The sequence below is a fragment of the Phyllopteryx taeniolatus genome, chromosome 13 (assembly GCF_024500385.1).
Source record: "Phyllopteryx taeniolatus isolate TA_2022b chromosome 13, UOR_Ptae_1.2, whole genome shotgun sequence".
In the NCBI taxonomy this organism is placed as follows: Eukaryota; Metazoa; Chordata; class Actinopteri; order Syngnathiformes; family Syngnathidae; genus Phyllopteryx; species Phyllopteryx taeniolatus.
Window position 1 is genome coordinate 17,073,016 of NC_084514.1, and position 121,896 is coordinate 17,194,911.

Here is a 121,896-nt window from a genome sequence, read left to right on the forward strand (position 1 = left end):
TTTCAGCCCCAAACTGCCAAGCAGTGGAAATCTCCTCTTTCCCTGCAGCGCTAATACAGTGGCGCCTTCAAAGTTGGACACAATATTTTCCCCATAGGAAATCATTTAAAGTGCGTTTCTTCCAGACTCAGAATGTCACCATCATCAAACCTTTATCTCTACTTGCACTATTTGACTAACTGTCATACAAGTGTAAAGGAACTTAACCAATATATGAATCTGCCGTAACGTTGATACGCGTGGAAAAAGAATCAACGCAAAATCCCACGATATAGCAAAAAATGCGCAATTGAAAATTAGATATGTACACTTCAAAAATAGGCGAGATGTACAGTGAACCGCGATATGGCGAGGCACGACTGTATAAGAGAGCGCCGCTGTACGTTAGTGTTTGGCATCGTTTGAATTTGAGTGATTCCGATTCTCTATTCCGATTCTTTTAGGGGGCTGGGTCAAAAACGTTTGCGTGGTTTAAATAAAGGGTGTCCAAATTATGAACATCCATTTTCTTTTCAGCCCACAGCATAGACTAAAATGAACATTTGACTCGGGGTTCTTTATAACCAGTATCAATTTCAAACCTATGAACTAAAAGGCAATGTGTGTGAAACTAACCCAATTGACTTAATATTCATTCATTAATGTTTCAGCTAAAAGTTTAATATAGCATTGTTATTTGGGACTGTTTTATCACGTCAAATGGTTTAGATGTGCAAATTTGAACTTGACCTCCTGTTTTAAGCTTGTAGCCTTTTATTTTGAAGGACCACACCGGAGGTACGTAAGCATTTTGGCACGAAAAGTAACTTAACACGACACCGGTCAATTTTTAATTTTTTTTAATGAATGGAACCAAATGCTCTGAAACGTTAATTCCTCTCTCTACCCACAAGAAGAGCGAAATAGGAAATGCAGCAAGTGTACAATCTTTACGCATGTTCAAACAGGTTCCTCTGCTGGTCGCTTTTAAGATTACAATTGATTCACTATATATTACAGCACACCAACATCGCACCAGACCCTGCGATGTGACTATTGCGCACAGGTACATCGCGATGACGATGCTCAAAGAAAATATCGTGCAGCCCTACGTCAAGGTACCACTGTATATGCCGTGACTGCTAGAAAACAGACGGTGGGCCACAAATGACCCGTGGGCCAGATTTTGGAACCCTTTCTTGTAGATACTTGCTAAGTTGATACTTACTGAAGTCTCGCGGGATGTCGCAAAAGATGATAATATGAACACCAAGTTTCCATATTTTCTCAGCATACGAGGTGTGTTAGAAAATCTCTAGGACTGGTGCCACAAATCCTGGAAGAACCCTTCCAGGAGTGCTTGAAGGCTGGGAAAGTGTGCCAGAGTCCAGGGGGGGATTACTTTGATGGGGAAAACCTGTAGTTTGTAATTTGAATTTGAAAAAGCTCTTTTGTGACACCAGTCCTTGAACGTTTCTGACACACATTTTGATTAATGACCTGCAGTTGACTTTATAGGTTCCATTGGGTTTGTCATATGTCATCTCTTGTCAGGGATAACAGACTCCCTCTTCTTTCCCTGTTTATGCAGGTATCAAATTCCTCTGACTCGGAATGCACGCCCAAACTTTTCGTCGTCTCCAGTAAGGTACGTCGGAGTCAGTCCTCCCGGCTACACATGCGCACGCACGCACGCACACACTCACGCTAAAAACAACAAGAAGTGGCTGTGAGAAGTCGTTAAAAGTGTCTGCTGCTGTTTGTATGCTCTGATGACATGTCACACTTTCACCATTGAAGGGTGGCCTATGTGTGACTGCAGCTGACACTCACATGTGCAAGCAGAGGGCTAATAAAGTGCATGCTTTCAGCTGTAACGATAATAACATTCGAGAAAATACAGCCACGATAATTCACGTGTTGTGTTTATTTACATCAAGTGCTGTTCCACTTTGTTTTATTTTTGCGGTTACACTTGACCCAGACTTCTGTATCAACATAAAGCATACCTCTACCCACTGGCCCCTCACACCTGTGTAAAGGTATGAGCTGATAATTTGCTAAAAGTCACATCGATGTGTGTTTCAGAGTGCCTATGCCATCCCCACCATGGCCTTCTCCTTCCTATGCCACACAGCCATCCTGCCAATCTACTGTGAACTGGATCGGTCAGCTATTCAGCTCTATGTCATGTCCATAAAAATACAGTACAAGAAATGTTTTTTTTTTTTTTTGCATCTATATTTTATGCTCTGCCTTTGGTCTAAACATGTTTTTTAGTTAAGTAATTAACAAGTATTGTATACATCTTTTCTCATGCAGCATGAAAAGAAGGCAAACTTCTGAGTCACCTTTCTGTCATATTTGTTATTTTGCTTTTTTCCTGGTAATACTTGAAATTATCCTGGTTGTCTAAAGCAGACCTGAGGAAAGTATGCCGTTGGGCCACATCTGGCCCGTATACAGGGCCGTGAAAAAAGTATTGCCCCCCCCCTTCTCAAATACTTATATTTCTGCGTAGTTTCCCAACCTTAATGTGTAAGATCATCAAACAAATGTAAATATCAGACAAATCTAACTAAGTGAATTTAGAATTCAGTTTTTAAATGGTCGTATCATTTATCAAGGGGAAAAAAAAAAAAACTACTCAAAGTTTCCTGGCCCAGTGTGAAAAAGTAATGACGCCCTAAACCTAATAACTGGCTGGGCAGCAACTGAACAGTGTTGCCACAGTTACCTTGAAAAAGTAACTTAGTTACTTTACTGATTACTTGAGCTTAAAAGTAACTTAGTTACTTCACTCATTACTTGATTTCAAAAGTAACTGAGTTTGAAAAAAGTAACTTTTTTTTGCCAAGTGGCAAGGAATATCACTCATACACAGTACAAAAAACGCATTAATTTAACCGTACCAATTACTTGGTAATGTACGCCATACAAGTTACAGAATGATGTCATCAACATGAACTAATAACTTAAATATTAGTGTAGTTGAGGCCACATTAAAGGAGCAACTTAGTGCAGACTTGACATGCCAACACAGGATAGTAAGTACCTAAACGTAAACAGGCACACCATTCACCATCACTGCAACTGAATTGATTTTAGTTTCAGCATTTTCGATATCTGCCAATGAGTCTTTAACATCTCTGTGGAGATATTTTGGTTCATTCTTCCTTGGAGAATAGTTTGAATTCAGCAAAAAATTGAGGGTTTTCAAGCATGCACGGCCTCTTTAGGGTCATTTGATTGGATTCAAGTCCGGACTGTCTAGGTGACTCCAAAACGTTCATTTTTGGTTTTTTAAGGCATTCAGAAGTTGACTTGCTGGTGTGTTCAAGATTTTCTGTTAAAGAGCTGAATTCATGGTTCCATCAATCACAGCAAGTTGTCCAGGTCCTGAAGGAGCCGCTTCTCCTCACGCGGGTCGCGGGCGTGCTGGAGCCCATCCCAGCTATCATCGAGCAGGAGGCGGGGTACACCCTGAACTGGTTGCCAGCCAATCACAGGGCACATACAAACAAACAAACAACCATTCGCACAACAATTAGTCACTTTGGCAGGGGGGACAATATTATAATGTGTAATTTTTTTTTTATTATTGTTGGATCCTGACATCGGTTCAACAGTTCAGAGATTTGAGGTTCCAATCTCGGCTCCAACCTTCCTGTTCGGAGTTAGCATGTTGTCTCTGTGCTTGTGTTGATTTTCTCTGGGTACTCCCAAAAGTCTCCTACATTCCGAAAACATGCATGTTAGGTTCATTGAAGAATTAAAATTGTCCGTAGGTGTGAATGTAAATACATGTTTGACTGTATGTGCCCTGCGATTGGCTGGAAACTAGTCAAGGTTGTCCACAAAGACAATACAGAAGCGGTGTAGGAAATTGACGAATGGATCCTCAAATTGAGTTTTTAACGATAACCTTTGTAGATGTGGACTCAGTCTCTCTTCCTGAACGCTTCATTGTTCTTCATTGCGCGCCATTTTGTTCCTTCACTTCTTCTTCAGGCCTACCAAAGCGAGGATGCAGAATGTTACCAATGTCAGCGTCAGCCTCAGCTTCCTGCTTTACTTGGTTTCTGCCCTCTTTGGCTATCTCACCTTCTACGGTAGGCCACGGCACTGAGTCCACATTAAAGCACTCCACCAAAGTGGCGTGCTTGGTAGTCTGTTTTTGTCTTCCTTCAGCTCGCGTGGACTCGGAGCTTCTGCTGGGCTACGATGCGTACATGCCGCGTGACATCATGGTAATGATGGTTCGGGTCGCCATCATCATCTCTGTGCTGTTGACCGTACCGCTCATCCACTTCCCTGTGAGTACCCACCACTAAAAAAATGACATCTGCATTGACTGTAAAACAGAGTATATAGGGATTCATTGTGTGAGTGCTGAATAGCTCTCACTTTTTACTCTATATTATTTTCCGCTCCCAAAATTATTAATTATCCACATTACTAAAATTCCTACTTTTCCCACGGTTCTACACTTTCCATGAAAATATTTCCCAGTGAAATGAAAGGAGACATTTTCCAAATTCAACTCATCCTTCCATATTCAACCATTTCAAACCATTCCAACTTGAAAATGTTCTACTCATTTGGGACATCTTGAGAATTCTTTTTCCCAAATTCCCCAAATTCCCATATTTTTCATTAGTCCACATTTTCTGTGACAACATTCCTAAATGAATGCAGACCTTTACCATATTGACCTCCTCCTTCCACATTTCAAGACCGGTTCAACCCATGTCAACTTTAAAATGTTCAGCATTTACTGAACTATTGATCACATTCCCAAAATTCCCACATTTTTACAATGACCTTCCCAAATGAAGAGATATTCTACATACTCCTTCATTTGTTGACCAAACCATTCCAACTTAGTCTCACGTTCTACATTTCCACAATTGATCTGATTCCGCAGCACTTCAGCTTCACATGCAATATCTACAAAAATTGGATTCTCTTTGTTAATATACAGTTGTACAATGCACAATATGCTATACCACTGCAAACTACAACCACAATATTCATATTTTCAGATTAATATTGCTTTCAAACCTAAGCTTTTTTTTATTTTCTCTTATTACAAATCTTTATCTGTGTTGGATCTCTTTGGATTAGAAACCAGGTGGGATACACTGGACATCAATAACCATGCATTGCTATGACAATGATGGTAAAGAAGTTTTTCAACTTTTGTTGCAGCATTTGCCATTGTGTTAATTATTTTAGATATTTTTTTCTGATGTTGTTGCTCCTTAGTGTAATTTGTTGTGCCTCACTTTGGTGTGTGTGTGCGTGTGTGTGTCTGTGTGTTTTCAAGGCTCGTAAGGCCGTGATCTTACTGTTGTGTGGAAATCGTCCCTTTTCCTGGATGATTCACATTACGACAACTCTGGTCATCCTTGGAGTGGTGCATTTGCTGGCCATCTTTGTGCCAGATATACGAAATGTGTTTGGAGTAGTGGGTAGGTGATGTTTTTCATGGTGTCACTATTCAATCATTTAGATTCATCATACGTGATGTTGCTCTCATTTATACAGTGAAACTTCAATGTTGAATGCCCTAAAAGTCGAACAATTTGGAGTCCAAGACATCAGCCCAGTGAGCAAGATGAACACCGAGTTTTTTTTGTTTTGTTATACCACACAGAAGGGTACCAGTGATGAGGACCATAGAACTTGAAATGGAACTTGCTGTCAGATAAGAAAGGGTCAAGGTGCTCAGTACAATAGGAGCAGTGCAATAAAAATGTCACAAGGTTTACCCAATTCCAAAGGTACCTGTAAAACACCACTAGGTGATATTGTTCCTTCTCCATTACAGTTCTGCCAAGTAGTAGTTTTACTTCATTTGAGTTATTATACGGTGAGCAACATTGCTGTACAGTTCTTAAATATTTTTGGGTGACACTTTGAGCCTGGAACAAATTACAATAAGCCCTCGCATATTTTCGGTGTGGCATTTGTGAATTCTCCTATTAACTGATTTATACATTTCTCTATCCTCCATTATTGGCCGAAAAACTCGCCTATTCTTCTCCTTGTTTCATTCATTTTTGAGGGACGTCCAGTTCTTGGTAAATTGTTGTAAATTGTAAAACGTTGTGCAATATTTTCTCCACTTGATGATTACTGCCTTCACTGTGTTCCTTAGTATATTTAAGGCCTTCAAAGTTATTTGGTACCCATATGTTGGAGCAATGAGAGCCTGCGGCCCATGGCTTGTGCACGAAAGATGCCACTACAAAAATGTCAGGAAAAGAATATAAAAAGCAATAAAAACTTTATTTGGAGTTCATTTGGAGGCATTATTTCCTATGGGAAGAAATGTTTTAAAATCAGAACAACCGGCATCACAGAACATGTTTGCATCCATAGACAGACGAGATGTCACGAGTATGATTTGGAACAGTGAAGGTTATATTGTGGTTGCAGTGTCTGCTCATACATATTTAATGATGCAGTCAGCCATGATTACCACACAAGTTGTCTTTGTTTGCCAGGATCGACGACATCCAGCTGCCTTTTGTTTGTCTTCCCCGGCCTCTTCTACTTCAAGATTAGCCACCAGCCTCGCCGATCTTTTGACTCCATCGGGGTAAGTAAATGCTCTCTTCAAACAGATGTTGAAACCATTTTAAAGCACTTCTATAAGTGCAATAACAAAAACAAACAAACAAAACATTCAGACAATTCCTTGAATGCAAACTTTGTGTTTGTAGGCGGTGTGTCTGGTGGTCTTTGGTTTAATGGTGGGCGTCGTCAGCTTTTCGATCATCATCTTCACATGGATACATGGAAGTTCTTAGCCCGCGTCCCTCTTTTCCCTTTCTCAAAGCACAAGGGCAAAAAGGGAGAATGATACCAAAGAACCCATTGGATGGACTAAAGGAATAGACATGTTATTCTGTGTGCCCTCGGCCTGTGTATTTTTATGTTAAGTTGTGGTCATCATGCAGTTGTCCTGCATAAACACGCTCACAACAACATTAAGAATTCATCACAAATTCAGGGTGGTTGTTTGTTTTAGTTTTCTGTTAACCTCACAATTATTTTATGCTGCAATTTTGTTTACATTCTAACTTTCCATCATTGAAACTCTTGCACTTTTTCAAATCAAGTGTTTTTCCCCATAAGATTTTCCTTTGCCGGAATTTATAACTTGATTTACTTATTTATCAAATGTTGTTACTGTGCATATTATTTGTCTAACACAATGGCTGGATTTGATTTCACAAATTTAACAACTAATTTATAAGCTTTTCATGTTTATCATTTACATTTGCCTCTTCCATTCTAAACTGTGTTTAAAAGACATTTGCTGCTACTTGGGGCTCTATCCTTTTCAATCCTGTAACTCGATTGTACTGTTAAGTGGTTGTTATGTAACCTATAATCAAATGTACCTCCAAATGAAATACACTCAATAAAAGGGAAATAGTATGTGTGGCAGTATGTCACTTTGTTACATAACGCTTTATCAGAATTGTGCAACTCCTCAGTCAAGCACGTTTGATTGGCGGGTGCAGTTTGGATTCCAAGACCCGCCTTGCAGCGCTATATTGTCGCGTTAATGAAAGCCACGTGCTCGGCACTATCTAATCATAATGTTGTTTGGATTTGAGCTGCCTCCTCTGATTTTGATGGAGGGAATTAGGGCAGAGAGCGGCGGCGGCGGGGGCCGCCCGCTCTTCATGCCACCCTCGAGGAGGTTCCCCAGAGTAGGAAATATCCCCTTCCTCGCAGGGACACACCTATGGCGGTAGTCCTTGTGATTTTGTTGGCAGAAATGGAAGAAATATGTTTGTATTTGTTTTGTTTTTTTTGCCGGGGGGGGGGGGGGGGGGGGTGCTAATTCAGGATTAGAACAGTCTGAAAATATTAAACTCTCACCAAATTATTTGCAGTTGTCAGCAAAGTCGTGATGTTAAAAACAAAAATCCATCCAGAGTATTTCAAGAAATTGAAACCCCTAGAATGTAGTGTTTACTTGTGTTGCAGTTTATACCTTGGTCGCGTTATACCTTGGTTGTTACCTTTGGACTAAAAACACTTAACATTAAAACGCTGTTAGACTACTGTGCCACGCCTCTAATGCTGCTGTGCACTTGTAACTGCTATGCTACTATATAATAAGGATGAATGGCATTATATCTAATTTGTAAAGACGGTAGTATAGTGGTTCCGGGCACTCCACGTTACAAAAAGATCCGCCAGGTTTATTGAAAGCTCTCAATTGTCTTTCCGTAGCATCTTGAATGCAGCACAACATTGCCACCAAGTGTCTGACCTCAATCTCCTTCGGCAAACATGCCTTGCCATGATCATTAACCCGGAAGAGGAAAGACATAAGCAATTTTCTCCATGCATTTTTATCACCTGAGATGATGTTTTAATGGTGGTGTTATCACATAAAACGCATGGAGGACTGTTTTTGTTTAGTTAAACTCACTCCAGTGTCCAGTGAAACGACAACACCATCTCCGGGGGTTGAAGGGATGGAATGAGATGCAGGGATGGCGGTGGGGGCCCAGATCCACCCCCCTGTGGACAGCCTCCGCTCTCATATTGTTCTAAGAGGTGTTGGCTGTGTTTTTTTAAATAATCATCCATGTTATTAAAAAGCAGGAATTTCACGTTAGCTGCTGTTTGTGGTCCCGATGTCCTGGCTTTGACCTTGGACTGGAACAGACTGGAAGGATACGTGCAAGCCTTTATATTTCTGTTTCAGTAACGTCGGATCAACAGAAGGTGAGCGTCAAATGTTGCGCGTGAAGAACGGCTTTTCTGTGTCGATGTATCTCCAGAAGAGCATAGCACTTACAAAAGCACCCAATCACATTGTCTCATTTCCCGTTCACATCCGTTAGAGTGCTTGCATGATATCTGAGGATTATTAGGATTTGTTCTGACGATTAACAGCGTTCTAGTCCTGAGTTTGTTTGGAATTTTGTCTCTGTAATAGCAGCTTATTTAAGGTGAAAGGAGGTTTTTACCCCAGAATGTAGTCCGTTCGTCCCAAGGTAATTGTGAATGAAGCATCGTTTGGGAATCGATGCTGAATTAGAGACTTTTGAAACGAAGGACTTTTGAGAATGTAAATGTGGGCCAGAATAAAGAACAGAGCGGACCCGTGGGTCGTACTTTTCCCACCCCTGTTCTAGAGGTTTTGTTCGAAAGCTCTCAAATTTGAACCACGTATACAAGACAGATGGATAACACTAAAGTGTATCATTCGGGTTTACATTTGGGTGAGTGTGTGCATGGCAATTTGAATCTGGCAAAGATCTTGAGACTCAATGTATCTAAAAAGCTGGGCAAAATTAGTAGTACAATAAGCAGAGTCAATTTATCCAGCGTACTTAACAAGTAGTTAAATGAAAAGTAGAATACGTACAGTCTCCTTATCTAGATTTACAGCGTTCTTATCAAGGTAAGGTAAATCAGCGGGTGGTCAGTGATTGTCATTACTTGGAAATTCTAAGGCAACAAGTTACCCTCCCTTTAATGAAGTAGTAAACTCTACTCATCTGGCTTTACGGTGTACTGTATATGCTCCTGATGCTGGGATTGCCCTGCAGTTTTTCTCTTGCTGTTTTTCCACTTTTCACAAATACTTCATGGGGAGTTTTGTTGCATCTGCTATGGAGTGAAAAGGAAGCAGACTCCAAGAACAACGACAGGAAAGATGGAATTTTTACAGCGCCAAGATGGAGATCAAGGTCAAAGGTGAAAAGGTGAGATAAGGCTTAAGTAAATAAACAACCTTGCAAGGTTCAGGAAGCATAGTTTTTGGGGTTGTTTTGGCAGGTTGAGGGGTGGTGGGCTCACTGGTCAACAGCCCAGCGTGGGGTTCGGTCTGGGGTGGTGAGCGGCGGGCCGGCTCGCCTCTCCACGATCCCATCGGTCGTGGGCTGAGCTCTTAATGCGGTCCTGACGCCTCCCTGGCGCTGCATGGGGCCACGCTGCCTCCCCCACATCTGGAGCCAATTACCCAGAAGGGGCTGTGACACAGACCCCAACACCACCTCCCCCACCCTCTGTATGCTGCATTGTCCACACCGCTCCTCCACCGCCTCTCGATTTGGTTTTTTTTTTGAACTCATCCAATAAAGTTCATCCTGCCTGTGCATTGATCTAAAGGGCCCATTTTTAGTCCTGTTCACTGTTCTCGGTTTGAGTTCCTTCTCTTGTTCCTAATACACGACTACAGGCCAGTTGCGGTGGCCTCTGCTCATTTCAGTGGTTTTGAGTTCACGTTTCCATCTACAGTCAGGGGTGAGCAAAGTATGGCTTGTTTCAATCATGACCCACCGAGCATTAAGAGTTCTTGTCTCATTATAGTCCCTCATGCACGCCGCAAATGGAAGATCACACACACGCGCGGGCATGCAAGGAGATATTCGGCATGGAAGAGGTGCGAAAAGAGAGCTGCAGCACCACTTGAGCTGAGGTGCTGGGCACGATGCCTTGCTCGAGGGCACCTTGACAGGAGCAAGCAAAGCAGACACCTCGCCAACAACTTAGTTGGCGTTCTTCATTTATTTGTATTATATTCTTTGACATTTTTTTGGTCAGCTGTGGGACTCAAACCCATGTCCTTGAATTCCAAAACACAAGTGCTTACTTACTTTGAGCCGGATTTGTTGCATTAATTTAGCTGTTGTTTTTGTTTTCAATTGGTTCATTAATATACAATGTATTTATTTGTTTATATATATTCTTTGCTCATGTATCTAATGAATTACTTAATGTCTTGTAAGTAATGAAAAAAAGATCAGTAAAATACATTTTCTACACACATTTAACCAATTTACAACAATTTTATTCAATAATTGGTGAATGAATTATAATTCCCTTCATTATAAATAACGTAAAAATGACAATAATTAGTTCATTATTCAAATAAACTATGTTACATATTTTACATACACATCAGAATCCTGTATCCTGTATGTGGCAGCAATCGAGCAAAACCTCTAGTTCAAGGATGGGCAAACGATGGCGCACGACCCGTTCCATTCTTTAATCGGTTACATGATCAGGAGCCCAGTGATATTTGTTGCATTCATTTAGCCATTTTTCACCCTAAAATTGGTAGAATAAAATGTATTAGTTTTTTTTTTTTTTAATCAAGTATCTCATTGAATAATATAATAAGAGATACATACTAATAACATAGAAATTAGTAAAACAAACAACCTTATATATACTGTACATGTAACAATTATTTTATGAAATAATATAATTGTTATCAAATGAATTATAAATAATATAATTCAAATTGAGAGTGTAATATTTTAATATTAAACTAAACAATTGTACATATAAATGTAACTTTTTTTTTTTTTTTTACATCATCTGGCCCAACTGTTCATTTTCAAAATAAAATATGACCCTCAGGAACAAATGTTTGCCCACCCCTCATCTAACCTGAAAACGACCAGGTTTGCCTTTCTGCTGGCACCCAGGCCCAGTGACTGTTCATTTGTGATGAGTGTGTATATGTATATGTATGCGTGTATATATATATATATATATATATAAAAGATTTCCCTCGGTGGTCTTAAAAGAGGTGGAAATGATCTTGTCTGCATGCAGTCCCATAATCCTGTTTGGTGCTGATTATCTGCAGCAGGTACAGGATGTGCTTGGCCTTTTAGAGAGAAGATTGAGCCGTCCTAGATTACAAAAACATGAAGTGATGCTTCAGCTCAAATGAAGTCATAAACTGCAAGTTTCTGGCTTCTACGTGACTGTTTTGCATGTCTGCGCCTTCTGAAACTACACCAGGAAGGAAAACTGTGTGCTCATAAAAGCCATGAGTCTCTGTGTGCCCAGTCGGATACATGCCTGGAGTCAAATGGAGCTCTCCCTTGGGTGCATAATTCAACATTTGACATGGTCGTACGGAGAGCGAAAGCGAGGCTGCAGAGAGGAGAGTGTGACGCGAGGCAAAAGGGGAATTTGACAGACATAAGGGAGGAAAAAGCGGAATGTCTGCACAACAAAGACACAAAACAAATCATGGTGGACTGTAAAACTGTCAGCTGTGGCTCCGAGAGAAAATGAGAGCGAGAGGGAGTGAGAAAGTCAAATACACAAAGTTACTCCATCATCCAACCAGACTGAGGCAGGCCCAGAGGAAAAGCAGGGACAAGAGATTCCATGGGCGTATTCTGCCCCCTGCGGGACACTTTTGGAAGTCCACTCAGTCGGCAACAGCAAAGCAGTGGCGGTCCTATCTTAAATGGCACCCGGTGCAAACACGCTTTAGGCGTGCCCATTTCATCTAACATTTCCCCCCAGTAATGGTGTGGTTTACAATTACATACATTTTGCAATGAAATGACACCATTTCGTTACATGTAATCAGTTACTCCCCAACACTGCTTGTACGCTGTGTGTATTTTATAGCAGGAGACATTTTGAACGCCGTTAAATGGTGGTTTTTAGACACGCGTTCGCTACAAGAGCCGACAAGAATACAATTCAACAACTCTTAAATAGCAACAACAACAATTCTCTGAACCAATGCCATGGATGGGGAATATCTTGCTTCTCCGACTGTTGCCGCCGTCGCTTAATGCTCCCTGGTTCACGTTCCTCCATATTGCTGCAGTCCATTTTTTTTTTTTTTTTCTGCCTTATGCGTCCCCAAGATATCCATCAATCAAGATCTCAGCTGCGGTTGACTGCACATCTCTCTAGTTATGTCTTTTTAAATAGTGCCACGACGTGGTAGTGGTGGTAAGAAGAGGTGGATTAAAATCGGGTAAATCCCCACCTGCCTGGGCCACTGGAAGTCCGGAGTCCAGGTACCAAATGCACATCCCGCCACTGTGACAGGTTAAGGAAACACGCACACAGCGCACACACACCAAAAATACAAAACGGATGACTCGAATACAGGGTTTAAAAAGAGTGGTGTAATGTAATTAAGAACAGATTGGTAAATGAGAAGTTTCCTCTTTCAACTTTTGCTCGTCATGTTCCTAACTAGAGTAGCCGCTAGATGGCGGTGTAGATCAAACCGCTCAAGCCATAAGGATGAACACGGGAATTGTAGTTCTTTAAGCCATCGAGCCAGGTGACTACAATGGCATACAGTAAACCAACACAAGCTTGGCAGGTGTTCTTGTTTTTTTGGCAAAGTTATGCGGAACTTGTAAGTCTCGGTCGGCGCGTGCGTTTCTGGTGGCTTCCTTTGTGTTGAAGAGTCAGCCCACTCGGGGCTCGAAGGAGAGGAAGGCGGATGTCAAGTGTTCAAACAAGCCAACGTACAACAAGTGCACTCACTCAGCATGAACACGGCGGCGGCAGCGTCCTTTTGTTCGTCTCTAGCCCTCCTTGAATACCTTCTGTGACTAAGTGTTTTCTTTTAGACTCGCTCTGGTGTCAGACATGAAGTTTTACGGCCACATTCAGCTCCGAATCGGGGAGGCTGTGGACTTGAAGCCGACCACTTTCTCCCGGCGCCACTCCAGGATGTTCTTGAAGACCGCCCCGACGACCATGGACCCCTACATTGTCCTCAAGGTGGACGACGTCAAAGTGGGACAAACTCACACCAAACAGAAAACCAACTCGCCGACTTACAACGAGGACTTCTCGTTCTCCGTGCGAGACGGACAACACGTCGAGCTGGCCGTCTTCAACGACACCCCCATCGGATACGACGACTTTGTGGCCAACTGCACCGTCCACTTTGTGGACCTCATGAAGACGGCCAACACGGGCGAGTTCTTCGAGGGATGGGTGAGTCCAAGTGCGGGGGAGTCCAAGTGGGGCAAACCAGAAAACCCGAGCCTCATGTGCAGCAGCGCCCAATTCACCTGCTGCATATTTACTTTCACATTCATGCAGATTTTAGAGACAAAATGAAGGCGAGATGTAGCTCTAATGGTTTTTCTTTGGGCCGTGCATGTTTTAACCCTGGCCACCCCCTACCATTTATTATACTGGAAGGTGAAGTCCAGCGTATTCCTTTCAGTTATATTGACATTTTGGAAAAAGGGAGCTATTTATTTATTCAATTTTCTTTTAACTTTATTTGAAGACATTCCACTGAGCCTGGGAGCTCCCTGCACTTTTTGTTGTCATAAAAAAAAAAAGGAAAAGTCTCGTGTCGAAGATTAAAAAAAAAAAAAAAAAAAAACTAATTTAACATGTTGCAAATGTGAAAATCTGTTTTATAAACTTATACTTAAAGGTATTTAAACGAAGTTAAGTGTTGGAGTTTGAATTGTTCAATATTTTGACGCCAATATTTTCCCTTTTACAGCAAATGAGCATCGGCTTCAAATATCAAATTCACTGGATTGCCAATGTTGAAAAAGGCTTGTGCTCTCGTATGAAGTGGCATCATTTAGTCACATTTTATATATTTGTCGCTGTCTGGTGGAATCCAACCACCTCCAAAATGACAACTTTTTAGGAAAAAAAACAACAACAACACCTGCAGACACTGCATAGACAAAGGAATGTACCATACTATAAAGTGTCAGCATTAACTCATATTTTGTATATCGTAGCTGTCAGGTGGAATCCCCTCACCTCCACAATGGCAACTTTTCAGGGGGAAAAAAAAACACAAGTTTGGTTGAGTTTCTAAACATTGCTCTGTTCAAGTTGGTGTTATACCTTATGTTGCTGTCATATGTCACTGTCCTCTCAACAACAGCTAGTACCCCAAAATGATGTTCAATCGCTAATTTATGACGGTGTCATCGATTCAAATGATACAAACATGGCGGGCAAGTGCCACATCCTTGCAAGCCTCATGAACCCAAGCAATTATATATGTGGTTTAATGCCGTCCAGCATGTTTCAATATCAATATTTTCACTCGTTATTGTAAAAAAAAAAAAATAATCAAATAAAAAATAAAAAAACATCTAGACTTTCAATCTGGGCTAAAATTACACTGCAGAATAAGTTCAATGAGGAAATGTCATTGGCTCCTGCTCATTACGTGTCAAGCTGTGAGAGGCTGACCTGTCCAAAATGTGGGCGGGCCAAAATATGGCAGAAAATGAAATATTTCATCAGAAAATGAGCCTAAAATTACTGCTGAGTCTATTTGGGGGGGACATTTTTTTCTGCAGTCATCCTTTGTAAGTGCAAAACTATGGAATAAGTGCCAATATTCACAAGATTAGATAAATAAGCAAAACAAGCAAATATTCAATCATTTTCAGGATTTTAACCCTTTAAATGCCAGGTTCATTATTTGAATCATTTAATTTATTACAAGAAAACCCATGAAAAAAGTAATTATTTTCCATATCATAAGTTGCAGGCGGATGGTGCTTTGGTTGTGATTAGAATTGTGTATATGTGAAAGATCAACAAAATTGATTAAGTGATTAAACAGAATAAAAACGTGGATTTAGGATGATTTAACAACTGTGTTTTGATCCCACCCTTCATCATCGTCAACTCAGAAGCCATAGATACATCTGTGAATGTCACTTTCGCACCCAACTCTCTTGTGGGGGAAAGTTGTTAGTTCTCTCTTTGAGCAGTTAACACATTTTAGCACAATTCGAGATGCATACTCTAAGTCTCGGTCCAGGGTTGCAAAGTCTTTACTGCATCTCAACACATGCATATGGTAAGAGACATTAAAGACCCACCAAAGAGGCCCAAAAAGTCTTGTAAATTTGACAAACCACAGAGAAGAGTGTTTTGAAAAAGCCTTCAAAAGTTGAATGAATTAAAAATATATATTTTTTTTAAAATCACCATTTATGTAAAATTAGGCTCTGAAATCATGAAAAATAATGGCCGGCCTCGAACTGCAAGATTGTGTGGGCGTGTCCGCTCAAGGCGCAACTATATACACACACAATATACGTTATATATTTATTTCAAGAATATGTGTATACTGTATATATGCCTACATCAGCAAATTCTGGGTAAATTGGTTGTCACCTTGTCTGGAGATATCTCCCAGACGCTGTCCTGGTGAGGACACAAACAATATTTTGGTCACCACCACCGATCTCAGCCTGGGCAGTTTCAGCAACGTCTCCGCTGATGGGATTGGCCCTTAAACCACTGCAGGCGCTGTTTGATAGCCCATCCGAATCTGCAACGGGCTCTTAATGAACTGTTTGTTGGGCATTTGACTCAATTTTCTCGATCGACCATTGCGAAAGTTAGCAGTAATTTAAATGTTTTTATTTATTGTGTCTCTCTCTGAACTCTTTTTCCAACAGTGTTCTGCCAATGCCTAGATGTATTTCAACTTTCCATAGCTGATGTCATGGCCTTCTTCAGACATCAAACTAGTTAAGATCAAATCAACAGCACCTCTGCCGTTTGCAGCCAAGTAGTGCCCTCCATTTTGCTGCAGCTGCTACAAGATGTAATTAATCAACACAATTCGTAACGATCAATTATTATACCCATCTTGAAACATTTCAGTATTATATTTCATATTTTTTGTTTTATGTAGTTCTACTGTCTCATAAATTAATCTTATTTTTAACACCCTCTGGAAGTTAACCATTGGGGGTTTTTTTTTTCCCCCCCCAATAACTGGTTAAAGCACTGAATGTACATGCAGAAATAACAACAATAATTAAAAAAAGTTAGTTAGGTCTTGATCTTTGCACTTAGTTCTTAAGCTTGGAATTTGTAGAATTAAAGTTATGCCATTGGATTATTGGAAAAAAAATAATTGAAATCATAATTTAAGAAGAAAATGTCATCTAACAATGACAGAGGAATATTATTGCAATGGTCTAGCTGTAATCTCCTGCCATCTTTGCTGCTCTCTTAATTGTCATTTATGTGTTAGCCCTTCAGGATGTGTCATTGATGTGCTCACGTTGCACACAAAACGCCATGTGCTTCTATCTAGAATATGTGCTCACATTCAAGTTGTTATCACCATGACATTTAGACTTGACTTTTTCCTTTGCCGCCCACTTAATGCTACATGGCACCTCATTGTGGTGGATGCTGCTTGCTCAACTGAAACGGCCCCCTTCTTAAACTCAGAGGCCCAAACTTCTTCCTCTGTGATACTGTATTAGATCTTACGCTTTTAGACGCCACCACCCCAATATCCACCTTCTATAACCTTAGCTAACATAAAAACGTCTCGAATAGTGATAGACAGATGGCGCGAGTCAACCTGCATGTTGGTCTCCATTTTAGTTGTTGTAGATTTTTAAGATGAAGTGAAAAGAAAGTTCAGCTGTAAACAAATGTGTCATTATTCTCCAGGGAGCGGGTCTATCTGTTCTTTATTGGAGCAAACACTGACACCACATTAGGCCCAGCCAGACGCCACAGACCATCACGTCAACTGTTATGTCTAGAAGTATAGGACCGACTTTGTTGCCAATGCCACAATGGGATTGAATTAAAAATGTGATTGAAGTGTAGTTATTACAATTTAAGAGATACATATAGAAAAAAATCCATTTTTCTTTGTACAAATAGATGAGTCTCTGAAGTGCCAACCCATCAACTGTGAAATTACACAACTGAATAACAATTAAGTCTTTTGTAAGGCGCCTACTTCTGAAAATTTCTCAATAAACATGCCCTTTTGAATTTGAGTAATTTACATAATACTGATGGGTAAAGAGCCACCATTTTCAAGCCACTGCCAGAGTCTGGCTGCCAGACTACGCGGAGAAATTATTGTGTCAAAGAAGAGCTGCAGTGTTATCAGAGATTAGCATTCACCCACAGCGTCATCAGCGCTAGCGTCTGACAACCAGCACATACTCAATACTCAATATAGGGGTTGGCAGTAGCAGTGTTTTTAAAGTGAAAAGAGTGCTGCTTGCTTTGCTGAAACTCCCAGTTGGGTGATTTCAGTGTGTACCAGACAGGGAGTCAATTGACTGCATATCATTTTCATAGAAGTATTAAAATGCATAATTGTATTTACAATGGTGTCACTTTCTCAAAATACTTTTCAGACCCTGAAAATGCATACAGCGGTTTTAATTTCTAAACGGCACATGGCTTATTTTTTCGGTCAAAAGCCTAGACTTCAATCATATTTTCATTGTTTTCTTTCAACTTGATTGTTATTTTTTATTTTTGATATTTTTGTGAAGGCAAAGTCATACAAACCTCTGCCCTAATAGTTTTGGTTCTAAGTGTATATTCCTTGCGATATACTGTACACGATAGTGAGACATCCCTCACAGCTGAGCAGCAGAACAACCTCCACACCCAGAACAACTTGCCTGACCTGCTTTGCTTTTTCGGTCAAGTTTAAATTCCGATCACATTATCTACTTACAGGAACTAGTATGCATTTCAACGCAGTTACAGTGAATCGACTCTGTGCATTTATCACACTCATCTTGAACTCAGTTTTTATAATTAGTTTTTATCCATCCATCCATCCATCCATCCATTTTTCTGAGCCGCTTCTCCTCACCAGGGTCGCGGGCGTGCTGGAGCCGATCCCAGCTATCATCGGGCAGGAGGCGGGGTACACCCTGAACTGGTTGCCAGCCAATCGCAGGGCACATACAAACAAACAATCATTCGCACTCACTTTCACACCTACGGGCAATTTAGAGTTGCCAATTAACCTACCATGCATGTTTTTGGGATGTGGGAGGAAACCGGAGTGCCCGGAGAAAACCCACGCTGGCACGGGGGAGAACATGCAAACTCCACACGGGCGGGGACGGGGTATTGAACCCCGGTCCTCAGAACTGTGAGGCAGACGCTCTAACCAGTCGCTCACCGTCCCGCCAATTAGTTTTTAATGTCCTCAAGAAAAAAAAAGAAAAAAAAGCATACCTTATACATCACACAAATTTCATTTATCTTGCATTTAATACTTGTTATACTATACATAAATGCAAAGATAAAGTGTTGTGATTCAATTCTAAACTGCTATTCCCATACAAATTGTGTGTTTTTATGTGTGTTTGCAGATGGACTTGGAACCTGAAGGCAGCATTTACATCCTTATTAAGCTTAATGGATCCTTCATTGATGGTGAGGTCACTCAATTGCATTCTGTTTTTATCTCCACCAAGAAAGTTATGCTTTGACAGGCTCCTTTGACTTTGTCTAATTGCCTCTTTGATATCAATCTGGATTTTTTTTTTAAATAATAGGTAGGTAGTCGCTAAGTATTGATTAGAACTCACACATTGACACAACTTCCTATCTGTATGCAGGTATAATTGTTTTTATGTCAAACCAAATCTAATCCAGATTCCGCATTTGGAAGCAATTTAAATTCAGGAGCTACTCTGCATTTCTTGGACAGTGTTTATAACCTTTATTGAGCCAAGGCACATACAGTATATTACATTAGAAATGTCTCATAGCACACCACCAAACAAAAATGCCAATAATAATGATCTCCTCTTAACTTTCCCATTGACATATTCAGTGTGACATCTGGGTCTGTTTGATTGAGCCCAAAGTTATTCTGCTGTACGAATGGACACGGATGGATACACAGGTTAATTGTTTCGGTACCTTCTCCCATCTAGTGGAAAGTATGTCACTATGTGTTGCTAGAATTTGTACATGAACAAAGATACATTAGTTAAATAAATGACAATTTGGGGACCAATTGAGTGAAATTGAATAATTTACTGATAATATCTCACAGCACAGAGGTTAGTAATCGCTGCCTTAGAATGCGCCTGTGTCATAATAGACAGTCAGACACGTATGAAGATTTGACAAAGGATGTTTTAGTGTGACGTGACTAGTTTGGTAAGTTTTTTTTTTTTTTTTTTTTTTTCCATGAGTAAATGGCATCATTTGCAACTGAGATGCACATGAAATTTTAGCTCATGTGGTGATGTGACCTATTTTCCGGGTTTGTCAATTGATTATGTGCTCGTCTTGTTTACAGACGAGGCCATCAAGCTAGAGAAAAACCACCGAGAGTTTACAAGGAAGCGTCAGGGGGCCGTGAGACGGAAAGTCCACCAGGTCAACGGGCACAAGTTCATGTCCACGTTCCTTCGTCAGCCCACCTTCTGTTTTCACTGCAAAGAGTTCATCTGGTGCGCAAGTTGGTCAAGCACAAGTCACCGATGCCTGCATCCACTTTAACCTAAATATGCTTCTGGCTTTATGTTTATTACAGGGGTGTTTTTGGAAAGCAGGGCTACCAGTGCCAAGGTGACCTCATATTCTTATTCTCCACATTGAGCTTTGCTATTGATTTTGACTTTTTCCCCCTCCAGTATGTACATGTGTGGTTCACAAGCGCTGCCACCAACAAGTTGTCACTGTGTGTCCACGCATGAAAAGGTCACAGGTACCATCACTCTCGTTTGAACATAGTCAATTCCACACACTCGGACGCATGTCTTAATGTGTTAAGAGGGTCCGAGGGCTGCAACATAAATCTAATTTGAAACCCCATTTACTACACCTTTCGACTGTGCTATATTTGCTCATCAAAATGTACCTTATTACCTCTGGTTTACACTTTGAGATTTTAAGTTTAAATGGGTGAAGTTGTGACTGTGTTAATGCAGCATGCAACTTTTAAACATCACAGTGTGTCCCTTTTGCAGTGTGTAAGCCCTGGCTTCAGCATTAACGTACCTCACCAGTTCAACATCCACAACTACAAGTCACCCGCTTTCTGTAACCACTGCGGATCACTGCTCTGGGGATTTGTCCGGCAGGGCCTGCACTGCAAAAGTAAGAAAAGCCAAATCAGGAATTAGGCAAACATCTTGAAAAATGAAATGGAAAAAACAACACTCTGCTATGTATAGTATAATTTTCTGCTCTCTGATTTGTTTGTGCAGTCTGTAAACTAAATGTTCACATCCGATGCGAAGGCAACGTTGCGCAGAACTGTGGAGTCAACTCTGTGGAACTGGCCAAAAAGCTAGCAGAGATGGGCACACATGCTGCAGAACTCTCAGGAAAAAAACTCCAAAGAGTATGAGCATTTTTCTAAACTGATCAATTAGTAAACACAAATTCTGCTTTATTGTGGTGGTTATTCGTCTTCTCTCTTTGCCTTTACAGTTCGGTTCAAGTACGACAAAGATGCCCTCTGAAAGGAGGAAGAGCGTGAAAAGTCAGCCAGAGATCCCTCAATATGGGATCGCAGATTTCACATTTCTTCAAGTGCTTGGCAAGGGTAGCTTCGGCAAGGTGGGAAAGACATGAGAGGGGGGTGACCAGAAACACGCTGTAGAATAATGACTTGATGGCCGTTCAGGCGAGAGCTAACATACGCGCGTGTTCTATCTGCAGGTGATGCTCGCGAGACTCAACAACAAAGATCGGGTCTTTGCAGTCAAGGTCCTGAAAAAGGACATCATCTTGCAGGACGATGATGTCGAGTGTACCATGACTGAAAAGAGGGTGCTGTCGCTGGCCAGCTGTCATCCGTACCTCACACAGCTGTACTGCTGCTTCCAGACTCTGGTCAGTGGAGACGCGAGACACACACGTGCCTGTATCCAGTTACCGCTGATGGAAATCTTTGCATTGTTGCATTTCAGTGCAGATACAGTAGTTCCAGAGTAAATTACACAGTAGCTATGGACGACTAAACCATATGCTTTCAGATAAGACAATATGCAGTATATTTAGTTTAGGTGGATTCTATCTTTATACATAAATATTGCAGTTGTTTTTTCTTCTTCTTCTACACAGTGTTGCACTAAATGCACCACACACTGACTGCAACATTACATATAAACCCTTTCCCCCAAAAATGTGGTATCATGGAGAAGCTTATTTAGTTCCATAATTCCATTCAAAAAGTTAAACTTTCAAAGATTATAGATTCAGGGCCCACAATTTAAACAATTTCAAATATTTGTTTGTTTATTTGTATATAACTCGGGCTTCCAGCTCATAAAACCCACAAAATCAAGAATTTAAAAAAATAGAATACTCTGAAGAAATTACCATTTGTTTCTCAGTTTTTGGAGGAAAAAAAAAGAAATGAGGGTCACATTAAATCAATGAAAATATGGTACTTTCAAAACGATATGTTAATCTTCAATACTTGCTTGGGAATCCTTTTAGTTTAATCACTGCCTCGATGCGCCGTGGCATTGAGGCAATCAGCCTGTGGCATTGCCCGGGAGTTGTGGAAGCCCTTATTTCCTTGATGCTTGCTGTCAGTTCTCCTTTGTTTTTGGGTCTGGTGCCCCTTTATTTCCCTCTTGATAATACTCTATAATTTCTCAGTGGGGTTTATTAAGATCCAGCGAGTTGCCACTCACCAGCGGTGAGTCAAGCACTGCGATGGTATGGTCATCCACCCAGGTTTTGGTGCTTCTTGCGACATGGGCAGGGGCCAGGTCCTGCTGGAAGATGAAATCTGCATCTCCATACAGATCCTCAGCAGAAGGAATCCTGAAGTCCTCGAAAGCATTCTGGTAGACTGTTGCGGTGAATTTGGATTTAAGAAAGCAGAGTCTACCAACACCCGCAGTGGACATTGCACCCCAAATCATGACTGACTGTGGATATTTCACACTGGACCCCAAGCAGCTTGGGTTCTGCTTTTCGCCCGTCTTCCTCCAAACCCTTGGACCTTGATTCCCAAATGAAAGGCACACTTTCCTTTCATCGGAAAAGAGGACCTCAGACCACTGGCCAACAGTCCAGTCCTTTTTCTCCTTGGCCCAGTTGAGACGCTTCCTATGTTGGCTCAGAAGTGGCTTGACCCGAGGAACGCGACAGTTGTAGCCCATCTCCCGGATGAGTCTGAATGCGGTGGTTTTTGAAGCTGTGACTCCCGCCTCATTCCACTCTTTCTGGATCTCTGCTAGATTTGTTTTCATCTTCTTTGTTTGATAATCCGCTGAAGCCCACGGTCATCTCTTTTGCTGGTGGATCTTCTCCTGCCACATTTTGTCCTTCCACTAGACTTTCCATTGATATGCTTGAACACAGCACTCTGTGACCAGCCAGCCTCCTTAGCTATGAACGTTTGTGGCTTACTCATCCTACGAAGGGTATCAATGATGGTCTTCTGGCCAGTTGTCAAGTCAGCAGTCTTCCCGATATTGAACCCAACTGAGACAACTGAACCAAACTGCAGCAATTTAATGACACCTGGATAAATCTGTGCAGGTGCTTTAAGTTTAGTAGATGATGAGTGATGTGTGACACTTAGTTTAAAACATTTATGGCCTGCAAAATTTGGGCTGATTACTTCACGGTATTAACATTTTTGGAATTCTTGATTTTGTAGATTTTATAAACTGGAAGCCCAAATTATGGAAAACTAAACCAATAAATACTTAAAATTGTTTAAATTGTGGGCCCTGAATCTATAATCGATGAAAGTTTAACTTTTTGAATGGAATTATGGAAATAAATCAACTTTTCCATGATGTAAAATTTTTTTGGAAAGGGTCTGGATGTGTCAGTATTTCTCTGTAATATTGTATTATATTTTTCCTTACTTGTATATACTATTGTATTACCTATGTTTATTATTATATTTTATAGAAGTTCTCAACATAAATTAGTACATCCAACAGATAATAAACCTTGAGTTTGCTTTCAGAATTAATGTTTTATATGGCATACAATACTACAAAATACTTTCACATTTGTGTGCCATTAATTGCAAATGCAATTTGTTAGTATGCAAAAATTATTTTTCATGACAAATTCTTTGAATGTTGCAAAAGAGCAAAAATTCATACACACCAATGAAAGTGTAGCAATGCTACATTTTAGATACACGGATGAAAGGGTCACTTCTCAAATGGCTTTTACTCATGTTGAGCAATGTAGAGGCTTTTGTGTGTTTTAGTACAGTACTTGAAAATGGATGGATGGATGGATGGATTTTTATTTCCACAGTATTGCATTACATTAATTGTTCAACAGGTGGCAGCAGTTTTCAACCTGTCCGACTGGGTGTGAGGAGACCGTAATACCTAGCTCTTTTTTCAGCCTGAGGCAGGACAATCTTAATCTCCTTGAGGTGTTTGAGCTTCCACTGACCTATTTCGCCCAAGTTTGGAATAGAACCGCATTAAGACTGTAACGCTCCTCCCTTGAAACATTCACAGCGACACAGCACTGTGAAGTGGCTTTTTTTTCCAACGCGTCATGTGCTGTTATAAACCAAGACCGGAAAGTTCACTAACTGTGTGTTCAAGTGCACTTTAAAAAAAAAACATGACAGGAAATTGTGGTAGGAAGTAACATTGGCCACCTCCATTTTTGAATTCTTATTGTGAGTAGACCAAGATGTTTGTCCTTCACTTTACAGCTCATTAAGATCAAGATGACCCGATTAGATGCTGCAACAATACACCTGATAATGATGATCATGATACATTGTGTGCTAAGTGTGTTTTAAAGCATGTAACCGCTGTAAAAATTATTTTTTTTTAAATAATGAGAGACAACTTTGTTAAAAAAAAAAAAAATAAGTCTGACCATTTGCATTAATCTTGGTGTTGAGGTAAAATGATGCTGTAATGTGTAATGTAATCTCTTGTACTAACCCCACTGCCACCCTTCCGAGTTAACATGCATATTTGACTTCTAAAGCCGTCAATGGCCGTGAAAGTGTTAAGGAGTGATAGATAATTAATTAATTAATTAATTAAATATTGTCATTTTAGTCAATGCACAACTAACTGATGATGCAAGTTAATGCTATCTAGTTTAGGTTACTTATTAGCTACCCTAGTACCCGAGGTCTTCACAGCTACTTCACAAAATGCTCAGTACATATCAGTGTGGTTCTTAAGCTTTTTACACCAAGTTCCTTCTAAAAAATTCTTAACTCTCCGACTACGACAATCATGACCAACATTAAAATACAGTGGCGCAGAAGATAAGTGTTCATCAAAAACAAGACAGGGGGTTTATTCCCCAAAATTATAAATTTAGTATTATGGTAAGCCACAGCAACATTATGCAAACTTTGCCTAAAATAAAAGCAACTGTACTTAAATAATGTACAGCACATAAAATTTAAGTATATATATATATATATATATATTAAACAGTTCTGAAGATTAAACGTAAATGTAACAACTGAACTAAACTTAGGCAGTGATTGTTTCGCTTGCCACTAGATGGAGCTCACGCAGCACTAGTATCTATCACACAGAATCACTGCACTATATCAAAGAATAACAATTATAACAAAAAAAGACCTTGAACATCACCAAAACAGTACTTAAAAGAAATGCAAAAATATTTTGTGTTTAATGGGGGAATCTAGTATTGTGATCATGATATGGGAGTCTGTGACTTATTGTAACTGTTACACTGTACATAATACTGTACAGTAAACATGTACAACACAGGCTGTCGTTAACACATTGATTGCAGTAGTGAACACGCTTTTGTGTTTGGTCCTAAGCATCCTTAAATGTAAAAATCAAACCCCTCTAAAGTTTGCTGCGTTACACGCAGTCCTGTGCATCGCATCTTCCAGCCGACTCTTCTTCCCCTGGCTCTTATTTCTACATTATGTACCGACTTGCAGCCTGTAATGAGAATGAAAGATTTATGGATTTGATCAATATTTTTTCACCCCACTAATTTAGTTCAACAGCAATCCATTGCAGCCGTGTGAAGCACATGAGCTGTCCCCATGTCCTAATAACATGAGCTCTTCTCTGGGCCCCCCTTCATATGTATGTAGATCTGCTCGAATAAATGTGATATCTCCTCATATCTCACAGGACCGTCTCTTCTTCGTGATGGAGTTTGTAAATGGCGGGGATCTGATGTTCCACATTCAGAAGTCCAGGAGATTCGATGAGCCCCGGGCGTGTTTCTACACGGCGGAGATCACCTCGGCTCTCATGTTCCTGCATGGCAAAGGCATAATCTATCGGTATGACCGGCGTGTGAGCGCGCGTGCGTGCGTGCGTGCGCGCGCACGCACACACACATACACACACACACACGCACACAAAATAAAAACTCCCTATGCAGCTAAATAAAACTTAATAATGATTCAGTGCTAAAAAAAAAAAAAAAATCACAGCTGCGGGGAATACACACTTATTCTGTGAACAGTATTCAGTATTTCCAGAATTGAACCAAAATTAGATTTGACGTTTTGCAGTTTGTATAATACAGTGCCTTACATCAGTTCTGACTACAGTATTTTGACTCTTACAGCCTTGTATTTTGTGCCCATTAAATATATTTGTGAGCATTACATTTTGGGTAAAAATCCAACTTTTCTACCTATTCATGCATGCTACTATGTGGGCCATAGTTTGCCTTCAACCTCCTCCTAAACTGCACAGTATATGTTCTCATTTAATTTTCCAGACTCAACCCTACATTGCATCTTAACACTTAAAGATCAGATTTCTCCGTCAACATATTCTGGTCATACAGGTTACAAGAAATATAATAAGAATCCACTCTAAATGACAACATGTCCCCCCCCCACGATTGTTCCTTTCTGGACTTGTGTATATTTAGCATAATCACGATATTTGTCCAGTGTCCAAAATCCAAATCTGGATATTTGATGTTTGGATGCTCTAATTCTCTGCCAGTCAGGATAAGAAGATCAGGGCACTCTCTGTCTATGATGTGTAATATGAAGTTCTTCTCATGACTATTGCAGCTTCAGGTACGGTCACACTTTAGGTCTCTTGAAGAATAGGAATCTTGTTTGCGTTTTTTCTTGCGAATACTTAACTCGGTTGAAGTAGCTTCAAGGTTTTCCATACTTTACACAAGCTGCTGCTTAGTGATAGAGAAGAAACTCTGCAGGAGTTCAGTCTGGAAGAAAATTCTCAATTTTCGTGTCATATTCTTAGTCACACTCCTTTTGGATTTTTTTTTATTTGGTGCAACTTCATCTTGTACGTTGAAGGTTCAGTACAGTACTTGGTTTGGTCATGATGCGTGTGTGTCACACACCCGAAATACTGATCAATCTCACCAAGCCAGTTCTGTTGACTGCTGGTCTTTTCGTTAATTTAGCACTCAACTCTCAAACAATTGATTGGGTTGCTTTTGACAGCTGGCAGAAAAACTGGCTGTTGCAGTTATTTTTGTAGGTCGATGCAATCAGCACATCATGTTGCTTCCTGGAAAGTGTTTAATAGTACACTTCATCAGTTCTTAATCTTCCTACAGAGAGCCAGAGCGCTGTTCTGAAGATACTGTATCATAACACAACCTGTCCTATATACTGTATTTGTAGCACCGCTCTGTATGCTACAGTCCATTTCTGTAACACCTCTTTTTTACAATATAATTTCACTAGAAAATAATGTTAAATGAATACTTATCTTACTGTGTCAATCAAAATATAGCGTTATCCTTTTTAATAGACATGCTATCGAAAATTGTTTCTCTCATAAGATTGTCAACAGTGAGTGTATAGTATAGTGAAGAAGTATGTAGCATACTGTATTAATTTATGCTCAATGAATGCTATGCATGTGCTCAATCTGGAGTAATATATATATATATATATATAAATAAACTCTGGGGTGGTCTTCTCGTCTCCAGAGTGTATGACAAAAATGAAATACTTCATCTCCCTTTGAGTCCATCTCGGGTTGCTTGATCATAGATCATAGACCAGAGCTCCGGTGCTGATTGCTAACTCTTGAGTTTTTAATTTGAAAAACTGTGCTGACACTCGGAATAGATTATTCAATTGTTCAATTCTGTAGAAATGTACATGTCAGGAAGTTACGTGCAGACAAATTCTGATACTGTATCTCAAACATGTCTATAATCTACAGCACATTGCTTGAAGTTTTATTTGGCCATTCTCCGGTGGGGAATAAGTCAACACAATGTTCTCGTTTTAGCTGTCTATATGGTCATCTGAATGATAGACTTCTTTCACATGACGGTCAGACAGTCAGCCCTCAAACGATCTCTCCTTCCCCCTCGCGCTCCTCTACAGATTTGACGTTTTGGATTTCTCTTGAATTTGGATCACTGACAAGCCTCCAGCCAGTCACTCTCTCACACATTGATCTGTCTGCAGCAGAAAGATGATAGTGTCACAAAGCAAATAATGTCATTTTTCATTTTCAATTTGTTTGTGTTGCCTTTCAAGGGATCTAAAGCTGGATAATGTTCTGCTTGACAAGGACGGCCACTGTAAACTGGCAGACTTTGGCATGTGCAAAGAAGGCATATCTGAAGGTGTTGGAGCAAGAACTTTCTGTGGCACCCCTGATTACATTGCCCCTGAGGTCAGTTCAGACTTATGGAACTTTTTAAAAGACATATAGGCCCACATGGCTGACAGCTTCTCGTAACCCTTGTGAGTTCATATGGGTTTTTTTAACATTGCCGGCAACATAAAACAATGCTTATTAGATCTGTCATGAAAAAATGGTCGGATGTAATGAATTGTTATGAATTGTCTTTCAAAAAAGGGCTTTTGAAGACATGGAGGCCGCCATGTTGTTGGGCCACAATACATTGTGTGCTGATGATGAGAGAGTGCGGTCGCTTTATAGTTATTGGAATAACTTGGAACATTCGATACACTTTGGCAGGCCTGTGACTGAGCGGCTATGATTGTGAGCTTCCAAGTCTATTCCTACAATTGTTCCCCACAAATCACCCAAATCTACTCACTCTTGAGACTCTTAGTACTGTTCTAATAAATGCACTAACAAGTAGTAATTTGCCATATTAATCGATTGTTAATTTTTCACATGGTCAATCAACTACATTTAGTACCAACATTATTCAGCATAATTTATTATTGCAACAGACACCAAAATGTGACATGACAATGGTGGTTTTTAGTATGTGAATTTGAAAGCAAAAACTGAAGTACTTAAGCACTTGAAGTATATTTCAGAGTCTGTACCCCCCCCCCCCCCCCCCCCCCCCCCCGTTTACTTAAAGATTTGAATCAGTGCATTTGCCACCTCTGGTAATTTGTGCAAAAAAAGCAACGGAGGCATCCATTTAACAGGAATAAACAAAACATCACTTCATGTCCCTTGCATTTCCTGTAAGGCTCCCTTGGCCATGATCATTAATGTTGTGGCATTTTTTTCACAGATCCTTCAGGAGATGGCGTACGGGGCCTCTGTTGATTGGTGGGCTCTCGGAGTGCTGCTGTACGAGATGCTGCAGGGCCACGCGCCTTTTGAGGCCGAAAATGAAGACGACCTGTTTGAGGCTATCCTCAATGAAGAGATTTCATATGCCGCTTGGCTCAGTGTGGAGTCAGTGAATATCCTCAAAGCTGTGAGTCTTCATGCACTTCTTTCTTTACTGTTTGTAATTCTTTAAAAGGCACTTGACTTAAATCTGGATGCGAGTCACTTTCTGTGCTTGGCAGCCATTTAGTCTCCTCTGATTGCAACTGTTGGACTCTGAAGTTTTTCCACGCTGAACTAATGATAGAGAAAAACAATTTCTCACTTGGTTTGTCTCCTGCATTGCACAGGAAAAGACATGAAGCTGTGATCATTAACAAAATGATCAATGTGTCACATTCCTGAGTAGCTCTGCAGACCAACATTTGAGATGGGCTTTGGTCTTCTTTGTTTGGTTATTTTGACTGACTGACACTGTGACTGCAGAGTACTGGGCAGGGTTACAAGAGCTCTGGCAGCCGGCTGTTTGGACCAACTCTTACATAACTATATTAAGGCATGGTCTATTGCCCGGTCTCAGCTAACTGGCTATAAATACAACAACGTGGGCACCTCCTCCTTTCATTGGCTCCTCTGCCTCCGTTACTCGTGTTGTTGCTTGGCGAAGTGCTGCGCCAAGCTCATTTGGGTTACACGTTACATAAAAAGTCCTGTAAGTGTAAGTAGATTTGGAACGTGCTGCTCTATTTATAATGACAGTTGATCCGCCGCAAGGTTCTCCTTGTTCGCAGTATTTTTACTTTTAATTTGACTTCATTTTATATTTTGGACTTTGTCTGTTGTAAAATTATTTACCTAACTATTGTTTAATTCCACATCAACCCTCTTGGTCTCATTTGGTTTTTTGGGTTCTTCCTTTGGGCGGCATGTCGGACGACTGGTTAAAGCGTCTGCCTCACGGTTCTGAGGATGTGGGATTTATTTTTTTTTAAAGAAACTGGATTTTTAAAAAAAGCTATTAAAAGATATTTACAAATAGGTGAATCCATGGGTGCCGCACAGAGGTGGGTTGTAACGCGCTACATTTACTCAAGTAACATTTTCCATAGACTCTACTTGTCAGACTACTTTAAATGCTTTAAATGTACTTTTTACTTTTAGTTGAGTATTTACGTGAAGAAGGATCAATACCTTTACTCCGTTACAATGATCGACATGCCGTTCGCTACTTTTATTTATTCATTCTTGCTTGTGTGCATCTAGACTCCATCTTTGACTTCCACATAGGGTGCCCGTTGCGTGAATCAAACGGGATCACTGTCATTTGACTCCAATTCACCAATCAGCCGACACAAGGGAGTCACATGACCATGCACGTAGTGTACGCGAGCCAATCAAAATGACTCATTTTGGGGGGGACAAAAACAGCCGCGCGACTGTGTTTATTTTACAGACTCCAAAAAACAACAGCTTTATCTTGCAGCTCTTAAATTGTGACTGCCCAAACTTGGACATTTCAGCCCACTTCTAACTTGAGAAAACACCTTGCGGTAAGTTGCAGATGTTTCTGTTGTTGTTTTGGCAGTGGATATGGGAAAATATGCACTATCACACACACACACACTCACGCGCGCACACACAATCAGCTGTGTTCAGCAAACGGCTTCTTCATGAAGTCATTTAAGCGAATAAAGCAAATAATGTTTCTGTAGGGCCCAATGTATGTGTTGCTAGTTTTTGGGCAGTTAAAAATGTAAATAGTGGCAGGTGTGTGTCGACTCCCATATATTTTTTATTTTTTAAAATTTTATTTTATGTTCATGCTCTGATTTAAAAAAAAATAAATACATAAAGTTATTCACAAGTTACTCTTTATTTGAGTAGTTTTTTCATTGACTACTTTCTTACTCTTAGTCAAGTAAATATTTGGATGACTACTTTTTACTGCGATTGGCTGGCGACCAGTTCAGGGTGTACCCCGCCTCTCGCCCGAACATAGCTGGGATAGGCTCCACTGTCCAGCCAATATTTACAAGATTGGCTTTTCAAATAAACTCAATTGAAATGACTGAACTCATTTTAATGACTACAATGACGGTATTGATCCTTTTCATGACTTCCAAAATCTCAACAAATTCCTTGTGTGTTTTTTGGACATACTTGGCAAATAAAGATGATTCTGATTCAGGGTGGGATCAAATTTGGAACCAGCAATTACATTGAATTTTGTTCCTGTGTAGTAAAGCTGGTATGGATGGAGTGTTTGGCAGCAACGATGACACATCTGCCAAGTAGCCAATGGGAATTCTAAGTAGCCACGGGTTTGTCATCACATTTGTGGTCTTAAAACTAAACTGACACTTAAATGGCCACACTGGTGTGTTTTTCTTTTAAACACATTTGTGCGATGACTTACGGAGCTTTTGTGATAAGACTAACTGGATTGTTTCTCTGCTCTTCCTTTTATACATTCATACACACTGAATGTAAAATGAAGACCTTAGCATGTCTATTATGAGTGTTTAGTATTTTTAGCGGTTGTTTTCTGGAGGCTGACACATGAATCTACAATGCATCTGGTTACAACATTAGGCGTGGGGTGCCCTCATTGGTGGCCTCACTGGTCGAGCAGAATTGTCATCCCCGCAACATTGTAGCATTTCAGCATACGTGGAAAGAAATTACAAAAATACTGCAAATACATGCTAATGTCTGCGTATCCTTAGCTTAGGGCGCATGCAATATTATGGTCCTTTGCTGCTCCTTTTATTTAATGTATCCAGAAGTTGCAAAGCACTCATTAGCAAGAAAAACAGGAAGCTAATGTTGGAATTTGCCGGAAAGACCGATTTTAAAGATTTGAGGACAAGCTTCTGTGGACTGGTGAGACAAAGATTGTTTGAAGATGTGACCAAATTGATTGTCGAGGGTAATGCTGCCTGCATCCTATTCATTAAACAATTTATTTTCTAATTGTGATTTTAGTTTTGTGTCATATTGAGAGCTCTTTTCTAATATTTTGGTTACTATGTAGTTACATGAGAGGGCATAGGAGCTCTCTATTGAAAGGCGCTGAAACCGACTGATTTGGGAAGTCTTATTTTTCTTTCTAGTGATTTGGGGTTTATCTAGTGACTGTCACTGTGGAGTCAAAGGCTCATTAGTTTTGTTGCCTTAGTCTGAATGTCATTGCCAGCCTTGAGATGTGCATGTTATCTCGAGCCAAAATCCATTTGCTTGTTTGCTTCCTTGCTGAAGGCAAGTCAAAACAAAGTTGTCTTTTATTTCTGGCCACACCCCTGAGCAGCTGTCAGACCTGGACCTGTGATGTGCAGTTTTATTGGTTCTTTGTGTACAACAAAGCTGGAACGGCTGCTCTACTGTTGAAACAAGTTGAACCTCAGCTAGTGCATTGTGGGTTGTGCCAAAAAAAAGCAAGTAAGGGTGTGTTTTTGTGAGTGGGGCGGTGAGGCCTTACTTACTTAATGTCATTTTGGATGGGCTCCAGTTTGGCCATTACTAAAAATGGTGATCTGGCCAGCTGAAATAGATGCATTTTGTGGAAGAGATACTCTCATTGAATTGATTTTCAAAATGAAATTGTTGTTTCTTGGATAGATTACAATCCCAAATTACATTTTCTTTGTAACATACTTGTAATAGAATTCTTTTGTGGCCTTTCACATGTTTATTAATTTCATCTACATTTGTGTCTCCACAGTTCCTAACCAAAGACCCACTCCGGCGCATTGGTTGCGTGGCATCAGAGGCCGGAGAAATTGCTGTGACCAGCCATGCCTTTTTCAGAAACATTGACTGGGAGATGCTGAATCATAGAGCGATAGAGCCACCCTTCAAGCCCAAGATAGTACGCCACATAAACATCCTCCCCCATGAATACCAAGCAGATGTAATGCAGTGTTTGCGGTCATCTCACCTTGACATATAACTGCTGTCCTTTCTCAGAAAATGCCAGAGGACGTCAACAACTTTGACCCGGACTTTACGAGGGAAGAGCCCACCCTCACGCCGATCGATGACCCCCACATCTCCTCCATCAATCAGGATGAGTTTGAAGACTTTTCATATACTTCGCCCGAGATGCTGGAGAACTAAGAGCTTCCGCGCTGATCTACAAATTGGCATGTGCTCTCAATCTTTGGATTTGGACAGTTCTCGTATGAAACTGTTACATTCCCCGCAGACATGAGAGTGTAAAATGTCGTGGGGTTGGTCAGACACGGACACTCTCTCAAATGGCATTTTATTGAGACTACAATATGGCGTGATGGACATGTACTTTTTTCCACTGTTGGATGTGCTCACATTATGGTTGACTCGGTACTTAGTGTTGTACTTCAGCAAATTGGGCATCGAGTCCATTTTTTACCATACTGTCAGCAATTCCCAGAATGACAAAATGGGTGTGTGTGTGTGCGGAATCTTTTTCTTTCCTGTGACACGCACAACTCCGGGGGGGGGAAACTACACACCAAACCACTCCCACTAGGTAAACAAAAATAAAATCCTGTATTAAACTTTGAAGCTTCAAACCAGCACTCAGTAAAAACATGAAGATCTATGTTGTTAAAGGGAGACTGAGACCGTCAGTTACTGAATGTGTTCTATTTTTCACCCATCCAAATTCTATCGAGCATGTTGAGGATGATCCAAGATTTCATTTGTGGTAGAAGCTCTGGTGATTCATGGACTGCAATCTCTGAACTTTTAAAAATTTCAACACAGTCGTCTGCTCACATAGGATGCATGCTAGTGGCGTTTGCCAACTCATCAGCAACTACTGAATTATTTTGTATGTCTTGTTGCTGAACAGTTTAAATCCTTCCTTTGCTGCGTCTATCTGTCACTTTCTCAGTTTGCTTCCTCAAACTTAAAAAAAACAAAACAAATAGTACTTGGCAACCAGTCAGGGTCTGGGCGCTCATTAGAGGCCCTTTTTTCAAACCTTTAATCTGACAATTATGAATTAATACTTGGTGGTGTCTGACCTCGATAAAAGATTTTAACCTTTCTGTGCAGTCCTGGCCTAAAGGAACAGGCTAATCATCTGGTGAGTTCAGTAGGAACTAGGGAAGAATAAACAGGAAACCACACTGCGTCATTACCGTTACTTTTGGTCAAAATAGGAAGACGAGAGGGGTGAATGATGCTTTTGTGTGGCACTTGAAAGCGTGGGGTCTGTTATAGGCAATACAAAAAACAACAACAACAATCTTTTAAACAAGAAAGAACAGAAGTCTTTGTTGTTCAAGGGAAGAATCTTGAACAATGCTGCTGTCCCATGATGATACTCGGACTCCATTCTACTCTGACTCTATTCTGCTCTACCCAACTCTATTGTACTCTGACTCCATACTACTCGGGACTCTGACTCTACCCTACTCTGACCCTATTCTGCTTAGACTCTACTCTCATGTCATTGGCCGGCTTTTCAGGCGCTGTTCATGCCGTCATTGGCCCATCTTGTCAATCATCACAGCTGGACCAGATGTCAACCAATTTTGGTTTTCATTTGAACATCAAAAGTCATCTCATGAGCTCATCAAATATGCAAATATGTCAAAACATCAAATAAAATGGAAATAAAAATGCATGACTTTTACGTTCAAATTCTTTGTGACATCTCATGTCAGTGACGATGTCATCATGTTTGTATTCAAAGAATGACAAACTTCCTCAGTGGCTATATTCTTTTATAGGACGACAAGACTACGCCCGAAACGGATTTACGCCATTCATTCAAGTTTTTCCTTTGATTGACAGCTGATCACTCCAGTGTGGCCCCGCCTCCCTCCCGCCGTAGGCTCCGTTCTGCGCGTGCGTTCACACTTGGACGTGCATCATTACGTGCTGGCCGTGTGTGTGGAAGTCTTCGGGAAGCGTGTCTGAAAGCACAACGACAGAGCACATGCTAATGCTAATACTACAATCTGTGTGCGTGTTGTTGTCGTCGTTACCGTTGCAGCGGTAGCGCAAGTTGGACCAGATGATATTTTCCTGGGAGAAGCAGAGGACCCCCAATCTGCCCCCCCTCAAGGTGCCGTCAATCACCACGCCCGAGTCGGCCACCATGTCGGAGCCCTCGAACAGACGAACCCTGGAGTGGGGCACAACACGTGCTAGGTTGGCATCAGCGTTCCACGTGACTGACTGTTAGCATGCTAGTCTAGCAACAGTGTGTTCCTGACTGACCTGATGTATCCAGCCTGCGGGCGGTGGCTGAGCTGCCAGCGATATGACGTTTTGTCCTTCCAGCCGATGTTCCGGGGATCTTTCCACAGAAGCGTCGCTTCGCCACCCGTGTCGCCCGTGTGCCACAGCGCATTCCTCAAATACTCGCCCGGACCCGTGCTCGACTTCACCGCCTAACCGGCACACGTGCGCACGGTCATGCTAACACGCTAACAGCACAACACTGGATGACACCATGGAGAGCACTCCAAACATTAGAGAGTAGAATAGGCCCAAGTTAGTGTCAAACTAGTCACAATAGGGGAGTTGGGGCAGAGTAGAGTTATAGAATAGTCGAGACAGGGTTGGAGTAGTCAGAGTAGAGTCGGTCGAGTCTGAGTAGAGTAAAGTGACACAGTAGAGGAGAGCCAGAATAGAATAGTCTTGAGTAGAGCAGAGTGCAAATAGTACAGGCCAGGGCATTATACGGCCCTTTGGTCGTCCCTGTCTCTCAAAAAGGAAAGCAAACAAATATTTATTCTGTGGACGCGAAACAAGTGTGCTGCTTTTATTTTGAAATGCCGGCTGTGTCCGCACGTGATTCGGCTAGCTAGCACTTGCCGGGCGGCTATCCCATAAAAATGTCAGCCCGTGGTGAAAAAGGAAAAGTTGATACCGAACGGTGTGTATTCCGCAAAATAATGGACTGCTAAATATTTATTGACTGAAGTCGTGTGCAGTTTGCGGCACACGGGTGCCTGACCTGTGTTCAAGGACTAAACTGAATCGCTACTATGTCACCAAACACGAGGAAAAATACGAGAATTTGACTGAGGGGAGCGCGCGCAAAGGAGTTGGTTTTGCTAGCAAAGGCAGGGACCTTTTATAAAACTGCACATCCAGGGAAGCAGTTTTCAAGACAAGTTACAACATCATCATCACCATCATCATCATCTCACAAAATCGCCCCAAAAAAGTCAATCGTTTTCTGACGGGCAGTTTGGTGGACACTGCTGCCCTGATATGTACAGAGAGGGAGGGAGCATTTGAGGAACTATTTTTCCCTGGCTCTGGATGAGAGTTGCGGTGAACGCGAGCGGCACTGCGCAGCTACCCATCTTCCGTGCAGTCGATGAGCGGGACAACAGGAAGCGCTGTCTCCATGCAGGTAAATGCAAAATGCAAATTTTGTTTTGCGTGACACGTAGAGCACAGCGAAGGCTTTCATGAGGAAGTCGCTGCTTCTCTCAAGACAAACGAGAGAACGTTTGCACTCGCGCTTGGCGCACTATCATCTCATCCATGTTGCAGTCACTGCATGTTGAGTTTTCAAGGCGATTTCAAGACAGTTGAGAGTGAAATGAACATGGTTTCTTCTCCATTCACCTGATGTTCAGATGGAACTCGTTGGCATGCGGTCCGACACACTTCTGGCAGACCACTTCACGTGAGTCCCGACTTTCACTGCTTGCATTTTATTCCACCCCCGAAAACTACTTTCCACACATTTTCCTCTTTGTTCTAAACCGCAATTCATAAATTGAAATATTCAGAGAATATCCTTATTCTGATTAGTAGCAGCTATTAAAATACATAGTTTACACTTTTCTTTCTTTTTCCTTTTTTTTTTTTTAACAATGAAAGAAAATTATTATTAAGTTCCGATTTTTCATGTGGCCCCCGGTTAAAAATAATTGCCCAGGACTGGAGTACTACCTTGAGGTGGAAGGCGGGGCTTGCGATGGCGCTAAACGGTCGCGTCTGCCAATAGATTTGCTGCGTCTGTTTCCACATGACGGCATAGAAACTGGACGAGTCCTGGTAGGAGAACACGAAGCCGGCGTAGTCGTCGTCCGTCACCGTGTTGATGTGGAAAGTTCCTTCAAAGTCCACGCCGTTGAACGACGTGTAGCCTGCACACATGGACACGCACACGCAGGTTGTTGTATTGTAATATTAATCCTAATAATTATGAGTATCATTATTGTTCTGTTTCCGTGGTTCTGTGACGGACGCACCAACGGCCAGGCCTGGGTCGCTGTTCATCGTCTGGACGATCTCCATACCCTATTCGAGCAATAAGAAGAAGAAGAAGAATGAGGTGAACGGCGTCCAACATCGGCACGGAATCGTGAAAACGAAGTTGACCGGGAGGAGCCGGTGGCCGACCTGATTGAGGACCACCCAGGTGGGGTCGATCTGGGCGTCACCCTCGGGGTCCAAAACGACTGTCTGGTAAGCTCGGAAGTCGGTCAGCGTCACCTCGGCGCTCTCGGGACACGCGTCCAGCGCGTCCCAAACCGCGTCGTTGTCGAAGTCCAACTCGCACACGTCGCCGACGCCGTTCACTTTACACACGCACATGAACGCGCGTCAACACGCATCAACACGCACACACATATGAGGCGCATTGCAGTTGGTTATTTTTACAGTCCGAGTCCTGCTGGTGAGGATTCACAATGAGTCTGCAGTTGTCTCTGTGGTCCGGGACGCCGTCGTTGTCGTCGTCCGGGTCGCAGTCATCTCCGAGGCCGTCGTTGTCCGAGTCTAACTGAGAACTGTTGGGAATGTCGGGACAGTTGTCGCGGTTGTCCTGGTGGCCGTCGCCGTCCCTGAACACAACGCGCCACGTTGGAACGTCCTCGTTCGCATTCTTTTCCTACATCAGCTTTTCATTCAGCTTACTTTTCCAATGTTGTTTGTTTATACATTTATGTATATTTGAGTTGAAAGCCAAAACCAAACGTGTGCGTGTGTCATACGTGTCGTGGTTGGTGTCACAAATGTCTCCCACTAAGTCGTTGTCTATATCAGTCTGAAAAACAAAAAGATGGCAATGATGACCAAAACAACACAAAACAATACAATAGAATAGATGCGTGTACGTGCGTGTGTGCGCGTGTGCGTGTACTTGTGTAGGGTTGCTGAGTTCGGGGCAACTGTCACAGGCGTCTCCAACGCCGTCGTGATCTCTGTCTGTCTGCATGGGATTAGGAACCTTGGGACAATTGTCAAGCACGTTTGGAATGCCTGAACACACACACACACACACGTTGTGAGTCAAGTCGAATTTCAGCGCGCTGCTCGTATGCCGTTTGCACTCGGGTACCGTCTCCGTCGATGTCCAGGTCGCAGGCGTCTCCTCTGGTGTTTCCGTCCGTGTCGGTCTGCTCGCCGTTGGACAGGTTGGGGCAGTTGTCGCACGCGTCGCCGAACGAGTCGCTGTCGGAATTCTGCTGGTCCTTATTGGGAACCAGACGGCAGTTGTCCTGCCGCACACGCAAAGCGACATACTTGTCACAGGAGCCTTTGCTTCACGGAGACTTGGCTTAGCGAACGCGTCTCCGACAACGCCGTACCGCCGCCCGGTCTCTGACTGCGCCGAGTTATCAGGGAAACCAAAAGGTGGCGGAATATGCTTCTACGTGAACGACAAATGGTGTACACATTGCAGCCCGGACTTGGAGTCGCAGTTTTTTTAACTGTAAGTCATTCTATTCACCACGCAAGTTTGCTTCATCTATAGCCGCCGGCGTTTACCTTCCCCTCCGAGGCTAACACAAACGCTAGCGGACCAAGTAAACGAACTTGAAAAAAGCACGCAGATTCCCCCCTCATTATTCATGGGGACTTTAACGAAGGAAAACTCAACCGCGAAGTAGCACATTGACTGTCCCACCAGGGAAAATAACATTCTCGACCACTGCTATACCACACTGAAGGAAACGTACCGTGCTGTTCCCCGTGAAGCATTGGCCTCGTCTGATCACCGTTTAATTCACTTAATACCAACATACGGGCACAAACTTAAATGTGCAAATCCTGTGCTGAAAACAGTGAAGGAGGTGGATCAATGGAGCAAACATGGAACTTCAAGACTGTTTCGACTACACAGACCGGAGTGTCTTTGGAACAACTGACAGCCTGGGTAAATATACGGACAGTGTCACAGCCGACATCAGTTTCTGTGTGTGAACCAACAATAACAACCCGTGGTTCACTGCCAAACTTCGTCAACTTAGCCGGGCTAAAGGGGACGCCTATCGGAGTGGGGACGGAGCCCTGACAGTCGGGCAAGAAACCATCTGACAAAAGAAATCAACATTACCAAGACAAATTATGCAGAAAAGCTGGAAAACCAGCTCGCTGCAAACGACTCTGCATCAGTTTGACGAGGATTACAATCACTAACCGACTACAAGCGATCAGCCCCCCCAAGCGGCCAACAATAAAGGACTGGCTGAATACCTTCGACTGCAGATTTCAAAAGGACACTTTCCCGCTCAAGACGGTAGAGATGATCGTGGACTTCAGGAAGCATCCTTCTCCACAGCTGCCCCTTACGCTGTCCAACTGCCCTGTTTGCTGCTAACGATCCCTCGTCGGTGTAGCGAGGCCTACAAATGTTAGCATACTACAGGAAGGGTTGGGCATTGAGAGTCGACAAGCGATTGGAACCGGGACTAACGTTACGGTTCTCCGGGAATCGCTCAAATTAAAACATTTCGGTTCCCATTTTCGATGCCTAGTCCTCCGAACCCGAAGAAGGAGTGTCAAAAACCAATGAAGAAGCGGCGAAAACCAACGAAGAAGAACACGCACGAAGACGTGCTGGTGCCCAACGGTGGCGAACAAAAGTGCGTCTTAACTTTGTTCAAATGAACGACCAGTCGCCTCAGTGCATCACTTGGAATAAGATGAGATTGTGCAAGGGAGGCTTTCACGATGCGTAGCGTCGGACGCGCTCCCTCCCGAGTCCGCTCCGAGCCTCAGTCTACACCGCGCGGCGCTTCAGTGACGTCAACTCTCAGTCCATTGGGTGAATGAAACAATAAAATATGTCTATGCCAGCATTGGGACAACTGACAAGGTAAGCGGTCGCTTGCACTTTTGCACTGCTGGTTTTTGGCGGTTGTTTTTTAACATTGAGCCAAAACTTCACCGTGGCAACTTTACATCACAATGAATTGGGACACAATTCACACAAACGTCTCACAGTATCCTAAACACTAACCTTGTGCCTCAGCGGCGGCTAAGGAAAGGAATCAACGTTCCATCCGTTCAAAAAAAAAATAATAATAAATCGCCGGTGCTGTGTGAAGTTACCTTTTGTGCCAAAATGCTGAGTTCTGGTGCGTACTACGTCAAAATAGAAGGCTACAAGCTTAAATCAGGAAGTCAAGTTGAAACTTGCACATATAAACCATTTGACCTGATAAAACAGTCCCAAATAACGATTTGAACAATGCTATATTTAACGCTTAGCTGAAACATTAATTCATGACTATTAAGTCAATTGGGTTAGTTCCACACACATTGCCTTTGAGTTCATAGGTTTGATAGTGATACTGGTTATCAAGAACCCCGAGTCAACTGTTCATTTTAGTCTACCCGCAATCGAAATAAGGAACCGGAATTGCTCAAATTCCAACGATGCCCAACCCTAACTCCAGACCATCCCTCCAAGCGGACGACAATAAGGGACGGGCTGACCATTTGAATACCTTCTCCTGCAGATTTGGAAAAGGACACAGCCGACTTCCGGTGGAGAGGCGAATGGAGTGGACGCACGCAGTGTGCTCCCGCATTGACCTTACTTAATAAATCCTTTTTACGACCCATACTCGACCAGACTTTGAGGTATTGGTGCAAATACCCCTAATATACTCCATGGCTTTCAGAAAAGAAGAAGAAAGAAAAGGACATTAAGAACGATGAGCCATCCACTGTGGCTAGCCAGATTAGCATTCCCGCGCTAAGTAGCTTTCTGGAAGCGCATCGACAGTACATATCAGTGGCAAAGTCGGCGGAGCTAACGTCGGCGTTTGCCTCCCGAGAAGCTAAACCGGGCTCTCTGCAAACCACAGTTACCAACCACGGCAAACGATTTGTGAGCTTGGAGTCTAATTACAATTGGACCGACGGACACATCCAAACCTTCGAGGCCTCGTGCTCCCCATTAGCAGAAGCCTGTGCCAAGCTTAAAGCAAAAACACGCAGACTTGGAGGGGCAAAGTCTGCGCAACAATATTCATATTATTGACCTACTGGAGTCTGTGGAAGGTCCACAGCCCACAACCTTTTTTTCCGAGGTCCTGACGGAGATATTTGAGGGCGAGCTGCTCCTGACTCCGCCGGAATTGGAGGTTCGTATCTACGAGGATTACTCGTCCCACGTCATGGAGCGACGCGCAGTGGACCGCAAAGTCACGGCTAAGCTATACAAACTGGGCCTCTGCTTGGCTTTGCTCTACCCGGCAAGGCTTCAAATCACCGAGAAAGACGATAATAAAAAAGCTTTTAGTCAATCCAAGGAGCGACTTGCTTTCCTGAAATCAACGTCCACTTGATAATTTGACTTAAATGTCCAGGTTTGGCGGTCTTTGGTCGAACTAAAATTGTTAGCAGCTAGCACAGTCCCTGTCACAGACTTTTTGGCTGCCGGCCTCGCTGCTAAAATACAAGAGTCTCGAATTGTGAATGTCCATCTTTCAATGGCTTCTGTTCGGTTATTCTGCTTGCCTTCATTGGTGCACATACGCCTGGGTCTGATTTTGTCTCATAGTTTGTTTCCAGTAGTTTATATTCGGGTCAATTATATAACGTGGTGTCAAGTTGGAGTACTTGTTTGTTTAAATGATAGCATTAGCAAGACGCGAAAGGAGGGTTACATTTGATCTTGTGGGAGTAAGGACGGTATGGGATTGGATGAGTTGGTGGGTATGAATAAAAACGGGAAGCTATACGCGTATGTGTGCTGTCATGGTTTTTTGTTGGTCTTTTTTGTTTGGTTTTTTTGCTCCCCCTCCCGTCCGCATTCCCACAGAGCATCGTCACGTCACGTCGCGTCGGCCTACAAATGGGTGAGTAATGCCTAATACGCCACAAAAGCAGGGCCGCGGGTTCGTGGCACGGAACGTCAAGGGAATCAATGTGATGACAAAGAGGGACAAAGTACTTTCACATTTGAAACAGCTTAAAAGCGATGTTTATTTTATTCAAGAAACTCACCTTACGAGTTCCGATGTTGCTCGCCTCAAGAGATCCTGGATGGGTCACGTGTTCCACTCGAAGTTTTCCGCAAGGGCAAGAGGCGGGGCTCGAATTATTGGCCAAAATACATCTTCCGGACCTACAAAATCTGTTGAAGACCCAAATGTCTTCCACGGCACTGTTTAATATTCCAGTTCTCCTGGTGAGCGTCTATGCCTCCGTGTGGGATGACCCATCTTTTCACCTCTCTTCTTGACAGAGATTCCTATAACCCGATGGTAGGCAGCGATTTTAACCTTATCCGGGATCCCGCTTTGGATAGGTCCTCTCCTAAATTCTTTACTTTATCCTGAAACCTTTTCTTCGGAAAGAAATAATCGCCTTTCTTCAGATAAATGAAATCCCCGATCTTTTGAAAGCGGGATGGAGGCGTGCAAGACGTACTTGAAGGGGGGAAGCCATCTCGTTTGCCTCTCGGCTAAGAAAAGCAGAGACGCTAGGATGATCTGGTTATCGGATCGGCGATCTAGAACTGATACACAATATGCTATTGCCCCGACACCCGCTCTTTATGACAAACGTCTTAAACGTTAGGCTGAATACGACCTTCTGTCAACGGCAAGGGTGGAGCCAAAACTGCTAAGGACGACGCAATCTTACTTTGAAAGGGGAGACAAAGCTGGCAGACATCTTGCTCATCGGGCCAGAACTACAGACCTCTCAAGACTAATTCCCAGGATAAAATCATCACGAGATCCAGGATACGAGCGGCCCCAAATGGGTTTCCTCCGCGGGGTGTCCGGACTCTCCCTTAGAGATAGGGTGAGAAGCTCGGTCATCCGGGAGGATCTCAGAGGAGAGCCGCTGCTCCTACGCATCGAGAGGAGCCAGATGAGGTGATACAGCCCGTATCAGGGGGTCCGGTAACCCTTACTCCCGGAGCATCCTCCACAGGACTCCCCGGGGGACAGGGTCAAACGCTTTCTCCAAGTTCACAAGGCACATGTCGACTGGTTGGGCGATCTCCCACGCACCCTGGAGGACCCTGCCGAGGGTGTAGCGGTCCAGGGTAATCCACGGCCACGACAAAAACCACACTGCTCCTCCTGAATCTGAGATTCGATTTACCGACGGACCCTCCCCTCCAGAACCTATGAATGGACCTTACCAGGGAGGCTGAGGAGTGTGAAGTCCCTGTAGTTGGAACACACCCTCCGGTCCCCCACACCAGTCTGCCAATCCAGAGGCACTGTCCCCAATGTCAATCCCTGAGACAGGAGATCCCACCTCAGAGTCCCCATACGCTTCCTGGAAGGGAAGGGGTGTGGGTAGAATTGAGGAGGTCCCACCGACTCACAACGCCCTGAGTTGAAGTCAGCGGCGGCCCGTCCCCACTGTGTCGCCGGTGCACCGCTTCCCTCTCCTGAGACGTGGGATGGTGGACCAGAATTTCCTCAAAGCCCAACTCACCCAACTCCTCCCACGCCCGAGTTTTTGCCTCAGCGACCATCAAAGTTGCATTCCGCTTGGCCTGCCGGTACCTCCGGAGTCCCACAGGCGAAAAAGGCTCGAGAGGACTCCTTCTTCAGCTCGAGAGCATCCCTTACCGGAAACTTATCGCATGAAAAAAACTCTCAATTGATAAGAGACTAGATAACGAATCGAAATTCGTATCAATACCACTCCTACACATGACAGTGTCACATGACATTATTGATAACACATCACGTGACCAGTAGGGTTGAGCATCGTTTGAATTTGAGCGATTCTGTTTCCTTATTTCAATTCCGCTTCCAAACGATTCTCGATTCCGATTCTTTTAGGGGGCTGGGTCAAAATGGTTTGCATGGTTTAAATAAAGGGTGTCCAAATGATGAACATCCACCGGTGGTTTTTTAATTTTTTTTATGTTTTAATGCATGGAACCAAAAGCTGTGAAACGTTGATTCCTTTCCTTACCCACGGATGAGGCACAAGGTGAGTGTTTGTGATACTGTGAGACGTTTATGTGGATTTTGTCCCAATTCATTGTGATGTAAAGTTGCGACGGTGACGTTTCGGCTCGATGTTAAGCTTTTTTTTTTTCTGTCATCGGCTCTTACGTTAGTTTGAAGACTCAAATAAACGCTAGAAATCATCAGCGCAAAAGTGCAAGCAACCGTTGACCTTGTGAGCTGTCTCAATGTTGGCATCGACGTATTTTCCTTTTTTTCACTCATCCAATTGACTGAGAGTTGAGTTGACTTGGCTGCGCGCGGTGTCGGCTGTCACACTTCTACACATCATGAAAAAACCTCTTTTGCACAATATCATCTTATTCCAAGTGTTGCACTTTGGCGACTGGTCATTCATTTGAACAAAGTTACGACGCACTCTTGTTCGCCGCCGCCGCCGCCGTTGGGCACAAGCACGTCTTCGTGCACGTTCTTCTTCTTTGTTGGTTTTTTGCCATTCTTCGGGCCGGCGGAGTAGGCATCGAAACTGGGAACTGAAATTTTTACATTTGAACCATTCCGGGAGAACCGGAACGTTAGGCCCGGTTCCAATCGGTTCTCGATTCTCGATGCCCAACCCTAGTGACCGCACACACGCACACACACCTCCACATTTTTGATGCCGTCGCCGTCCGCGTCGTCATCACACTGGTCCCCGATGCCGTCGTTGTCAGCGTCCTCCTGACCTGAATTCGGAGTCAACACACAATTGTCCTGATGGACACAACGCTCGTCACGTGGTTGCTCGCCATTGATGACACCGTTGACGGCATGGAGACGAAGAGGAGAACGATGAGGATGATGAAGAGGAGCATGAGGACCTGTCTGCAGTGTTTGTTGTTGTCCAGGCAGGGCAGCGAGCGGTCGGGGTAGCCATCCAGGTCCGTGTCCACGCTGCACGTGTTGCCGTTACCGGCCCAACCCACCTTACACTACACACGTACGGGCGCACGTACACGCGCGTTAGCATGTGACGGAAACAGAACATTCATAGAACTCGCATGCGCGTGTCACCGTGCAGGACGGCACGCCGTTCCTTTCGATCTCGCAGTCAGCTTGGGTGTCGCAGGGGTTAAAGGTCAACGTGGCACAGGAACTGCGGGGGAAGCAGCCGACTGTTTGGTTGCCAAGGTAACCGGCATTACAGGCGCCGCACTGGAATGAACCCTGACAGGAGCGAAACGACGACAACGTCACACACGGATGTCACCCTGCCGGCACCTGCGCGAGCCTTTCGCAATAAAGCGGCACCCACGCAGGAAGTAGATTTTCAAAATAAAGTCACGTCAACGCCAGTCGCGAAGGGGCGGGGCTTGCCGTCGACTCACCACTGTGTTGGTGCACACCGAGTTTTGGACACACGCGTTGGCGAGCTCGACGCACTCGTCGATGTCCACGCACTCCTGGAAAACAACACGCACACAAACACAAAGAAACATCCACAAATACAGACAGTAACACAAACACACACGTGTACACACAAGCAAACACACGTACATGAATACACGCAGACAATAACAAACACACACTAACATGAACACAAAAACACAGACACACGTACACAAATGTACACAAAAAAAACATACTCAAACGCACAAACATTTCAACGCACACATAACACAAACACGCACACAGCATGAGACCCTCCACTTCCTGTCCAGCGTTGCCGATGCGTGTGCGTGCGCGACCTGCTTGTGCGTCTTGGCGTAGCGCAGTCCGGTCCCGGCGAGCGGCGCCCCCCGCAGGCCGGGAGGACACGGGTCGCATCGGAATCCACCGTCCGTGTTGACGCAGGCCGACGGCCGGAAGCACGGCTGCGCTTCGCACTGGCCGCCGCGGGGATCGCAAAATTTGTCACTTCCTCCTCCGTGTGTGCGCGTTTGCGCGCGTGTGCGCGTGAGCTAACCTCGTCCACGTCGTGACAGCGCGTCCCGTTCCCGACGGTGCCGGGCGGGCACGGGCCGCAGGCGAAGCCCGGGAAGTGCGGGCTGTCGGCGCAGGCCACGCCCGGGTGGCACGGGTTGGGCGAGCAGCGAGAGCGCGGGTCGTGGAAACCTGCGCGCGCGCACACACGCATGAATGGTTTCAATATGGTCCTCAGTTGAAGCACGCACACTCCAAACTTACCGCAAACTTGACACTCCAAGATGGTGTTCCTCAGCAGAGACATCTCCTTCACCTGCACACACACACACACACGCGCACACGTATGTGTAATAAAGGCAAATAAAAACATTTCATGTGTCACTGTGTCGGCATGTGTCTGTGTTTGTATCATTGTGTCCGTGGGTGTGTTTGGGCACGCGTGTATACGTTGTGTGCATATGTGCATGTTCGTATGTGTGTGTGTTATCATCTGTGTGTTTGTGTGCGTATTTTGTGCGTGCGTGCGCGCACGTCACCTGCTCCTTGACATCCTGTCGTAGTTCCCCCAGCATCTGATTGAAGAGGAGCATCTGTCCAATCAGAGCTTTGGCGTGGTCAGCTGACAGGAAGTAAAGCTCAGTCAACAGACGACATCGTCAGCGTTCAGAGCGATCGGCGCGGATCGGTCGCACTCACCCAGGACGGCGTGCAGGTCACCGCTCGCTGCAAACAAAAAACGTTAGGAAGGCGGCCGGGGGTCACGTGACCTGCCGGGGCGTGTCGCTCACCTAAATTGTGGGCGGAGTCACGTTGAAAGGGACAGTCGACCAGGGCGCCGGCTTGAGCCACGCTGCCCCCTAGCGCCAACCAAAGGGACTCCACGGCACCCTGAGCGGCAAACGGCAAGTTCGGTTGCGGTGGGAGTAGTGATGCACCAAGTACCGATGCCAGTACCGAACTGAGGTATTTTGACGCCCAAAAGAGCACGGTACCAGTTTTTTATCGGGTTAGGGTTCGCTATTTGATTTATGGGAATTTTTGGAAGGAGACAGCACTCCAATTGTGTACACAAAAAGCTTCTGACAAATTAGAAACGCCTGCAAAGTGTGTGCGCGTGCGATCCGGGAAGAGCAATTCCTGAACTAGATTGGTTGCTCCGCAAGTGGCGGCATCCCTCTGATTGGTCAGATTTCGAGCGCCGCCGCTCTCTCTTTCGTCATGCCGGCTCGGTGCCCTTTTTATGACCGTATATAATGATAATGACCGTATATAGATGTACAATGAATTCGTGATCGAACGAGGGGGCCGTTACTTTTTCACACAGGGCCCGGTAGCGTCGCATAGTTTTTGTCCTTAATAAATAAATCACCATTTAAAAATAGCATTTTAAGTTCACTTGGGTTATATTTGTCTGATATTTACATTTGCTTGATGATCTTAAACATTCAAGTGGGGAAACTATGCAAAAATATCAACATTTGAGATGCGGGCCAATACTATTTCACGGCACTGCATATGCGATAATCCAGACATCCATCTAATCATTTTTTAGAAAATCACTGTTGAGAATGGGCTAATTACGACGATTGTAATATTTGGAATTAATACAAATAAATATCTGCTCTGTTGCGTGATTTGGGCTCGTGGGGTTAGGATTACTGCGCCATTTCCTGGCTGTAGCGTTAGCGTCGGTTGAGGCTACTGGAAGATGTGCTGAGAAGGTGCCTTTGAGGACTAGTTTGTGGCCGTTTGTTTAATAAAGCGATTCAAAGAGCACCAGCAGCTGGTTGCATCCTCCCTCTATCCAAACCACATGTTATGGATTACAATTTGTTCTAACGAGTGTCGGTAGGCTAAATTTACGTTACTTTACGAGAAACATCCAATTGAGTAACTGAACTGTATGCATATGCATTTTTATATTGCGGCCTATATATGGTAGGGGAGTCATCGGTCAAAAAGCTTTTAAAGTTCGACACGGACGAATCGCTAATCTCGTCTTTTTGGCAGCTCGGTCGAATTAACAGAGGCTAGCCAAGCACTGTAGGTCGGCGACATCGTGCAAATATAATCCGCGAGACGACGAGGTTCTCCAGGGAAGCCAAATGTCCGGCCAACAAGGCAACACAGTCTACACAAATCTGAGCGGGTCCGAGAGTATGGAAAATGCGCTGGATCTGGATCTGGATCTGGATGATCACCGCAAAATTCCAGCCGCCAAATAGGGAAACATTTGCGATGTAAAGTTAAAAATGTACAGTTGAAAACTCCGAAACATTGCAGAAAGTGAAATATGGCGAGGGCCGATTTTCTATACCAGATTCCGAACGCACCCCACGGTCACACGGTCTCCTTAATATTCATAGGGAACCGTTAAGGGGCGTGGCCAAGCATACCTGTACGCGTGCGTAGCCCTTCTGTCCGTGTCGGATCTCCACCGCGTCCGCCTCCCGGGGGAGGGGCTGCGGAAGGGGCACGCCATCTGCCGCGTCGGCCAATCGGCAGTCCACGTAGAGCTCCGCCCTCGCGCTCTCACGCTGAAGGTCGCCCAGACGGATGACCAGCGAATGGCGTCGCCCGTCCGACACGTTGCCGTTCGCCAGGTTGACCGTGTGAACCCTACCGTCCGACGAACGCCAGAAGCGAAGCGACACTACGTGCACACAGAAAGTGAGCAGCGCTAACTCGACGAGAGCAAGAACAACAGGAAGTGTTCCCGACTGATAGGAAGTGATCAGGACCCGACAGGAAGTGAGCAGGACCGACAGGAAGAGAGCACGACCGACAGGAAATGATCAGGACCCACAGGAAGAGCGCGGAACCGACAGGAAGTGAGCAAGACCGACAGGAAGTGTTCAGGACTGATAGGAAGTGATCAGGACCCACAGGAAGTGAGCAAGAACGACAGGAAGTGAGCAAGACCGACAGGAAATGATTAGGACCCACAGGAAGAGCGCGGGACTGACAGGAAGTGAGCAAGACCGACAGGAAGTGTTCAGGACTGATAGGAAGTGATCAGGACCCACAGGAAGTGAGCAAGAACGACAGGAAGTGAGCAAGACCGACAGGAAGTGAGCAAGACCGACAGGAAGTGGTGATGAAGAACAAAGAAGTGGTTGTGCACCTTTGTTGATTTTGGCCGTGACGGCGACTTCCAGGTACTTCCTGTTGTCACGCTTCCCGTACACGCCCAGGAGGACTCCGCCCGTCTTGGGCGGCAGGCGGACGGCCGCCGCCACAAAGACGTCGGCGGTCGCGCCGGCGCCGCCCCAAAACTGGTCCGCGCGCTTAGAGTCCTGAGCGCTCAGCACGTCCATCGCTGGGGAGCAGACCGAGGGAGACCGGATGGTTACCGTTGGCAACGGTAACCATCCGGCAATGTGACCGCGCGAGCTTTCTTCAAAGCGGACTTTCTGGCGCTAGTCGCAATGATTTGGTTCCACATTCGATATTACAAAATAATTTGCCACAAATGATGTGCATCATAATTCGTGCATCCCTAGGTCGTGCAGGGTTCTCAAAGTGCGGTCGGAGCACCACCAGCGGTACGCAAACAAATCACCAAACGTTGGCTTCAATTTTTGGGTTGTCTGGTACAGGTAGTATTTAAGTACAATACATTTTCATATCATCTTTACTACTTAACATTTAGAAACCTTTGTTTCGTCGCATTTATTCAGGTCTATTTTTGAGGCCCATTTTAACTTCATTACATTGACTTTTTTTATTTTCCCATATTGTTCACACTATGTACAATGTTACAGTAGTAAATATGTTTACGGATTAAAACCTCTCCCTCGCTTTTGCTGAACACTTGGGCCCACTATGCTGCAGTCATTTCCTGTTCGCCATGCCGGCGGTTTTTGGCGAACCAAAAGTAGTTTTTAAAGTTGCACTTGGTGCGTAAGGTTTGAGAGGTTTTCATGCGACACCGTCAGGAGGGGCGGAACACCCCCAAAGTTTGCGCCCCCCCCCACACACACACAAAACCACCGTCAATCAAGAAGTGAAGATGATGAAAAACCGACAAAAGCACAACGATGTGTTGGTACCTTGCTGCTCCGGAAGTTGCGCCGCCGCGCAAAGCAAAATGGTTGACAGCACAAACGTTATCTTCCTCATCTTCATCTTCATCTTCTCCGGCTGACAAGCGAGTTGAGGCGCTCGGACCCTGGCTGGGTGAAGCGCGCACGCGCACAGAAGTGATGGAGTGACGCAGAAAAATGGAAAAAGACTCAGTTGTGTAATTAGAAAGAAGAAAAAGAAAATCAGCGGCAGCAGCTTCAAGTGCTCCGCGACCCGGGCAGGAAAATGTGACGTCACATCACGACGTCCAAGTCTTCTTTCGGGGGGGGGTCATGACGTCACCTGACTACATCAAACGTCAGCTCAATCAATGGGGAGGGGAATTCACAAGTCATGTTTGGAGTAAACGGTTGCCATGGTAACAGCCCTCACAGCAGGGGGCGGGCCTTCGTTTTGTGACCCAAGCTCAACAACAAACTGTTTCCAGATCAGCTCGTTAACACACACACACACACATTCCTGAGCTGAGGCGTCATGCGTGCAGCTGGAGTCCAGACTGAGGGGCGGAGCTATCAGGAGCTTTATTGTCAATAGTTCAAAAAAGAAAATTCACATACAACAAGCAACCTTCGATTCAGAGACACCCACACGTGAACACGGAGGAAACAAAGTCAAAATGGATGAAAGCGATGAAACTGAGGAAAGGTGGATGACACACTGAAGAAATGCGAAACAAATGCGGAAAAAACGTGAAACGTGGAGGGAATGTGAGGCGGAAATGGATGAAATGTGGATGGAACACGGCTGAAAAAACATGAGGAACACGCGGAGGAACTCCCGAAGCGGTCCGACAACTTCAGTCTTCGTCCTGATCTCGGCCGTCGTCCCGGTGCGAACGGGGGTGCTGCTCCAGCGCCCCCCGGCGGCCGTGTCGGACGGACACCATCCCGGTGAGCGCGGCGTAGGACAACATGGCGCCCAGCGCCGCCAACGCGGACAGCAGTTGCTTCCGGCGCCGGTCGGGGACGTGCTCGGCGTCTCGGCTCTCGGTCGGCGGGCCGGACCGAGGGCTTCCTTTACCTGCGGAGGGACAAAAAGTAAAACCCCGCGCGGCGGCGGGCGGTCAGCCGAGCGGCCGGGGAAGACGCCGACGGAAGCGGGCGAGGGGGCGCGTCCTGACAGGGGAAGTAGACGAGTAGGATGTTGGCGCAGAACGCTTGTAGGTTGTCCAAAGACTTGAGATGCTGCTGCAGCTTCCCGCTGGGAAGCTCGCACTTGAGGATTGGAGCCAGCCAGCCGAACACGAAGGCGTCCAGAGACGAAGGCCTGCGAATGACGCAAAATGTCGTGGCGACGGTGGATGAAAATCATAACGGCGAAGGACTCACGAGTCTCCGAAGAAGAACTTTTGTGTCCCGAGTCTTTGTGTCAGCAGGTCCATGCAGTCTGTGGCGTCGCGGTACAACTGAAAGCAAAAAATGATTTTCATGATTTTGCCCTCATAACGTCTGTTCCTTAGTGGGAACTTGACGTGCAACAAGCAATCGCTTAATCAACTACGACTCGATTTTCAATCGATAATCAACAACTACTTTGATGAATCGTTTCGAGACCTTGTTTAACTTCAACTTGCCTCTCAACAGTAAATATTCTCCAATTTTGCAGACTGTTGTTTATCTTTGTGTTTTTCCCCCAAATAAGATATTTGCAAACATTTGCTTTGACTTTGGAAATCATCAATCCATATTTTGTCGGTGGCTGGGGCCCCCCCACGCTCTCCGGGGGCGGCGGGGCGATCGGCCGCGGTCCTTCGCTTCGGTCGGGTCCCGGGGAGCGGGTGGCGGCCCACCCTTCGTCGATGTGCCGGCTTAGCGAATCCGCACGCCACTTGACTAACACGCACGAATCCCATATCCCATAAAGGCGCTGTGGCAGGGGTGGCCAACCAACCAGCCGGAGGAGGCTCGGAGGCACAATTTCGACTGCGTGCCTGCAAAGAGCCCCATCACACACACGCGCACACGCAGGGTGCGATCGCAGATTTCTTTCCAGAAATTCTTTGTTAACGAGAGGGTGGGCGGCCGCACAGTTGTGCCAGTCCCCCCCCTTTTTCCGGGCTCCTGAAGACATCTGCTCTGGCAGATTTACTGCAAATGTCATACATTGAAATAACAGCGACAAAGAAATGACTCCCTCAGAACTAAGACCACAGACTCGTCATTTTCACCGACGAACACCGTGTGCTCTGTCTCACAAACAAACTCCCGCTTCAATGTGGAGCTCACGTCCACAAACCAAAATCTACTTCGCAACAGCATGACTTCTCCCGGCACGCATGCTGCTCAGCGGGACTTCTGCCATTCGTTGCCCTCAACTCTTTTCAAACCTCGTCGGTGGTTGTTGCCACTTGAAGCAGTTTCTTCGTGTGTGTCTATTCCGATGGAGTGTATACGTGTACTTTGGCGTAAACACACCGTTGCCACAGTTACCTTGAAAAGATAACTTAGTTACTTTACTGATTACTTGATTTCAAAAGCAACTCAGTTAGAAAAAAAGTAACGTTTGAGTTACTTTCAGCAGCTGTCTCGTGCTACGAATATCACTTATCCACAGTGCAAAAAAATCATTAGCTTAACCGTACCCATTACTTGGTCATGTACGCCACACAAGTTACACAATGATGTCATCGACATGAAAAAGTAACTTAAATATTCGTGTAGTTGAAGCCACATTCGAAGAGCAACTTAGAACAGACTTGACATGCCAAATAGCCCCCATTCCCACTACACTTCTTGAAAGACGCTTAACTGATAGCTAGACAGACAGACAGACAGACAGACAGAGACAGACTGTAGCAGCCCTGCCGATTGTGTGGGGGTCCATGAAGGCAACTGTGTGTGCGCAACGAACCTTAAGGCCTCTTTATTCTCCAGCGGCCGACAACGCCCGCATTGCCTCACGCCACTGACGAATTGGCCCGCGACCGCGAATAATAACAACGCAGATGATATGAAGATATCATCTGCCAGGTTCTTCCAGGGGTTTCGACACTATAAAAGCAGCCCACCGCACCGCTCGTCTGTGGCGCTGCCTTGCTCATTTCCCATATCCCCTTTTCTGTCCTCTCTCATCTCGTTCTCTTGGTTAGTCGTTGCACGTCCTCACCGGGTGTCCCCCCCCCCCGTCCACAAATAAGAACACAATTTGACTTCGTAACGTCACCCGTGCTCAAATATCTCGACTGTCCGATTATTGTTCTGCTGTGGTTCGCGCCCCGATTGCCCTTGGCCGTTCTGTCCCCTAAAACCTTTTTCTGTCCAACTGCATTTTCAATAAACATTTTCTGAGCTGCTTCTTCTCACGCGGGTCGCGGGCGTGCCAGAGCCTATCCCAGCTGTCATCGGGCAGGAGGCGGGGGACACCCTGAACCGGTCGCCAGCCAATCGCAGGGCACATACAAACAAACAACCAGTCGCATTCACATCTACGGGCAATTTAGAGTCTCCAATTCATGCATGTTTTTGGGATGTGGGAGGAAAGTGGAGTGCCCGGAGAAAACCCACGCAGGCACGGGGAGAACATGCAAACTCCACACAGGCGGGGCCGGGGATCGAAGAGCTGTGAGGCTGACGCTCTAACCAGTCGCCCACCGTGCCGCCGAGTCAATTTATGTTTCAAGTTGGAATGATTACCTGCTTTTGAATAAAGGGAAGGACATTTAAAATTATTATTATTATTTTGTTTTTATTCAAATCACTGATAAATCGAAAAGAATAATCAAGATTAATAGATTATTAAAATTATCATTAGTTGCAGCCCTATGGGAATTAAAGTCGCCCATTGCTTTTTTGAAAAGAATCACTACAGGGCTTGTAAAGGTTGTGCGTGTGCTTTCAAACCACCTCGTCTGTGTTGGCAGCCATGTTGTTAGTGTAAGCAGTGCACATCAGCACTGGGGATACGCGTTCAACTGCGCACGCTGCAAAAAAGGTATCGTCCATACGGAGCCTTACGCTCACCAAAAGACGACAGGAGTTTCTGGGGCAATTACGACCGGGGCTCGCGAACGCCGTACCTCGCGGAAATGACAGCGGCCACCCGTGTACAAACATTTCAATCCCGAATTAGGACTTTACTTCTGCAGTCTCGCGTTTCGTTAAAGCACACCTAGTGCGCAAATAATTCTTGTACCCTGCCTCACCCCCTGACAAGATGGGAGATTTGGTCCCGTTTTACTGCCAAACTCGGCATCTATTGTAGCCTGTCAATCACCAAAGGAGGACCCCGAAAATCTGTGTCTCTGTCTTTGACCCCCAAATGGTTTTTCTTTGCCAGTTGGGGTAAAGACGGGGATGTGGATGATGATGTTCCTGTGAAGCCCTTTCAAACTCTTTTGTGAGTACAAATAAACTTGACTTGACTGATAAATACAAGAAAATGAATCCCCCGGCTGTATGTGAGGACAACTTGATGACATCACACAGTCGTGCGCGGTGCTACATGCTGACAGGAAGTGCTGCTACATCCTGGTTAGCATGTTAGCACAGACTGAAAATAGGGAGCGATCTTAAAAGTCGAGACGAAACTTCTTCAGCGGCTGATGTTTTTGTTCCGTTGCACACGTTTTCCATTCGCATGCGTCACACATGGAAAGAAAAGGGGGAAAAAAAAAGAAAAGAGGGCGGAAAGTGTTGCAGCGTCACGGGGGTAGACGCTCACCTCCTTCTCCAGCTCGTCGTCGGCCTCCAGGTTGGCGTCGCCTCGCAGCAGGCGAAGTTTGTCCAGCTGGTGGCGCTGCAAGCGGCCCGGCAGGAACAGGCTGAGCGGGAAGCCCGTGTGCTCGGCGTGCCAGCGCCGAGTCACCTCTACGAAGTTCTTGGGATCTACCCACAGGGCGTAAATCTGACACACGGCACAAGTCACCGCCTGGGTGGCACACACGTGGGTGGCACATTCGTCGTACACGCATGCAAACACGCGCAGACACCCACCACGGCCGGTGTGAGTTTCTGTTGGACGAGCGCAACGAAAGCCAGACTGTCTGCGGCCTCCTTGGCCGACAGGTCGAAGTCTGCGTTGTACTTCTGGGAAAAGACAAAAAAATAAAAACATTTCAAAAAGACATCAGGTCGTCATGGCGACGCCATCAACAGCCAACGTCTGCTTTTCCTCGTCTGCGTCACCTCGCTTGCCATGCTAAGCTAAGCTAAGCTAAAGTATGCTAAGGAAGAAAAAGCCCCCCCCCTGTTGTTACCATGGGAAGGATTCTGGTCAAAAGCGTGCGTGAGGGTGCTTCAGTTAGATAAACGAGCGCACACGCACGCACACATCACTACGTATATTAGGAATGTCGCCCCCGGCACGCTGGGTAACGTCTTCCAGCTGCCGGAAGCAGCCAGGGGGTTCTGAGGAGGAAAATGGGGGTCCGAGAAAAAAAAGCATGTCGGAGGCTAAACACGTTTTTAACAATACATCTCAAGATTTGAAAACACTTATAAATTAATTTAAAGACGTTAAAGCGCTGAATATTAAAAGTCAACAAGTGAATGTGTGTGTGTGTATAGACACATAACATGCGCAGTATGTACGCATACAGTATATCGTCCAAAACAACATTTTCATATCATTTGTTCAATAACGGTAAAGACACTTGCAAAACAAACAAACAAACAAACAAAATGGAGGGAAGGCATTTTTGGATGCCGCCTTGCTTTTCTCCAGCTAAATGTCTCCCCCGCTACAACGGCCAGGCTTAAAGTTCGCTTTTCAGAAAGTTCTCAATGATTTGAAATTTTCGGCAGCCGCGTCTCTCCTGGCTCCGCCTCCGCTGGCTCGTGCCGCTAAGCGACTCCGCGCCTCCGTAGGCCTCGCTGGTTCTCCGCGGCTAAGCTAATCAAACGCTCCCGATGACCCTCAACTATGACCCCAAAGTCACCGGATGATCGTACAGCAATTTGAGCGAGCGCTGGCGATCAGATGCTGATTTGCTGTGGAGATTTGTTTTTTTTCTATTTTTGATGTCATAGGCGAAGAATTTTGGTTAAAATATCCGCAACTGTCACTAGCTAATGCAGCCGATTTGAGGGCAGGACATGAATGTAAATGTAATCCAAACTGCAAGATATCTTACTGTTCTTGTACGGGAAAACTCATAAATAACCAAAACGTATTTATGAAGAACAACTTGATTCAATAATCAAACTAAATCAGCAGTAAAGTTACAGGCTAAACTTTACCGATTGGTGTTCAAACTTTATAGCATTATATTTCGAAGTTGACAAAGTAATTGTGCAACTTAGCTATGCAAACTAGAAATACATTGAAAAAGTTGTGAATATGAATATGACAGGACTTTATAATCGGACTGCTGACCTTCTAGATATGCAAATACGTCTTTATTGTTGCTTGCCTGTTTTCTGAGGTGGATGATGATGTCAGAGGGCCGCCACAGCGCCTCCTTGTGGGCGGTCTTCAGCGCGGGAATGGACCCTGAAGGCAAAGGAGAGGTGAGGAGGCGCCCCCTGCGGGCGGGCCCGAGCAGGAGCTGCGTGTAGCGGGCGCGCGTCTCACCTCCGGGACTCCTCCACGGGTTGCACACCTTGCGAACTTTGAGCGGAGCGCCGGAAAACCGAGCATACGCCTGCCGAGAAAACATGGCACGAGGTTACAATCACGCCTACTACGCACGGGTCATGTTGTGAAGACTTCGAGCTTCCATCCAATTGGTTGGAAAAGAGGTTTCATTGTACACAACCCACCCTGCTGGCCAAAAACTTATTATCATTTCAACTATGTGTGATGGGTTTTTTTTTTTGCAGTCTTGTAAGTTTTTCACATCGCAATATATATTGCAGGGTTACAAAAAATAAATAAATACATTTCAATGTCATGCTTTTCCAATATTGTGCAACCCCTTCCGATATCATTTTCCTGCAACCAAACACGTGACGATACGCGCTCCTTGAATGTCTCGCTGGATTCCTCACCACACCTCACACCTCACCACAATTTGTCCCATTACTTGTCTGTGGTAGCATCGTTTTACCTCCCATTAGCATTTAGCTTGTGTTAGCCTCGGCTAGCAGTGCTTGAGCTGAGCTGAGTCCCGCCCCGACTCAAGTGACTGACAGCTGAAGAAGATCTTGTAGCATGGTAGCTTGTCATATTACAACCCCAATTCCAATGAAGTTGGGACGTTGTGTTAAACATAAATAAAAACAGAATACGAAGATTTGCAAATCATGTTCAACCCATATTTGATTGAATACACTACAAAGACATGATATTAATGTTCAAACTGATCAACTTGATTGTTTTTAGGAAATAATCATGAACTTAGAATTTAATGGCTGCAACACGTTCCCAAAAAGCTGGGACAGGGTCATGTTTACCACTGTGTTACATCACCTTTTGTTTTAACAACATTCAATAAACGTTTGGGAACTGAGGACGCTAATTGTTGAAGCTTTGTAGGTGGAATTCTTTCCCATTCTTGCTCGATGTACAGCTTCAGCTGTTCAACAGTCCGTTGGGTCTCCGTTGTCGTATAATACACTTCATAATGCGGCACACATTTTCAATGGGAGACAGGCCAGTCTAGCACTCTTTTACTACAAAGCCACGCTGTTGTAACACGTGCAGAATGTGGTTTGGCATTGTCTTGCTGAAATAAGCAGGGGCGTCCGTGAAAGAGACGTCGCTTGGATGGCAGCATATGTTTCTCCAAAACCTGTATGTACCTTTCAGCATGAATGGTGCCTTCACAGATTTGTAAGTTACCCATGCCATTGGCACTAACACAGCCCCATACCATCACAGATGCTGGCATTTGAACTTTGCATCCATAACAGCCCGGGTGGTTCTTTTCCTCTTTGGCCCGGAGGACACGACGTCCACAATTTCCAAAAACAATTTGAAATGTGGACTCAGCGAACCGCAGAACACTTTTCCACTTTGCGTCGGTCCATCTTGGATGAGCTCGGGCCCAGAGAAGCCGGCGGCGTTTCTGGGTGTTGTTGATAAATGGCTTTTGCTTTGCATAGTAGAGTTTTAAGTTGCAGTTACGGATGTAGCGCCGACGTGTATTTACTGACATTGGTTTTCTGAAGTGTTCCTGAGCCCACGCGGTGATATCCTTTACACAACGATGTCGGTTTTTGATGCAGTGCCGCCCGAGGGATCAAGTTTTCTTGTTTTTAACGTTTGTTCAATGAAAATGAAGTTAACATACTTGGTGAGTTTTTATAACTTAACTATAACTATAAGGTCATTTGGAATAGTTTTTGTCCCTCAATAAACGAAAGCACCATTTAAGAAATAGACTTTACCTGCCATCGTTCTGGGTGTCGCCCTCCTCTCGCCTGCGACCCGAGTGAGGAGGCTAAAGCAGTACGGAACGTGGAGGCATGCATGCATAGCGTTTGGTGTGAAAGGGCTCCCGGTGGCCTTGTGGTAATTGTGCTACGCAACCGTAGGCGGCACAATGTCGCAGCATCGTTGCTCTTTTGCTTTTCTTGCCGTACACACGCAGTCGCCACGGAGCTCAAAATGGGCGAGTCCTAGCTACACGTCTGTGAGCGTCGTGGTTCATTGTGGGCCACATCGAAGGCGACGATACGATAACCTTTATTAGTCTCCCAACGTGGACGTTCAGGGGCGAACGTCTGTTCACGACACCTTCCAAATTCCCAATAGCACTACAAAACGGCCAACTCGCTCTCCGCTGGACAGGGAGGGATTCCCAACACAGTCAATAACTAACTTCAACAGTAGTAATCATTGTAATATAAAGTTGTTGATACATTCATGTCGATCGCTGACGCCCCGTCGTGACGTCATCGTCGCGAATTTGTTCACGATCGGAACGTATTCGGTGGCAGCTCGCTAGCATGCTAACTTCGCATCGTGAACGCCAACTGACCAGAACCACCAGACAGTCGCTGTTGACGGACGGCAGCCCCCAGTCTCCTTCCCACACGAACAACTCGTCGGGCGCCGCCATCTTTGTCGCCGCCGGAAGTGCGGGGCAGCTTCCCGTTTTTGCTCAACAAAATAAAAGACCCGCAGCGCATGTAAGCCTCATAATCTTCTGCACCCGAGTGCCCTCACAACATCTGTCAACCTTCTCTTCGGTCTCAATTCGTCTCTTGCCTGGCAGCTCCATCGTCATCGTCCTTCTACCGACATACTCTCCCTCTCGTCTGGCCGCGTCCAAAACATCTCCCTTGGCTGCACCTGTGCTGAGCTTTCCGACACTCCACGGGAGAAGCTCAACATCTCTAATCCGTACTTCGTGGCCGGCCGAAACTTTTTCCCTCCATCCAAGCAGAGACTCTTCTGCCACACAAGCAGAGGTGGCGAGAGTAGCCAAATATGAGTGCTGTTACTTTAGAAAAATATGACTCAAGTAAAAGTCAAAAGTAGTCATCCAAATATTTACTTGAGTAAGAGAAAGAAAGTACTCAAGTAAAGAGTAACTTGTGTGTAACTCCTGTTTTTTTTGTTTTTTTAAATCAGAGCATGAATATCAAATAATAATATGTGGAAGCCAACAAACACCTGCCACCATTTCAATTTTTAACTGCCCAAAAAGCAACAACACAGAAACATTATTTGCTTTATTCGCTTCAATGACTTCATGAAGAAACCGTTTGCTGAGCAGACTTAGTGATTGTGTGTGTGACACCAAAAGATAGGGCTAACGTTGCCATAGCCGCTGCCAAAACAACAATAGAAACATCTGCAATTTACCTGCAAGGTGTTTTTCAAGTTAGAAGTGGGCTGAAGTATCCAAGTTTGGGCAGTCACAATTTAAGAGCTGCATGACAAAGTAGTTGTTGTTTTTTTGGGAGTCTGTAAAGTAAACACACTTCCGCAGCTGCCCCCCCTCCCCCTCCTCCCCAAAATAACTCATTTTGATTGGCTCATGAATGCTACGTGCGCGGTCATGTAACTGCCTTGTCATCTGATTGGTGAATTGGAGTCAAATGACATTAATGATCAAATTGGATCGGCGCAACGGGCACCCTATGTGGAAATCGAAGATGGAATCTAAAAATAGTCGCACACGCAGAAATGGATAAATAAAAGTAGCGAACGGCTTGTCGATCATTGTAACGGAGTAAAAGTATTGATCCTTCTTCACATAAATACCCGAGTAAAAGTAAAAAGTATGGTGCATTTAAAGTACATTCATTCATCTTCAATACCACTCATCCTCATGCAGGTCGCGGGCGTGCTGGCGCCTATCCCAGCTGTCATCGGGCAGGAGGCGGGGTACACCCTGAACTGGTCGCCGGTGGTCGGGTACCGCTGTTATAAGTGGCACGGAGGACTTTGCCGGTTACGTGACCTCCGCTCAGCACATGAAACGACTCAACCAGGCCGTGACATTTGTCGACCCTTTTATTGATTTTGATTGATTTCAACTACAGCAAGCTGTGCCATTGTACTGCGGCTAATGCTAAATGCTAACCCACCAAATGCAATTCAGCTGTGAATGACATCAGCGGCACATTTTATTCTCATTTTAGCTTGCTAATGAGCCACAATGCAAGTGTACAAAAAAGTAATGCAAAGGTTATAATGCTTCTGTGACACTGTCGCTCTGCTGCTTTTACAATAACTAAAATGTTAATATGCAGTTATTACTCTTATCGTGTGATTGTAACTCAAATCTTCTGCTTTTCTGATGCCGTTATTCCACTATTTTTACGCTGTCCCAAAGTTGCGTCGGTTGTCACGGAGATTCTGGCTGGGCCTCTAGCTTCCCGCCACAGCAGCCATCTTCTTTCAGCACCTGGAGGTCAAAAGAGAGACACGCCGACTACTAATTGGCCGCTTCGGGTCACGCCGCTCAACAGTAAGAAGGAGACGTGCCGCGGCTTACCGTGATGGGCGCGTAGCGCTGTCGCATCCTGATGGCGCTGGCGGTGAAGACACAGAGCGCCGCGCAGACGGCGGCCTGCAGGAGCAACACAACCAGGAACAGGCCGCGAAGGCCCGACAGCACCCTCTGGAAACACACGTGGCCATGACGACACGCGCACACCCAAATATGTGGCTGAACTGGACGCAAGTGAAGTTGTTTTAGATAACAATAGCGGAGCGCCCGGAGAAAAGCCACGCAGGCACGGGGAGAACATGCAAACTCCACACGGGCGGGGCCGGGGATCGAACCCCGGTCCTCAGAACTGTGAGGCAGACGTGCTAACCGGTCGTTCACCGTGCCGCTTCTCAAAGGACTCGTATCTCAAAACACATTTCTCCATTAAAATGAATGGAAATGCAATTAATCAGTTCCAGTCCCCCAAAAGACACCACCATTTTGTCAACGTTTTTAAAAAAAGACAAGTGGGAGTATATTGTAAAATAAAAACCGAATAGAACATCTGCTTTTATGAAGTGAAATATCTCACACAAACTGGTTTCCTTTGCGTACCTGTACCTTTAAATGCTCTCTCTCTCTCTCTGCACTCGCTCGACCCCCGCCCCACCCCGCCCTCTCTGCTTCTGTTGCGCAGCCACCGTCAACGGTCCAAAAACGTTTGTTTTATGTCTTTTACAAAACAACCTACACCGAATAGTACGCCATTGTGTACAAAGACACAGTTAACAACATTTGCACCCCACATGACATTCAGATCTTCTGAATCAGAATCAGAATCAGATCAGCTCGATCTGCTTTGGAGTGAACCCTCCACAAGGCACGCTCGCGTCTTCCGCGGCCGTAGCTCCGGAACGTCTCTGGCCACAGCTTGAAATGGTTTTCAACACCCAGCTGGCCTTATCAGATTTTCTTTTTGTCTTGTGTATGTATATCGTTAGCCGCGTGGCTGTGGTGGTTTCCATTATATGCTTGAAGGAAACTGTGCTTGTTTCAAATACACAGCGAGTCATTCTCTTGGTTTTAAAGACTGAAACGCCAACTGCTAGCGGTGGCGATGCGCAGCGCGAGGCCTCTTTTTGGAAGACTCTTTATTCCGCTTGTTATCAAGCGAGCGGAGCCCCCCGCTGCTCCTTTCGCCAGCTTGGGCTCGCAAGTCAAAGCGAAAACTCGGCCGATCGACGGCTCGTATCTCGAAATAGTCGGGTCACTCGTATCTCGAGGCACCTTTTCAAATGAAAAGTCGCTGCTTGTGGCCTAACGTTATTCCCTTTTATGCATTAACTGCATTTGTTTCCAGTAAGTTGCAATTCGTGATGGCACTTTGTAATAGCACATTCATCCAGTTAGCCCTCGCTAAGGTAGATTTTTTGGGGGTACAGGTTCGGGCTTATTATCATCGATCATTCATTCTTATTTAAAGATTCACTTTGCACAGAGAACGGTTCCCTAGTCTTCCTTGAAGGGTAGTGCAATAGATTTTTCCTTAGCATGAAGAATATTCGTGACTCATAATTGCGATTACAATATTGATCCAAATACTCCCGATTATTATGGCGCAGCCCTAACATACAGTAAATCCATGATTAAAAATGTAAAAGATTGAAACTGTATTGGTTAGACTTTCTCCTTCAACTACGCTGCCCATTCGCGTGCGTGCGCCTTCACCACGCGGGTGCAACATAAGACCGACAGAGCGGACTGGGCGCAGGGCTCCTCTCTCGGCTTCTCAGTACGCCACTAATATTAGTCGTTCAGATATCCGCTGTTTAAAGGTTACAACGCCGCCACGTACGTGCCAATTGTTAGCCCGTGTGCCTATGGAGTTGCCCATTGTATGTTAGCATTCAGCTAGCAGAGGCTATGCAGTTGCTACCAACGTGTAATTCTCTGTTGTACGTTTAGTTTAAGAGTGAACTTCAGACGGCAGCTCGAAGCCTCTCGTTTGATGAATATTTACCACAGCGGACCCCCGCGAATAGCGGAAATCCGGACAATTGACGCTCCTTAGAATTGCATTGGAAAAAACAATCTCGAGGCACCGCCGGAAACCTGCAAATCTCATTTTGGTTGTGGAGGATCATGTGATACAACCTGACATTTTGATCGGTTGGGAATGTCTGCGATGTTGCCACTAATTCAAATTTGTGATCCAGCCAAACTAGTCGCAAACGATCAGCAGCTCGCGCACTGCGTGACGCCGCGGAATAGTCGCTCGGTTCGCGACCGGCTTGAAGGTCAGCCCGCCGGAGAAAGAAGCCGAGCCGAGGCCGAGGGCCCGTCCGCTGACCAACTTACGTCCAACAACCACAGATTCTCGACGCAGACGCTCCACGCTTTGTCGTCGCCGGCCAATCGGTCACCGCATACGCTCTCGGCGGGACGACCGGTCGCCAGCAGCCAGCTCAGGTAGGCCGCGCCGCCCAGGCTCAGCAGGACGCTGACGGCGTTGGACCACAAACACGCCCACACCTGGACCACGCCACAAACGGGGTGACCGATCACGGCGGTGCGGGACGCTCACCGCGACGTCATCGTGACGAGACTCACCAGCGTAGCGGACGTCCGCCTCCGAGCCGCCACCGCCAACCAACCGGACGCCAGAAACTGAAGACAGCAGAGTCAAAGACTTACTTCACATGACACGTGTCACATGACACCTAACACCACACGTGTATTCAAACATCGCACGACACAAATCACAACGCATCAAAGGACAAATATCACAAGCCGTCACATGACACGTGTCCCGTCATCTGCCTAATATCACGTGACACAAGCCACATCACGACATGCCACACGTCACATGACACATCCTGTGACATTATCACACGACAGATGTCAAGCATCACTCGTCACGACACGTCAAATCACAAGTCACGTGACGCACATCGCGACACGTGTCACATGACACGTGATGTTTCATGACACAAGTCACATTCACGTGGCCCGTGATGTGAAAAGTCACGTGTCACGTGACACGCACGCCACACACATCCCATGAACAAAGTTCCGCCACGTCAGCGGTCAACGCACGCAGATGCCGCCGCAGAACGCCACGTGCTCAATCAGGAAGCGCGAGATCCCCGTCAAGCCGAAGAGAACGCACAGCAAGCCGATGACCATCTGGACAACCTGCACACACGCGAGCGCACAAATGAAGTCCTTGTTTGGCGCTCCATCTTGACGCATTGTGGGGCGCACGCACTCACCCCGAGGCCCGGGATCTCCCCCCGCTGGTGGGCGGCGCTCTTTGCGTTCTTCTTGGCGGGAGAGGCAGGGGGTGCGGCCCGGGCATCGGCGGGCGGAGCCAGCGTGTCGGCCTGCGGCGGGACGGCGCTTCCGTCTCGAGGGATGACCTGCGTGACGATCAGCACGCCGCCGACGCTCGTGACGGACGAAGACGCCGCCATGGGATTCTTTAAAACAGCATTCACGAACAATTGCAGCATTATCGGCGCTCGTTAAGCGACCGTCAAGTTTGAATTTCGAGTCCCGCGCCTTCAGTGTAGTACCACGTTGTGCCACAACATGCGGGCAGCACTGAGCTCTACTGCAGTGTTTCCCCAGCAGGGGTGCGCCTACTCACTATTCACTGGGGCATTGATTCATTTTGGATAACATTTCAAACAGAAACCTGAACTGTCAAAGACATTTGGACCGCTGGTGCCTTCGGCTATGGGGGAGCTAGCTAGCGAGCTAGCCCAGCAGCTAAATTGGAAGTAAACATGTCACTATGAGCCCGGCCGACTGGTTAGCACATCCGCCTCACAGTTCTGAGGACCGGGGTTCAATCCCGGCCCCGCCCGTGTGGAGTTTGCATGTTCTCCCCGTCCTGCGTGGCTTTTCTCCGATTTGGCACTCCGGTTTCCTCCCACATCCCAAAAATATGCGTGCTCGGTTCATTGAAGACTCTAAATTGCCCGTAGGTGTGAATTTGAGTGCGAATGGTTGTTTGTTTCTATGTGGCCTGCGATTGGCTGGCGACCGGTTCAGGGTGTACGCCGCCTCCCGCTCGAAGATAGCTGGGATGGGCTACCATTAGTGCTGAGAGTGTGAAAAAAGGAGGACGAAAAAGGCAAAGATACTCCTGGCACACAAACACAGACAAGCGCTATGCGCTAGCTAGGCAGAAACACGTAAGGTGCTGGGACAAAATGGCGGACGAGGCACGGGCGTCGTAAGGTCGAAACGTCGTAGGTCGAGTGTGTCGTAACTCGCGGACTTCCTGTTTCTGATCATCAAACAAATATAAGCCAAGTGAACCTAAAATTGTGTTTTTAAATGGTGACTTCAACGATAGCCATCAACGCTACCTGGCCCCGTGCGAAAAGGTCAACCCAGGAACTGCTCGGGCCATCCTCAGCAGCAGCAGCGACTGAAATCAAGCGTTATCTTCGACTGGCCACGAGTCTTTCACATCTCTGCGGAGATCTTTCGGGGCCCACCGCTTCCTCGCGCAGTTGTTTGAATTGAGCAAAAGTGGAGGCTTATCCAGCGCGAGCGGCCTTTTGCGGGTCACGCCGCTGCATTTGGGGGCCCACCGCTTCCTCGCAATGGCCCAGGTCACTTTGGAAACTTTTTTAACTTAACAAATGAATCACTTTTTAAAACCAGCAACTTAAGTTCACTCGGTCTGATATTTACTTGTGTTTGATGATCTTAAATCAAGTGGGGAAATGACGCAACGATATCCGAATTTGAGAAGGGGTCCAATACTTTTTCACGCCACTGTGTATACATTTTTCGATCTTTCAACATGGCAGATTTGCACCACGGGGGGGGGGGGGGGTCACGAGACTCATACTAACATCGAGGTGACGTTTGGGTGATCGGTTGTCGCCGGTCGCGCAGTCGCGCGGGCTTGTTGACGCCAAAACGACCAGCGAGCGGAAATAAGCGCAAGCGAACGCAAGGCCTGTCCCGGTTCGGGAATCTGGCGAAATGCTTGGAACGAGACGAGGCGGAAGCAGGAAGTGAGAAGAGGGACGCGAACGGGTCACACGAACCAAGAGAAACAATCACAGCTGCTGCTCGACGGACGTTGAAAGTGCTCCTGTGCAATATTCGAACTCACTTCAAGAAGTTGCGCAATCGAGTCCAGTCAACTTGGCCGTGGCGAGTTGGTGCGTTTGAGGGCACCTCGAAAGGTCGGAAATGTGACGTACACATGCCACGCAGGAATGTGCCATATTTTCTTGATGATGATCATAATACATAAGAAATACAGAGTGTAGAACAGTCATGTTGTTCGAGTTCGGTTCAACGGATGCCCGTCACGTGTTCACTGGGACCGCAAAACGTGCGAGCCAAAAACACGGAAGTCGAATTTGACGAGGGGATCGATTGCAAGAGTTCCAGAAGACACGCGAACGCATCACTAAACATTTCCCGTAACCCCGATCTCACTTCTCGTGTCACGACGTACAAGTCAAAGGTCATCCCCTCTTTTCCGACGCTTTCTACCTCGTTCGATATACAAAAAAAAATAATAATATCCACATATTTAGATATTGTTGATTTGGTGATCGGGCGGATTGGCGCTTCGTTCAGTCGTGTGAATGTTTGTCGACATGTCTACCAGTTTGCCAACACGTGCCCTGCCCCTGGCCGGCGACCAGTCCAGCGGGTACCGAAGTCGCCCGCCCACGTAGTTCAGACAAAGCGGAAAAGAAAAAAGAAAAAAAAGGATGTTTGGATGATGAGGTGATGATTCAACAGAAGAAGAAGACAGCTGATTTAATAATCATCAGTATTGACACATTTCAGCAATCAAAATGAAAAGTAAAGATTTCAAGTTCAGCTTCATCACGCTAACGTTGCTAAACTAAGCTAAGCGGGCGTGTCGGTCAGCTGTCGTAGCTCCACCCTCGGCTCTGAAACTCTGAACTCGCATTTGCCTTCCTGGCCGCGGGGCGGACCCTCGTGGCGAGCGGCGGACTTCCTGCGGACGCACGCCAGGATCGCGACCGACATCAGGAAACAGATGCAGGTGGCCATCACCAGGGCCACGCCCACCGGCCCTCCCCGGGAGCCCCGCCGTTCGCAGAGCGGCGTCGGCGGGGAGGACGACTCCGCCTGGACTTCCACGCCGCAATCAGCGCACACGGAACGCGGCGCGGCCGACTGAATGACGTCATAGCTGGCGACCGTTTCCGTGTAGCCGTCTTCCTCCGCCTGGCAGCGGTACGTGCCCACGGTGTCACCGCTGGCCAAGAAGTTCAGGCTGCTGTCGTCCGACCGGATGAAAAGATGCGGCGGGAGGACTCGGAACCGCGACGACGTCCACGTCAGCGTAGACGACTCCCAAGGTTTGTCGCACGGAAGTTTGACGACCTCATTGGCGCGCGCCACCACATCTGCACACGTCACAGGTCACGTCAAAGGCCGCGCTTCCGTCAGCGTTTACAACTCGCCGGCCGGCGTGCCTCACTTTTGACGGGACGGGTGCCGCCTTCTCCGCGACATTCCTTCGCCACGTCGCCACCCTCCAGCAGTTGAACCCTGACCAGCACACTTCCTGTCACTCATGCTCAATATGTCATCAGTGCATGACCAGTATGCGGTCATGGCCATATACACATCATCGATATGCGAAAGATACTGTATGCGTCGATAGCTTGTCATTATGTAGATGTGACCCGGATATCAATATGGGATACGTAAGAAATCCAAATGTCACCGATACTGTAGGTGAATGACGTGTCATCAATGGAGAGGAGGGTCCGTCGGGAAGTCAAATCAGTGTGCTTTTGGTCCTGGCTGCGGAACAGTGGACCGGGTCTACGCCCTCGGCAGTGTTCTCCAGGGTGTGTGGGAGTTCGCCCGACCGGTCTACATGTGCTTTGTGGACTGGAAGGCGGCGTTCGACCATGTCCGCCGGGGAGTCCTGTGGAGGGTGCTCCGGGACTATGCGGTACCGGACCTCCTGATCGGGCTGTTCGGTCCGCATCGCTGGCAGGAAGTCGGACTCCTTTCCGGTGAGGGTCGGACTCCGCCGAGGCAGCCCTTTGTCACCGATTCTGTTCATTACCTTCATGGACAGAATTTCCAGGCGTTGAGGCCGTCTGGTTCAGAGACCTCAGAATTGCGTCTCTGTCGGAAGAGAGCGGACTGCTCTCTCCAAGTCGGGGATGAGATCCTGACCAAAGTGGACGAGTTCAAGTATCTCGAAGTCTTGTTCACAGGTGAGGGAACAATGGAGCGGGAGATCCACAGGCGGATCGGTGCAGCGTCTGTGGTGGTGAGCCAAAAGGCAAAGCTCTCTATTTACCGGTTTACCGATCCCTGTTCCTTCCCTCACCTGTGGTCACGAGCCGTGGGACCGAAAGAACGAGATCGCGGATACAAGCGGGCAAAAGGAGTTTCCTCCGACTCCCGCTCGGTGAGGTGTCCTGTGGACGTCCCGCCGGGAGGAGGCCGCGGGGACGGCCCGGGACACGCCGGTGGGGAGCGGGAAGTCTGGGCTTCCCTGCTTCAGTTGCTGCCCCCGCCACTCGACCCCAGATAAGTGGAAGGAAATGGATGGATTCGATATGTGAAGATGACATTATCAATATGTCATATGTGAACAATTAGCAATCCGTACTGTGTCATCATTATGTGATTGATACGTGAACGACGTGGTCAACGCATCATGACGAGATCGAAAGGTGAAGGTGTGGTCCGTACATGTGTTCTTTGTCTTCTTCGGGTTGTTCCTGGTCCAAGCGGGCGCACAGCTTCCTGCTTTGGCTCCAGCCGCAGAGAGGGTCTCTGGCCAATAGGCAGCGTCCGCAGGTGCTGTGGGCGGAGCATCGAGCGACGGGCACGGCGGTGACGGCGCCCCACGAGCCGACGAACGCCAGGCCCTGATAGACGCACACGCGTTGAACAGAAGCCCGTTGAACAAGGTAAAGTTGAACTTTACCTTGGCGGTCGACAACACGAAGGCCGTGACGCGCTCGCCGCTCTCCAACACCGCAATCTCCTCAATGAGCCGTGGACCCCGTGCAGACAAAAACACTTTGTGCAGGAGTCCACTTTCTAAAAACGCAAACTAAATCACTGGACAACATGGACGCTGATGATTTTCTCAAAAATCAATAGTGAGTCTTTGGTGTTTGTGTCTCACCCGTGAGGAGGAAGAGGACCTGGTGGCGCCGCCCGTCTGCCCCCCGCACGCTCATGGCCGCCACCCGACTGTAGCGCAGGTGGGCGGAGACCACCAGGGGGCCGCCCGTCTCCGGAGCTATGGAGCCGCCCGTCAGGAAGGTCCGCTTCACTTCCTCCAAGTTGGCATGCGGCGCCCCCTCCAGGCCACACTGACCACACACACACACACACACACAATATCATTTCCTACTTCCTTATCACTATGCAGTAGAGCGACTTTTATATAGCGGACCAAGATAGTTCCTCAAAATGTCCACTAAAAATCCCATTGTAGTGATAGGGAGTTTTCGATTAATCGTACCCAACCTAGAGTCAATTATATTGTCCACGATGTAAAAAATCTCTGTGTAGTGATTAGGGAGTAGATGCGTTCGCAATCATTAATTCGTCCCCCAATCACTATAACAAGATTTTTAGTTGACTCTTGAGTTGAAACAATTAATCGAATGACGGCTAATATAACCAATCAAGTTGAATGCTGCGCTCACACCGGACGGCGAGCGACCTTTGGCCTCGGATCGTCGGCACGCTCGCCGAGCAAATGGGCGAAGGAGTGCATTTTTGCGTGCTCGCCCCGTGTCAAATACGTCGCCTGGCACGGATCTGCGCGGACCTTTTATGTACCTGAATGGTTCGATTAGCATCTGGCGTGAGCGCAGCATGACAACAGAAGTGCCTGTGGCGGGGATCGGTACGTAGCTGAGTCATCAAGGCACCATGGGACATCCTGCTGCTTTCTTTTCGAGTCACCATCATGGTTGACTACTTTTCAGATGCATTGTGGGAGACATTGAACCCGACTTAACCTGACCAAAGTAGGAGCTCTTGGCCAGCAGGGGGCTCCACAGGTGCGTGGAGGTGTCGAAGCTCCTGTAGGAGCCGGCGAAAGCCGCCCTGAGGGACGCCAGCCGGAAGGAGCACACCGCCGACTCGGAGCGAAGAGACCTGAAAGAGGAACAGGAAGTGGCGAGGGCGTGACGTCGGCGTGGAAGCCGGAAAACACTGTGAGACTTTTTTTTTTTTTTTTGCGATTAAGGTTTCTGCAAATCAACTTGACATCAAGGAAGTCGAACAAACGCTCATGCGGTTGACGTCGCAATGCTTGAAAGCCAGCTTAAGGTCCATGTACTACGAGACTATTTGTCCTCACTCGTAAGAGTAACATTTTTCCCACTAGTGCCTTCCAGTACTGTAAGACAGATCTCAACACTAGTAGGACAACTACATGTTACCAGTAAGGCAAAAGTGTGCACCAGTTGACTGCTGTGTTACTCGTACTACTAGTGAAGCACCAGTTGAATTTTGTGTCACGAGTAGTCACGCAGATGTCAAGTGACGCTCAGTTTTCCCACACTAGTAATGTGTAGTTGTCCTACTAGTGAGGACAAAGCACATACTAGTACCTGGTCCATAAGCTAGATATCAATAGTGCATGACACATGCCTACTAGATGGGCCTAGTAGTGTAACTAGTGCAGCGCAGTAGTAGTAGTAGTAATTGCGTACGAGCAGGCTAAAAGTGTCACTCGTCACTAAGACACAGTCACTCTACGAGTGTGCTGAATTGTCTGACTTGAGAGGACAAAGAGTGCACTAGTAGACTTAAGAGCCGACATGCAGGGTTTGGACCAAACGTGGCTTACCACTGCGAGACGAAGATGGCGTAGAAGAGCGTGTGGGCGGCATCGCCCCCCTCCGGCGGCGCCAGGGCGAAGACGTCGCGCAGGACGCGGAAGGGCGCCAGGCAGCGCAGCGTGGTCTTCACCAGCGACGTCCACTTCTTCTGCAGGATCTGGGCGCCGCCCACGTCGTCCTGCGCCAATCGCGCGCACGCATGTCAGCGCGCTCTGTGAGCTTAGTGTGTGCCCGCTGTGTGTTTGGCATGTCAAACGCTGCAAAAAGGCCAACTTGCACCCGCTGAATTGAGATTATCGCCAGTGAAAAGATCTTACTGGACTTATTTGAAGACAAAAAGATTCAAGATCTTCTTATCAAGTTCAGTCATGCAACATTTTGGTCCGAAAAGAAGAGAAAAAAATCTGCCAATGAAAATTTGGGAAAAAGTCAAAACTGAACATTTTTCACCAGAAATAAGATCAGTTCACCAAGCGAGATTTTGGCTTTTTGGAGTGTGGCGTGTCCTTGGCATGCGGCTGGCATGCCTTGGCTGCGAGATTGTGGATGTGTGCTTAGCATGCGCGTGCACACACTCACGAGGGTGTGTGCACGCGTCGCTTGCCGCACACGTGTTTGGTGTTGGCGTGCGTGCGTGCTGCGACCACCTGGCAGACGCTGGCCACGCGCGCCACCTGCAGCCGCTCCTCGACGTTGAACTCGTTTGCCAGCTCGCTGAAGAAGAAGAAGACTTTCCTTCGGGCGGAGTCCAACGCAGAACCCACGAAGTTGGCCTCTGAAAACAGGGAGTGAGGGTGGCAGCCACGCAAGTGACGCCTGAGCGTGCACGGGCGCAGGCGGCGGCGGCACCTTCCAGCAGGATCGGCGACGAGTCCTGAATGACGTCCGGGCGCCCGTCTTTGCTGAAGTGGCGCGCGATGAGCGGCGTGACGCCCTTGAAGTCGTTGGTGGCGGCGGTGAACAGCTCGCCGTCTGAGCGCCAAACAAAGCGTCAGGAGGCGGGGCTCACGCACAGGACGTCACCTGACGGCGATCGGCGGCGTTCTAACCCGCGACGAGTGCGGCGCTCCTCTGGGTCGGGCTGAACGGGCAGCGACCTCGGGCGGCCCGCGGGGGGGTCATGGCCAGAGTGTTGGCGTCCTGCGGGCCGTGCGAGCATGTAATAAGCGTGTCATGACAGCATGTAATAAGCGTGTCATGACAGCATGTAATAAGCGTGTCATGACAGCGTGTAATAAGCGTGTCACGACAGCATGTAATAAGCGTGTCGTGACAGCATGTGATAAGCTGGATGCCTGCTCTTCCTGCTTACAAGAAGCCATCCACTTATTTCTATCCAGCCATCCAATTTCTAGAACGCTGCCAGGGTCAATTAATGTTGCTGATATGAGTATTTGAATTATTGGCAGTTGTTGGCTATGAAGAAAAAAAGATATCTTTAAATCATATATTTTCTAAAACTTTGAATACAGAAATATCTTTACTGTCGTGTCCCCAATGAAAAGTCCTTTTCCCGATTTTTCTCCTACTGCTTAATTTTCCTTTTCCATCCAAATGCAGTTCCTATTTTTTTTGCTTCGTGAACAAATGTCACCCAAGCTTTCTTTTCCGTTAACATTGCGGTACACCGGAGGGATCTGTGATGAGGCAGCCATTTTGCATTCACACAAGAGCAGACAGCAAAATAAATGCAAGGGCGGGGCCCCGGATTCGAAATCGCACTCACCAGGAAGGTGTCACGCGGGGCGAAGGCGAAGCTGCCGCAGGCGTACACGTGCGAGGCGTTCAGGTGCTGCAACACGCTCACAAAGTTTCCGCAGTCCGCCTGCACGCACACATCACCTTTGACCTTCCACCCTGCACACAGACGCCTACAAATCCTCACGGGTCAAAGTTACCGTGGCGTCCTTCCCTTTCCGGCGGCAGTCGTTCACGTCCGAGTCGGTCGGAGGCCAGGACACCTGCGGACGGGGTGCGACACGCTGCATTCGGGCACCGCGGGACCGACTGCCGCCCGCGGCGTCCACTCACCTTCCTTTTCAGCGTGATGACCTCACTGCCGCTCACGTCCAATGAGAGCACGGTGTCCCGCGCGCCCACGTAGAGCGTGTCCCGGTCTTCGCTTAGCAACAGCGCGGTACAGTTGCGGACGCCGACGAGCGGGAAACGCACCAGCGGCCTGTCGGGGGAGTCTGAGCGCACGCACAAACAGACCGCTTCCTGTTTGAAACTCAGACAGGACCCGGCTGCCGAGATGGCGACAGCTGTTTGTTAGTTAGCGGTCGCCGGGGCAACGCTGACCGCCGCCTCCGTCGTCCTCGCCGTGACGGTCAGTGTCGCCGTGGTTACGTTACAGACCATGTCGTCGCACGAGCGGGGCCCAATCGGCTGCCGGGAACGCAGGAAGCGAAAAGAGAAGAATGACTCACCGAAGACGAAAGAGACGTGCGCGCGCGGTGGCGAAACAGCGTCCGTCGCCACGGCGGCGAGCAGCAAGACGAGCGCGACGGCCATCGTCGAGGCGCAGAGTGACTGACTGAAGACAGGAAGCGGCGACACGGCGAGGGGGCTCGATGCCTTCAGACTTCCCGTTTCGCTTCTCGGCGGCTCGATGATGCAACAAAGGTTTGAAGGGCAGCTGATCATCTTCTGCTTTCTTTTGGGCAACTTGACTTCGGGCGCACGTCCACATCAATTATTTATCTGCATGTAGCCATAAGTATGTGAAGTGTCAACCTCTTGCGCTACGCATTTTGCTATCTGTCACTCTTTTTCCACACTGTCGGCCGGGTGGGTGGGATGTGTTTGCGTCTTTGATCATTTGCCTTGCTTTTTAAATATGAAAGGTTTGCTTGATAGATTGACAAGCAAAAAAAAAAAAAAAAACCCCGATCGGCCCACCTGGAGTCCCATCAGGGATGAGACTGGAGGCGCCGGTTCAAGCTGCCCCGCAGAAAACAAAATGCCAGTTCTCCCGAGCGATGTGAACCGCACCTCATACAGAAGCACAAAATTGCTAACTTGCTCGAAGCTGGACACGGTCACAAAAGTGCACAAACGCTCTCCAAACGGACGAGCTTCAGCTTTCCCGTCTGGACTCTCCCCAGGAGCGGCCGTCCCGTGAAGATGGCTGCACGAACGCAGCGCAGAACGCTCCACAAGGCCAACAAACTGTCTCGTCTTAGGTCAAATCACTTTCACGAGCACTTTCAAAATTCAGCTCGTACGAACGGGTTCACGTACATGTTCTAGAATGGGGCAGCATTCTATGATGTTTACATGCAACATATAGAATGTTTATTTTTGTGCTTTTACAGCGTAACAGTGCTTGTTCCTAATATTTTGCTCACGTCACTTAAGGGTCAAACATGCACAGGCGGCCTCCGTGTTGGATGACATCACTTCCGGTCCCGTGGAGGCGCTGGAGCCTCATAAGTAGGCCAGTCACAATTACTATTCCACTTATCGTTCGATAAATCAAATGTACAAGATAGTTTTTCCGGACTCCAATTGTCATCGTTGTGGTGATCCCACAGTGAGCCGAGCCGCTAGCAGGCTCATGGAACACCCGCGGACCGGTACCCTCTCGCCGTTGTTGGCACCGTCCAGTATTCCACAGGCTTGCTCCGAGTGGAGCACGTAGATCCACACAACAGAGACACTTAAGGGAAAGTTAACTGTTTATTACGTTCGCTAGCCTGCAAGCTAACGAGCTCAAGAGCTAAACGGCTTGCTCCACCGCGGCGAAGTCATTTAAAACATCAGCGCTTCGCTCTCAGTTGTTGTGTTAGTCTCCAATTAACACACACAGGAAAGTTAACCGTTTGATAAAATTTGCTAGCCCATGAGCTAATGAGCTAGCGAGCTAAGTAGCGGAACAGCTTGCTCTGCCGCGGTCAAGCAGTTTAAAACGTTGGTGCCTCTCCGAGTTGTTGTGTTAGTCCCCAATCAACACAAATACGGGAACGTTAGCTGTTTATTAAGCGTAACCTCAGTGGCACACGTTATTCAGCTAGCAGTTGAGGACAGCGAACGTCAATGTATATTTGATCCACAGGTGAAGGGCTCGTCTTCAGATGACCAACCACACGGCAGCCGGGTTTTGTCATCGGGTGCACACGTGACGTGCACGACATTTAAATCGGCACAAGCGTGTGACACACGCACTTTGTTGTGAACGTCACGCCTGTGGACGTAACATCACGCCCACCGTCTTTGTTTATTTTAAAATATTTTTTCCTCCCCAAAAAGTTGATTTCATGTTTGGTTTTCCCTTCGATTGTCATGCGGTGTCCTGCGAAGGCGTGGTTGGAAGTGGGCGTGGCTTCCTGCAGACAGCCAATGAGAAGCAAAGGCACTTCAATGCGCGGCAGCCACCAGCGGGGGGCGCCGCCTCGTCACCGTCGCTCCGGTCTGGGCGGGATCGTGGGACGCGACGGAGGACGACGACCACCACGGCTAGAAAAAATAAAATAAAAAGGCACGCTTACTACTTCCTGTTTGGCATCAACATTGAAAAACAAAACACACGGGGCCTCACTCACTAACAGTGCACATATATGTGGAAATGTAACGCACAATTGTGATTCATCAATACGTTCGTACTTGAGTTTGTGCAAACAAATTTAGAAGCTCCTCAGATCACGCGTACAGACACATAATGAAGGGTCAGCTTTCAAAATAACTCAAGATGTCCAACAGAGATCCACTCTTCGACAACAAACGGTTTGAAGCAAGCAACAGATTTTCTTTTTCCAGCGCAAACGCCTCTCGTGCATAAAAATGACCATTGAGAAATGGCACAAAACTGCTGAAGGGCAAACCGACATAAAGTGCAAGAACTCGTTGTGGAATGTTTTTCCACCGAAATCAACTTCCTCAAAGATTGTCATGTTGTACAATGTTGCTACATTGAAGATGAAAAACCCCAATGAAGATGAAAAATTCAGGAAGACGTTTTCCCTTGCCCGGACACGGGCCACCGGGGCCCCCCTCTGGAGCCAGGCCCGGAGGTGGGGTTCGAAGCAGAGCGCCTGGTGGCCGGGCCTGCACCCATGGGCCCACCTGTGGGAGGGGCCATAGGGGTCGGGTGCATCGACCTCGCAGGGACCTTAGCGATCCGATCCCCGGCTACAGAATCTGGAATGTCACCTCTCTGGCAGGGAAGGAGCTGGGAAGGAGCTGGTGTGCAAGGTCGAGAAGTTCCGACTAGATATAGTCGGGCTCGCCTCCACACACGGCTTGGGCTCTGGTACCAGTCTTCTTGAGAGGGATTGGACTCTCTTCCACTCTGGAGTTGCCCGCGGTGAGAGCCATGCCTTTTTGGCCTGTGGGACTCCTGAGGCAGCTGATGGGTACCGGCTGGCCAAGCAGAATGCAGCTTTGGTGGTCGCTGAAGCAAAAACTCGGGCATGTGAGGAGTTCGGTGAGGCCATGGAAAAAGACTTACGGACGGCTTCGAGGAAATTCCGGTCCACCGTCTGGCGTCTCAGGATGGGGAAGCAGTGCACCATCAACAATGTGTATAGTGGATGGGGCGCTGCTGACCTCGACTCGGGACGTCGTGAGTCAGTGGGGAGAATACTTCGAAGACCTCCTCAATTCCACCGACACGCCTTCCCCCGAGGGAGCAGAGTCTTGAGTTCTCTGAGGCGGACTCTCCTATCTCTGGGGTTGAGGTCACCGAGGTGGTTAAAAAGCTCCTCGGTGGCAAGGCCCCGTGGGTGGATGAGATTCGCCCGGAGTTCCTCAAGGCTCTGGATGTTGTGGGGCTGTCCTGGTTGAGACGCCTCTGCAACAACGCATGGACATGGGGCACAGTGTCTCTAGAAAAATCAATCAGGGCTGACGTGTTTCTATGTTATTCTTCTCTAATGAAGAAGAACCGGTGGAAGCGCTACGAAGTGACTGATCAGGTATTGTAGAGGAAGCACTTTTATAAAGTTCAAAAATTAATCAATAAACATGCGGCCCAGGATTTGCCCGTCCCTCCATTAGTGAATGAAGCCCAATGTTAGCAACATGATGCCAACACACACGCGCACACACACACACACACACGCAACATAATGTTGGCAACAACAAGCCATGTGTGAAAATGCTTCCAGGCTAACGCACTCAGCTACTTCTGATTGGTCAACAGAGCGTGTTGCGACGGTTCCAACCTGTTAGCGGACGCTGTGCACGACGCGGTGGCCAGATGGGTGGGGGGCGGAAGAAGCAAGGGCTTTTTGGGCTCTGCTGGTTTGGACGGAGCTGATGCCTGACAAGAGAATTGTGGGACATTACAACACACACACACACACGTACTTCCTACATCTAGGCAAATGCTACGAGGTGACCCTGACGCATGTACCTGACTCGGGGGCACGGGGTCAGGGGGGAGGGGCTTAGTGGGCGGAGCTGGTTGGCTTGCTAGCGGCTGAATGTTCGCAAGGACGACAAAGAGAAGAAAGTCAGGAAACGTGCAAATGCTGACATGCGCGCACAGTAGCAAAGATATGAAAACATGCTAATGCTAACATGTGCGTGGAGTAGCAAAGATATGAAAACATGCTGACGCTAACGTGCGTGGAGTAGCAAAGATATGAAAACATGCTAATGCTAACATGCATGAAGTGAAGCTATAAAGCATGCTTATGCTACCAAACACAAATGAATACTGAATTTTGTTTTCAGTATGCTACATTCATGTGTAGTGAAGAAATAAAATGTGCTAATGCTAATGTAGCATAGTTTATTAAGTTATGAATTATACTGTTTCAGCATTTATTTAGTGTTGATTTCTAATAGAGCCGATGCTCAGAGTGTGGATAGGTTGTATTTTACTGGTTATTTGTTGAAGTTTTTAAAACATTTTATGATGATGAATTCGGCTGCAAAGTTTCACTCTGACCAGCAGGGAGCAGTGTTCACTGCCTTGCGTGGAGGGCCACAGGAGAGGCCCGCATTCGAAAGCAAAGAAGAAAAGCCACATGCAATGTTGGACCAGCGAACTTCCATCCATCCATTTTCCGTACCGCTTTATCCTCACAAGGGTCGCGGGCGTGCTGGAGCCCATCCCAGCTATCTTCGGGCGAGAGGTGGGGTACACCCTGAACTGGTCGCCAGCCAATCGCAGGGCACATAGAAACAAACAACCATTCGCGCACACATTCAAACCTATGGGCAATTTAGAGTCTCCAATGAACCTACCATGCGTGTTTTTGGGATGTGGGAGGAAACCGGAGTGCCGGGAGAAAAGCCACGCAGGTGCGGGGAGAACATGCAAACTCCACACAGGCGGGGCCGGGACTTTAACCGCGGTCCTCAAAACCGTGAGGCAGCTGTGCTAACCAGTCGTCCACCGTGCCGCCCAGCGAACTTTATAAACAAATGTTTATATTTATGGGTTTTACAGATTAACAATTTAGTTAGTAATAGTTTCCAATTAAATGTGTAGCGACAGACAAATCCTGTGTGCACGACACTATGCTAACAAGCACCAGTGAAGACAGAAGACATAAAACATCCTAATGCCAGCATTGGATGCTATCTTCCGGCCATGTTGTGTCATTGCGACATCTGAAGCTAAACGTTAGCATGCAACGAGTTTGCTGGCTAAACGGCTAGAAGAAGTCAAGCAGGAAGTCGAAAGCGAGGAATGTTTAAAACATTGATTTTTGGTGGATGTCACAATTTTTAATCTTCTGATTAAATAAATAAAATAAATAAATAAAATAAAGAAATTGTTAGGGCCAGTCAGAGCGCATCCTACAATGACCTCATTTCATTAGTGTTGGGCACTTGTCTCTACTGCCAGCCGAGAGCGACATATCCTCACGCAATGACAGTCAGTCATTGTTTTTATGCAGCCAATCAATGGTCAGTTTTCTCCTGCTCTACCAGTCAATGGTGAGCATGTTTCCTGTACAACCAATCAATGGTCAGCGTGCTTCCTGTCCAACCAATGGGTCGTACCTGAACACCTCTGGTGGGAGGGGCGGGTGGAAGAGGCTTTGTAGGCGGAGCCGGACGCTGAAGTCACAACAACAAATTAGCCAACATTTCAGACCCGACAGCAACAGTCTAGAATACGCTACTAAAACATTTCAGAACACTACACAACATTCGACACACTATTTGAGAATGTGCCACAACATTCTAGAACATTCTATGAAAACATTCAAGTCCCTCAACAACATTCGACACAATATTTGAGAAGGTGTTACAACATTCTAGGACATTCTACTAGAACATTCAAGGCACTTCACAACATTCTACACACTATTTGAGAACATGCTACAACATTGTAGAGCTTTCCACTTCAACACTCTGGAACACTACACAACATTCTACACAGATTTCTACAACACAACTGGATTCTACGACACTACACAGCATTCTGCTACACACTAGACCATTCTACTAGAAGATTCTAGACACCACACAACATTCTACACACTATTTGAGAACATTCTTGACACTACACAACATTCTACACACTAAAAACGTGCTACAACATTCTAGAGCATTATACTAGAACATTCTTGACACTACACAACTTTCTACACACTATTTAAGAACCTGCTACAATATTCTAGAACAGGGGCCACCAACCTTTTTGAAAGCGAGAGCTACTTGGTAATGATCTGGAACATTCCGTACTATTTGAGAACATGCTAAAACTTTGCACAACAACACTCTGGAACACTACACAACATTCTAGAGCACAACTGCATTCTACAACACTCTAGAGCACTACATAGCATTCTGCCCAGTATTCTAGAATGCGACTACATTCTACACACTATTTAAGAACCTGATACAACATTCTAGAAGATTCTATTAGATCATCTTGCCACTACACAACATTCTACACGCTATTTGAGAAAATGCTACAACATTCTAGAACAGGGGTCACCAACCTTTTTGAAAGAGAGAGCTACATCTTGTTACCGATCTAGAACATTCCACCCTATTTGAGAACATGCAACAACATTCTAGAGCTTTCCACTACAATACTCTGGAACACGACACAACATTCTACACAGAATTCTATAACACAACTGGATTCTAAAAGACTACACGGCATTCTGCGTAGTACATTCTAGAATACTAATGCACTGTATTTGTTTACGGAATCAACTCGTGGCTACAGCGCGAGGTAGTTACCCTTCCTGCTGCTTAGCTAATATGTTCCACGTGGGAACTTAGAACGCCCCTGTACTGCACGGTAAAAATCAGAAGACAAATATACGTAATTTTTTTTACAAGCTGTCTGCGACCCACTTTTGAGTCCACGACGAGAATTTCTGCTCTAGAACACAAAGCAACATTTGAGATGTAATTTTCTACAACACCCACTGACATGAGAACATTGTGGAATTTTTGACACAATTTTCCTAACCCTGAAAGGCTTACAACACTCCACCGCAGTCTAGAACAGTAGAACAAAGATTCTCAACTGGTGGGTGCTTTTGGTGGTACATAAAATACTGTGTGTATGTGTTTTCAGAGGCTACTTTAAAAAATGTTTTTTTGATTGCTCTTCACGTTCATCAAGTGGGTTGCGACTGTGCAACAAAAGGAAAATGCGGGTCCAGGGTGACAACAGGGGAGAACCACTGCTTTAGAATCCTCATGAGAACAATCTAGCGCACCACACAACATTCTGGAACATTCTCAACTCACCTGATGGGTCGGGACTAGGGTTGGGCATCGTTCGAATTTGAGCGATTTCGGTTCCAAACGATTCTCGGTTCCGATTCTTTTAGGGGGCTGGGTCAAAATGGTTTGCATGTCTTAAATCAAGGGTGTCCAAATGATGAACATCCATTTTCTTAGCAGCCCGCAGCATTGACTAAAACGACCGTTTGACTCGAGGTTCTTTATAACCAGTATCAATAGCAGACCTATGAACTCAAAGGTAATGTGTGGAACCAACACAATTGACTTAATATTCATTAATTAATGTTTCAGCTAAGAGTAAAATATAGCCTTGTTCAAAGTTATTTGGGACTGTTTTACCACGTCAAATGGTTTCTATGTGCAAGTTTTAACTTGACTTCCCGTTTTAAGCTTGTAGCCTTTTTATTTGGAAGGGTACGCACCAGAACTCAATTTGGCACGAAAAGTAACTTTGCACGGCACTGGTGATTTGATTTGATTTTTTTAAATGAATGTAACCAAATGCTGTAAAACGCCGATTCCTTTCCCTCCTCACTGACGAGGCACAAGGTTAGTGTTTGTGATACTATGAGACGATGATGTGAATTTTGTCCCAATTCATTGTGATGTAAAGTTGCTACGGCGAAGTTTTATCTCAATGTTAAGCTTTTTTTTTTTTCTTTCTGTTATCGGCTCTTACGTTGGTTTGAAGACTAAAATAAACGCTAAAAGCCATCAGTGCCAAAGTGCAAGCAACCGTTGACCCTGTTAGCTGTCTCAATGTTGGCATCGACGTATTTGGCGTCCGACGCTACACATCGTGAAAGCCTCCTTTGCACAATGTCATCTTATTCCAAGTGTTGCGCTGAGGCGACTGGTCGTTCATTTGAACAAAGTTAAAACACTTTTGTTCGTTGCTGCCGCCGTCGGGCACGAGCACGTCTTCGTGCGCGTTCTTCTTCGTTGTTTTTCCCCACTTCTTCGCGGTTGAAGGACTGGAGGCATCGAAACTGGGAACCGAAATTTTTAGATTTGAACGGTTCCGGGAGAACCGGAACGTTAGTCCCGGTTCCAATCGGTTCTCGATTCTCGACGCCCAACCCGAGTCGGGACCCAAAAGTAGGTCACGGACAACTAGCAAAAAATTACATCGGTCATATTCGTATTCAGATTTGTTTCATTCACACATGGAATATATTAGATATATGACAGGAAGTGTTACTCACACTAGTCTAGTCACTAGTTGACGCCGTAATCAAATACGATGCAGCTCAGCCTCTGGCTAGCGGGGAACATGGCTCCAAATATGCTTTTGGCGGTATGCCGAACTCACTCGAAACCGCATTTACCGTGCAGTACATGTTTTCAAGAGCTATTTTTTAACAAAAAAATGCTTTTATTGTTCTTAACTTCTATAAGTGGGTCTCGACAGCAACAATAGGAAATTGCGGGTGCCAGGATGACAACAGTTGAGAGCTCGTGTTCTAAAGCGCCGCTGAATTCGTTAGACATAGACAGGACGTGGCCATGCCAGACAGGAAGTAGTTTACCTGCGGCGAGGGGTTTAGTGGAGGGGTGGGGGGGAGTGGCTTAGTGGGAGGAGCAGGTCTGTCAAGAAGCTGATTGGAGAGAAAACAGGAAGTAGCAGAGCGATGTCACCCGCACGTCGTGCTCGCAAACTCGTCGACTTCCCGTTTGTGTTTAATACCTCCTTGAGGGGCGGAGTCTCGGGGGCGTTGACGTGGAACCTCAGCGGCCGGACTTGATCCACGTTGCGCTCTGAACTGCGCTCCGTCGCCGGGGTCCTGGACAGCCCCGACATCACATGATCAGACTTTCTCTCATACACACACACACACACACACACACAAACACTGCATGTTTACCGGTTATGTGAGGATTTGCGAAAGAGTTTGTTGTCTCCCAAAGTCAAACACGCGCGACGCACACGAGGGAGGCGAAGAGCGAGGAAGAGGAGAAGTGCTGGCACGACAAAGAGGAAGAGCACCAGCAGGGCCACCAGGACCGGATCCGACTCTACACACACGCACGCACGCACGCACACACACACGCGCGCACTTTGATTCGAAGGGCAGTCACTTCTGTGTGTGTGCGCGTGCGCGCGTACCTGCGGCGGCGCGTGCGGGTCCGCTGTCCACGCTGCCCCCGTGCCCGGCATACGCGCAGTCGGGCGGCGCCCATCCCGGTCGGCAGTGGCAGTTGTTGTTGCTGTTGCAGACCTGAGAAGACAGGAAGGGCTGAGCGGTCGCCACGACAACGGGCGGCGGCCGAGAGAGCGAGCGAGCGGCGGCCGCTCACGCCGTGGCCGTTGCATTTCCTGCGGCACTCGTCCACGCCCAAGACGGACACGTCCTGACACTTGTTGTCCAAGCAGGCCTGCGAACACAACGGCCGCGTTGAGGCATTTTCAAATCGTGGATTCGCAAAGCCAAAACAAAAACATCTTTTACTCCCAAATCGCTTCACACCGCTTCCCCGTGTGATGCGTCATTCAGACGATAGTTTGGCTTTAACTTGCAATACTAATTGTTCTAAAAAGAGCTTCAAGCTGTTTGATGCCATGATCCCAGCTGAGGTTTACTGTCAAACTGAACATAAAGCAAGACGATTACACTTTGTGTACCGTATTTTCACCACTTAAAAGTCCATTTTCTCCAAAATGGACGGATAATGCCTTATAATGCGGCGCGCCTTATGTGTGCACAGAGTTCCAAAATCTATAAATGTGCGATGAGCGCTCCGCTTGACTGACTGGGAGCATTTCCTGCCGACACGCTGCTAATACAGAGGAAAAGCGGACGTGGCTGAGGACAGCGTGCGGACGTAAAGGGGGAAGGGTGCGCGTGAAAGAGGACGCTAAAGCCACGCCCCCAGTAGGTATATAGCGCCGGTATGCGCATTGTGCAAAACAACATCGGTTTGGCTAAGGACCCCCGAAAACGACTGCGGTCAAGCCAGCCGCCGCTCGTAAAGTAGCGGTCAAGCCAGCCGCCCCTAATTTTGTTCATACTCGGCGTTACGGTAACAAGTTGCCAACTCGTGGCGAAAGCCGCCTTCAAAATAAAAGCTTCCCAATAATACGGACGTCAGTGCTCTTCGGTTAAGGAATGCAAGCAGCAAGGTTCATTTGAATCTTGTGAGGCATTAAAAAATGTAGCTTATTTGATATCGTATGACAAATAAATGGTAACTGGACTGCACTTGTATAGCGCTTCATCGACACCATCGCAGTGCCCAACGCGCTTTACAAAGCCTCACATTCACGCGCACATTCATGAACCCATGGGCGACTGCTGCCGTGGGAGGCGCTGCCAGGCCCACCGGGAGCAAATTAGGGTTCGGCGTCTTGCCCGAGGACACTTGGACGTGCGGACGGTCGCAGCAGGGATTCGAACCTGTTCTACCTGCGTGTACTCCCCGTGCCTGTGGCTTTTTCTCCATGTACCCCGCTTTCCTCGCGCATTCCCAAAACCTGCATTCTAGCTGAATTTATCAGCTATATATATTCATCAACTATTACATGACTTGGCACCCGCCGATTTACAGCAGTTGTACCGTACGCTCCATCCCGAAACCTACACTCGCAACACGCTGGTCTCTGGTGACTCCGAGAGCCAGAAAGAAGTCCACGGGCTCCACAGCATTTTCTATTCGGGCTCCAGTATTCTGGAATGCCTAGAACTGCTACCGCAGACGAAATGTTGAGATCCCAATTTAAGACTCATTTCTACTCTTTGGCATTTAGTTAAAGTACACCTAGCCTGTTTTACTGCCACTCGCCCTATCGCCTCCCTCCTCGGCTCCTGCTCAGAGAGGGCTAGGTGACGTTGACCGACTCTGAGGCCGTTGCTGTCTGGGTTCCGACAAGATCTGAGGGGGACTACCTCCCCGGAGTCGTTGCTATTGAGGATCCCGCTCCGACTGACCGGGCCAGGTGCTGAGCCGAAGGAGCCTAAACTGCGGCGTCTTTTGTGGTATCTTAATGAAGATTGTACAGCAGCAAACTATGTGATAAATGTTGCCGACTCGACATCCATCGCAGCCTGGTCATCCTTGAAGGGGGAATCCCCCCAGGCTCCATCTGCAGTCCCTTCTCAAGGTTTCTTTCCCCAAATGGGGTTTTGAGTTTTTCCTTGCCCAATGTGGGGTTTCGATTATGGGATGTCATCAATCATTGCCAACTGTGGGCCTGTGAAGCCCTTGGAGACTCTTTTGGGATTAAGCCCGGAACAAATCAACTTGACTTGACTTTGACATTGAAGACTAAATGGTCTATAGGGGTGAATGAATGCTCGCTTGGCTAAATGTGCCCTGCGATTGGCTGGCGACCAGTTCACCTCTCGTCAGATGGGATCGTCTCCAGCGCACCCCAAAGTGACCCGTCAGGAGGAGAAGTGCTACGGAGAACCAAGTTTGGATCTTTTCAACCAGGAATGGACAACTGCCGCATGCGGCCCGTGAGCACACCTGGAGTGGCCCCTCAATTCATTTTAGGGAAAAAAATACAACTTTTTTAAAGCAAGCGTGCCCAGCGCCCACACTCAAGAGTGGTCTCTACCTAACAGAGCAGTTTTAAGATGTAATAACAGCATTCACCACTAGATAATCGACATCGCTTACTATCATGCCAGATCGTTTCCATCAGAGAAGAGCAGTGACTTAGTGATGAAAGTCAGCAGGTAGAGAGGCGTTACTAGGACTCCCGCTGCTTTCCTGGCAGGACGCAGCCTGCTGCAATATCACTTGCTCCACAACCGACGCACCGCTGCACTATGATTGGCTGCTGTATCCCTGAAGAACACGCCCTTCTGCTTCCAGACAGGAAAAGAAGTATGTGACTTAAATGTGGCGGCGTTAAAAGGTTTCCCACTAACCCTAACCCACCATAATCCCAACCTTAACCCATCCTAAACCGCCTTAAACCCAAACCCTATCCCTAAATCTAAACCACAACAAACTTCTTTTGATTTCGTACAAATGTAATACGTTTGGGAAGGTCATCTCGTTACATCTGCGTAGCTTGCCCGTCCCGCGAAGCAGGAGGCAATCATGCTTCAAACTATGTGGTAACCCTAATAACATGAGGAATGACGCAATGGCTAAAAGCTGCGCTAAGACAAAACCTGACCAAGAAAATTGCCGTCGCATGAGGCCCCATTGGTAGCGCGGACAACCATTTTGTTGCCCATCCCCGTTTTAAATTGAGACTAAATGAGTCCAAACTTGCACTCTCTGTCAATCTGTGTTGTGTCGCTTTACTTGTCCATTAAAGATATTTTTGCACGGGTGGGTTGGGGTCGGGGGGGATCAGGGGGGCGGGTTGCAGGCCTGACCTTGTCGGGGCCGCAGGCGGTGCCCTGCGCCACGGAAGCGGGGTCGGACACGTCGTCTCCCAGGTGGAAAAACGTCCCGCGGCACACCAGGTCGTGGAGCTCGAAGCGCACCGTGGTGGTCAGGATCTCGGTGTTTGTGCCCAGCAGGGGGCGCTCAAGGCCACCCTGACACTGGATCCTGCCGCACTGCACGTCACTGCAACGCAACACGCAAAGTACGGACGTGCCCCCACACGTGGGCAGCGGGGATGGCAGAGCAGACAAGACAAGATCTATGCATGCACACACATACATACACACACACTCAGTGTGTCTGACTGACTTGTGTGCGCAGGTGGCATACGACCCGTTGCTAAGCTGCCCGCAGTTTCCGTATTTATTTCCTTGTTTGTTGACGGACGAGAAGCAGACAGCCGGTGCAGCGGTGGCGTCTGACCAGGCGAGGTCGTCGTTAGTCACTTGCGTCACTCGAATGACGAGTTAGCTTAGTGCGACTTACTCGGTCCCCAAAGCGTCTGGCACTGCGTGCGCATGCTGGCGCAGGCGCCGCTGTAGCAGTAGGTGGCGCCATCCTCACAGGGCTCGCCGTTCTGAACATAGACATTGGGCGGGCAGAAGGGGGAGGAGCCCGTGCAGAACTCGGGTAGGTCGCACTCTCCGATGGGCTCCCGGCACACGGACCCCGCCGCCCGCAGCTGCGAACGCGAAGAGACCTTAAGCCAAATAGCTAGGACACGGACTAAATGCACAAAGGTGGCGCCCACCTCGCAGTCCTGGCAGCAGACGCCGTCGGCCGAGCACCGGGCGCCGGGGTGCAGTCGACACGTGGACGCGTTGCAGCAGGGGTCCTGGCACTCCTGACCGATCGGAGCACAGCAGGCTGCGGTTATGCGCGAGACCCACCTGTGGCGCGGCGGCCGCCGGCCGGGCTCATACCTCGAGCAGGCCGCAGTCGCACTCCTCGCCGGGCTCCACGTAGAGGTTGCCGCAGCGGGGCCCGCCCAGGAGGCGCTCGGGCGGCGGCACGTTGAACAGACACATGCCGCCGCCCCGAAGCAGACTGACAGACAGGTCGGACGCGCTGCAGCTGCTGAACTGCTGACCCGGCAGAAACCTTGGGCAAGGGGCGGTGGGTTTAAGGCAGCAGGTCAATGGGACGTCAACAGGAAGTCAGTAAGCGGGTTGAAGTCAGGGTTGAGTTGCGTGCCGGTGCTGACCCGGTGGAGGGTTCCATGATGCAGCCGCCCATGCGAGGCTGGTTGGTGCAGTGGCATCGGCGCTCGCGGGTGTCGTGGCTCATGCCCAGATTGTGTCCCAGCTCGTGAGCCACCGTGGACGCCACGCCCAGAACACTGACCAGGTGGTCCTGGTCACAATGGCAGCGTGTTGCTATGGCGACAGTGGGTGACGACAACAATGCCATTGCAGCACTCACCACGTTGACGCCTCCCGAGCGGTCTCTGGAGCACATGGACGCCTGCGCCGCCATGCCCACTGTGGTGCCATCCAAGGCACTGCCCCTGACATCACACAAACAGTAGATCAACAGGAAGCCAGATAGAGGTCAGCAGCAGTGGCGTGCAAAGCTCCGCTGATGCCCAGGGCGCACAGGAGAAGTGTATATATCACCTAAACCGGTTTGCGATGGATGCATACTGGCTGTTGATGCCCCATAAAAACAATCGTATGCCTCCTAAAGCCGAACAATCACGCTCTAGCCGATTGTCAAGGTGGGGCAGGGGGTGCTTAGTCACGTTCCATGTACAGCCGCTGTTTATACTGCCGAAAGATTTTCGTTCACGTGACTTTTATGCAGCTCAAGTCAATCGCCACCGGGAAGGGGGGCAGGGTGGTTTGGATGCGCGGGTGGATGCCCCCCCCCCCCCCCCCCCCCCCCTCATTTGCACGCCACTGGTCAGAGCAGCAAGTCAGCAGAAAGTCAAGAGGTCAACGCCTTCGACAGGAAGTCAGATAGAGGTTGACAGGAAGTTAGCAGGACTTCAAGAGCAAATCGAGTCAGCAGAAGGTCAACTGGTGGTGGCAGGACGTACATGACGAGCTGCGCGTTGTCGTGACTAAGGCGTGGCAGGAGCTCCCTTGTCCGCCAGAGCAGGAAGTTGTTGAGTGTGGCGCTCGGGTTCTTCTCCACGCGGATTTTGTCCCGGTCGCTCCAGACCTCCAAACCAGTCAGTGCCACGCGCACCTTCAGAGGGCGGTAGAACTGACACACACACACACACACACATTGAAATGTGAGAGAGAGAGGTGAGCCATTCGTTTTGGGGGTCCTGCTGTTGTTGTCATGGTGACGGCAGGTTCCAAGGTCTCACCCAGTCCACCTGATTGGCCACATCCAGCATGCGGTAGATGATGGTCTTGTTGTTCTTCTGGTAGTTCAAGAACTGCACAACAACAAGGACACAGGTTGACACAGCAATCGCAGTGCGGCGGTCAAACACGTCACGTGTCCACTCACCTCCTGGTGGTCCGCCACCAGAACCAGCTCGATGTATTTTGTCTCGGACAGGAGATCCCGCTTGTTCTGCCCGCACACACATAGAAACCGATGCGGGGTGGTCTTACTGACTTTATGTTGTGCCGCATTGTTTTTCTTACTCTGTGTTGAGCGTGAGCGCCGGCGTGCCGGCGTGTGTCGCCACGCTCGTGCGTCACCCCGCAGCCCCTCACCGCCTCGTCCGCCACAGGACCACTTGAAAAGATCAGGTGGTGTCCCACATATTCTCCTCCACCTGCGCTGGCCTCGCCTCCTTCGCCATTGTGGCGGAGCTCCTGCGGCTGAACCTCAAAACTCAGCGAGGCGTTGACGGCGATCACGCCGCTGAGGAGGAAGACGACGTCATCACTTTTCACATGCGGTCAGGGCCAGCAAGGCTTTCTCTGCCGGCCTGAACATGATCACGATGTACCAGAGGTGTCACTCGAGTCACACGACTCGGGACTCAAGTCACACGACTCGGGAATCGAGTCAAGTGACTCAAGTAACACGACTCGGGAATCGAGTCAAGTGACTCAAGTCACGTGACTCGGGAATCGAGTCACATAACGCGAATCACATGACTCGGGAATCGAGTCACATAACTCGAGTCATATGACCACACTGCATCGGTCATATGACTCAAGTCATGCCTTGGGAATCGAGTCAAATGACTCGAGTCATGCCTCGGAAATCGAGTCACATGACTCGGGAATCGAGTCACATAACTCGGGAATCTAGTCACATGACTTGGGACTCGAGTTACATGACTCGGGAATTCAGTCACATGACTCGAGTCACATGACTTGGGACTCGAGTCCCATGACTCGATCACGTGACTTGGGACTTGAATCCCATGACTCGAGTCATGTGATTTGGGACTCGAGTCACGTGACTTGGGACTCGAGTCATATGACCACACTGCATCGGTCATATGACTCAAGTCATGCCTTGGGAATCGAGTCATGCCTAGGGAATCGAGTCACATGACTCGGGAATCGAGTCACATGATTCGAGTCACATGACTCGGGAATCGATTCACATGACTCGAGTCACATAACTCAGGAATCTAGTCACATGACTTGGGACTCGAGTTACATGACTCGGGAATTCAGTCACATGACTCGAGTCACATGACTTGGGACTCGAGTCCCATGACTTGATCACGTGACTTGGGACTTGAATCCCATGACTCGAGTCATGTGACTTGGGACTCGAGTCAGATTCGGCTCATGGGACTCGAGTCACGTGACTTAGGACTCGAGTCAGATTCGGCTCATGGGACTCGAGTCACAAGTAACCCAGTCATAAAAAGTTATGTATTAAATTAAATAAAGGTTGAACATGATTTGCAAATCATTGTATTTTGTTTTTATTTATGTTTAACACAACGTCCCAACTTCATTGGAATTGGGGTTGTACTTCCTGCGGCTTCGGAGGAAGCATGGCTCATAAATCACAGTCTGGTTTGGTGCTGCCACAGAGAAGGACCAAATTCGACCACAACAGAGAGCCAAGACTAACGAAATGAAATGAATTACCCACCTACCCACTCTTAAGGACTTGCACGCTGCCAGAACGAAGAGTGTACAAAATCCTCAACTACTGGATGCTGTTCCAGGCTCACGTTTGTGCTACAAGGAGCAGGTTTGTTCATTTATTTAGCTCTGTATTTATTATTACCACTATTCCTAACAGAGTTTCCTTGTGAAACCTCACATTTCTTTGTTTCTAGCCATGAGTATTTGACTCTTTAGAAGAGGGATTCTCAAACTTTGGGTCCATCTAGGGACACCTTAGAGTGGTGACATTTTGCAGCCTAAAGATCCAGTTCTTGGTACTTCCTGGTAGACCCCACCCAGGTTCCTGGACCTGTCAAAACTACTACCCAAGTAGCAGGGTCCTCTGTGGGCCTCAATAAAATACCCCAGAACTAATTTTTTCCAAAAGGTCCAAGGTCCAGGGTAAAGTTCCTGCAGTGGAAAAGAGCTACAGGTCAACCTAGCCCAGCCCAAGGGCCTTCAGAATCCGTAGTTCCGACTCATGGAACATCAACGAGATTGGCAATGGGACTTTTTCTTCAGCATTTTCCCATCCTGATTGTTTGGTCTGAGCAAAACCCATTGCAGCCAAGTTGACTAGAGAAACCCGTCTGTAGCGATCTGCACACTTGGATATGCTTCACAATCAGCATCTCGGATGGACTTTTTCGTCATGTTATTGATTGTGCACAGTCGCATTTTCATTTCATATTGATGGTTTGTATAACTGTGTTGATGGCGGAATTTACAAATGGATTAAGTCAAGAAAGTCTACACTGACGGCCCACGTACAAAATGCACCGCCCGCCACTACTTGTTCCAGATGTGAAATGTCACGTGCACGTGTCCGAGAACAATGAGGACTTGTGTAGCATTGACGCTTGAACAAATCTGTTAATCCCTCCGAGGTCAGAGGTCCCCACCACCGACTCACCGGAGTCCTGAGCAGGTGCTGATTGCCACTCGAGAGCTCGGGAATCCTCTTACGTTCCCATGGTAATAACAATGCGTCTGTGGACACAAACAAACCAGCTCGGTCAGTCCGCCTGTCAGTCGAAGAGATGCCTTCAGGGACTCACCACGGGGTCGCCCGTCAGGGACACTCCGGTGCCGTTGGGGAGGTAGAAGAAAATGTTTGGCGCTTTGGGCAGGAGGTCGCTAAGGAAAAAGCACGGCAGTCAGTTTTTCCCAGCTGATGTGGCTCCATCTGCGCTCACTCACCGGTTCTTCTGCAGGTCCAACACGAGGACCTCACCTCTGACCTCCAGGCCACACTGCAGATGCTCCGGGTGACCGTCCTGAAAACATCAGCGCCATTAACAACCGCAACCAGGACACAATCAATCAACTACAACCACAAGCAACCAGGACCAAACCCAACCAGGACCATTCAACCAGTCCCTCCGGATTTGGGCGGGGCTAACAATATCCATTGTCCAATCGGTGGCTTTTCCTGTTCTTTCAGGTGACACTACTTCCTGTACAACAGACGCTTGACAGGAAGTCGGGTTTTTTTTCTTGAAATTTGATTATTTTCCTGGTCATGACATCACACAAGGAGTCAACTTGTCACACTCGAGTCCGAGAGGCACCCGCCTGCTCAACGGGTGCCTCTCGTCATCTTGTGTGCGTGTGGTTCGTGTGTCCGCGTGGGTGTGCTCCTATGTGATTGTGTGTGCGTGTTGGGGGATTTCTACAGGAAGTGATCTCAGACGTGTGCGTCCTTACACGCCCTCTTCAGGAACTTCCTGAGAGAAGGTCATGTGACTCACAAAGGATGACATACTCCTAGCAGCCATGATGAAGATGAAGATGAGGGAGTCGGCGCTCCTCGAGGTTTTCGCAATGCCGAAATGAATCCATTCCACACACACACAGAAAAACTGCCATAGCCGTGGAAAAAGTACTGCCAATAACCTTTGACCTGTTCTGACCTGCAGTGCCTCCTTCAGGCTCCGCCTCTGCCCACCCACTAGCACGAAGGGTCGAGTTCTCTCCAGCGGGGGGCTCCACCATCGCACACTACCTGAACACAACGCACACGTACACAGTGACAACACGATAGCAGTAGATCTAAAAAGTCTACACACCCCTCCGACCCCCATCTGAAATTTATTTGGGGTTAATGAGGAAGTTCAAATGGTGGCGTGAGTGTGAATGTGATTGGTTCATTGTGAACACAGCCACCTCCAGTTATAAGAGGGTGTGCACACTTGTGCAAACACATCTGCTCACTCCTTTCGCTAAGATTTTTAAATAATGGTGAAAATATTTTACAAAAGATTTATCTTGGTCTCATTTTTTTTTTTTATATCACAAAAACTTTGAAGCAGTAGCACTTCAACAAGAGCGTGAAGACTTTCTATACCACTGGCCACACACACCACCGACACACACTTGTGTGTTGTTTTAACACACTTGACCTCTCCTAATTTGGCGTAAGAGCACGTGACGTGCGCCGTCTGTGGGCGTGTCCACTGTCCAGTGGATATAATCGTCTGCGCACCCCGGCTCGAAAGCCGTCTTCGGTGAGGATGCGCGCGTTACCTGCGGTGTCCGGGCCGTGCGTTGGGTTCAAGGACCTGGCGTCCGTGAACGCAACGCCAGCGCTGATCAGCAGCAGCAGCGAGAGTGGCGGAAAAAGTTGTTTCATCTCGCCGCCATGGCTGCCTTCCTGTTTGTCGAGCGCCACATCCGTTGACGGCGTGAAACGGCGCCGAACCGAACCTGGTCTGACTGGCCGTCTGCCGTCGAACTCGGGGCACCTCACAACCGGAAGTATGTCGAGTCCACCTGCGTGTGGCCCGGTTCCGTCCCTGGCAGTCCAAAGTCGTCTGAAGTCCGTCACGAACGCACCTTTATAACGGACTCAGTGGTGACGTTATCGGCCGCGCAGGAAGTCGCAGAACGGGGCTTCAAAATAAAAGCACCTTTTTCAACTTGTTTTTTTCTTTTGAACTTGAAATGTTTGTGACGCTGTGAAAAAATGGAAACAAAAAAAACAAGAAACTTTAATTCCGCTTGACACTGGGTACGAGTGGTTAGCTTATCTGCCCCACAGGGTTTAGGTTCAGGGTTCAAATCTTAGGTGGGACCTTCCTGTGTGTGGTTGGGATGTTGTCCCGTGCTCGTACGTTAGCCTCATTTAACACGCTAAATCGGAGGTTCTCAACGTTTTTCACCAAGTTCGACCATAATGACCAACACTGAAGTACAGGAGCATAGTAGGCCAAAGTGTTCACCCAAAAACAAGACATTCCGAAAAAGTATATTGACATTGTTGTAAACTACTTATGTGATGCACTCTGATCATTTGCACTGCGTTTCATCCATCCGGCCATTTTCTGTACCGCGGGCTGCCGAAGCCTATCCCAGCTATCTTCGGGCGGGAGGCGGGGTACACCCTGAACCGGTCGCCGGCCAATCGCAGGGCACATGGAAACAAACAACCATCCGCACTCACATTCACACCGACGGGCAATTTTGAGGGCGTGGGAGGAAACCGGAGTGCCCGGAGAAAAGCCACGCAGGCGCGGGGAGAACATGCAAACTCCACACGGGCGGGGCAGGGATTCGAACAACCCCGGTCCCCAGAACTGCGAGGCGGCTGTGCTAACCAGTGCCGGCACGCTGCTTTTCAATATAGTAAATATGAAAATGCTACATAAATGATTCAATTGTCAGGCACATAAAATAAAGTGAAATACAACCAATCTGTGCTTAGGTAGCCCTTCTTTAGCGTAGCACTGGAGGGAGCTCGCGTACTCGTCTGCTCGTTCTCGTCTCGTAATTTCGTAAACAGCCACGCCTCTAATTGGTCGCAGCGTGAGTGCGAGTTCGTCTCTTGACACGGGATGGCGACCGGTCCCGGGTGTAGCACGCCCGGCGGCCAAAGTCAGCCGGGATGGCCCGACCTCTCCCGAGCCGAAGCGCGAGAGAAAAGGAGGACGAAAGCGGTTCCCGTGAGGAAGTGGCGACGCACGTGCGCTTTCCATCAGCTGACGGAGATCGGTCGTCCCCGCCGCGTGATTGGCCTTTTCCTTCTATTTTCTTTCTTTCAGTGGTGTCAGAGCACAACAACCTAACGTTTGCTTGTTGGACTTTGACCACTTTTGACCTGCGTGCCCCACGTCTGCCGAGAGCAAAAAGGGCTCCATGACGTCATGGGTGTGCGTGAAACCCCGACGCGCGAGCGTGTAGTGCCAGTGTGCAGGCATGACACTTGACCTTTGACATTTGAAATCAGTTTAATATGCCGGAACTTTCCCGTCAGCGCTCACTAAACACTTTGAAGCTCGGCCTCCCCCGCCGCCGCCCGTCGCCTCCGACACAGTCCGGACAAACACGCCAGCACCTGCGGACACGCACACGCGCGCAGACATTTTTGTGAGAAGTCGCTGTCCGCTTCTTCGGTTTTGTTTTCGATGCGATGCAGTGCGGAATGTCGAATGCGTTTGCGTACGTTTGTGTGTGCGTGTCCCGTGTGCGTGGGCCTGCGCAACATTCTTCTGTGCAGGCTGAGATTGTACAAGAACAAGATTCTGGTTTTCTCCCTCTGGAAGACAAAAAGACAAAACAACACAAATCATGACGCGTGGAATGTACAAAATATGCAATTAGAAGGGAGTTTGTTCTTGCCGCTTTCCTGCTACGTTCCGTGTGGGAACTTGGCAAACAAACAAAAGTCACGATACAAGTTCCGGTTGAGAATTACTGCTCTCAAGTAACCATGAATCAATGATCAAAATAGCGGTGGATTAACTTGACGATCGATGAGTTGTCGATTCGTTGCGACGCCTCCCACCGGATACAAGTGCAATAAGCGCTTTACCGAGAGTAACAATGTCAAGCGCTACACACGCGCAACACTCAGGCGGAACAAGCGAAAGCATTAGCGTGCTAAGCAAAAAGCGTGTTTTACCCGCGGATGGAAAAAGGCGGCAGTGACTCTGCGTAGGCGGTTGGCGTAAACCTGAAGGCAGCTGAAGAGCGCCGCCAGCAGGAGGCACCAGGTCACGCTGACGTACGCCGAGCCGGCCAGCGAGGAGGGCGTGGCCACGCACCCTGTGGGGCGGGGGGACAAGTTGACGCGGCGACCTGACGGCGGCGGGCGTGACCCTCGGACCCGCACCTACGCCGGTTGTCGGAGACGATGCGGACGCTCGAGGACGCGTTGAAGGCGGAAAGCGTCCTCCGCAGGAGGCGGGCCATCATCGAGTCTCCGCCCACTTCGATGGCTACCTGCTGGCTGCCTGAAAAAGCAGACAAAGGATGTAGGATGTGTGCGCGTTGTGTTACGAGTGACGCTGCAGGCGGGGTGCGCATATGTGTGTGCGCGTGTGTGAGTGTGCGCGTGTGTGAGCATTTCTTACTGGTGAAGTTGAAGACTGTGCGTGTGTGTTTGCTGACCACGTCAAGAACACGAAACACAGACACGTCCACCGTCAGCAGGACGGCCGCAAGGAGGAGCGCTGACAACACCTGAAACACACTTGAAACCTGCATACACACACACACACAATTACTACACGGGTAAGTGTGCGTGTGTGTGTAGGAGGCAACCCCACCACTTGTTTGACTTCTTCAGGGTGAATTCTGGGGCTCCAGGGGTCCACAAACTTTCCTCTCTCAGACGGAGTGAGGGGCAACAAAGAACGTTTCCCCTGAACGCGCACACACAGACACACGAAGGTGGTGATGAGGCTGACGAAGATGAGGACGATGAAGATGTTACCTGTGACCTCCTGCGCTGGTCAATGATGCCGAAGTATTTTGTGATGTAGATGTTATCGAAGTAAATGTCTCCTCGGAATTGTCGCACGTACCCGAGAGACCTGAACACAGACGTGCGGCTGAGAAGCGTGCGTGCGTGAGTTGGTGGGTGGGTGGGGCTTACTGGGTGAACAAGGACATGAAGGCGAAGGATACGAGGAGCTGCAGGATGTCGAGCAGCTGCCGCGTGCGAGCTTCCAGCTGGCGAAAAGAAGTTTGGATGCCGCGCGTGAAGTCGCCGTCCACGAGCTCGCCGTCCAGCGCCGCCTGCCGCTGACGCTCCTGCGGGACGACGACACGCGACGTGTGAACACGTCGTCGTACGACGGGACACGCGACGGCTTGTCACCTTGACGACAAGCTCGCTGGCGAACTCTCTGCTGAGGAGGTCGACCGACCCGTTGAGACGGTCAAACAGCTGACCAAAGTTTTTCTCCACGGGAATGTGCTGCTTGCACCAGCCCGTCATCACTGCACACAACACCGTCGCGGTCGCCATCGTCGGTGAGCGTGACGATGACGACGACAACTATGACGAAGGACGAGTGTTGCTGACCTCGCACGATGTCACACAGGAAGTGGAACTTCATGGGCACGCACAGGATGTGGTTGATGACGGGCACCGGGATCGCCTCCAGACACGCCTTCCACTTGTCGTCGAACCACTTGGCGCACCGCCCGACGCTCTGGTCGACCACTCCTACGCGCGGCGCGAGACGAGGATGACGAAGATGACAAAGGTGGTGATGATGATGAAGAGGAAGGCTCACTGTCGCACTGCATCTCGGTCACGTAGGCGAAGCGTTCCTGCGTGCGTGTCTCGTTTGTGTCGAGCGACTCGTGGTTGTCTTGCAGCTGTCCGTATCCGTGGCGACCGAGCACTTCGTCTCGGATGGCGGCGAAGGCCTCGTTGGCGCCGCGCGCGTCCGCCTCGAATTCCGCCTCCCCCTCCTGGACACAAGCACGACCGCCGATCAACTCCGCGGAGCTGCATCCGCCATATGCGGAACGTCACGTGACCAAAATGGAAAAAAGGTTAGCGGGTTCCAAACTACTTTTGGAGTGGGGGGAGGGGGTGGCACACTAGTTCAGGGGCACATTTTAACTCCCCTCCCCCAAAAAGAAAATAACAACAACGAGCACATATACAGCGCTGTGAAAAAGTATTGGTCTCCTTCTCAAATCGGTATATTTTTGCATCTAGTTTTAGTTCATCAAACAAATGTCAATATCACACAACTCAAGTGAACTTAAAATGCAGCTTTTAAATAAAACTATTCACGTTACCTGGCCCTGTCTGAAAAAGTAATCGCCCCCCCATGTTCGATCGTGAATTAATTGCGGCTAAGCACAATTTTTGGTTCATTTTCACTGATCCCGCGCAAACCCGATGACCTCCAGACTTGTTCAATCGAGAAATCACTTCAACAGAATCCGCCCCGACAAAATCAAGTCGGACACAAGCTGCAACAAGATGACGCGATCCCAAGGAATTCCAAAACGGTCGAGAAATAAAGTAACTCTATCAGTCTGGAAAGGGTTACAAAAGCCATTTCTAAGGCTTTGAGAGTCCAGCGAGCCATAGGGAGAGCCATTAACCTCACATGGAGAAAACGTGGAAGATGGGCGAACCTGACCAGGAGTGGCCGGCCTACAAAGATTAGCCCGAGAGAACGGCAACGACTCCGTCCGGGAGGCCGCAAAGCAACTCGGGACAACTTGCGAAGAACTGCCTCGGTTAAGGTCGGAGTTCATGACACAACAATAAGGTGGAAGACTGCAGGGCAAAAATGGCGTCCACGGCAGAGCTCCAAGGCCAAAACCACTGCTGACCAAAAGGAACATAAAGGCTCGTCTTACTTTTGCAAAAAAAAAAAAACTCAACAAAAAAAACCATTGAAAGTTTCCCAAGACTTTTGGGAGAACATTCTTCGTACTGACGAGATGAACGTTGAGCTTTTTGGAAGGCGTGCGTCAAATGTAGCACAGCGTTTCAGAAAAAGACCCTCACTAAAGTCGCGGGCGTGCCGGAGCCGATCTCAGCTGACTCTGGGCGAAAGGTGGGGTAGACCCCGAACTGGTCGCCGGCCAATCGCAGGGCATATAGAAACAATCAACCACTGGCACTCACATTCACACCGACGGGCAATTTAGAGCCTTCAATCCACCGAGCGTGCATGTTTTTTTGGGGGATGTGGGAGGAAACCGGAGAAAAGCCGCGCAGGCCGGATTTGAACACGGCTCCCCTTCGACCAATCACAGGGAGCCAAACAGTCGCATGCACACGCAAAAGCAAGGTTTCTTTTTATCTGAATGAATTCCTTCATTGGTTAGGTTTTATGTGCTTGATTATTGTTTCGAGTTCAAGCGCTATTGTTGGGAAATACCTGAATTTGAGATTCGAGATCTGTCTGAAAAATGCGAAGTTTACTCTTCTTTCACTGAAAGTCATTTGAATGACGACTTTTGATCGTCAAGTCGCGCAATTTGTGGCTCGTCTTCCCACATTTGTTGTGTGAAAAACGATCCCGTCTCGTTTGCCAAACAAACATTTCAACTTCCCGCGGGCCTCACCACGACTTCCTGCGCCACCTTGAGGAAGGGCGTGACCGCGTCTCTCCACAGCAACTTGGCGTTGCGGACTTGAAGGTCCAGATTGCAAGACAGCGACGCGGCGGCCGTCTCCACGTTCCGCCGGATGTTGGACACGGGACCTGCCGATCGACCAGCGGACATCCGTCAATCGCGCGCCGTAGAAGGTCGGCTCGCCGCGTGTGCGTCGCGCGCGTGCGTTGACCTGCGTAGAGCGCCGAGAGGACGAGCAGCACGAGGAAGGCGCGTCCACGGGAGCCGAGCATGCTGGGAAACATCAACAGGACGGCGCACCTGAAGGCCGACGACACGGCCCCGCCCACCACACACGCCCCTGGACACGCCCACAGCAACAGTCACACGCGCATCCTGCGGGTGGCGCGACGGCGGCGTCATCATCTTCCTCACCGGTAAACGCGCATCCCGTGGCCAGCTTGAGGTCAAAGTTCAGCGGGATGCCCGGCGCGACCGCCAGGAACATGACTGGTCACACGACAAACAGGCCACGTGACATCGTCGCCATCCGGTTGGTCCCTTGACTTACCAGCTGATTTGTCTCGCAACAGGTGGCTTGTTTTGACGAACTCGAATAAAGTGTGTTAGTGTGTGTGAGCATCTGGATGCGAGTTGTGGTCTACAGCAGGTGCTTGCAAGTCTGTTCATTTTTGGCCGCTGAAAGTGCGTCGGCCCCTGCGGCCGTCCGTCCCTTCTATGACAATTTTACTGGGGGGGGTTTGTCAGAGGGGCTACGCACGCATGTACAAGCAAACACCGTGTCGTCTACACTGATCCGGTTTCTTCTGCTTATCTGAGGCGGTGGGCTCACGCAGGCGGCAGCTCAAGCAGGGAAGGGCGTGCCCCGGGCGGTCCCCGGGGCCTCCGCCCGGGCGAGCGAGCTTCCCACGCTACATCTAAGGGAGAGCCGGAAACTCATTCGGGCCGCTTGTATCCGAGAGCGTGCGGGAAGGAGTCACCTCCGACCTCTCAAGCGTTAGCGTGAAAAAATACGGCGGCTAGCTAACGTTAGCTAACGTCTACATTCGCAGACCAAGGTTAGAGGTGCACATAAAAACCGGTGGCTAACGTCGGCCACAAGAACGAGTCCGTACTGCTATTTGGGAAAGTCAAATCTGGCCGCACGAGCAAAGAGGCGGGGAGGGGACGCAATGTTCTTTGGGCGCCTCAGCTCAGTTGGAGCTGACTGAAAGTTGAGCAAAGAAATCCCCCTAGTGGGGGCTTCTGGTAAGTCAAGGTCCAAGTCCGGAGGTGTGAAGGACTTTGGGAGCTTTTCTTTTCTTACCTGCGCCGCTCAGCGCTCCAAACAGACCTCGCAGGATGAGGTGCGCGAGCTGGACCTCTTCTGATTGGCTGATGAGGAAGCGATGGCTGCCACGTGGGAGGAAGCGCCTGATCAGCTGCTCCACAGCTGCGAAACGCGTCGCCGCCACCAGGGGGCGTCACATCACAATCGCAATCATAATCAGGAGCAAATGAAAGAATCAAAACGACTCACTGCTGCGAGGCTGCTCGTCCCGTGTCATAATGCTCAGGCCGATTAGCAATGATAATCACAAGTATTATTAATAACCGCAATTATCATTCATAAAAACAATCACGATTTTCCTCTCTTGTGGCCGCTGGCGAGTCCGCTGCAAGACTGCCTCGGAAACGGGCTCCTCGGTGACGTCACAAGCGCTGATGAGCAGACTCACGAGCACGTCGCGGGGCGTGACGTCTTCGAGGAGGACGCGCGCCACTCGTGCGTGACGCGTGCACGCCTCGGGTTTGCTCTAAAACACTTTCGACGAGCTTCAAGTATGACGAAGTTTTTGAGTTCTTCGTTCGTTGACAAGCTTCAGTCGCGCGATGGCCGCAAATGGAATCAACTGGTCACCATGGCGACGTCCCGGAAGGTAAATGGACTCAAATCCAAAGGAGTCTTTATTCAGCGATACAACTTATACAGTGATATGACATTCTATGCGGCGCAGTGTAATCCAAATGGAACGATGACGTCACGCCATCGCGTCTCGCTCGTTGTTGTGGGGGCAAACGAACTTTTTCAATGGGCAGGTGGGCAAGCTCACTCGAAGTTCGGCTGTCCAAAGATAAACAGGATGAAAATAAAAGCAATACAAGGACCAACTTCACATGTAGAGTCCGGACTTACGTTTTTCGAGATACGAGCCGTCGTGTGGACGATTTGTGCTTTGACTTAAATTTGGTAACCCATTTTTTTTTAAATTTTTTTTTAAAATACGAACCAACTCAACTCACTTGACAACAAGCGGCGTTTCGACAAATAGTCTTCAAAAAGATTCCCTCTCTCAGCTGAACTTTACTTTAACACGGAATAGAAAACGAAAACATCTACATGTTCCTAAACGAGCACACAGCTTTGCCTCATGATAAATATCATGGAAAGCGCCTTTGACATGCTAAAGTTAGCATCGACAGTGGCGAGTTCACAAACCTTAAGCAACGCAAATGGCCCAGCGACACATAGAAAGACAATGTAACAGTACTTCCTCACAGGCGTGTAGTCTTGATCCTCCGCGAAGAATGCCCGATATCGTTGCAGCTGACTGAGTCACTGAGAGTCGCGGTGACGCTTCTTCATCTGCGTATGCGTACAGGAAAATAAATTGTGCATCGCAAGCCTGCAGATGACGACAGATGCGATTTATGAGTCGGAAAATGCAAAACGGGACGGAGCCTGAAGCCTTCCGCAGTTCCATTGCAGGCTTGAGTACGATTCATCACATCTATTGTCAACTGCACGTGCGCAATTTATTTAGCTGTGTCATGCATCTGTACTGCCCCCGGTGGCCAAGGTGCATACGGCAGAAGGAGCAGCACAATTTCCATCCATCCATCCATTTTCTGTCCCGCTCTATCCTCATCCCAGCTATCTTCGGGCGAGAGGCGGGGTACACCCCGAACCGGTCGCCAGCCAATCGCAGGGCACATACAAACAAACAAACAACCATTGGCACTCACATTCACACCTACGGGCAATTTAGAGTATTCAATCAACCTAGCACGCATGTTTTTGGGATGTGGGAGGAAACCGGCGCACCCGGAGAAAAGCCACGCAGGCGCGGCGACAACATGCAAACTCCACACGGGCGGGGCCGAGATTTGAACCCCGGTCCTCAGAACTGTAAGGCGGATGTGCTAACCGGTCGTCCACCGTACCAGCCAGCACAATTTCCATTCAATTAAAAAATGTGACAAAAAGTGACCTTGTATGTAATTGTGTCATTACTGAGTGATTTTTTTTGTGTTATGTAAGATATTACACATGGCACAATGTTTTCTCTGCTTGGCTTTTTGGGGAGGCCGGAACGGATGAACCGCGTTTTGCGTTGATTTCAGACACCGGTGTTTTGACTTGTTTTTCCCGCCAAAGGCCGCCATCGACTTCGTCGGGCTTCCGGCGCCGGCGGACGTGGCGAGGCGAGCTGGGCGCGGCGGGGCGGAGCCTGCTGTCCTTCTGGGCGGGGCTGACGCTAGCGTCGTTCTACGGCGCGACCATGATCGTCCTCAAGGGGGCGCCGCTGTGGACGTGCGTGTACGGCACGCTAGCTGTGGCGGCCGTGGCGGCCTTCGGGATGGGCGCGTCCGCACGCGCGCGCGGCGCCGTCGTCATCATGATGCCGGCGCTCTGCTCGGGTCGGTATCCGGAGGGGCGGGGCATCCAGCGGTGTGTGTGCTTGCGTGTGTAATAATCTATAAGAGGTTGATTATGTGGGTATGATCGTGTGAGTTTGGGAGTGTGTGTTAGTGAGCATGTGTGTGTGCTCATATTTGTGTGATTGTGAAAAAATGTGTGTGATTGTGAATGTGTACGTGTGTGTGTGCGCACGTGTGTTCTTAGCTCACGGGCGCAACTTCCTGTTGTTGGTGAGCGCGTCGGTGCTGGTTTCGGGTCCGGTGGCCAACACGCTGGAGAATGCTGAACGAGCCGCCGCCAGCCTGCTCTGCGGCGCCGAGCTGGCGGCCAATCAAACGCGACAGCTGATGAGGAATGCGGCCACGCCCCTCCTGGGTAAGACACACCCACTCCACAACGGCATCGCACCCCAGCGTAGCAACACAGTGTGCATTTGTGTGTGCGGCCTCGCAGCCGCGCTGGATCACATCCGCCAGATCGGCAGGAACGCCGCCGCCACGGCGACCAGAATCAACAAGCTGATTGGCTCGCTGAGCGACGCCGTCCGCCATGTTGGTGAGGAACGTGTCGTCATGCTGTGTGTGCGTGCGATGGGTTGCATTTGTTGTTTATTTGTGCTTTTGTGTGTGTGAGGTGTCTGTTGCGTGTCCTCAGGTCGTCTCTTTGTGTCCCCCAGCTCGTACTCTGAGGAACGTTCTTCACTTCCTGGTGGACATCAAGGACGTGTGCAACGACAAACTGGGTTCGTCGTACAGGAAGTGCCGCGCCGTCTTCGTCCGGGCCCGAGCCGACTGCACCGCTCAGCTCGGCGACTTTGACTTTCTGTGCGACATTGTCAGAGACTTCATGTACCTTTGTGAGCTGTCCAAAGGTGCGTTCGCCGACCTCCTGCTAGAGCGTCTTGGTTGTAGTTGTGACGCAGGAAAAGAAGGGGCGGGGACAAACAAGGGTGCTCCACAGAAGGATCAAAAAGCCAAACTCCCCAAAACAGTGGGATTAGGAAAACAAAAGAACCCTCCCTCCCTACCTACCTACCCGCCTACCTACCTGATGATGCTCGTCCTTCACTGGGGAAAACGACTATGACTTCTTGTCTGCTAATTGTGTGTCCAAAGTCATCGAGCCCAACCCTCACCCTGAAGAGTCTGTTGCACTGAGGACACTGAATGGCTGCAGGTCCGCCAGGCACAGGTGACATTTGCTTTTGTCCGTTTACGCTGTTGCTGTTGCTTTGTAGCCAGACAACCCAGAGCCGGGCAGAACGATCTTGTGCTGTTTCCTCCCGGGACTTGTCATTGATTCTACACTACTTCAAGGAGGTCTTCAGGGATATCGTTTGCGTTAACCTCCCTCGAAACCTTCTTCAACTCGCTGTAAAACTGTCTCTTCGCCAGTCTCTGGTCTGGCATGCAACCAGCATTACCATTTGTAAGCACTTCAGCACAGCGTAAATGCTCTCCATTTCTGCCCTTTGGAGTCATTTTGCCATTTAATGTGCAGCAAGTTTCTGAGTCACTTCGCGGAAAGATTTCAGCTCCTCGGCTTGCAGACTGTAAACCGTTTATGTTTCACAGGCGTACAGTAGTGAAGCTAGGACAACTGCACAGTAAACCTTGAGCTGTGTCTGCAGGCTGATTCCTCTCGACTCTCACACTTGGCCGGACTAGCCTTGGCTATCCCGTAGACGACGACCTCGTCGATGGTAACAGAGCGTGATATAGGGTTCCCAAGAGAAACAAACTTCTCTGCCACTGTCAGCTTCTGTCCATTGAATGTAATGATGGGCTCAGGATAAGGGGAAGCAGGTGCAGGTCGGTGTATCATTTCAGTCTTATTGGGAGACCAAAGTCTATGCATCCCATGAAAAACAGGTCTATACTTCCCTGCGCGACCAGCAATCAATGTGCGGTCGTCAGCAAGTAGCAGGTCACAAACAGTGGAAGCCTCCATAAGTTGAACAGCTTACCATCAGTTTGTTAGCTGATTAACAAAAAACAACAACACAGTCACCCTCGCGGAAAGGCTCTGTCAGCGTCGCTGAGAACAATACTGAACAACGGAGCAGCCAGCACACATCCGTTACACACCATTTTTTCACCGGGAATGGTGCCGAGTACTTGCCGTCATGCAGTATGCTTTCCATGCGGTCATGGAATTCTCTGACCATGGAGATGGACTTTTCAGAGCAGCCAAACTTTGCCATTGTCTTTCAGAGTCCTCTCCTAACAGTGTCAAATGCTTTGGTCAGGTCCACGAAAGTCATGTAAAGACTGACGTCCTGGTTCTGACATTACTCTTGGACCTGGTGTGTGTCAAAAATTGTGTCCATATACCACAACCCTGTCTAAATCCATACTGGCTTTCTGGTAGAAGACCACACTCCAGGTATTCGTTCGATCCCTGATGCAGTCCCACCTCCACCTTAAATTCGTCTGTCACACCTACAGCACACCTCACCGCTGTTCTGCTGCCCTCGTACATGTCCTGTATTATTCTAACATACTTCTCTGCCACTCCAGACTTCCGCATGCAGTACCACAGTTCCTCTCTAGGTACTCTGTCATAGGCTTTCTCTAGATCTACAAAGTAGCTCCTTCTGACCTTCTCTGTACTTCTCCATCAACATCCTCAAGGAAAATAATGCATCTGTGGTACTCTTTCTAGGCATGAAACCATACTGTTGCTCGCAAATACTCACTTCTGTCCTGAGTCTAGCCTCCACTACTCTTTCCCAGAACTTCACTGTGTGGCTCCTCAACTTTATTCCTCTATAGTTCCCACAGCTCTGCACATCACCTTTGTTTTTAAAAATGGGCACCAGCACACTTTTTCTCCATTCCTCAGGCATCTTCTCATCCGCTAGAATTCTGTTGAAGAAGCTGGTCCAAAACTCCACAGCCACCTCTCCTAGATGCTTAAATTTTTTTTAATGCCCTTCTAACTTCCCCCTTACTAATCATTGCCACTTCCTGGTCCACCACACTTGTCTCTTCTTCTCATTTTCTCATTCGTCAACTCCTCAAAGTATTCTTTCCATCCATCTAGCACACTGCTGGCACCAGTCAACATATTTCCATCTCTATCTTTAATCACCCTAACCTGCTGCACATCCTTCCCATCTCTATCAGTCTGTCTGGCCAACCTGTACAGATCCCTTTCTCTTCCTTTAATGTCCAACCTGGCATACATGTCCTCATATGCCTCTTGTTTGGCCTTTGCCACCTCTACCTTTGCCCTACATCGCATCTCAATGTATTCCTTTCGCCTCTCCTCGGTCCTCTCCGTGTCCCACTTGTTCTTAGCTCACCTCTTTCCTTGCATGATTTCTTGTACTGTGAGGTTCCACCACCAAGTCTTTGGATGAACGCTCATATTTGTTTGGCAAAGTTTTAAAGCGGATGCCCTTCCTGACGCAACCCTCTGCATTTATCCGGGCTTGGGACCGGCCTACATCTTTGCACTGGCTTGTGCCCCCCATACGGCTGCATTATATGTACTTATACTGATATCCACCATATATACTTAGACTTAACCTTCCTACCTGCCTGCCTATCGACCTACCTACCTAACTGTCCTGAACGGAACCGAGGATAGGACCCAAAAATGCACGACTCCGAAACAAATGGACAGTTTCAAAAGAGAGGTTTAATTTACGGGCAGAGGTCGGTACACAGGCAGGCGATCCAAAAAAGGCAACAATAGCCGAAAACGTGAGGCAAAAAGGCGAGGTCGATAATCGGAACAGGGTCGAGTCTTACTGTGAGTCTGTGACGTGGAAACAAGGAATGCTGAAACGCGAAGACAAAGTACAACGAGCTGGCGACGAGAAAGAACGAGACACGAGGTTAGATCCAAGGGGTAATTAGGGTGAACGAGGCACAGGTGGTGAAGATGCTCTGAGGAGCAGGTGTGTGTGAAACAGGGGGAAGACAAAAAACGGAACACACACCCATGACACCTAACTTCCCAACTTCCTTCCAAGGGACAGACAAGAGATAGAAAAAGAGCAGAGAACCAAAACCAAAACTTGATCAGAACAATCCAGTGCGCAATTATTTGTCCCAGTGTTAACACGTGTGTTTGGTTTGTTGTCTTTTAGCCCCCATACTATTTTGCGCCATCCCGGAGTACGTCTCCAACCAACTACGGAAGCATCTGGCCGAACGTAAGTCCGTCTGTCTTTGAGCCCACGTCCCAGCCCCGTCCCTGACGACTCCCCCTCACGTTTAGCCGCTATCTCCGCCTTCCATCGATTGCGGAGCCAGTTCGAATTCGACCTGTCGGTGTCGGCCACCTTGGAGGCGGACGCCAATGTGAGTCGCTCGCTGCCGGAGTCCGCTCAGGAAATCCTGGACCAGCTGACCCGGGACTTCAGAGTCTTTGCTGAGCTCAGAGGACCGCTCGTGTGGGCTGGGCTTGTGCTTCTCGCCTGCTCCCTGATCAGGTGACCTCGACCCCTTCTGTGCATGCCACACCCCCGGGCTGTGCTACGTGTGTGTCTGTAATTGTTTGTGCATGTTTGTGTGTGCACGCGCAGGGCAGTGCGGTACCAGCACAGGTACTTGACATGCTTGAATTACGACAACGTTTACATCAGCGCTCAGTTCATAGCACTGGACCATCAGGTGACTTCAGAGGGCGGAGCTTCCATCCTGCCAATCACGCGGAGAGAGTCACAGCTGTACATTAGGCCATGTGAGTACACATCACTGATTGCATAGAATCCTGTCCGTCACTTCCTGTTTGTCATTTCCTGCCCATCGCTTCCTGATCGTCACTCACTGTGGCCAACACTTCCCGTTCGTCACGTCCTGCGTGTCGCTTACCGCCGTCGCTTCCTGTTTCAGTGTCGCTGCGGCTCACGAGCAGCGAGTGTCGGGCGGCGCTGGTGGGCGTGGCCTGGGTGTCCAGGCATGCGCTGATGTCGGCTGTTCTGGTGGCTCTGGACTTCCTGGTCTTTTGGCTTCTGGATCAGGTGCACTGGCAGGTCCAGCGGGGCGTTGTGGCCAGAGGTGACCACATTTATACGTGGCCATATACTGCACACAGACCAGTCATGCTCGTTAACACATTACCCGATAATGACTGCTAATCAGCGCTGGAGAGGGAGGGGGACAGGGGAACAGAGCGCCGCTCATGTACTGCAGAGGGGGCTCAGGGTGCTGATCTCCACATCGGGCCCGACGTAGTTTGTCGATCACGTCAAACTTTCTCGTCGTGTGACATAATCTATGACCAACGATTTGGCCCTGCGACACCGAAATGAAAAGTCTAGCGTGTTTGATATTTTGGTTATCTTCTGTGTCGTGTGACATTTAAACGACAACTCTCCGACAGCGCACCTTGACGTCGACCAATAGGATTGCGTATTGTGACCGGCGCATCGCCTCCCTTGCTTGCTGGTGCCACCGTTGTCAACATTTATTCACGGGGATTGAACCCCGGTCCTCAGAACTTCGAGGCTGACGCTCTAACCAGTCGTCCACCGTGCCGCCTGAAAATAGTCATTTGTTGAATTTGGAGGTGACAGCAACCGCTGCAACAACTGCCGCCCACTCATAAATCTTTTGCGACTGTCTGCCACACTCATAATTCTTTTGCGCTTGTCCCACCCTCATAAATCTTGCGCAACTGCCTGTTCGGGGGAGAACGGAGGCTAGACCATGAGTTTCTCTCCCTTTATGCACATTGCCGCTCATGACGCAGAGGTATTTCCTTGCAGCATGAGGTGGTGCGTTGCCATGTATGAAGATGGTTTTGTTCCACAAAGCATGGTTCTTCTTTTTGTACCATTGAGGAAAGTGGTCAGTCAGAAACTCATTTTCACACCTTCAGGGACCGTAAATGCTACGAGCAGCTTTCTCTTCATGAATCTGGCCACCTCCTTGCTGATGTCCCAGCCTGTTGGGACTTGGTGGCCATTCGCCAACTACCCACTACTCCATCCATCGGACTCTGGACCATCCAGGGTTACATGGCACTCATCAGTGAACAAGCTCACGCCGCAACGAACACCTCTGCGTCATTGGCTGCTTTGGACATAAAGGGAGAGAAACTCATGGTGTGGCCGTGTCCCCCGTTCTCCCCCAACCTCAACCCTATTAAGAAACTTTGGCGCACAAGGGTGGGAGGCAGTTCACATTCAAACAGCAGTTCTGACATCCTGCTAAGAAATCCAAGCAGAAACTCTCAAAATAGTCACAAACTCAATGGGTGTCACAATTGTGCCGCTCTATCAGGCGGGTCTACAGAGCACTGTTCGAGTTTAAATATGTGCGCTTGTTTTCATGTGCTCGACTGACTCAAAAATGAGCCGTTGGCTTGAAGCTGCTAGTGAAAGCTATCCCCGCGAGGACATCAGGACTTGCGGTTCAAATCACTCATGAGTACCTTACGCAAACGAAATCACTCATCGTACTAGTACATTGCTCCTTAGCGGGTCTCAAACCAAGTTCGACGAACGAATCACTCGTGTCTTACGGTTCGCAAACGATGAGTTCAACGAACGAATCACTCAGTTCACTTAAGTCCCTCCCCCGCCTGCACGGCGCTGCCTGACGCTGGCTTCTCATTGGTCATTTACCAACGTGAGTGACAACACGGGCCAATCGCAAATCACATGGCAGTACGTTTAATGAAGAAGTCCCGCCCCCGCCTGCACGCTGGCTGCTCATTGGTCAGTCGGTGAAGATTCAGAAGTGAGTGACAGAACGCTTCAGCAGTGACGTGTCCGCTCCCAGCCGACGGCGGCCAAGCTAAAAGAACGAATCATTTCATGAACTGATTCGGTTCAGTTCGTTCACTAAAAAGATTCGTTTTTCTGAGCGAAACTTTCGCGAACGTAACAGTGGAGCGAGCGGGAAAGACAAGAGTGGTGGGAGAGAGAGAGGGAAGAGAGGGAAGTTAGGATACTGAGAGGGACGCAGTTGTTGGAGTTACGGAGCTAGCAGCATTTCACGCATTCTCCAAGATGATCATCTTCTCCCGTTACGTTTGTACCTTTCTGTTCAGCGCTACATTAGCTTAGCTTGCTAACTAACTTGACCGTGCGAGCTCGCCCGCAGCTCCGGTGACGGTGTCGATCCAGGTGAACGGCTCGGGCTACATGGCCGACATGATGCGCGACCTGGCGGCGTCCTTCAACGTCCTGCAGACGGGAAACGTCACGGTCATCAGCGAGAAGTGCCTGCTGACGCCGTCGGAACCCGACTACGCCGCCTACTTCGCCTTAGGTGCGCCGCCGATGGCGCCGGCGGGACAGGAAGTCGGCTTCTGACCCGCCCGCTCTGCGCTCAGGCTTCCTGTTGGGCGTGGCCCTGCTGGTGACACTCGCCGGAGGGGCGGTGCAGCGGTCGCGACGCCTCATCTGCGCCTACTTCCACCCCGACACCGAAAGGGTAAACGCGCACGCACGCAAAAGAACGCGTCATTTGCGTGACGCGCCGGAAGGCAACGTAAACAAGTACGATGGACTGACCCCGCCCCGTTTCCCTTACAGCCAATCATCTTGCTGATGTCAAAGGACTTAATGGGTCATTTCCATATCATTTGATCAATATCGGCAAAGACACTGAATTTCCTTTTGAAAATGAATTAATTTGACTGATATGAGTGTTTGAATTATTGGCAGTTGTTATCCATCAAAAGGTCCTCATTGTTTCTAAGAATACAAATTACAAGTAAGTCATATTTTTCAAACTTTGACTGCCAAAATGTCTTTACCGTTAAGTGTCCCGAATGAAGTTTGATGTTTTGTGAAGATGCTCATGATATTTTCGGATATATCCGATGTTTTTTTCCTCCTGTTGCTTAATCTTGTTAGCCTAGTAGCATAATTGCCTGTCACGACGTGGATAGAAAATGCCAATCTTTCTGTTTAGGCTCTCCGTCATCCGCAAAGGTTGAATTGCGTCAACTGGACTTTTCTTGCTTGTTGAATTTATTGTGCTTTTTCTTGTTTCCCGAAAATGTTTGAAGATTTTCCCCACTTCGGCAATTATGCTATTAGGCTAACGGGATGCCTTTTCCGTGAAAACGAACACAAAGGCATCTTAATGTCTTTACTGTTACTGAGAAATGGAATGGAAACGGGCCTAACGCTGGCTTCCTGTTTTCCTCCCCACTCCATCAGGCGCGTATCCACTTCCTTCGGCAACTGATCCTGGACGAGCGGCGGGCGACGGGAAGAGCGCTGGTGAGGGCGGCGGCCAGGAGGCCGGCGGGAGGAGCCGAAGCCGGTCGCGGCCATCTCAGGGCTCTGTTGCGACGGTGCGTCAGTCAAATGCCCGCGCGAACCAATGAGGACTTGAGCTGTCGATCGACTTGTCAACGCGTGTGTCCGTCAGGCTACCAGGGGGAGGAGCTTACCGGTCTGACATTTGCGTGGCCTGCGGCGAGGGGGCGCGGTCTGCCGCCTTCGTCTGCGACGTCCTGCGGTGTCCAGGTAGAGCGGTCGCTACGTCACAATTGAGCGGGAGGTCGGCAGCGCGCTGCGGCTGCGTGCCGGCGCGGTCGGGTCGCGTGATGTGTTGGCTAGTAACCATGGTAACCACCTGCTTTCAGTTTCCGGTCGTTTGTGTTCGCAGGCGTGTTTTGTAAGGCCTGTTTCAGCAGCGCGGGGAGGAAGTGTGGCGTCTGCGCGCGGCCGGCGACCTACCAGGAAGACAGCCAGGAAGAAGCGTGAGTCGCGCGCGACGGCCGCTGCGAGAAAACCCCGAAAATACGGCAAAGAAGGGCCAAAAACACACAAACCAAGAAAAATGAGAAAACCACAAAAAATGATGAAAAATACCAAATTAATAAAACACTAAAAGCGGGAGAAACAAAGAATGAAAAAACGCTGCAATTTGAAAAATTCCAAAATGAGAAAAATGTGACAACAGCACAAAAAAGGGAGAAAAAAGCTAAAAATAAGAAAAAGTAGTACAATTGAGAAAAACACAAACTATGCGAAGAACTGAGAAACATAAGATGAGGAAAAAAACCAAGACAAATTGAAAAGGAGAGGAAACTATTTGGAAAAAAATGCTAAAAATGAGGAAAACGCTTGAAACAACAAAAACAGGTAAAACTGTCAAAACGCGAAAACGGCACCAAATGAGAAAAATACTCAAAATGAGAAATGTGCTGGAACAGAAAACTGCTAAAAAGGATCAAAAAATTCAAATTGAGGAAAAAAAGCATGAAACTAGAGATCAACACAAAAAAGGAGGAAACTGGCAAAAAGAAAAATGAGAAACAGTCAAAATTGGAAAAAGGAGAACAGCCATAAAAATCAGTCACTAAAAATGAAAATGAGAAGTGTAGAGTGAGAAAAGTTCGAAAAACTTTCAAATGAATAAAAATGAGAAAAACACTGAAAATGGAGAAAAGGTTGAAAAGGCTGAAAGTGGTTTGAGCCTTGTTGCGTTCCTGTGTGTGCGCACGCGGCAGCGACTCGAGCGAGGACGAGTTGGAGGACGCCAGGGCCGCCGCGAAGGAGGAGGAGGGCCCTGAGCCGCCATCGGTGGCGTCCTGGTTGCAAAGCCCTTTCTCCTCCGCCATCTCCTTTCTTCAGGACATCGGCAGCGGCGCGCGCACGCCACGCTGACGAACTCTGACCTCATCGGCGATGTCAAATAAAGTCATTTGAATACAAAGTAACCCTTTGTCTTCTTCCTTTGACACGTGACCTACTTGCAACTCCAATCACCGTTCATTCATGTCTGAAAAGCATTTCAGCATGCTTACAAATGCCCGAAACATCTGTTCTGCTTCAAGTACACCTGAAACCTGCTGAAAAGCCTTCAAGCATGCCTGAAACATACGTCAAATATCTGAAACGGGCGGGAGTCGTGCTGCTTCGAACACGTCTCAAACCAAATCTGAAACCCAATTCGAGCGCAGGCCCGAAATGGGCTTCAAACACGCTGGAAACATGTTTCACACAAGTCAAACACGCTTGAACAACATGCTTCAAACACGCTGGAACATGGAAACGCACGGGATGAAGATGAGCAGTCACATGATGAAGGTACTGCAAGCTTTATTGGAGGACATCGCTGACACACACGCCCCCACAACCTATGACCTCTACCACCTGTCATGTGACCGGTTTACAAGTTAGCAGATATCAGGCATAGTCGTTCCTCTTGGCGTAACCGTTAGCATTTCGTGTTTGCCGTTTAGCCACAATCGCTCAGAATTCCGAGGCTTCGGAAGCTGGCCTCGCCTCGCAGGCGGCACGTGCGGTCAAGTGAGAGTCGAAGGAAGCGGAATTCTCAACGCGTGGAGTGGCGTGACGTCGGTCCTCGCAGGCGCTGCGGCGGTCGAGCGAGAGTCCAGGGAAGCGGAACGGACCGTATGCACGGCAACACGTGGAGCCTTTCCGGCGGAAAGGTGAGGAGGTGTAGCGGTTTCCGCGTTGCGTCTTTTTCAAGCCATCTGACAGAAAAAGAACCCTCATTCTGGAAATGCGCGATGACGTGGGCTTGTGTCATTTGTCGTGGGTATATTCAGTCGTTCGATGCTGATACTTTTCAAGGTTGAAATTTCATCAAAGGTGATGACTTTTTAAAGACAAAAGGGTAGCGGCGCCCGCCAACATCGGTTTTAGTTTCAAAATGTTTCCCACGTTGTCAGGTTCGATGCGTTCGCCCGGCGACCGAACGTTGGCACACCTCCTAACCCCAAACGCGGAAGTGCTGCGTGCGTAGAGTGAGAGCGAGCGCTGAGCTTAAGGTAGTTTTGCGACGGTTCCGTTGGAGAAGGCGAACGCGCTGACCGACATCAACTGGGAGTTATCTAATCTGTCAGGAGCGGGAGCGGGGGCGGCGGGTGGCGGCGGGGGCTCGTCGGTCAGTCGGCGGCGCTGTTGATGGACTTTTCTGCGGAGTTGGGGTTGAGGTACTCGAAAGCCCTTTGGCTCTGCGAAACTAACTGCTTGAGCGGCGTGAGGATGAGCTCGGTGGCGGACGGGCGGCGTTGGGCGGCGCAGTCGGAAGGCACGGGGGAGCCGTCCGCCTCCGAGTCCTGCTTCAGGCTGGAGCGGCGGCCCGAGGCGGCGGGGTCGGGGCCCGGGCTGCGGACGGCCTTGGAGAAGAGACTCTTGCGCCGGCGAGGACGTCCGTCCATGGCCTTCAGGAAGAGGCTGTTAGCCGAGCCGCGGCGGGACGAGCTGTCCGAGCGGAAGTCCTCCCGGTTCAGGAAGTCCTCCACCTCTTTGTCGGACGGCTGCTGGAGCTGACCCGCACAGAAGAGTGAGGTGAACAACGGTTTACTTAGCATAGCTTAGCGTCAGCGGGAACACAAAGAAAAAAGCCGAAGGCCTCGCTTCATCTAGCCGAGCTTGGCCAAAAGATCTTGAACACCTTAAACACGTCTCCTACGTAAGCGCACTCACCACGTTGTAGAGCGGCGTGGCGTTGACGACGAGTTGCACGAGGATCTTGGAGAGCTCCCGAAGATCCCAGAGGAGCCGCCGGACCTGAAACGGGAGCTCTCGGATCTCCCGCACGGGACGGAGCTCCGCCAGCGTGAGGGCTTGATCCCGAAGCCGGCCCAGGCTCAGTTCCCTCAGGGTCTCTGCGCGGTACACCAGCGCCACCAGCAGCCTCTGCAGGGACTGCAGCAGCCGCCCCAGCAGATCCAGGACGGCCCCCAGCCCCACCTGCGGGGGGCGACAGTGAATGTCCGCAGTCTCGCCTTGATTGTCGCCCACTTCCTTGCTTTGGCGGCAACACGCTTCACCCTTGACAACCTCGCCGCGTTTTTGTCGTTCAATGAAAGGAATATGATACAATATACAGTTTGTGGAGCCTCAAAGCAGAGGTGGGACCAAGTCATTGCTTTGCAAGTCTCAGGTAAGTCTCACGTCTTTGCCCTCCAGTCCCGAGTCAAGTCCGAAGTCCCAGACTTTGAAACTCAAAATCAAGTCGCAAGTCCTAGACATTGAAACAGGACTTGACTCGAGGCTCGGCTGTCTCGACTTCAAGTCGCAGTCAAGTCGTAGACTTTGAACTCGAAGTCAAGTCGCAAGTCTTTAGACTTGGGATTTGACTCGGGACTTGAGGGCAAAGACCTCTGCCTCAAAGCTCGATAGAGGGTCGCGGTTTCCCGTTGCAGCGCTCAATGTGCGGCTGGGAGTCGCCAACTGTCCTTTTTTTCACTGCGCTGCGTGTCTTTTGGGTTCGCTCGCAGCGAAAGTACAGCTATCTGCGTTTTGCGCTCACATTCTCTGTTTTTGGGTGCAGGCGCTTTGCCAAATGTCTTTTTTTCTAACCACGGCTCCGAAGAAAGTGAGCAGATGAGGTCCGTCCATCAATTCAAGCATGAAACATTCTATTTTATGATGTTCTTACTAGTGTAAGTAATCACACATTACACACGTCATGAGATGATGCAATTAAATGAGAACATTGATGTCATTGTAATTCATTACAGTAATGGGAGAAAATGTGTCATTCAATTGAGTTATAATTGAAAAACAGCCGCAAAAGCTCCGATTTTTTTTCACATCACTTCCGCTTGTGATTGGCGACCCTCGCGATTGGCTCTTTGTGATTGGCTCTCTCTGGTCGTGTGCCATTCTGCCCTAGCTAGTCTCCAACGTGACATACTTTTCCGAATATGACCGCCAAGCGCCACCTTGTGGTGGGATTTTGAAAAGGTTCGGCTCATAGTTACCCTTTTGAACACAAAAAGAAACACTTTCATCTTTATTAGTTTGCACTTTTTTACGGAACATTCATTTATCTGGGTTGGCATGTGAAATGAAATTCTTAGTACTATATTATATATTATTAATGATTACATATTGTCGAAATAAGTTTTCAACATGCTGTACACATATAGTTAAAAAATATAAATATAAACAACAGACATTTTTGGGACGAATTTACATTTCATCATGTTTTGTTATGAGTTTAATATTTGTGCAAAATAGCGATCTATGGTTTGAATTCACTTTTTGTAGGAATCATCCAAGGGTCCTGTTGAGGCATTCATTCAAAATTAAGAAAAGTCATCAAATGAGTTGTTTTACGTTGACAAAGTCATTGAACTCCTCCTTCGCACTCCTACTTTCCCTTTTCAACAGGGAAACTTGTAAGTGTAAGCAAGCCCATTTCCAAAGTCATCTCCCCAACACTGGTTATTACTGTATGTTCCGACACTGTACAATACTGTAGAGTGAAATTTGGGGTACTTTGGGCGAACGGCACAAATTCAACTCATCTGTCAAGGTCGCATCGCCAGCGTGAGCCCGGCATTAGCATTAGCGTAGCACGTACCGCTTGGACGGCATCGCCCAGGGTTCCGGACGCGTCCTCCAGCTGTTCTCGGACCTTGACCATGCGGTGGTAAAGCTGCAGGCCGATGCTGAGGAGGAGGCTGCGGACCCGCGTCCACACACCGGGCTCGTCGTCGTCGTCTTCGTCCTCGTACTCCTGAACCCTCGTCTCCCACTCGCGACCTCAACGTACCACATGACACGCGAAAAAGTTCATTTCCCCAAAACAACCTCGACATTTTCACAGGGGGGGCAGTTTGCGGATACGTGCACGAAGCGCAGCAACCACAAATGTGCAACCACATTTTTCAGTTGTTTATTTTTACTTACCCTCGAGAAAAGTTTATTTTGCAAATTGCTGCATTGTACAGTTTATCGGTCACATTCATGGTGAAAAAAGTTTTGTAATCTTTAGATCACAAAAACCTGACAGGGTGTGTCGACTTTTTATATGCACTGGAAAGAAATCTCCAAGGCCTACGCTCACCACGAAAGACATCATGAACATCACGGGCCGAGTCGGACCGAAACGTGGAGCTCGGGCAAGCGTCGTTACTCACGGAGCGTGGGCGGTAGCGGCATGTAGTAGGCGCTGGCGTTCTCCAGGCGGCCGAGCACGTCGTCCAGACCCGACGAGGCGGCGCGTCCCACCTGCGAGTCCTGCAGCTGCCTCACCGCCACCCAGGCGGCGTGAGAGAGACGCTCCATCTGGTCCAGGGCTCCGTCCAGCCCGTCCACCACCCACAGCTGCATGTCGTCCAGAGTCAGGAAGAAGGCGTCCTTCAGGTGAGCCACCACCTGCGCGGGACGCACCGTTACCAATGGCGACGCACGCCTACCGACGCGGGGGCACTCCCTATTGACGACAGTCTATGGCGACTTGGCCATATTGAGGACGGGGTATCCCCTCTATCGGGGTGGTCCCGCCGGCCACCTATTCGGGGCCTCCGAACTGTTACGGCCTTTCCGAGACGGGACGAGACGGGGCCGCGCTTGACTTGATAGATACGCGCAATTGAAAAAGCTTTTTCCTCCGCTTGTTATTTGGTTGGGTCAGGATGTGTAGACCGGGACCGATCTCCATAGCGACCATGCTTGTCGAATATTTGCGGTATATTGTCTTTATATGTGTTTTATGATACCTTAGGACAACGGCTAAAATGTCGCCACTGAGCTAACTCCAGCACATGTACGTGGATGCTTTTTGGGCTGATATGTTGAACATTGTGCATATTCCTAATCACAAATAAATAACGAATCAAATCCACAGACGATCGGTAGAAAAGGCCCCAGAGTCATTCTTTGTTACGTTCAGCTCTACAGTTGATGTGCCCTGAGCATGTTGCTGCGTTCGGAATCATTCGCTCATTCCCTAATTGCGACCGAGGGATTTCCCGTGGACTTTTTAGTCGTTCAACTACATTTTCCACTACGTACATATAGAAATCATGAGCTAGTGATTAGGGCGTGGCGAATTAGTCAACGCTTGCCACCGCTGCCAGGTAGTGACAACACCAAGAAACAAGATTCCAACCTCGTCGGTGGACTGGTTGAGGAAGGGGAAGGTCCTTTCCAGCTGGTCCAGACCCACCAGAGCAAAACTGTTGGCCACCTCAACTGAAGACCACAAAACAGGAAGTGTGTCACGCAAACGCAGGAAGAAGCACAAGATAACCCCATGATGACACCTTAGCTCATATGCTAAACAGCAGTAGCAGTTGTTGTGGGGCAGGAGGGTTAGCGTTAGCTCAAGGATTTAGTAAAGGGAGGGTGGTCTTAGCGTTAGCTCAATGATTTAGCAATATGACAGTTGGCCAGTGAAGAGTGTGACCAAATTGTGTGCGTGAAATTGGTTGGCAGAAACTTTGAACGCTTCCTAGACGAGTGGCTGAGATTCCCAAAGATTCCGTCAAACCACGCTTTCCCTGACCAAAGCGCCGTTGCCGACCGATGGGACCCAAATCCGTCCGCCTGACCTGACTTGTATTTGCGCAATACAGGAAGTGTTCATCGTTCAGTTTCAGTCGGTGGAAAGTCGTGACGTGGATTTGCCTTTGTTGAAAGCTTTAGGCTCCCATCCCATTTGTCACTCATTCGTATACGATAGTCGCTCTATCGGTACAATCAAAGGTCAAATATCAACAAAGGTAATGCGGGCATCAAGTATTTAAGAGTGACATGCAAGTTACGATCTAACGTGAGCTTAATCTTTTGTCATTGCTTTGTGCCTATTACGAAAAATCTAAAGATTAAATAGAAATAACATCCATCCATCCATTTTCACGAGGGTCGCTGGCGGGGGACACCCTGAACTGGTGGCCAGCCAATCGCAGGGCACAAATACACATACATTCATTCGCACTCACATGCACACTTATGGACAATTTGGAGTCTTCAGTTAACCTCGCGTGCATGTTTTGGGAATGTGGGAGGAAACCGGACTACGGACGGATGTCATTAGGGGATGTGGCAACGGGTGCACGGCGGTGTTGACAGTAGCTTTGTGAGCGTTAGTAAATTGTCAGGGATTTAGCATTGGGGCTCGTCTTCATGTTTGTTCAATGATTTAGCAATCAGGGATGCTGTTAGCATTACCATGGGCATTTAGCAATCCATGTGCGGCGGTGTTAGCATTAGCTCAGATTTAGTAGTATTTTGTGTGATTTAGCATCAGCTGAGACACGAGCCTGGTACGCACTCTGAGGCCTGAGGGTCTGCGTGAGGGGCGCGGCACTGCTCAAGGCCACCATGGAGGCGTTTCGGACCCCCACCTCGGCCACGCCTCCCACCAGGCCCAGCAACGGGTAGCGACTTTTGGCCTCCGAGTACACCGAGGTCAGCGACTGCAGCGCCGAGCGGACCAGAGGAAGGTGCGACACCCTTAGCACCGCACTCATCTGAACACACGTGAAAGAAGGTTTTTGTGGGCTGCGCGTGACTGACAGGTGAGGCCCCGACACTCCCGGGCCCCGCCTCCGCCTCACCTCGTGACTGTGACGAGCAGACATGTCGTCTCTTTCCCCAAATCTGAGAGCACACAAACACAGAGCGAGGAAGGAAGTCGGTACATTTGATTTCGAAAAGACTTGAGGTTGCACATCAGTTCAATCTTACATTTAGGAGGGATTTACCCGATTGAATCCCCCTTTATGTAGCACCACCACCGCATCAGTGCAATTACACAAACCATCAATACTCCAAATAAAAAGGCAATATAAAGGCATGCGTGCAACTGTGCCAAGTACAGGGCAAGCACTTCACACTCAATATTTATCGAATACAGTAGTAGGTCTATTTCGTTATTCACGGGTTCACTCCAATTGCGAGGAGACGAAATGAAGAAAGATCGTTTGTGGTTCACATGGAGCAAAGTTCAGAAATATGTTGGAGGTGCAAAACAGCAGGAGCGGCTACGACCCTTTCAATGGTTCGCATGTGACGCTGAGGTTTCTCAGCATTTCTGGAAGGCGAGCGTGAAGAGTCTGCCAAGACGGCGGAGGGCAACAATCGATCCTTGGCGCGTGGCCCATTTGGACGGCGGGCCTTGACTCCTACGTCTGCGCGGCGGCGCCATGAGCCAGTCAGCTGCTTTTCGCACGACATGTCAATGTTCCGGCGTCAAACCAGCGTGGAAATCGTCCTCTTTGGCGGACGCACGGACGCTCACGCGCGCACAAACGACTCTTTCAAGCTCTCTGGTGGCCCGCGGCGGCGCCGTCACGCGGTGGCCGGCGATGATGTCTTTGCTGGCATCGACGCTTCCCGCGTTGACGGGCGAGCGGTCGAGGGTGGCCGGGTCGGACGCCCGCGTGCGACCTAGCGGATGACCTTCACGATGTTGGAGGCAGCTCGGTGATGGCTGGGCCACTTTGCTAGTGAATAACTTGATTTCCGTCTCAAAAGAGAATCCTATTTGTCCATCGGAGATGATCTCATTTCTGCCTTTTCGGACGTCCGCTTTCAGTCCAAAAATGGGACCTGAAAGTTTCGCGATGAACTGAGCAGACACTTTGAAGCCATTGTCTCGGCTCGCTGCTCACCATGCATACCACCGCCCGCGCTCTCCCTTCCAGCACTTTTATGAAACCCTTGGTTCGATTTTCTTTTCTGTTTTACACCGCAAATGATTGGAACACTCTGCAACAAATAATCAAAGTCACCTCAGTCGTCCCAATATCACCGTTTAAAAAGTTAGTCGGGGGAACTGTACACGATTGCTGGAACTCTTTGGAGCCTCTTTTGAACCTTTTATTTACCACCTACCTAAATGTAATGCCTTTTATGTAACTACATCACAATGTACACTTTATTGTGTATGTATTTGTATTTACTTTTATTTTGCTGTGCTGTCTGCAGCCAAGTTGGCGTGACAAACGACATTTTGTTCTTACCAGAATTCGTAAAGGTTAAGTACATGAAATAAATGAATAAACCAAGTAAAACAGGTACAACAAGTGCAGAAAAAAAGAAGAAAGAAAGAGAACAAAAAAGAAAGAAAAGACGGCACCCTGACTGCATACGAACGTGCTCATGTGCCAAAGGAACGGCGGCGCACCTCACCGTGTTGGCCCCCCAAAAGTCCATCCTTCCATTGTTGTTCTCATGAGGGCAGCTGGAGACGATCGCAGCTGAATTTGGGCGAGAGGCGTGCCACGCCCTGGACTGGTCGCCAGCCACTCGCAGGGCACATATAGACAAACGATCGTTCACGCGCACGCCTGAGGACAATTTGTTTGTCTTCGATTAAGCTAACGTGCTCATTTGTTTTTCGGAGAAAAGCTACACAGGCACGGGGAGGAGATCGTGCAAGCTCCAGACGGGATTTGAACCCGGAACCCCAAAAGTGAAAGCCACATATGTTAACTACTATCTCTGCGTGCTGTTGAGCTAAAGGTAAAGAGTAAAAAAAGTTAATAAAAGGAAATAAATCAAGAGGAATGCACAATTCAAAAGTAGACAGTAGAGTGTTGTTTTTTTTATGCCCCTCGAAAAGGAGGGGTGGAACGGGGGGGCCAAGTTAGCTGGCGCCTCTTAACAACGCCTGTATAAGGAGGAGACGGCTGTTGACGCCTCACAAAACCCGTTTAGATGCCCCCCAGATGAGTTGAATGCACGGGGCCGTGCACCGTCCGCCCCCCCTCGCATGCCACTGAGACAGTCTGACCTGAAATTCAAGTTGGTGATGATCGATTGGTCGGTCCTCAAGAAAGAAAGCAAAAAAGAAAGCAAGATGGAAGGCCTCACCCCATCAGAGAGGCTGCACTGGTGAAGATGACGACGGGCGGCGGGCGCAGCGGATTCGAGATGCGGACAAGCGGCGGCGGTGTGACGTGCCGGCGATGCGCGAGAGGCGCTTTTGAGGAGGACCTCTGCGACACGGTCGGACCCCACGCGCCGTGACGTCAGCGGCTCGCCGCATGAATCGATTCTTTCTTGCCAGCCCGCAAACTCTCATCTCATCAGCTTCTGTTCCCAACAACTTCTCCGCTCCCTGCGTGAGTCCTCAACGTGAAGTGAAGCTTGTTTCCGCTGAGGAAAAAACAAGAATTTGATCATTTTGATGCTTCAATTGCAAGAACAAAACTACAACTTGTCAAGTCATTCGTGGCATGAATCAACTCATTCAGCCTTCAGCGGCGAGCAAACATTTCTTTTCATCGGTGATGATGCGGCCTCAGGCACACACGTCATAGCCCAGATGTGAGGAAGACAGGGGTTTGCCGCAGCACATACTAAACAGCCAGTACTTGCCAGAAATTCCAGCAGCTCCTTCAACGTTGGCCTCTCGGCGGCCTCCCTGACCGCTTCTCGTCTTTGCAGGTTTTCGGCCACCCTCTTTTCCTTGCAACTTCTTTGAAGAATGAGATCCCTCTGACTCTGTGGAAATTCATTGCAGAGCTCGACTTGCTGGAAGAAGTTACTCTAAAAATGTCAGGAAAAGGCTGCCAGAACATCAGAGGCCCTTGAAATGTGCGCTGTGCGTTTGAATGTGATGCGTTCATTCTGAACACAGCCACATGCCCGTTATAAATATTTACTTTTTTATTTCAGTCGGTTGGTACAGGTTAGAAGTATAAAAAGTTTTCAAATGATTTCTCATGGCCTCGTGTTTTTATCTGACACAAAAACCGCAAACAATCATGACGTCATCGTGTAGTTGTGTAGTTGTGCCTCCAACGAGATGATGTAAAACCAAAGTTTGCATCGTAAGTCAACGGCAGCTCACGTGAGCTCGTCTTCCGAACCCGTTCTTCCGTGCCGAGCTGACAGGAAGTTGAGCTTTATGCCCTCAAATTGGCCTGAAGCGGCTCCCTGTGGAACATGACTCAGCTTTTGCAGCCACAGGGACCTCAATTGATCGAAGTCTGCTCCTGCGATTCCCCAAATCCCTCCCAAGTTGGAAACGTTGCGGCCATTCTCGTGACAATAATAATAATGTGTATACTGGGGGGAAGAGTGTCTGACTGGTTAGCACATCAGCCTCACAGTTCTGAGGACCGGGGTTCAATCCCCGGCCCCGCCTGTGTGGAGTTTGCATGTTCTCCCCATGGCTGCATGGCTTTTCTCCGGGAACTCCGGTTTCCTCCCACATCCCAAAAATATGCACGTTAATTGAAGACTCTAAATTGCCCCTAGGTATGAATGTGACTGCAAATGTTTGTTTGTTTCTATGTGCCCTGCGATTGGCTGGCGACCAGTTGAGGGTGTACCTGCCTCTCGCCCAGAGTTAGCTGGGATAGGCTCCAGCACGCCCGCGACCCGCGTGAGGAGGAGCAGTACGGAAAATGAG

The 121,896-nt window shown here is 48.0% G+C and overlaps 10 protein-coding genes across 45 annotated transcripts in view; 3 read left to right on the plus strand and 7 right to left on the minus strand.

Annotated features, from left to right (window-relative positions):
• slc38a6 (solute carrier family 38 member 6) overlaps positions 1-7,431 on the plus strand; it is a 23,817-nt gene extending 16,386 nt beyond the window's left edge. For 3 of the 5 annotated variants that reach the window (XM_061793666.1, XM_061793664.1, XM_061793665.1), the window contains 7 exons: positions 1,571-1,627; positions 2,068-2,147; positions 3,991-4,091; positions 4,171-4,295; positions 5,309-5,453; positions 6,492-6,586; positions 6,711-7,431. In XM_061793666.1, coding sequence (XP_061649650.1) covers positions 1,571-1,627; positions 2,068-2,147; positions 3,991-4,091; positions 4,171-4,295; positions 5,309-5,453; positions 6,492-6,586; positions 6,711-6,797 — 690 coding nt within the window. In that variant the 3' untranslated portion in view covers positions 6,798-7,431. Of the gene's footprint in view, positions 1-1,570; positions 1,628-2,067; positions 2,148-3,990; positions 4,296-5,308; positions 5,454-6,491; positions 6,587-6,710 lie in introns of all 5 variants that reach the window. The other 2 variants (XM_061793668.1, XM_061793667.1) reach the window with 2 other exon arrangements.
• Positions 7,432-13,056: 5,625 nt separating this feature from the next.
• prkcha (protein kinase C, eta, a) lies at positions 13,057-34,632 on the plus strand. Of its 2 annotated transcripts, XM_061793935.1 has the most exons (14): positions 13,059-13,746; positions 18,912-18,975; positions 19,853-20,006; positions 20,090-20,124; positions 20,190-20,263; positions 20,526-20,655; positions 20,766-20,902; positions 20,992-21,120; positions 21,223-21,396; positions 25,650-25,804; positions 28,013-28,151; positions 28,978-29,166; positions 32,740-32,886; positions 32,985-34,632. In XM_061793935.1, exons 1-14 carry the CDS (start codon positions 13,393-13,395, stop codon positions 33,132-33,134), a joined length of 2,031 nt encoding a protein of 676 aa, XP_061649919.1. In that variant the 5' UTR covers positions 13,059-13,392; the 3' UTR covers positions 33,135-34,632. The 2 variants fall into 2 exon arrangements, 1 of the variants encoding a protein (XP_061649919.1); XR_009791317.1 differs by lacking the exons at positions 32,740-32,886; positions 32,985-34,632 and adding an exon at positions 28,338-28,484 and having other exon boundaries at positions 13,057-13,746; positions 28,978-29,118.
• An 83-nt stretch (positions 34,633-34,715) lies between these two features.
• Positions 34,716-50,386, minus strand: thbs3a (thrombospondin 3a). Of its 5 annotated transcripts, XM_061793914.1 has the most exons (23): positions 50,116-50,344; positions 49,188-49,382; positions 48,460-48,716; positions 46,852-46,951; positions 46,760-46,786; positions 46,600-46,682; positions 46,325-46,376; positions 46,104-46,252; positions 45,829-46,023; positions 45,526-45,600; positions 45,212-45,364; positions 45,019-45,129; positions 44,804-44,911; positions 38,320-38,479; positions 38,122-38,240; positions 37,973-38,025; positions 37,641-37,822; positions 37,380-37,558; positions 37,229-37,277; positions 36,927-37,123; positions 35,232-35,404; positions 34,997-35,136; positions 34,716-34,924 (listed from the first exon to the last, which is right to left on the minus strand). In XM_061793914.1, the coding sequence occupies exons 1-23, from the start codon at positions 50,195-50,197 to the stop codon at positions 34,863-34,865; spliced, it is 2,901 nt and encodes a 966-aa protein (XP_061649898.1). In that variant the 5' UTR covers positions 50,198-50,344; the 3' UTR covers positions 34,716-34,862. The 5 variants fall into 5 exon arrangements, with proteins under 5 accessions (XP_061649898.1, XP_061649899.1, XP_061649897.1 ...); XM_061793915.1 differs by having other exon boundaries at positions 37,973-38,240; positions 50,116-50,386; XM_061793913.1 differs by having other exon boundaries at positions 37,973-38,240; positions 45,886-46,023; positions 50,116-50,345.
• Positions 50,387-50,646: 260 nt separating this feature from the next.
• On the minus strand, positions 50,647-59,167 carry LOC133487418 (metaxin-1-like). Of its 3 annotated transcripts, none has more exons than XM_061793942.1 (8): positions 59,010-59,167; positions 56,660-56,729; positions 56,499-56,578; positions 55,081-55,173; positions 54,809-54,991; positions 51,478-51,554; positions 51,270-51,415; positions 50,647-51,169 (listed from the first exon to the last, which is right to left on the minus strand). In XM_061793942.1, exons 1-8 carry the CDS (start codon positions 59,088-59,090, stop codon positions 50,946-50,948), a joined length of 954 nt encoding a protein of 317 aa, XP_061649926.1. In that variant the 5' UTR covers positions 59,091-59,167; the 3' UTR covers positions 50,647-50,945. The 3 variants fall into 3 exon arrangements, with proteins under 3 accessions (XP_061649926.1, XP_061649927.1, XP_061649925.1); XM_061793943.1 differs by having other exon boundaries at positions 50,647-51,159; positions 51,236-51,415; XM_061793941.1 differs by lacking the exon at positions 59,010-59,167 and adding an exon at positions 58,417-58,952.
• Positions 59,168-60,475: 1,308 nt separating this feature from the next.
• Positions 60,476-65,977, minus strand: LOC133487419 (uncharacterized). The gene is made up of 7 exons (XM_061793944.1): positions 65,786-65,977; positions 64,187-64,393; positions 64,011-64,109; positions 63,525-63,581; positions 63,273-63,446; positions 60,978-61,103; positions 60,476-60,887 (listed from the first exon to the last, which is right to left on the minus strand). The coding sequence occupies exons 2-7, from the start codon at positions 64,385-64,387 to the stop codon at positions 60,828-60,830; spliced, it is 717 nt and encodes a 238-aa protein (XP_061649928.1). The 5' UTR covers positions 64,388-64,393; positions 65,786-65,977; the 3' UTR covers positions 60,476-60,827.
• Positions 65,978-66,697: 720 nt separating this feature from the next.
• Positions 66,698-74,100, minus strand: LOC133487413 (semaphorin-4A-like). Of its 3 annotated transcripts, none has more exons than XM_061793931.1 (14): positions 73,192-74,099; positions 72,794-73,008; positions 72,661-72,723; positions 72,489-72,587; positions 71,812-71,902; positions 71,612-71,734; positions 71,410-71,537; positions 70,771-70,940; positions 69,935-70,073; positions 69,088-69,277; positions 68,884-68,999; positions 68,646-68,824; positions 67,408-67,478; positions 66,698-67,333 (listed from the first exon to the last, which is right to left on the minus strand). In XM_061793931.1, exons 1-14 carry the CDS (start codon positions 73,406-73,408, stop codon positions 66,807-66,809), a joined length of 2,328 nt encoding a protein of 775 aa, XP_061649915.1. In that variant the 5' UTR covers positions 73,409-74,099; the 3' UTR covers positions 66,698-66,806. The 3 variants fall into 3 exon arrangements, 2 of the variants coding, with proteins under 2 accessions (XP_061649915.1, XP_061649916.1); XM_061793932.1 differs by having other exon boundaries at positions 72,794-72,954; positions 73,192-74,098; XR_009791316.1 differs by having other exon boundaries at positions 67,258-67,333; positions 67,408-68,209; positions 73,192-74,100.
• Positions 74,101-74,430: 330 nt separating this feature from the next.
• On the minus strand, positions 74,431-92,655 carry adam15 (ADAM metallopeptidase domain 15). 20 transcript variants are annotated; one of them, XM_061793923.1, is made up of 25 exons: positions 92,347-92,650; positions 91,734-91,825; positions 91,021-91,097; positions 90,879-90,957; positions 90,734-90,810; positions 88,381-88,603; positions 88,241-88,306; positions 88,095-88,166; positions 87,816-87,985; positions 87,200-87,284; positions 86,982-87,130; positions 86,701-86,878; positions 86,529-86,621; positions 86,264-86,459; positions 86,087-86,195; positions 85,765-85,960; positions 82,730-82,807; positions 82,539-82,650; positions 82,297-82,447; positions 82,119-82,215; positions 81,961-82,029; positions 78,722-78,778; positions 77,118-77,183; positions 76,927-77,024; positions 74,431-75,220 (listed from the first exon to the last, which is right to left on the minus strand). In XM_061793923.1, exons 1-25 carry the CDS (start codon positions 92,450-92,452, stop codon positions 75,160-75,162), a joined length of 2,757 nt encoding a protein of 918 aa, XP_061649907.1. In that variant the 5' UTR covers positions 92,453-92,650; the 3' UTR covers positions 74,431-75,159. The 20 variants fall into 20 exon arrangements, 11 of the variants coding, with proteins under 11 accessions (XP_061649907.1, XP_061649905.1, XP_061649903.1 ...); XR_009791307.1 differs by adding an exon at positions 76,212-76,553 and having other exon boundaries at positions 75,079-75,220; positions 85,765-86,195; positions 92,347-92,653; XM_061793921.1 differs by having other exon boundaries at positions 85,765-86,195; positions 88,453-88,603; positions 92,347-92,652.
• Positions 92,656-92,842: 187 nt separating this feature from the next.
• Positions 92,843-99,853, minus strand: dcst1 (DC-STAMP domain containing 1). 3 transcript variants are annotated; one of them, XM_061793939.1, is made up of 16 exons: positions 99,677-99,853; positions 99,464-99,589; positions 98,572-98,646; positions 98,369-98,497; positions 98,146-98,285; positions 96,342-96,522; positions 96,128-96,271; positions 95,921-96,042; positions 95,696-95,853; positions 95,534-95,633; positions 95,367-95,462; positions 95,172-95,298; positions 94,935-95,051; positions 94,721-94,863; positions 94,262-94,354; positions 92,843-94,153 (listed from the first exon to the last, which is right to left on the minus strand). In XM_061793939.1, the coding sequence occupies exons 1-16, from the start codon at positions 99,702-99,704 to the stop codon at positions 94,079-94,081; spliced, it is 1,854 nt and encodes a 617-aa protein (XP_061649923.1). In that variant the 5' UTR covers positions 99,705-99,853; the 3' UTR covers positions 92,843-94,078. The 3 variants fall into 3 exon arrangements, with proteins under 3 accessions (XP_061649923.1, XP_061649920.1, XP_061649922.1); XM_061793936.1 differs by having other exon boundaries at positions 94,931-95,051; XM_061793938.1 differs by having other exon boundaries at positions 94,931-95,051; positions 98,458-98,646.
• Positions 99,854-99,891: 38 nt separating this feature from the next.
• Positions 99,892-111,477, plus strand: dcst2 (DC-STAMP domain containing 2). Of its 2 annotated transcripts, XM_061793933.1 has the most exons (15): positions 99,892-100,076; positions 101,576-101,838; positions 102,044-102,214; positions 102,293-102,394; positions 102,516-102,710; positions 105,939-106,004; positions 106,070-106,283; positions 106,377-106,534; positions 106,687-106,851; positions 108,904-109,071; positions 109,136-109,236; positions 109,971-110,107; positions 110,185-110,282; positions 110,425-110,518; positions 111,272-111,477. In XM_061793933.1, exons 1-15 carry the CDS (start codon positions 100,030-100,032, stop codon positions 111,426-111,428), a joined length of 2,136 nt encoding a protein of 711 aa, XP_061649917.1. In that variant the 5' UTR covers positions 99,892-100,029; the 3' UTR covers positions 111,429-111,477. The 2 variants fall into 2 exon arrangements, with proteins under 2 accessions (XP_061649917.1, XP_061649918.1); XM_061793934.1 differs by lacking the exon at positions 106,687-106,851.
• Positions 111,478-111,846: 369 nt separating this feature from the next.
• Positions 111,847-120,625, minus strand: plin6 (perilipin 6). The gene is made up of 8 exons (XM_061793940.1): positions 120,351-120,625; positions 118,091-118,133; positions 117,805-118,003; positions 116,641-116,723; positions 115,667-115,904; positions 115,108-115,289; positions 113,220-113,486; positions 111,847-113,059 (listed from the first exon to the last, which is right to left on the minus strand). The coding sequence occupies exons 1-8, from the start codon at positions 120,353-120,355 to the stop codon at positions 112,676-112,678; spliced, it is 1,401 nt and encodes a 466-aa protein (XP_061649924.1). The 5' UTR covers positions 120,356-120,625; the 3' UTR covers positions 111,847-112,675.
• Positions 120,626-121,896: the final 1,271 nt, after the last annotated feature.

What these genes read in the sequence shown, in the direction of transcription:
- dcst2 (XM_061793933.1), top strand. Translation starts at nt 100,030, where the DNA reads ATGGCCGCAAATGGAATCAACTGGTCACCATGGCGACGTCCCGGAAG. An exon ending in CCTTTGTGAGCTGTCCAAAG is followed by an intron (nt 102,711 to 105,938) that starts GTGCGTTCGCCG and finishes GTTGTCTTTTAG; the next exon opens with CCCCCATACTATTTTGCGCC. An exon ending in GCGGGGCGTTGTGGCCAGAG is followed by an intron (nt 106,852 to 108,903) that starts GTGACCACATTT and finishes GCTCGCCCGCAG; the next exon opens with CTCCGGTGACGGTGTCGATC.
- LOC133487419 (XM_061793944.1), bottom strand. Translation starts at nt 64,387, where the DNA reads ATGGCGGCGTCTTCGTCCGTCACGAGCGTCGGCGGCGTGCTGATCGTC. An exon ending in GGGAGATCCCGGGCCTCGGG is followed by an intron (nt 64,110 to 64,186) that starts GTGAGTGCGTGC and finishes GCGTGTGTGCAG; the next exon opens with GTTGTCCAGATGGTCATCGG. An exon ending in GGCGGACGTCCGCTACGCTG is followed by an intron (nt 63,447 to 63,524) that starts GTGAGTCTCGTC and finishes GGCGTGGTCCAG; the next exon opens with GTGTGGGCGTGTTTGTGGTC.
- plin6 (XM_061793940.1), bottom strand. An exon ending in GCAGACCCTCAGGCCTCAGA is followed by an intron (nt 116,724 to 117,804) that starts GTGCGTACCAGG and finishes TGTGGTCTTCAG; the next exon opens with TTGAGGTGGCCAACAGTTTT. An exon ending in TCAACCAGTCCACCGACGAG is followed by an intron (nt 115,905 to 116,640) that starts GTTGGAATCTTG and finishes CGTCCCGCGCAG; the next exon opens with GTGGTGGCTCACCTGAAGGA.
- thbs3a (XM_061793915.1), bottom strand. Translation starts at nt 50,197, where the DNA reads ATGAAGATGAAGATGAGGAAGATAACGTTTGTGCTGTCAACCATTTTG. An exon ending in CACGGCCAAAATCAACAAAG is followed by an intron (nt 48,717 to 49,187) that starts GTGCACAACCAC and finishes GTGTGCACGTAG; the next exon opens with TGTCGCTTCGCTTCTGGCGT. An exon ending in CTTGGAGTGTCAAGTTTGCG is followed by an intron (nt 46,253 to 46,324) that starts GTAAGTTTGGAG and finishes GCGCGCGCGCAG; the next exon opens with GTTTCCACGACCCGCGCTCT.
- LOC133487413 (XM_061793931.1), bottom strand. Translation starts at nt 73,408, where the DNA reads ATGATCAGCTGCCCTTCAAACCTTTGTTGCATCATCGAGCCGCCGAGA. An exon ending in GGAAAGGGAAGGACGCCACG is followed by an intron (nt 72,588 to 72,660) that starts GTAACTTTGACC and finishes GTGTGCGTGCAG; the next exon opens with GCGGACTGCGGAAACTTTGT. An exon ending in GAAGAAGACAAAGAACACAT is followed by an intron (nt 67,479 to 68,645) that starts GTACGGACCACA and finishes TGTGCTGGTCAG; the next exon opens with GGTTCAACTGCTGGAGGGTG.
- dcst1 (XM_061793936.1), bottom strand. Translation starts at nt 99,704, where the DNA reads ATGACACGGGACGAGCAGCCTCGCAGCA. An exon ending in CCTCTCGGCGCTCTACGCAG is followed by an intron (nt 98,286 to 98,368) that starts GTCAACGCACGC and finishes GTCGATCGGCAG; the next exon opens with GTCCCGTGTCCAACATCCGG. An exon ending in TTCATGTCCTTGTTCACCCA is followed by an intron (nt 95,634 to 95,695) that starts GTAAGCCCCACC and finishes GTCTGTGTTCAG; the next exon opens with GTCTCTCGGGTACGTGCGAC.
- LOC133487418 (XM_061793943.1), bottom strand. Translation starts at nt 59,090, where the DNA reads ATGGCGGCGCCCGACGAGTTGTTCGTGTGGGAAGGAGACTGGGGGCTG. An exon ending in CCCGTGGAGGAGTCCCGGAG is followed by an intron (nt 56,579 to 56,659) that starts GTGAGACGCGCG and finishes CTTTGCCTTCAG; the next exon opens with GGTCCATTCCCGCGCTGAAG. An exon ending in TCATCCACCTCAGAAAACAG is followed by an intron (nt 55,174 to 56,498) that starts GCAAGCAACAAT and finishes GTCTTTTCCCAG; the next exon opens with AAGTACAACGCAGACTTCGA.
- adam15 (XM_061793919.1), bottom strand. Translation starts at nt 92,452, where the DNA reads ATGAAACAACTTTTTCCGCCACTCTCGCTGCTGCTGCTGATCAGCGCT. An exon ending in GCTCGGGAGGCGTCAACGTG is followed by an intron (nt 87,131 to 87,199) that starts GTGAGTGCTGCA and finishes CATTGTGACCAG; the next exon opens with GACCACCTGGTCAGTGTTCT. An exon ending in ATCATGGAACCCTCCACCGG is followed by an intron (nt 86,879 to 86,981) that starts GTCAGCACCGGC and finishes CCCTTGCCCAAG; the next exon opens with GTTTCTGCCGGGTCAGCAGT.
- prkcha (XM_061793935.1), top strand. Translation starts at nt 13,393, where the DNA reads ATGAAGTTTTACGGCCACATTCAGCTCCGAATCGGGGAGGCTGTGGAC. An exon ending in TAATGGATCCTTCATTGATG is followed by an intron (nt 18,976 to 19,852) that starts GTGAGGTCACTC and finishes TCTTGTTTACAG; the next exon opens with ACGAGGCCATCAAGCTAGAG. An exon ending in GCAGGGCTACCAGTGCCAAG is followed by an intron (nt 20,125 to 20,189) that starts GTGACCTCATAT and finishes TTCCCCCTCCAG; the next exon opens with TATGTACATGTGTGGTTCAC.